The following is a 132,854-nucleotide window of genomic DNA, read 5'->3' as shown; positions in this document are numbered from 1 at the left end:
GGTAAATTATAATGAAAAATGGAAATAAGACAAATGTATATGATACATTTTGATACAAATATTTTATTAAAAAAAAAGATAACTGCATTTTGTGTGAATATTCAGTTCAATTGGAGGATTCTTATCCCTATTCTATTGTTTGTTTCTGTGAGCAAAACCTATAAAAGAAATTTAAACAAATTCTCTAGAAATATTTATCTGGCCTTCTGAGCTGAAATTTTTGCCACATTTACATAAGAATCAGCTAAAAGAAATAAAGGAAGGTTGTGACTATATTTTAAACTCAGAAGTTTAAATGTTTTTACCCTGACTGCTTATGTTTTTCTTAAAGCATTAAGATTTTAACTTTGACTTAACAACACACTTCTCTCACAATACACATACATAACACCATGATAAGAAATAGTTGATTATTTATTGGCCTTTAAATAATGATAGATAACTGACCATGTCTGTTTGCTAGACAGAAAGGTCAGGTTTACAAAGTTTATAATGATTGAATACAGATAACAGCAGTATGAATTCCTGCTCATCAGAACAGATAATGGTTATATGTTTTGTACAACCGCTTGTTAAAAACTTTAATAACATAGTTTTTGTGGTAACATATAACTAAAAAAAAATAAAAAAATACTGCAGTGCAAAAAATAAAAAATATACGAATGAAATATAAAAACTTAGGCTTGCATGTTATACTTATATATATTAAATAACAGCCAAAATTATATAAATATTATTAACTTGCATTTTTAATAGAAAATAAATGTGTAAAAACGCAAAATCCCTGGTACAAAAACATTGTCATACATAAAGAATTACTAATAAACAGGATACATACATATTATATTTAATAAATAAATAGCATTTAATAGTACATTAAACATTCGTTTTTTACAAATAATCTCTGACAGATAAACATGAAAATAATATTGTTAACCTAATTAGTTATGTCCCTTTACTAATGTTACAATATTATTACGTTGAAATAATTTTTCCAAAATAAAGTGTGTTACGTTAGATTATATGGTAAAAATAGATTGATAAAAAAAATTATTAATTTCTCTCACAAAATTGCTATCATTTGTGATAGAAACAGAACACGATTGGTAATTGTTAAGGGCAAAAAATATTTTGTGAAGAGTAAGGGGAAGAAACTGTTGTCAGCAATCAGACGTACTAAGTGTACGAGCTTTTTACTTCCGGAAGATATTTGATTAATTCTTCCTCCTATTGTGACATGAGGCAGTGATAGTTATTGTGAGCTGTGGCAGCTTCTGTCTGTGTTTTGCATGTGGTACTGTGGCCTACTGCACAGCACAGAACGGTTTTTTCTCCAGCCTGGCGTTCACGCCTTTTGTGTACTTTTTGATTTGTCTCAGTTGCAGGCCAGGGTTTGTCATGACGCCGGTCAATAGACTGACCAGATTTTTCATCAAAACTTCCGCTCTCATTCCATTCATCACACATTCTTTGTACCCGAGGTTTAGGACGACGACGCCCTTTAATAAATTGTGTTGAATCAGGAGATTGGTTTCCAAACCCATCGGCAAAATGGCCGGGGCAGATTTGACCCCGTTGTTTCCAGGCCTGTTGCTGATTTGTGACGCGATGTCGTCTGCGAGCATCTCGATGCTGATTCCGTGTGGACTTTGGTCAAACATCTCCATCGTTCTTTCGGCCAAGCCCTGGAAGAGTGTGAAGGGTAGCATGCCGTGGTCGATGTGCTGCTGGATGCGTTTGTTGTTGCTGATGATGAACTCCTGGATCGTGACTTTGTTGGTGTCGTCGAACTGCGCGAGGAGGGGGATCTCGTTGCAGTAGTTGGCGACGTCGTTGTTCAGGTCGGTGATGTAGCGGCGTAGGTCAACGGGGAACATGAGGCTGATGGTCGACTTGCCGGTCAGGATGTGGACGAGGGTCTGGTAGGCTCCAGCTACCAGACCTAGCAGAGACACGTGATGGAATCGGATGAAATTGACCATCTTCTGCGTCAACTCTGGAGACAAGACGGTCCTCAGCGAGCCGTTGGTTGCCAACAGCGGACGTGGAGGGAACTGTGTTTGTTGTCCGCGAAGTGACGTATTCGCCACGTCCTGGCTCAATGTCTTCGCCCAAAAGTGCGCGAAAGATTCCGATTTTGATTTGTAAATTTTGTCAAGTTCCATGTTAAAATCTTCCGACTGTTGCAGTGTTTTGTCAATGTATTCTTTTTCTAGAACGGGTTTCTTAAACTTGGGATCAAACGCGGAGACCAGGTCCTGAATAACCTGGTAAATGGCCCTGACGTCGAATCCAGCTTTGTGGAAAATGATTCGCAAGTTGGTCTTGGATCCTTGCTGGAGAACAAACCTGAGCGGGCCTTTCTCTTTCACATCGAAAGCTTCTTCCGAGAACTCTTGCATCTCTTCTCCACTCTTGCTCACCACCCTGAAGTCCATCGCTTTCTCTGCGGGGAGAACTTGCTTCTCAAAGTTCATGACGCTGGTTCGTTTCGACATGTCTTCCTTGAAAGCCGTACAAGCCGTCGGGTGCAGCTCGAGTGTCTTCAAGATTGCCTGTCTCACTATCGACGGATCTTTCTTGTCGTCTGGAATCTCCACGTCGACAACACCGTGAAGACTTTGCTTTCTGGGGTGTCTCTTGTAAATAGCCAATTGGCTGGACTCAATTGTTGATGCAGCAAAGCTTATTCGTCTCTTTGGAGGCGGAGGTTCAATCGCTTTCACTTCCTTCTTCTCCTCTTTATTATCCTGAGCATCGCCTGCTTCTATTGCTAGCTGTTCCGCATCCGGTCCAAACTCGGAACCTTCCGCCAACCTCCCGGACAACACGTCATCAATAGCTTGAGCGATGATTCGAACTGATGGATCCCCGCTGATGAAAACGATAGCCGGCAATCTACAGTGAACCTCTTTGTAAATTTGGTTGATCATCGTCATGGCAACGATAGAGTCCATTCCCATGTCCACGAGATTCGTGTCTGATTTAATGGCGCCGTCTTCAGCGCTGAGGACCTGGCTGGCTAGAGCAATGACGTATCTCTCGTACACGTCTACCCTTTGATCTGGCGGAAGTTCTCTCGCTGTCTGCAGAGCGAGAAGAATATCTTCTTCGATTTTGACCTCTTCCGCTGCGGAACCCAGCATAGATTTAAGACGGTACTGGAATGGAACCAGCATATCCCTCTTCAATCGTTTCAGCAGAATTTCATCATCGAATTTGCACGGCAAGATCTGTCCCCAATCTAGAAGCAGTATAGGGATAATAACAGCAGAAATGTCTTCTTCAGTTAGCAGTACAAAACCCTGAGCTTCCAATATCTTTTTGGCCTCGCTGTAATCGCTCAACATACCGAGGTCGAGAGCTCCCCAGTTGATGCTTTGTCCCGACAGCTTGAGGTGTTTGCGGTAGTGTGCCATGCCGTCCATGAAGGCGTTTCCTGCACCGTAGCTCGTCTGACCCGCATTTCCGATGACGGAAGTGACGGAGGAGTGCAGCACGAAGTAGTCTAGCGGGAGATCTTTGGTTAACTGATGCAAGTTCCACGCACCCATCACTTTAGGGGACATGACTTTGGCAAAAACTTTTGGATCAATCTGCACTAGCAGCTGATCATCCACAACAGCAGCGCCGAAGAAAACGCCCTTCAACACGATGTTCGGAAACGCTTGTTCCATCTGCGACATGAAATTTTTCAACGAATCCATATGAGTAACGTCCGCCTGTAAAGCTTTAATGTTACAGTTTTCTGAAGCAGCGAGCTGGGCTATCTCATTGGTTTTTTCTATTGTTGCCTGTCTTCTGTTGAGAATGGCTATGTTTCCAGCACCGTTTTGCGCAAGGAACTTGACAAAAAGCCACCCCAGACCCGTCAATCCACCCACGACGATGTACACCGCGTCTTTTCTGAAGAGTTCCGTCTTCTCCACCCTCACCACCGAGCTATTCATCTTGGTGATCTGCACCTCCAGCAACTCGTCGATGTCAGCTACAGCATCCTTGTAAATCCCTGTTGTGATGGGGTTTTTGTGTAGGCACTCTGCGACTCTTGGCATGAGGGACGAGTGCTTGACCATCCACTTCTTGACCCTGGGGACGAGCGTGGTGACGTTGTGGGGGTGGAAGACTGTGGCCGTGTCTAGCAGCTTGATCTCGACAGTGGGGAGGAAGAAGGAAATGGGAGCTCTGGCTACCGGCTCCAGCAGGGAGGAGACGCTGATGTAGTACTTTGGCTGCAGCCAGCGTCTAGCCATGATGGGGACGATATTCTCATCCATCAGGACCAGCGATACGATCGTCTCGTTCAACGTCTCGATGTTGTTCAACTCCTCGACCACGACTAGGTTCACGTTTAACGGTTTTGGCTTTCTCCGACTTAACAGCAAACACATAAGAATTTCCCCGTATTTCGCCGTGGCGGAGGAGGCTAAAATGGTGGCGTTTCTGGTAGTGACCAGCTCGTGTAGAGACCACAGTAGAACCAATCGTGTGAGATCCCCGGGGACGTAATCTGCAATCAAATCAGCTGGAATTGTGGCGTCAATCGGTACTTTGATTTTAGACCCAATGGGGGCTGGGTAACATGAAATAGCGGGTATGTTGTACCTCCTCTGTCTCTTACAGACGGCGTCTCCTTGGACTGGGCCTATGTTCTCTAGGGCAAACAGCGGGTACCCGTTTCCTTTGAGAGTTCGGCGTTTTTCCATGACGCTGTACAACATCTTCATGTTGAAGAGAAGCGGATTTTGAAACGCCGTGGCTGAGACGTCCATCTGGACATGAGGCTGAGTCTCATCTTTGACCTGTGTTTCGTGGTACACCGGGAAGGTGTCTGTCAACACCATCGGCTCCTTGCTCAAGAGGATGACGTTCTGGGACTTGTCCGCGAAGTTGTGTCTGAACGTGGGGACCGGGGTCTCCGAGTCGACCTGGACGAACTGGTTGACGAACATGCAGTCGGCTGTCACCATCCACTCCGGGTAGTTCTTCAGAATGCTGTCGCTGTTTATAATCTCAGCCACCGAAGACAGATAGGGCAATGTTATCGTTTCTTCAGAAACGTGGAGGTCAATCGTGACCAGGTCGGTGTAGACTTGTTCTTTCAAGGCGCATCTTGTCATACCCCATAGCGCAGTCATTATAGGGTTAATATTTTCAACTTCCGGAGGGCCGTTCTCAAAAGGAAATGCTCTTTTGGTGAATAAATAAATAGGAAGTGTTAGGTTTTTCTCAACAGCAAATGTATAAATGTTTTTCAGCATCATGCAGAGATTTAGAGTCTTAGTCTGGATGCTGAAAGCGTCTTCAGATTCTGAGATTGTTGTGTTGTTCATGATTACAATGAACTCATACTCCGACATTTTGTTTTTCAACATCAGGTCCATATCTTTGGCCACGGTTTCTCCGGGCTCGTCCAAGACGTCGTACTGAATGCATTTTTTCAGCATGGAGGAAGGCGTGTTCTCTGGGATGGAGTCGGTGATAAACAGCACGTTTGGCTTCTTGGTTTCGTGATTTGGGTATTTGGTTTCGGTGGGCTTCCATATGCACTTGTACGTGTTTTCCACGCCTCCAGATTTGTCGGTCAATGACTTGATAGCCAGGTCCTCCAGATCAGCGATTACCTCCCCGTAAAGAGTCGTGAGCTTGATGTCATACAGGGTTAGTTTTCTATCGGAGCTCTTCAGCGTGGTGTAAATGTACATCTCGTTTTCTGTTGGTCGGTAGGAGGTTAACTTGCCGATAGATCGAGGCAGAAGATCCCGCGCGTCATCAACGCCATCCATCAAAATAACGGAAGTTTGGATCATCCCATCTAGAATTGAAGGGTGAATGGTGGTGCCAGCTATTTCAATGAACAGTTGTTTGGGTACGAAAATCTTTGCCAGACATTCTTGTGAACTTCTCTGGGCGTACATCAGCAGTGCGTACGCAGGGCCGTACGTGAAGCCGAAGCTCTTGAGAGTTCCGTAGATCTCGTCCCTCTCAACAATCTGCGGACAGCGGCCTTGAATGTGACGTATGTTAATGGTCGATGGCTGACCTCTCATGTTGTGGGCCTGCAGGTGAATGTTCGCGAAGGTCTTGTTGCCCTTCACCACTGCGATGTTGTAGCTGTCGTACTTTTCAGCCCCGTAGCCGCGAGGTGTCGCTTTGTTCAGCACGAGATCCAGCTCCACGGCGCCCTCCCTGGTGAAGGAACACGGCTGCTCAAACCTGACCCCCACCGTGTACATGGGGGCGTTCATCTCGCTGGTGTGCATGGCCACGGCGAATCCAGTCTCGGCATAAAACGCCCCGGGGATGATCAGCATTCCAGAGACAATATGGTCGTAGACTGACGGGAAGGTCAGCTGAGTCACCATGGCTTTCCAGTCGTTGGTTGTGTCCACTTTGTTCAAGAACGGGTGCTCTTTCCTCATGTAGTGGACGCCGGCAAGGATCATGTGCGCGGACTCGCACAGCTGGAGGTTACGTCTGGGGTTGAAGCTGTACCTGGGGATGGGCGTGACGATCTTGCCCTCGTGTGGGAGGTTGTCCCAGTCCACCTTGCAGCCGAGCTCGTACACGCTGACCAGCGCCTGCAGGAAGATTTTCCATTCGGGCGGTTTGGACATGGAGACGACAGGCATGACGTCATCCTTGGGGAAGATGTCATTGGCGTGGGCACGCATGACTGGTTTCGGTCCGATCTCGATGTACACGTTCTTGTAGCCCTTGGTGAAAGTCTTCTGCACCGCGTCGAAGAACCGGACAGGCTCCCGCATGTTGCTGACCCAGTAGTCAGGACCCAACGAAGCTGTCGCAAGTTCTCCGGTCACGCTTGAGAACATGTCTATCTCTGGAGCTTTGGGTGCCAGACCCGCGAGCGCCTCTCTCAGCCCGGCTTTGCATCCATCGACATGGTGACTGTGGTAGGCGACGGGCACCTGCAGGTCAACCAGCTGTATCTGGATGTTCAGGTTCCTCGCTTTGTTCTGCAGCTCCTGTTTGATGCGCATGACGATGTCCGAATTACCGCTGACGGCGCAGGATATGGGGCTGTACTCCAGCGACACGTTGGCCAGGCCGGAAAACCCGCCCACCACGTCCTTGACCTTATCGACCGGCATGTTTCTCACGACGAACATTTTTCCTCCAATCACCGAAGCCATCAGGCTCGTGCGGTAGTAGATGACCTTCACCGCGTCTTCCATGGTCAGTATTCCAGCAAAGTAAGCAGCGGCCACTTCACCGACTGACTGACCAACCACGCAGGCCGGCGTCACGCCAAGACTTGACCACAGCTTGGCCAGACCAATCTGGCAGGCGAAGATTGCGATGGGAGAAAACTCCGGGTCGTCCATGTCAGCTTCTTTTTCAAAACGGCTGGCGACCGACCACGTGACGTATTTCGATAAATATTGGTCAATCTCTAAGATGGCGTTCCGGAACTCATTGCTCATGTTCATGAGTTCCTTGCACATCCCCTTCCACGTCGTGCCCATCCCACCAAAGACGTACACCACACGCGCGCGTCTGACAGCGTTTGACCCTTTCGCACCTTTGCTTAAATAATCATTCAAGCGTGCCAGCAGCTCAGACATGTCCTCAACAACCGTCGCGTACCTGACGTTGTAGTGGTCGCGTCGGACCGACGACGTGTACGACACGTCATGCACGTCAAAGGTACTCACCTCTGGATGATTGACGAAGTCTTCGATACTTCCTTTCAGAGATTTCTCGTGCTTGGCGGAGAAGCAGACGACACAGGGGATGTTCTGACCCTCCACCATACTGTTCTGTCTGGACATGTGATCCTCGTAGGCCTGCACCACAGCGTGGCAGTTCGTGCCTCCAAACCCGAACGAGTTGACGCACGCGACTTTGTTCTGCGCCGGCCAGTCGATGACCTGGGTGGGGACGCTGAGGTTCATGTCGGGGAAGTTGATCCGGGGGTTGGGCTTGTCAAAAAACAGGGAGGGGACGATCTTGGAGTGTTTCATCATCAGCAGGACCTTGATGAGGCCAGCGGTACCTGCGGCCGACTCCAGGTGACCTAGATTTGTCTTCACTGACCCGATGTAGCGATGGCGGACGGCCCCTTTCTCCTGGAAAAATTTACCTAAGGCGTTTGCTTCTACTGGATCACCAGCGGATGTTCCAGTACCTGAAATAAGTTTTTTTTTTACCTCAAGTCATTGTTAATACAATAACATATTTAATGATTTAAGTAGAAGGAGAATGAATCGACAGTTACTGTTCCTCACTCTAGTATGTTCCATTACTTATTCCGGTGATTAGTTACAATCTCGTATGTATTAAAAAGGCATGCCATTGTATTGACTACATTATATTTACCGTAAGCCGAATTAAAGTGATGAAAAATAAATTGGATTGTTGGCTAACAGTAGCCGCAAAATATAATATCGTGGTAAGTGTACATAATAATCCTCTTTAAATCCTAGCAATCCATTGGGCATATGAAGTAAAGTTCATATGTTGCTTGACCTCGGCATATAAAGGGAAGGTGTGATCAGCACGTTGCCCAACCGCCATGGCTCTCCTTAACATGTGTCAGGTACCCATAAGAGCTTAGTGGACTCAGTGACGTTCTACTGGCTTGGACCCGGATTCGAACTCGAAAAATAACCTTCCGCCTAAATCAGTACCAGAGCACTTTAAAGAATCGTGGTATTTGGTCTAACTTAGAGCGGACTCGAACTCGCTCGAAAATGTTTGTGATCAGTTCGAAACTTACCGTGAGCCTCTATGTAGTCAATCTTATTGATGTCAACACCGGCTATCTTGTACACGTGGTCTAACAACTTGATCTGCTGGTCGCCAGAGGGCGCTGAGATTGGCGTCACGCTGTGGCCATCTTGGTTGGACCCCGTGTCGATGGTTGCCCAGACGCGATCCCCGTCCCTCAGAGCCTGAGCATGGAACACAACATGAGTCACGTGATTGTGTTTCTGACTGAACGATCATTTTATTTTTGTTATATTTTTAAAACTTTTAGTTTTCTAAATGATCATGGGTTGAATTTTTTAAAGTCCTGGTGTCTTGGACGTTTGTCTTTTAAAAGTTAGACAAAGACCATCAACTTACGTCTTTTAAAAGTTAGACAAAGACCATCAACTTACGTCTTTTAAAAGTTAGACAAAGACCATCAACTTACGTCTTTTAAAATTTAGACAAAGACCATCAACTTACGTCTTTTAAAAGTTAGACAAAGACCATCGACTTACGTCTTTTAAAAGTTAGACAAAGACCATCAACTTACGTCTTTTAAAAGTTAGACAAAGACCATCGACACGTCTTTTAAAAGTTAGACAAAGACCATCGACTTACGTCTTTTAAAAGTTAGACAAAGACCATCAACTTAAGTCTTTTAAAAGTTAGACAAAGACCATCGACTTACGTCTTTTAAAAGTTAGACAAAGACCATCGACTTACGTCTTTTAAAAGTTAGACAAAGACCATCGACACGTCTTTTAAAAGTTAGACAAAGACCATCGACTTACGTCTTTTAAAAGTTAGACAAAGACCATCGACTTACGTCTTTTAAAAGTTAGACAAAGACCATTGACTTACGTCTTTTAAACGTTTGAGGATGACCATGCCGCACCCTTCCCCTCTGGTGTAGCCGTCAGCACTGTCTGAGAAGGCGAAACACTGTCCAGTGGGGGAGACCATGTGGGCCTTGCTGAGGTGGACGAAGACGTCCGGGGACATGAGGAAGTTTGTCCCCCCACACAGGGCGATGTCGCAGTCACCTGGATAGAACAAAACGTGATGAAAGAAATATTATCTGTAGCTGAATGATAGTTGTGGTTTTTCTTGTCCAGGATTTAAAAATCTGTTTTTTTTTTTGGCGATTCGGTATTAGGATAATTCGGTTTTCAGAAGACTTATTATTCCGGTGACTTATTATTCCGGTGACTATTCTGATGTAGTTTTTAATGATGACTCGGCGTCTCTGACAATTCCGGCCACTTGCAGTAATTTATCTTTTCATACAAGTGAGAAGTTGCCTTTTCGTTCTTAAGATCTTCATGCAGCGTACTTTTCTTACGGCTACACATGAAAAAATCTCCCCCCCCCCTAAAAATGATCATGTTTTCTCATCTAAATTTCTGAAAAAAATAATATGAGTAATAGTATTCTACTTTGGTAAACTTTAGTGAGGACCTCTACAATTTAAAGAAATTGTTGAACGTATCTGTAATTGCTGAATGTTTTAGACAAGACCATGTGTCTACTCCGAAAGCCCCTATTACTTTACAGAGTCAATTATGTATTTCAATAATCCGAGAACTAAACAAGATATAACACGCATGTTTCAAAAAGAACGAGCGCCTCTATATGTCAAACATAAGCGACTCACCTGTCCTCAATGCCTGGGCACCGATGTGTATGGCCAGCAGGGCAGAAGAGCAGGCAGTGTCCAGTGTCATGGACGGTCCCCGCAGGTCGAAGACGAAGGACACACGGGCGGCGATGATGCTGTTAGAGATACCGGTCACGGTGTAGTTGCCGACGATGGAAGACTTGGCTGTGAACAAACCTCTGTAGTCGCCGTTCATGGCACCTGGAGAGTTTCACATTCTCGTTTAATTCTTCTGGTGAGACAAAATACAATCACACCTTCCTCACGCCCCGCCTAGAATAAAAGTCCGGCAATACGGGAGGAAACCTGTTTTACACAACAAGTTTGGTCCTGAATGTAGAATTTGCTTAGCTTTTACTGGCAGATTTTCTATGAGGCATCTCTTCGGGGGCGGGGGGGGGGGGATGGACGAAATGATAAAATATATAATTTATATAGAATATAATATCTACTTTTACCAGCGTTCGAACCCCACCCAGAACTTTTACGTGTGCCGCCCCCCGCCCCCTTAAAAGTTTAAGTGTCGTCCCCTCACCGGAGAAAAATATCTGAAAGTAACCCTGGTTAATCGTATAAACAGTTGGAACCACTGTTATAAGCACACAATTATCTACGTATAAATGATACCTAGCCACATAACCACAGAGACACCTGTTACGGGAACTCTAAAATATCGACTGTTACAACCACATAATTATATAAACTATTACAACCACCTCACCACTTACCCACATAGACCCCTGTATTAGAACCAGCCAGCTTATCACGCGTGATGCCAGCGTCCTCCATGGCCATAAAGGAACAATCCAGCACGTATCGCTGTTGGGGGTCCATCTGGTCAGCCTCAAAGTCGTTGATGTTGAACAGTTTGTTGTCGAAGGCGATGGGGCTGGAGGGGGGAGTTCATAGTAGACCCAATCACAAATGGTGTTTTAAAAAACAGTAATATAGAATGAGCCTTTTTTATGAGTTTTAAATGCCGGTAGTTTAAAAAAAATAGAATGGGTGTTTTACAATACAGCCCTAACATTGAAGATATTGATTGTATGTTTGGGTTAGGGAAAGTGAATGTTGGAAGGGAGTAAAGATGGGTTGGGGTGGGGGGGGGGGGGTGGAGGCGATTGCACGCATTTTAAACTGCACACAGTAAAATAGGATGCGACTATACTGAGTTAGCTAATAAGCAGAACCGAAAAGTCCCGAGTTCGAAATGCCGGGCAGATGCGGCTCTATAGCCGGAGACAGCAATTCGTCTAGGAGAGGCAACTCCAAAATCAAACAACTGCTGCCTTGTAGTTTGTTCTTGGTTGGACAAAGGCTAGGGAAGCAAATCTTGAAAGAAAAGCAGGCTGAAATCGGAGTCAACGACCTCAATGCTGCGTTACAAGTTAACCCGTAATACTTAGTTGTGTTGAGGGAGTCTCTTCCAACACTAGAATTAAGAACGAAGAAGAAGAAAAAGAAAGAAGCAAATATTAAATGTATCTTACATTCCTAGAAAGCTACAATTCCTGACGCTTACGGAGTACATTTTATCAGATATCAGGTTAAAAGAGATACAGATAGGCCTACACGTTTTCATCTATAATAAAACAAAGATATGGGACGACAAAAACATCTTTTTAACGCGAAAGTCTCGAGTTCGGTTCCCAGTCAGCAGTCCGTTGGACGTCCTCGTTTCCACCCACCTTTTATGGGTAACTGGTTCAAGTCGGCACCAGTAAAGACTGCTGGACAAAGTGCTGACCACACAATCAATCCATTCATACTCCTAGTCAAGCACCATTTGTCATGTGTATACTTTAAATTCTGAATACAGTATTTTACAACAAATTAAAAGCAGAAGTGTATCTGCTCAACTGTTTGCTTGTTCTCCCCTACCCCCACTTCCACCCCACCATAGTTTATTTCAGGCATCTCTTCGACCGGGGGTGGGGGGGGGGCGGGAAGGAGGGGGGGCAAGGGGAATAGAGGGGCGGGGCACTATCTATCGTAGCAAGTACACCACCGGACAAAATAGAAAATATATATACTTTAACCCCCCCCCCTGAATTTTTAAGTGCCTCCCTCCGAAGAAAAGAGAAAAATGTCTGAAAGAAACGCCGCGTTCCATCTAACCTACGCCACTCCAACACTATTTTTTTTAACCAACCCTGTGTAGAAAGTTATACAAATGTCCCCAGTGTTCTCCCATTTTACACTCAAATCTGTTACAGGCTGCTCAAGGTAGATCCATCCATCAAATTACAAGACCGGCGGAGGGTGGGTGGGAGGGGTGGGTCCATCCATCCATCCATCCATCCATCCATCCATCCATCCATCAAGTCATTGTGTCACCGCCACGCCGGACCCGACAGACGTAGGAGTACGGTACTCCCGCGGCGAACCGTGTACTAGAAATGTGACGGCGACATGACAGGCAGAACATTAAATAAAGATGAGATGTCGTGGGATGAAAAGGGACAAGACTCTAGAATTATTTTTAAAACACTGCACTCTGTATGTGTGGCATCCAAACAATTTGACGCTAGATTCATTTTGGTGCGCTATTAAATAGAAAATCACCTCTGTGCACTAGCAATCTCGAGCTTTATTTTTTTTAAATTATTTTTTTTGCCCCGTTTTGAAGTCAGAGATTATGTTAATAGAATTATGTTTTTGCTTCACAATTTCCTTTTATTTGACGTAACTGGAGTAATATTTGGTGCAAGGGGTTATTCATAAACGAGGTCACACTAGTTTAGCTTATTTTTGTACCCTCCCCCACCCCCCCCCCCCATCTCCATATTGAGACATGCTAAAAAAATCAAGACCACCCACCCAGTGACACCATAAGGTTCTATCAACCCTTCCCAGAGGCGTAGCGACCCTCCCGGCGCCCGGGGACAAACGTTTCGATTTGCACCCCCCCCCCCCTCGAGATTTTGATTTGCACCCCCCCCTCAAACTTTCGATTTGCACCCCCCTCGTGATTTTGATTTGCACCCCCCCCCCCCCCCCCCCTCAAACTTTCGATTTGCACCCCCCCCCCCCCTCGAGATTTTGATTTGCACCCCCGCCCCTCAAACTTTGGATTTGCACCCCCCTCAACCTTTCAATCTATTTTTCCAACCCATTTTGGCGCCCCCTAAGCTCGGCGCCCGGGACCCCCCCCCCCCCTCGCTACGCTACTGACCCTTCCCATTCAAACCGAGGTCTAACAAAAAAATTAGCATACTCTACATTTTTTTTTCTATTCTTCAAGTATTTTCCTGTAACTTAAAACTATTCATTTCACGAAACTGAGAGTAGAACGCCGCGCTAATTTTGTAGACCCCATTCTGTATTTTAGGATAGTAATTTATAACTGCTATCCTAAACCTGGTAGCTGGGCTATAAATTAGGGCATGGGAGACAAGTAGCTACAGGTAAATAGAGGACGTTGACCCCGCGTCTAGACGAAAAGGTTAGAGCATCTCTGGTGTGTAGCGACTAAGTTTGATGTCGTAAACTTGCCGGAAGAGAGGAAGAAAAGTGTAACATGATCCGGTAAAGTGCCGGAAGAGAGGAAGAAAAGTTTAACATGATCCGGTAAAGTGCCGGAAGAGAGGAAGAAAAGTGTAACATGATCCGGTAAAGTGCCGGAAGAGAGGAAGAAAAGTGTAACATGATCCGGTAAAGTGCCGGAAGAGAGGAAGAAAAGTGTAACATGATCCGGTAAAGTGCCGGAAGAGAGGAAGAAAAGTGTAACATGATCCGGTAAAGTGCCGGAAGAGAGGAAGAAAAGTGTAAAATGGTCCGGTAAAATGACGGAAGATTAAAATGTAACAGTACCAGGACAAAATATGTTTACATTTCTTTACATCTAGTGTCGGATAAGTCGAGAAAAGTGAAACTATTACCAGGAAAAGAGGTTTTTTAAATTGTTTCATGTCATATTAGAATAGTGCCGGTTACTGGAATTGACCGGAAAATGAGCGGAACTTACAAGGAACGATGCCAGAAAACATCGAGTACTTCTGACCGATCAATTTCTCTGAAATTCGTGGGTCAAAATACGATGACAACGCATTTTAACATCCAATTTGATGTAATTGGGTGAATAGTTGATTTTTTAATGAATTTATTAAACTTTATTTTTTTGAAATTATTGGTTACATGACTAGCAGTAAGTTTATGGACGGAAAACTTGCACACCATTGCGCTTCCAACAAGATCAGAATTTCCTATTAGCTAATCATTGTGTCTGTTGACAATTTTACTATACTGATTTTTAGACTACGTGTTAATGTTCTCAACATTCAGGTAACTTAACCGTGGGCTAAGTTAATGCAGAGTTTATACAAATGTTTTAAAAATATATTCTTCCACCACCGTTAATTTATTGTTAATTTCCTCGACATTGTTTCACTACCTCTGTACAATTTGTAAAAAAAATAAGTAATAACCAAATAAACGTTCGCGACGTCTGCTGTTTGAGCATGCGGCTGACCGTCGTCAGGACGAAAATAATTACATAATACGGTAACATAAAAAAGTCTGCAATCCCCACTAGAAAACAAAGGGACTAAAGTTATTGAAAATTGACAGCTTAATCCGACTTTGCTGTCTTTTTTTCTTCCCGCTGTCATGACAAAGCTTGACTTATATTACACATACACACACACAAACACACACACATATGTATATATATACGTTTTCATGCAGGTGTGTTTTTATTACAGAAGAAGGTTTGGATTAAATGTTGGACAAAAATCAACTTTTAATTCTAATCTTAACGTTTTCTTTTCTTTCTTGTTTTTTTCAAATTTTGCGATGTTTTTGAAATTTAATTCTAGCTTATTTATTACCCGTATGGACTAGCAACATTAATGGAAAGGAGAGTTTTCCTAGTTCACTTATAATAATAATTGGAAAATAAAGAGCAAAAAAAAAAAAAGTGTTACACATTTTCTGCAAAACAAAAATAACAAACACAGCAGGTCTCTTTCGAGAAAGAAGGTTACAATATCATCAATTTTTTGATGTTCCTGTCCAAGACACTTGGGGCAGATGAAGTAGAGTTCATCTGTTTCAATGACGTCGGCATATGGGTTCAGCACTATGCCCAGAGTTAGGTACCCATCAGAGCTGGGTGGACTCAGGGCCGTTCTACAGAATTTAACCCTGATTCGAACTCGAGACTTTCAGGTTAGCAGTCTAGCGCTCTACCGCTAGACCACGCTGTCCTCTGAGGTTACAATATAAAAGACGTTATTTTCATATTTTCCTGAACTGTATTGGTTATCGAAGCTACTTTTCAGACATTGTTACACTAGCCCTATCCCAACACAGGAACTAACCCTTACCCCTAAACCCCGGTTCTTGTCTTAGCAATGAGCTTAACGCTAACAAAGATGCCAGCGAAAGCAAACTTCTGGAAGATGCAGAAATAAAAACAATACTCACTCTTTCAGCAGTCCCGCCCTGCGAACGTACGACTTCCCTATGGCGTGGGGGTCGGGGTCGTAGAAGGCGTCGTTGTTCCATCTCTCCTTGGGGATGTCGATGACGTGGTTCTCCCCGTTCTCTAGAAGCTTCCAGTACTGCTCGACGTTGTCGGCGCCTGGCACCTTGCAGCCGATGCCGACAATGGCGATCTGGTCCGAGTACATCGCCATGGCGATAGAAGAGCTTCCCCTACAGGCAGCACCGTCAGCCAATCAGCTCTACGGATGCTATAAATAGATCGATAGACAGGAAATCTTTTTTATTATTTTAGTTTTTGTAAGTTAACAAAACTCCTTTCTATGAGATCGGATACTCTGATATTTTGTCACAGTTAAATTGTATCAAAACATAACGATTGTTTTGATTGGTTTGTTATTTTAGATTTTTAAATCTGATGTTAAAATAACTTTTATCGAGTTGAATATTCGGGCGGTTATTTTATTTTTTTAACGGAACAAAAAAAAAATTAATTAAAAAACAAAAATAAAACAAAACAAAAAAAAAATTGTATCAATTTGTATTTACCTCAGCAAGAGTGAAGCTAGAATGAAGCTAGAGTTCTGATGCTGGGCGCCGTTTGCTTCCAGTTTTATAGCTGGCAGCAGTGATTTCATAAGCTTTGGTATACATACCCCCCTCTCCCGAGGTTAACTTTACCCCCACCCCAAGTATAAAATATTTGGTGATGTAACATTTTTACTTAGTTATATAAAAACCTAATCTGTCACATGTCAACTATGACAGGTGTCACATCGGATGGACCTATCAGAGCCCGGCGGGGGGTGGGGGGGGGGCATGGCGTCTTGTTTTGGGGGCAGCTGAATATTTTTTGGTTTCTGGTAAAAATTCGGTAGGACATCAAGTTTTTTCTTGGACGTCCGGAGATTAATCTGGACAGGGTGAGGGGCGTGTCCTGGGGGTTCTTAATGTCTCCCCGCCGGCCTATAGACACGGGCCGTGTGAGCTAAATATAGACGAGCGTACGGGCATAAATCTGAGAAGAGTTCAGATTTTGGCGTGCTGGAAGTTCTACAGACAGGTGACGGGCATGCGCAGTTTAGATGTCACGTGATTTCGGGGCCTCTTTCCGAAAGGACCAACGGGAAGCTGTTGACCACGTGACCTCGGCGAACACGACCCGTCCCGTGTTACACATTCTGAGAGGGTAGAGGTCAATTATAGTTTTTCAAGGTCAAAGCTAATCTTTTGGTTTTAATACATGTTCATTTTTTAAAAAGACAAATTACGGATTTTCGCCACCGTGACAAAAAATGGTCATTTCTGTAAAAAAAAAAACTTTTACAAATTCCATAACGTCAAAAATGGTCATTTCGTTAATTTTTTTTTACAAATTCCACAACGTCAAAAACGGTAATTTCAGCAAAAACCTTGTCTTCAAAAGTTCTAGTAGCGACGAGTTCGTAGTTTGTAATATGTAAGGTACAGTTCTATCGCTATAAATGAAATAGCAGCAGTTATTTGAAAATTATGAATTCTTTTGATTGATAGTGAAGTAAATGTTGTTTGATATGTAAACAATAGTTATAAATGTAAGGGATAATTTTAGCGCCTGGTAGAAATGATTGGATAGTTATATTGGTATGGTTGTGACAGTTATATCTGCACCGTAGTGACGGTTATATAAGCATAGTTGTGACAGATATATAAACATACATGTGACAGTTATATAAACAGTTATATAAACATAGATGTGACCGATAAACATAGTTGTGACAGTTATATAAACATAGATGTGACAGATAAACATAGTTGTGACAGTTATATAAACATAGTTGTGACAGTTATATAAGCATAGTTATAACAGTTATATAAACATAGTTGTGACAGTTATATAAGCATAGTTGTAACAGTTATATAAACATAGTTGTGACAGATAAACATAGTTGTGACAGTTATATAAACATAGTTGTGACAGTTATATAAGCATAGTTGTAACAGTTATATAAACATAGTTGTGACAGATAAACATAGTTGTGACAGTTATATAAACATAGTTGTGACAGTTATATAAGCATAGTTGTAACAGTTATATAAACATAGTTGTGACAGATAAACATAGTTGTGACAGTTATATAAACATAGTTGTGACAGTTATATAAACATAGTTGTGACAGTTATATAAATATAGTTGTAACAGATAAATAATCTATGTTTAAGTAGAATAGTTATATAAGCATAGTTGTAACAGTTATATAAGTAATATTAAGTTAATTACATAAGAATAGTTGTGACAGTTACATAACCAAGGCTGAGCAGTTATAAATGTAATGGTTGCATGGTTATATAATACAAGAGTGTAGTGTTATATACGTGATATGTGGATAGTTCGCCTATATACATCAAGATTGAATTGTTATACACGCAATAGTTGCATTGTTACATAATCATTACATAACAGTGTCAGTTATATAAGCTTGGTTGGTCAGTCATGTAGGTCAATATTGAATAGTTATATAAGTAATGGTTCCATTGTTATTTAAACCAGGTTTGAATTGTTATAAACAATAATTGAATTTTGTAAATGCACATAACTGTGAGAACTATTCAAATAACAGTTTGACAGTTATACAAGGTATAATTTGTTATATAAACCAAGGTGTGATAGTTATATAAGTTAATAGATTGTTATGTACGCTAAAACCTTTCCGCAGGGGAGTTAACCTTGCTACTCTAGATTCCCCAGGTGAAGGTTTCTCGCTGCGAAGACCTAGGACATAATATATTAACAAACATGACATTTTTGTCTGTATATTTTTTTTTGTCTTAATGAACGAAAGATGTTTTGTTGTGTGTACATTTTTTTTGGGGGGGGGGGGGGGGGGGGAAGGGATGTCTTATCTAATTGCTTACATAATTTTAAAAAAATATTAACTTTTCATTTCCTTTTTGTGAATATATCATGTATGCGTGTATTTACATTCGTCTGCATGTTAAAATGTGGATTTGCATATTTTTGTTTATATATATATATATATATATATATATATATATATATATATATATATATATATATATATATATATATATATATATATATATATATATATGTATATATATATACGTACGTATGTACGGAAATGTGATAGTTTGGTCGAGTCTATCGACACTATCCTGGCCTACGTGAGAGAATCCAAACATAAAAAAGTGGCTTAAGCCAGTTTGTCAGGGACAACTCTAGACTGTCCTCATTCAGTCACTTCCTCGACAATGTTTTAGTATTCAGAGGTCTAGAAGGGTATAGACGCACACACACACACACGAACACGTACACACACACGAACACAGAAGCACACACACACACGCACACACATACACACGCGCACACACTCTCACACACACAAATTTCCACAAATTCTCATACACGTAAACACAGACTCTGATGTAGGTAGAAATATCAATAAATGATAGAACATGCATCCTTCTGTAGTTATGTTTGTTTGATTCAACGTAGTAGAGTATCAGAAAAATGAGGGTGATCTTAGCAGGTTTAGGAAACCCTGTAGTACTGCTCTTTTAGAACTCGACAAAAAATATTCTCCCCACTTCCGCCCATCAGCGCCCTCTACTGACAACCGAGACGGATCAAGGTAGGTCAAGATCTCGTATCTAATCTTAAATGGCGGCAAACTGTTTTTCAAACGACGCCATGACGTCAGAACAAAGGGTGGCCTACTTCATCTAACCTTACTACACTAAGAAGACTGTACTGGATTTATTGCGTTTAAAACTGTAGGGGATTACAGATTTATTGTGTTTAAAACTGTACGGGATTAACGGATTTGTCGCGTTTTTAGATTACCCTCTTTTGTTTTGGTATGATGTCGTTGGTTAAGGCAGACACCCGTCACCTAAATGACGTCATATTTTAGTCCTTAGCCAACACAAGAGTCACAGTTAGGATCAAGAGATACATCACAACAGTTAAAGTAAAGTTTCCCTTTCAAACCTGACGGTCTATGGGGCAAGTGAAGTAGAGTTCACTTTTTTTCTGTGACCTCGGCATATGAAGAGATAGTGTGGTCAGTACTATGTCCAGCCACTTTTACTTTCCCTAACGCGAGTTAGGTACCCATCAGAGTTGGGTAGACTCAGGGACGGTCTACTGACTTAAACCCGGATTCGAACTCGAGACTAACGGGTTAGCAGTCCAGCTCTCTACCGCTAGACAACGGTTGAAGTTCACAAATTTCAGCTGAGCAGTCATGGTCTCTGATGCATTTTTAATTTTTTTTTAAAGATTAGAGCTTGATAGATTTTTGCGAATGTTCGTCATAATTTAAATTAAATCAGTAATACCGAAATATAAATACATTTTTTCACATTTATGTCATATTTTAAAAGGGATGCCTTTTAAATGTATAAATTTTAGGATAAAATCCTAGGTCGTTTTAAAAAAAAATGACCTCACTCTTCATTAATCCGACATCTGAACTGTACTTCAAAGGTAGGCAATCACTCGACCGACAGATATAAATGTTAAGAGTTTAATGAAATAAAGCCGGGGTTATCTTCCCTAAACGTATATGTTTATTTTTTAAGTAGAACAGAATCGCATAGAAATAAGAATTGTGCGTGAAATGAACGCAAATAGAGTGTATAATATAGCTGAAAATAAGTGCATTATAAAGTAAATATTAAATTATTTTTTAAAGTTAATTAAACAACTTAAGTCTAATTTTATGTCACAATGTATTGTCATCGAGTCTTGAGTACGTTTAAGGGGGGACACTCATGAAAAACCATTTTACTCACAACTTAACAATTTTACAGAAATTTACTCATGCATGGCATTAGTATATATGTTTAATACACTTTGGTGTAAAAAAATATTTCATGGTAATCGTTAGCCGATTAAATGTACATTTTTACATACAATTTTTAAAAAACTTTTCCTCAGTAACTATCTATAATTTCATGTCCAACTTTTGGATTTAGATAGTCCACATGCATGTGACAAAATCCATAGAAGAAAATTTACATATTTGCAGAAACTTTTTTAATAATGAATTTTCTACAAATGACTAATTAATTTCAACCTATAAGGTTTGCAAACAATTATGTATAAAATAGTATTGAAGATAGCTAAATTATTCTTCTGCTTATTTTTGCAACAGTGTGTTATGTAGCTTCAGTAGAAATTTCATGTAAATTGAACAAGTAGTTTTTGAGGAAAATGTTTTTGAGTGTTCAAAAATGTAAAAAAAAAGTTATTAAGAAAACGCTAAAAACGAATCAAAAATGGGAAAAAAGCTTTTTTCATTGAAAATAAAATGTAAAGAGCTTTTATAAAAACCCTTTCAACATGTTTATGATGATAATTTCATCATTAGTAGTAAATTAAGTAAAAACTGTTTTTGTAAAAAGGGTTTGAAAAAAACTACATATATTGACGGAAATGTAAAATTTAAATTAAAAAAAAAGTTTTTACACACTAATAAAACTAACTTAGCTTAAAAGAAATCGATCCTATAGAAGTGGTCGAAAATTTGCTCGCGAATTTCCGCCCATGACTGATATAGGAATCAAGAAAATTCTTAAGTTTTTTTTTTATTATTGATAAATCGGAATTAGCGTAAAAATACTACTTCCGGTCACTAAAATTTAATGAAAACGAGAGAAGAAGATCGTATATCAATTTATAACATTTTGTCCACCTACCTGAACGATATTCAAGTTATCTGTATTCTAGAAACCAGAAATAAGTACCACTTCCGTATACTGCATGTCACTCAAAAACTAAAGTAATCCAAGCAGAAGATCTTATACTTATTTATGAAATTTCGTTTAACAAAATGAAAAGAACTAAAAGTACCGTGTTCCCACGAAAATAGAGAAAAGTACCACTTTCGATAACCGGAAATCGTTCCAAAATTATTAAAAACATGCACATGTAATGTAATATTCATGTATGAAATTTTGTCTATCCAACTTACACTGCACTTGAGTTATTGGCTTTTGACAAATCGGAAAAACGAGTACTTCCGTTCACCGGACATTGCTGAAAAGTTGTTACCGATCTATATTTTGTAAATCGAGCTGCTGAAACCGTACTCGTCTTAAGACAGACAGACAGACAGACAGACAGACAGACAGACAGACAGACAGACAGACAGACAAACACACAGACAGACAGACAGACAGACAGACAGACAGACAGACAGACAGACAGACAGACAGACAGACAGACAGACAGACAGACAGACAGACAGACAGACAGACAGACAGACAGACAGACAGACAGACAGACAGACAGATAGACAGACAGACAGACAGACAGACAGACAGACAGACACACAGACAGACAGACAGACACACAGACAGACAGACAGACACACAGACAGACAGACACACAGACAGACACACAGACAGACAGACAGACAGACAGACAGACAGACAGACAGACAGACAGACAGACAGACAGACAGACAGACAGACAGACACACAGACACACAGACAGACAGACAGACAGACACACAGACAGACACACAGACACACAGACACAGGCAAACACACGGACACTACTTCATTCATACTTCGTATAAAAGAAAGTAACAAAAAAACAGCGGTTCGCATTATACCATGATGCCTGCTTGTCAGGGCTTAGAACCTCTGCAACAAATGACACCACGTAGTGAACTCCATCTGAAAATCGTGTCCGTTTGCACATTTCCTTGTCAGTCTTTATCTCCGTGTAATCCCTGGCAATCTTTGAAGTGTGGGATTATTTCACTTAACAATTATTCATGGCTGTTTCAAGAGTGTTTTTCTTGTTCTAAATTAAATACAGTTCATACAGATTATGAAGAAATAACTCCAAAATAAGGTTGATACCTTACTTTGATTATTAATTTACAATTTACATTTTTAATGAATTACATGGCGTTGTCTAATTACTGAAATATTGTTTTATAATTGCGACCTTCTTTCTAAAACTTCGTTCTTTAACTTGTTTTATTGGAGGTTATTCCCTCAACACAATGAAAGTATTACGTGTCTACATGTTATGCTTCGTAGATGGCCCGTTGACTCCGACCTCAGCCTACTTTTCTTTTCGTATTTGCTTCCATAGTGTTTCTCCACTCATAAACATTCTGCAAGGAGACAGTTGTTTAATTTTGGAGTTTTCTCTCCTAGACGGGTTCAGTGTTTCTTCCAGACTTTTTTCTCCAGGGGGGGGGGGGGGCACTTAAAATTTTCGGGGGGCCGGTAGACTTTCTTCGGGGGGGGGGGGGGGAACTGTTAAAAGTATATATTTTCTATATAAATTATATAAATTTCATTTCGTTCGCGAAGAGATGCCTGGAAGAAACTCTGGACGGGTTGCTGTCCCCAGCCAGAGATCCTCATCTGCTCCGGAGCCTGAACTTGGGACATGTAAGTTAGTATTGGTACGCTCTCTTTCCAGATTATATTTCCTATAACAACCGTACAATAGATCTAAGCGTCTAAGACTGTTTTATACTCAGTGCTTATAAGATGTCCTTACCCATACCAAAGCAGAAGCAAAAATGAATCACGTTTGTGTTTAAAATAAACCGGGAGTGATCTCCCCTAAACTTTCTCGAATATCTATATATATAATTCTCTTCTGGGAGCCGTTAGAAAACAAGCTGCAAGCGCCTCCTTGCAGTCCCCTCTCTTTCTCTCTATCACTATCACTACCACCCCCACCCCACCCCCACATTGTCTAAATGTTTACAAAGCTAAATGTTTACAAATCGTAGAACCGTAGAGCCGGGTTTCTATTAGGGGCAGATAATTTAGTTCGATTTTAAACTTACAGGAGGTAACTAAGAAATAACTAAGAGGAGGCTGCTTTCACGGACGGGGGGAGGAGGGGGGGGGGGGGGTGTGGGTCGGGGTTAGGGGAAAAGGGGGGTTTAGAGTTTTAAAGCAAATATTTTCAGTGGCAGCATTGGTACTGTCGAATTCACAAATTATGAATTACTGAAAAGTAGAAAATAAAACAGCTAAATAGCGGCGTATGATACGCTGCGGGTCGGCTCGTTCTTATCTATAATAATAGTTTCGCTGTCTGTGTATCTATCTATCTGTCTATCTATCTATCTGTGTATGTATCTGACAAGAACGCTCTAGAGAAAACACAAGCAAATTAAAAACATGCATAGTAATTCGAAAAACGAAGTATGACGTCATATAGTAGAAAATAATATCAAGCCGGAGAGTGAACACAGTAATATGACGTCATTGATTCTCGAGTAAACATTGAATAAAAAGGCAATTTTGTCTAATCTAAGTGGTTTGCGTGAAGAGTTTCTTTCATACAATCTTTCGGACATACGGACAAGATTGCAAAATTATGTTTTTCCGTATCAGTGAGGTGTAAAACGTCGAGATTTGTAAAAATCTCGATTTTTTTTTTGCATGATTACAATACTTTCTCTATACTTCGTATATACGAGAAAGTAAAAAGTAAAAAAAAAATTGCAGAGAATGCTACGAAAAAGTCTGGTAAGCAAACTTTTAAAACTGCAATTTTTTTTTTGTCTAAGGAACCCGTACGTTGACTTTTTCAAACTGAAACAAGCGTCAAATAAAATATGGAAACTACATGAATACTAAATTATCCTTGTACAGAACAAGTACAAAAAAGTCACGGTAGTAGGTCATTCCTGGCACTCAAATAGCTGCTGTTCCGGTTAGGGGCGGTCCATAAACGAGGTCACACTCCAGAGGAGGAGGATGGGTGGGTACTGACTTTTGTGACGATGTGTGACTAGGTGTGGGGGGGGGTGTGGGCTTGAAAGTGTATAAACACATTTTTGCATTTTAAAGAGCACTGCTAGAAGCTGAATTTTAGTCACTACTTTGCGTTTTTTAAAAGAAACGGATTATTATAGTCGTCTTAAAAGCTCACAGCTCATAATTGGGGGGAGGGGTTCACATTTTTCCAGCATTATATATATATATATATATATATATATATATATATATATATATATATATATATATATATATATATATATATATATATATATATAATTCCTTTATGTCCCCTGGGGAGCAAAGGGCTGCAATAACACATTTCCAGCGGACTCGGTTTTGGGCTGCTCCCCTTTATCTGTGCCCACGTGAGCCTAGCGGTCTTCACCTCTTCCTCTACTGTTCTTCTCCACGATATTTTTGGCCGACCCACTTTCCTTTTTCCCTGGGGGTGCCAGTCCATAGCATGTTTTGCAATATTTTATTTTTCTCTTCTTAGTGTGTGTCCGATCCATCCTCATTTACGGGCCTTGATATCCTTATCTATTGGCTGTTGCTTTAAAAATTGCCACAGGTCTTTGATATTTTGTCTGACCATCTTATTTTAAGTATATGTCGTAAGAATTTGTTTGTGAACGACTGTAGCCTATCGGTATTTGCCTTTGTAACCCTTGAAGTCTCCGAGCCATAGAGCAGCACTGCCTTGACATTTGTGTTGAAAATCCCAATTTTGCTCGGAGTGACAGGGCCGTGCTTCTCCACATCGGGTGCTATGAGTTGAAGGCACATCTAGCCTTGTTGATACGACATTTTATGTTCTCGTCTGCTCCCCCGTCCTTGTTGATCACACTTCCCAGATATGTGAATGTGTTTGTTTCTCGTAAATCTTCTTCATTTAGCTGTATGGGCAGGTCCTGGCTGTTATTGATTCTGATGACCTCTGTTTTATTCTTATTAATTATATATATATATATATATATATATATATATATATATATATATATATATATATATATATATATATATATATATATATATATATATTAGCTGTATGTCATTGCTTCGCTATGATGTAAAATAAATTGAAAGAATTACTCTGAAGAAATAAAAAAGACATATAATATAGGCCAACACAACATAACAATTTATCACTCTAAACAAATAAACAAAACAAAATATACACACAATACAACCAAAAACAATTAACGCAACATATTCTGTTTTGTAATCCTTGTAAAAAAAATTCTTCAAAAACGTTTTAATAACAAGCTTTTATGTAATAATGCACTAAAAAGTAGAAAATAAATTATACACTACTATATAAATTACTATAAAGGTTGAGGGGGGTGCAAATCAAAATCTCGAGGGGGGGGGGGTGCAAATAGAAAAGTTTGTCCCCGGGCGCCGAGAAGGGTCGCTACGCCTCTGCTCCGTTTGCATAATTAAAACTGTTTTTCTAAATTTAAATATGCCTTTATTTTTTTTATTTTTCTTCTTGAAATAAAATGTTGGTTATACATTTAAAACATCTACCATATTATTTTCAACAAAAGTCCATATTAAGTTCTCCATATATCGCTGAAGATTCTGATGTGATATCCTGCGAAAATATTTTGCGCACAGAGAGAAGTGCGCACATGGGATTTTTTATATTAGGATAGTTTACAATTAACTAATTTATTGGTCTTGCAGTTCCGATCATTCATTTTTACTTTCTCGTATATACGTAGTATAGAGAAAGTATTGTAATCGTGCAAAAAAAAAATCGAGATTTTTACAAATCTCGACGTTTTACACCTCACCGATACGGAAAAACATAATTTTGCAATCTTGTCCGTATGTCTGTGTGTGTGTGTGTCTGTGTGTGTGTCCGTGTGTAAACACGATAACTTGAGTACCGTTACAGCTAGGTTGATGAAATTTCATATATAAGTATTATATCAAAATCGTAGATCCGTATCAACTTTTGAGCGATTTCCGACAACCGGAAGTGGTACTTTTTCTACTTTGAATTTTTCAAAAGCCTATAACTTGAGTACTATTTCAGATAGATACATGAAATTTCACATGTAAGTAAAAGATCTAATTCTCTACCTTCTGTTAAATTTTGAGTAATTTCCGTTGACCGGAAGTAGTAATTTACGCTACTTCCGATTTCTCAAAAAACTAATGTAAATTTATTAAGTACTAATACTATTGCGCACTATTATACACACCTTTTTAGGCGTTCGCTTGGTGCGCAATTGTTTTTTTTACTGAGATTCTATTCTATTTTTAAAAGTTTCAGTATTTAAAATGGATTAAAAATCATAACTATATCCCCAGTTACCATCCCCTGTTGTTTTATATAAGAATATTCGAGAAAGTTTAGGGGAGATCACTACCGGTTTATTATAAATAGTTACTGTTTTTGTGTTCTTTAAAGAACATTTTTAACATAATGATATGGTATGGGTTAGATCACTGTATTGATCACACACCTCTTTACTGGTAATTGTAAAAACAATATTTACCGATTTAAAAAGCTATGATTCTGGCGGTATGGTACTTTGGTACCTCATTACACGTTTTCCAAATGTACTTAACATTCGGGGTGGGTTGGGTGTGTGTGTGTGGGGGGGGGGGTTCAACTTCATTCACCACTGTCCAGCCACTTTAGGAGGTGTTCATACCTAGGAGGTGTGACATTAAAGTCGATCTACACATTTGTGGTGGTGAGGTGGGAAAGGGGGGGGGGATAACCAACTCAGTGTGAACATAGAGTCAGTTTTTAGATGACTGTTATAAACATACATATACAATTATACATATACAATGATTCGGAAATAAGTAACAGTGGTATTATTGGTATTAAGACAGTAACATTTTTTTTACAGAGAGGTCCATGGGGGAGGGGGGGGGCTGTAACCCCCTCCTCCTAACCCCTCCTGCCTACGCCACTGTTTGGGAGGATGCCGTTGTCTTAAAAACAAACTACATTTCTGGGGGTAGGGGGAGCGAGGTTATAAGCTGATGTGAGATGTCTGTTTAGGGGTAGGAGGTCTGATTGTTTTTGTGACTTCGTGTGCCGATGTAGATAGGGGGAGGTAAAAATAGTTTTAAAAAGCTTGACGTCGTTTATGGATGACCCCTTTAACCTTTCTGTACTGGAATGGAATGTGTACTAGCTTTGAAAATTTCTCATGATAAATTAGTCTAGTACCATAGATTAAACCTCAAACTCAAACTTGTGCAGAACCGCATGCTAGACTTGATGTTATTAAAAGGCTGCGTTTTTAACCGCTTTTTATTCAGATAAATTTCTTGCGTGTCGTTTTTATTACGCGATGAAGCTAAATCAAGCTATGAGTGATATGGACTCCCGCCATTTTTTCACGTCTGGGGTCAGTAGAACTCGCGACTGAAAACTGGAGCTCTTCAGTGAAAAAAGATGAAGACAAGGGCAAAACCCCTGTACTAGTCAAGATGTTAGGTATTTATTTGTCTGACGGCAGAGCCGGCTTTTGTCATGTCTGAACAAACGACCGGTTCCGGCTCATGATTTACGGTCATAGCTTTGAGGTAAATATGGTCAACATAATTTTTCTTGGAGTTTTGATTACAAAGCCGTGTTAGACGGCCGTCTCTTTAGCGAGGTGAATTTCGTGAGGTCGCTGACAGGCCCTAGATTTTTAAATGGCTCCTATATTTTAAAAAAATGCAGGAAGAACTATACAGTAGAGATTTGTGTTATTTTGCAGGTGTTTTTTTTTGCTAGGGTCAGCTTAGGTTTAAGTCTCGGGTTGTGACCAGGGTTAGGGTAGCGAGAATAGAAAAACATATTCTCTAATATAATATACATGCTAGTTTTTAGATGAACTCTGGCTAGTTGAAAATTCTCCTATAATGCGTTTGTAAAAAAAAAACAACGGTACAGTACGAGTTATCCCCCTCCCCCACTTTAGAATCGGCTGCCATTTTTTAACATGGCCAACCCAATTTCATTAAGGCAAGATATTGCCCGCAGCAATGATTGTTGCTAAAAGACTCAATAACGAATGAACACTATGCTTTGCCTGGCGTGGCACGTCCTCACCCACCCATCGGATTCACCCCACTTTTCGACGCCCAATCAATAGAAAATAAACTCCTATATCATACCTTTCTTTCGTCTTTAAATCGATAAAGAAATAAAATTCCTTAGCACCTTTTGAAAACCCTACGTCCTGCTATGACACAAAACATCAGTTAACTAGTCTTGGCGAGTCTATGACCTAGACTAGACAAAGAAATCTTTAAAAACCTTTGTAATAATAACCTTTTAAATGCACTCTTATTTAAAAGATAAAAAATAAAACAAACTTTCTTTCTTTAATAAAATTTCGGAGACGAAAGAAACCCTGATTTTCAATCAATCAATCACCGCTTAACCCTTGTTGTTGTCGTTGGGCACCACTGTTGATTTTCTCGTAATTTCCCGCCATATTTCTCAGTCTTCTGCTGCTCTGGGTAGTTCTGCAACAGCCAGACCAATCATTGACGTCCTCCACCTAATGACGTCTTTGTCTTCCCATTTTCTTTCCTGTCACCTTGTTCTATATTATTGTATCTTCGTATAAGGCCGTTGGCTTGTATTGCCAGCCCATTCCTTGTTTTCACTCAACTTGGAAAATTCTCAGAGTGACCAATTGCAGTAGTGATCCTTTTACGCGCCTCTTCATTTGTTATGTGACATCTTTGTGAGATCACTCCGAAAAATTCTCATTTCCAGGTTATACCAAATCCACATTAACCTATTGAGTGCTACCCTGAATTTACTGCGTTGAAGTAATTTATTTTCCTTTCAGCCAAAGGTTTAGTGATATATTTATTTGTTATTTCTATTAGGTTCTAATTATATTATTATTTTTAAATTGGATTTTAAATAGGATCTTCCAGATCGAGATTTTAGCTAATTATTTTTTCTTCTTTTCTAGCTGGCCGGAAAAAGATAACAAAAATAGTATAAAATAAAACGCGCTTACAAGTGGATTATAAATTGTTTTGTATGGTTGGATTGGTTGTGTGGTATTTAATTTAATAAATCGGAATTTCTTTGTAATGTGTTCATTATTCTTACCTTTATGTGCCTGGAAAAATCAATTTTCATTGTATAAGGAAATTTGAGTGAATAAAGTAATTAGGGATAATTATAATATAAAATATATAAGTTATTTGACTTGGTAGGCGGAAGTTCATGTGTGTGTGTGGGGAGGGGATGGAGTGGAGCTGGGGTGAACACAGTTTGGTAATGTTTTGTGTGGCGCAGTGCAGCCGACAGACCATTTACCAACGGAAAACTGGGTCGTCTAGTCTAATTTAAATCTTAAAACAGAAAGGTTGTGCACTGTTACTGACAAGAAAATGCACCTACTTATGCAACTTTGTGACAAACGAAAGCTTAAATTTTCCTTTTTTTTTTGCACCGTGAAATATGTATCCTGTTCTTCCACGGTGAATACTTTCATAATTTTAACATGTTTAATCTTTTTCGCAATTTTCAATAAATAAAGGCTACACTTTTTTTACTAAGAATAATCAAATGTTTGAACATGTAGCCCCTTTTCTTAATCAGCAAGCGCTGTACTTTGGTTACGGCTGTGCTCTAGTAAATGATACAATTCACAAAACATACGTAGATCCTAGACCTCACCCTAACGTTGATAGACCCTCAAGTATGTCTGGAGCTGTACAACCACGTTGATGTTGATAAACCATAGAAAGGAAACATTACTAAGATGTTAGAAAAAAAGTAAACAAAAAACCATAAAGATGACATATGGTGTTATGTAGAGTTGTATAAGGTAGAGGTTGCGACAATGATAACGATTAGAAATATTGTGTGATTTTTTTTTCTGTATGCTTCTTTTCAATTTATACGGAGGATAGAATGAATAAGTTGAAAGAGGTACACACAAAAATACGTTTTTACAATTCAGAATTGTTACCCATGATAATGTGACGAACTAGTTTTCTCTATTTGGTGAGTGTATGTGGCTTCTAGATATGTTCTATAATATGGGTGAGGAGTGTATGTGGCTTTTAGATATGTTCTATAATATGGGTTGGGAGTGTATCTAGATATGTTATATAATATAAGTGCGTGTATCTAGATATATTCTATAATATGGGTGGGGAGTGTATCTATATTGTTATATAATATGGGTGGGGAGTGTATCTAGATTGTTTTATAAAATAGGTGTGTCTATCTAGATATGTTTTATATTTGTGGGGTGCTTCTAGGTTTGTTATATTACATGAGTGGGTGAAGTGGGTGTCTACAAAACCCGTTGTATTATATGACTGGGTGTCGAGAAATAAGTCATGTCTTGGTGTAAAGTCATGTGTGTAAGAGAAGAGCCCTATGTTATAGGCCCTACTCACTAGGGAGTCCCGTGTTAGGCCCATAAAGGCCCTAACACGGGGTAAAACATTAATGTGCACACACACACACACACACATCTTTTGCTTACATAATTTGTATAAAACTTTTTAAAAATTTACAAATTAAAAAATGAAATAATATTTCAAATGTTTGCTTACATAATTTGTAAACAAAAAGTTTGCCCATAATTTTTAAGAAGACAAGCATCAACCTTGTTACGTAAAAAAAGTCTTATGTAACGAGGAAAAGTGCATCACAAATCTTCTCTACATATCTCAGCAGCGGCGACATGTAGACCCTATTACCTACATTTAATTGTTATGACACATTATATGTGTATGTTTCGTAAGGATACGTGTGTTTAAAATCTGCCCCCCACTCCCCCCCCCCCCCCCTACACACAACAACCTAGAAGTTAAGACGCCTGACCTTTTTGTTGGTGTTGTCAACAATTCAAGAAAACAAAACATTGGACGATCTTGAAATATGGACAAGAAATAATATTTTAAAACTATGTTAATTTGCTGTAGATGTTTGAAATTCCTTTTAAAATACCATTATGTGTATTTGATAAGATTGAATGAAATACTTGCTGATCAGTGGCGAAAGGGGGGGTGTTTACGGTGCGTACATGCTGCTGATGCCCTTAATTAAACGACCAAAACAACACCCAAAATGTGTACATGTGTACATATGATATCTGGTGCACACACGTATTAAATCTACATGCCCTCAAATTAAACGAAAAACAAAGCACGTTTAATAATCTGAAGAACGTGAGGGGCCCTACACAACTTCTGAGGCTCGACTTAACCGCACCACACCTGCTACTGACTTAAGACAATTATGACCACTACAATTAAGGACACCTTTAAATAACGACAACTGCCGTTAGTGATTACCATTGAGAACCAAATTGATACCCTAATTAAGACAAGCAAAGCATCTGACACTATGACAACTACAATTAAGTTCAACTATTTATAAAGATAGGTGATGATTGAGAACTAAATTGATAGCTGTACCCTTACAAAATTTCAGAAGACATCTGAAATTTTGTAAGGGTATAGCTACTAAATATGATACAATACCTTGATCATACGGATACATCTAATCCATTGTTACAGAAAATTCATCACCACTTAACTTTACTATCTTCCAGGCCTGTCAACTCCTCAACACTATTGTGTTTCTTGTTGTGTAAAATATCTGTTTTGATGGAGTACTCAGATAAAGACACTATTGATCTATGTGCCCGAGGTTCACTGTGCTGGATGTGCTACTTGACCAAATCACAGTTGATATTCTTCTGTACGTGAATGTCATGTCGATAAAATCAATCGGGAACCAAAAAAATGTCTCAAGTGGGATTTTGTTAAAAGGTCAATTATGTGTTATACGATATCGATGATGCGAAAAGGGCATTAATTACGGAATAATATGATTTTATCTAATTAACTTCTCTCATCTTCAGGGCTTCATTCTGATATTTTGTCCTCCTGATGGGGGGTGGGGGCATTTGGAACTTTCGGGAAAAGGCGGGGGGGGGGGGGGTGCAGCTCTCGAGAGGAGTATTTGAACCTTCTGGGGGGGGGGGGGGGGCAGTGAGTTTTTGAAACTAAATTCATGTAAATTCATCAGAAGAGATACAATCAATATTTTTTTTCTTTTTCGCTCCGAATAGATATTTGAAAGAAATCTCTCTCTGTCTGTCTTTCTCTATGTCTCTATCTCTCTCTCTCTCTCTCTCTCTCTCTCTCTCTCTCTCTCTCTCTCTCTCTCTCTCTCTCTTTCTCTCTCATACACATCATACGAAAGTATGAGAAACACACAGTTTGATAGGATTTAGAAGCAGACATTGAGGCAGAAATAGCAATAATGACTTGTCTTACTTAATCGCCTAAACTAGACTAAAGTACTAACAAATAGATACCATAGACACAGATTAGTACATATTTCCACAGAACTGACAGAGATAACATCACTTTGAACTTCCCCCCCCCCTAACTTGAGTTTAAACATTGAGTAGATTTTGTTTCGCATTTTTGTGTGCACTCATTAACATCAAATAGAATTTGCGCCTTGCTTATTTTGCAAAAATCCATGTGTCAATTCAAGTTTTTTTGAACGAATGAAATTGCATTGAGCAAACTATTTCATCATTTGTTGTTTTTTACAATAGAGGAAGAGAGATCGGTTTGGAAATTTAAAAAAAAAAACAACGGTAGGCTGACGTAACAAAATCACATTATTTATTTATTTATTTATTTTTCATGCATAATTATTGTTATGATATAGGTTAAATATACTTGGTATAGATATAAATATTTATAATTATATAGTAAATATAGTAAAAAATGATTTAAAAAGACATAAACATATATATATATATATATATATATATATATATATATATATATATATATATATATATATATATATATATATATATATATTTATATATTTATATATGTATATATATATATATATATATATATATATATATATATATATATATATATATATATATATATATATATATATATATATATATATATATATATATATATATATATATATATATATACTTCTTGTAAAAAAAGGCAATAAAATATACACAAATTTGAATTGATATTAAATAAAATACAAAACTGAAATTGACTTCGTCACCAATAACAGGTAATGTTGGCAAAAAAAGTATGTGCATAATATTTTTGGGGACGATTTCAAAACGTTTACCCACAACATAATTAGACTGACCATGTATACGTCTATTTATTGCGAGCATCAACATTCTTTTCCAACTCGTCCATTGCATAAACCATGGGATATAAATATCTTACAACAGTCGAAACTTGTGGCACACCCACACACAACGTACAAACCAACCACAGCTAGACAAAACATCATCATTTTACACAAACATCATCATCACCATTCTATGACCAACAGTCTCACCAACAAGAACCATTAAAGCTTTTTGATTGTTAAATAATTTAAATAAATACATTCAGCTTTATGGACACAAACAATACCAGCAGTTGGTGGGTGCCTTCATCAGACAGTGGGTGTCCCCTTAAGAAGTGGGTTCCCCAACAAGGCTTGGCTGCCCAATTAAAATGTGGGTACCCCATCAATGAGTGGGTGTTCAGCTCAATGTGTGGGTGCACCATCAAGGAGTGGGTACCATATCAAGGAATGGGTGTCCCCATTACAGTGGGTGTTCCGCCCAATGTGTGGGTGCCCAATCAATGAGTGGGTGTTCCGCCCAGCGTGTGGGTACCTCCTGAAGAAGTGGGTATCCCACTCAAGGAGAAGTGGGTACCCCCATCATGAAGTGGGTGGTGTGTATTCTCGTTAGACGAAGTGGGACGGTAAGTTTATCTATCAGCAGTTAGAAATCGGCGGAGGAGGCATGCCATTAGGACGTGGGAAGGGGAGGGGGTGCTCCAATGAAAGTTTTGGTCGATAAACGGTTAATTGAGAGTAGAGGGCTCTGAGCTTCAGCAAAAAGGGGGTGTGACATGAAAGGCTCCCAGTGAGAGCCATGCTGCCATCACAGTAGGGCAGAGGCGTAGCGAAGGGGGGGCGGGGGGGACATATGTCCTCGGGCGCCGACCTTAGGGGGCGCCAAATTGAAAGTATGAGAGGGCGTGCAAATGAAAAGTTCGAGGGGGGGGGTGCAAATCGAAAGTTTGTCCCCGGGCGCCGGGAGGGGTCGCTACGCCTCTGCAGTAGGGGTGGGGGGCCAAAATCAGTTAAACCCACTCTTGTTGAGATTTTCATCAAAGTGGCTAAGGATGGGCATGACAATATACGTGTGCATGTAATCTTTTTTAAACTGATTTTTTTAAAAATAATTTATCAAACAATATTTTAATATCGTTTGTCATCATGAAGATCCATTTAGAATTGAAAAAAAAGATTACAAATAAAAAGAAAAATAACACAAAACCTATACAATTTTTTTTACATCAGTTAAAAAAAATACCTGTGAATTTTTATTCTACTGTCCATTTGTATTACATACCGTATTTTAAATCACCTCAAATGTTCTACTTAACATTAAAGATTGGAGATGGGGGTAGGTGGCGTGTCGGCAGGCAAGTAGCCGAGGCTAGCATCGTTTTCAAACGCCTTGTTAACGTGCGTGGAGCTACCATTGGTGACAGCAGCATGCGAACCACCATTGGTCACACCAGCATGCGAACCACCATTACTCTGCTCCACCTTCCCATTTGAGATGGCCCTGACCGGCTCGACCTGACTGTGGCCGTTGTGTTTGGACGGACTGTACTGGCTGGGACTGTCGTCTTCCAGGTCGACGTGGGTAGCGGGGCCGATGAAGGAGAGGATGACAGGGATGAGGAAGACGGCGTGGAGGACGCCGAAGCCGATGACGAGGAGCATGATCTTGAAGAAGGACTGGAAGATGTAGGACTCGGTGAAGAGCAGGACGACCACGCCGATGATGGAGGAGATGCCGCCGTTGAAGATGGGGCCGGAGGCGTGGACGATGGCGTCACGTGACCGGTCCTCCCGGGTCCGCTCCTCGGACACGATGTAGGCCGTGCACACATGCGCACTAAAAAAAAATTGCAAATTTACAAATAAAATGTACTTTAAAGTTTCTATCATTTTTTTTTAAATCGTAATTTTAAAAGCCAATAGTCGATAAGTTAAAAATTTTTTTTATAAAATCGAAACAGTTTGAAAAAGTTACGAAAACATACATATCATGAAAAGTTTAGTTTCAAAATGAGTTAGACGTGATGGTTAATTTTTACAAATATGTTTGAAACCTGTTGACAAACTTACGAGCCACCTACCCATAAATAACCTAGAAAGACTTCCTTATTTTCATTAAAAATTATTCAGAACAAGACGTAAATGTATCTTGATAATCACACATTTAAAAATTCTGTGTTTTATGACAAACACTCGAATCATGACAAACACATTAATAAGACTGATTTGTATCACGACAAGCACATGACATGTGACAAACTAACTTGTTTTAGGACAAATATTCATACATGACTGACTCGAATCTTGACAGACATACATGACCAACTATTGTGTTTTATAACAAGACTGACTTGTATCATGACAAACACCCATGACTAAACGAATGTGTTTTATAACAAGACTCGCTCGAATCATAACAAACACCTATGACTAAAGAATGTATTATATGACCAACATACGGCACAAGACTGACTTGTATCATGACAAACATCCATGACAAACATCTATGACAAACATTCATGATAAACATCCATGACAAACATACATGACAAACATACATGACAAACATCTATGACAAACGAATGTGTTACATGACAAACATCCATGACAAACGGACTTGTTATATGACCAATATCCAGCTGAAGACTTATATCATGACAAACACCTATGACAAACGAATGTATTACATGACCAACACCCAGGACTGACCAGAAGTCGACAGAGAAGCCGACACTCATGATGAGATGTATCATGGTGACCGAGCTGAGGGTCAGCCCCCAAAGGGCCATGAACCCGAATATCCCGGTCACAATCATCACCACCTGCACCATCACAATCACCACAATCAGGGGGTGGGGCAGGAAGATGCAGGTCACCAGGAACATAACTGTAGATTGAAAAAATAATTACAATCACTGTTTATGTAACTGTTAATACATCCACTGTTTATGTAACCTATCCAAGGTTAAAATAAAACTCTCCAACTGTCTTAAAATATATCTGTAACGGCCCCGGAAAGTCAACAGTAGTTTCTAGATATTATTTCCGTGGTAGATATGACTAGCTCGGTGTAGTTTTTCTAAAGGACTTTTGCATTAACAAGATTAGGAAGAAAGAGACAAAAAGGATTCAGTAGAAAGGGTGTAGGTCTAATGTTTCATATCTAAGCGCATTTTGAGTGCTAAAAAGTGCGCTACTGCATATTCAGATGCACAATGTAAGCTGCACAGTGCAAGTACTCATATAGGTGGGATTGTTCTAAAGGTTCAAAGTGCAAAGGGGTTTATCCTTACTGTGTATGTTATATTTGATTTTCGACAAAATATAATTTTTTCATTGTTAAGGAACTAACAAATTACCCAAACAACCAAATGCCGATATAACAAAATGCCCTTAAACCACATGTTCATATGACAAATTGCCCATACAACTTAATGCCCATATTCCAAAATGCCCTTCAACCAAATCCCCATCTAACCAAAGTCCCATCTAACCATATGCCCATATAACCAAATGCCCATCTAACAATATGCCCATCTAACCAAATACTCATCTAACCATATGCCCATCCTATGCCTATCTAACCATATGCCATCTAACCAAATGCCGATCTAACCAAATGCCCATCTAACCAAATGCCCATCCTATGCCCATCCAACCAAATGCCCATCCTATGCCCAACCAACCAACCTGCTAGTGTGACACCGACTGTCTGGAGGGTACTAGGCAGTACCGACACGTACTGCTCAAAATACACAAAGGCGGGATGGTAGGCGAACACGTCTGCTGGTGAGTCGTCTGCTACCTCTCTCATCCGGGTCATCAGGTTGGCCTGGTCATTCGAGTCGGTCACCTGATACAAAAGTTGGATGTGGTGACCTTTGTTTTAGGGTCATGGGATAGAGAAAGTAGGATGTGGTGACCTTTGTTTTAGGGTCATGGGATAGAGAAAGTAGGATGTGGTGACCTTTTTTGGGGTCATGTGACAGAGAAAGTAGGTTGTAGTGACCTTTTTTGGGGTCATGGGTCATGGGACATAGAAAGTAGGATGTAGTGACCTTTGTTTTGGGGTCATGGGACATAGAAAGTAGGATGTAGTGACCTTTTTTGGGGTCCTGGGACAGAGAAAGTAGGATGTAGTGACCTTTTTTGGGGTCATGGGACAGAGAAAGTAGGATGTGGTGACCTTTTTGGGGGTCATGGGTCATGGGACATAGAAAGTAGGATGTAGTGACCTTTGTTGGGGTCATGGGACAAAGTAGGATGTAGTGACCTTTGTTTTGGGGTCATGGGACAAAGTAGGATGTAGTGACCTTTGTTGGGATCATGGGACAGAAAAAGTAGGTTGTAGTGACCTTTTTTGGGGTCATGGGTCATGGGACATAGAAAGTGGGATGTAGTGACCTTTGTTTTGGGGTCATGGGACAAAGTAGGATGTAGTGACCTTTGTTGGGGTCATGGGACAGAGAAAGTAGGAAGTGGTGACCTTTTTTGGGGTAATGAGTCATGGGACATAGAAAGTAGGATGTAGTGACCTTTGTTTTGGGGTCATAGGACAAAGTAGGATGTAGTGACCTTTGTTGGGGTCATGGGACAGAGAAAGTAGGATGTGGTGACCTTTTTTGGGGTAATGAGTCATGGGACATAGAAAGTAGGATGTAGTGACCTTTGTTGGGGTCATGGGACAAAGTAGGATGTAGTGACCTTTGTTTTGGGGTCATGGGACAAAGTAGGATGTAGTGACCTTTGTTGGGGTCATGGGACAAAGTAGGATGTAGTGACCTTAGTTTTGGGGTCATGGGACAAAGTAGGATGTGGTGACCTTTTTTGGGTCATGGGACAGAGAAAGTAGGATGTTGTGACCTTTTTTGGGTCATGGGACAGAGAAAGTAGGATGTGGTGACCTTTTTTGGGTCATGGGACAGAGAAAGTAGGATGTAGTGACCTTTTTTGGGTCATTGGACGGATAAAGTAGGATGTAGTGACCTTTTTTTGAGGTCATGTGATAGAAAGTGGGATTCATTGACCTTCATTTCGGGGTCATGTAACTTAAAGTAGGATTCATTTCGGTATCATATGACAGAAAAAAATAGGATTTATTGACCTTCATGCTGAGGTCATTTGACAGAAAAAGTAGGATTCATTGACCTTCATTTTGAAAAAAAAAATCGTCTTTAAAATACAGGTATAACAATTTAGCAACAGCAGGCACATGAGTGTTGGGGGGGGGGGGGGAAGAGAGAGAGAGAGAGAGAGAGAGAGAGAGAGAGAAGCAAATAACTTAACGACCCAGTCTAGACTACGTGGACGAAAAGAGTAAAACAATTTTAGCCACCGCGACAGAGTTTTGAAAACGAGGGCCACTAATTTAGCGACCCAGACAAGCTCCGTACATCACACAAGCTGTGGCCAGTAAATGCCATTTGACGCAGACATGACTGGCGTTAACTGACCCCAAATTAACCAGCCTGGCGCACGGAGCAGGTTCAAGTCCTGCTGTGAAATCATTAATCTAACGTGCAGGTTAACATGTCCGGTGGCGCCTCCGTCGTGCAGGTATAAAAATCCGAGTTTTCCTGGACGGGAAAGTAACTTTACCTGTTGGGGAAGTTATGTTCATGTAGGTCATGTCACACGTCCGAGCTTAACAAGTCGTCGTGGTCAAGCTCAAGAGCTTAAGGCTACAATCCCAAAGGAATTTGGTTCGAGTGGCGGTAATATTTTTTTTTTAAGAGAGTAGGACTTTGGACTTTGTCCCTTGTCCTGAGCTAGATACAAAAAGTCACACGGGTTAGAAGGTTGGCAGGGAAGCGATGAAAAATGTCTCGTGCTTTGGATACGTTATACGTTCATCGTCATCATTTTTTTTCTCGTTCGTGCCCAAGACACATGCTGAAGGTGAAGTAGAGATAATATGTTTCAATGACCGGGGCGTAGGGGGATAATGTGGTCAGCACTATGACCAGCCACCTTAGTTTTCATAACGTGAGTCAGGAACCCATCAGAGCTGTGTAGACTCAGGCACATCCTACAGACACGAGCCCGGGATCCGAACTTTAGATTTCCGGGTCAACAGTCATAGGCTCTACCAACCGACCACGCCATCCCATGCTATACGTTACTGAGCTTGAAAAACTACCGTCTCTGCACAGTTGAATGTTAAAAAAAATAATTTAAACTTACAATATAAAATACTACTTTTTATTTTAAGCGGTTATTCACGGACCCTTGTAGAAATAAAAATAAAACCAAAGGTATTTTACTGTATCTCCTTTGTGTAACAATTCACCATGTCCTCACACGTGAAAAGTACTTACAGACAATGTACTACCTTATATGAGTACACTTGGCTAATGACCTACCTTATATTAAACCAGGAAAATGACCTACCTTATATGAGTACACCTGGCAAATGACCTACCTAATATTACTACACCTAGAGAATTACCTACCTTATATGAGTACACCTGGCAAATTACCTACCATATGAGTACACCTGGCAAATGACCTACCATATGAGTACACCTGGCAAATGACCTACCATATGAGTACACCTGGCAAATGACCTACCATATGAGTACACCTGGCAAACGACATTGCTTATGTACACCTGGCAATTGACCTACCATATGAGTACACTTGGCAAATGACCTACCTTATATGAGTACACCTGGCAATTGACCTACCTTATATGAGTACACCTGGCAAATGACCTACCATATGAGTACACTTGGCAAATGACCTACCTTATATGAGTACACTTGGCAAATGACCTACCTTATATGAGTACACCTGGCAACGTGAGGCTGTGATGGTCATATTATCTGGCCCGAACACAATGTCGTTGTAAAACCTGGGGTTGTTGCTGAGAAAATCACGGAGTCCCGAGAAGAACGCGTCATCACTTGTTGTGTTGTAGTATGGCGTTTTGGCAAGGTTGAGGAGCCAACAGCTGTCTATGAGGGGGTCGATAGTACTGTCCTCTTGGGCTTTGGTGAACAGGTCCTGAATGTCCTAAATAGAGATGAAAGAGGGACATTTAACTTTGGTGTAGAGGTCCTGAATGTCCTAAATAGAGACCAAAGAAGGACATTTAACTTTGGTGAAAAGGTCCTGAATGTCCTAAATAGAGATGAAAGAGGGACATTTAACTTTGGTGTACAGGTCCTAGATGTCCTAAATAAGGACAAAAAAGAGACATTTAACTTTTGGTGAACAGGTCCTAGATGTCCTAAATAAGGACAAAAAAGAGGACATTTAACTTTGGTGAACATGTCTTGAATGTCCTAAACTTTTGGTGAAATGTCCTAAACAAGGACACAAGAGGGACATTTAAGTTTTGGTGAAATGTCCTAAACAAGGACACAAGAGGACATTTAACTTTTGTTGAACAGGTCCTGAATGTCCTAAACAAGGACACAAGAGGGACATTTAATTACTAACTTTTATTCTTGTTTTAAATGTGTTTCTTGCAACCAGCTATTGAGCTATAGTTAATTCATCTTGCTATTTATTCAGATAGCCTACTCTGAAATTGCTAGCTCAAAAATTCTAAGTTCGAATACTGGCCAGCAATGATCTTGATTTTTAATCTTCAGACATCACTCGGCAACTTCAGCTGCATTACATATCCAGCATACATTGGACATACACCTCATTGTATGCCGCGTTTATAAAAAAATATTTAACGACAGACTGTCTTGTTTTTATAAATGATATCTCAGATGTTATTATTACATTAGCATACATTTAACATAAACAGATTTGATTTACAAACCATGTTGACACATACAAATTTGATGTCAGTTTGACTTTGTCAATGCCACACGCATCAAAATTTTTACCCGCTTACAAATGCGCTATAAATACCCTTTTATAATGTGGCGTTTTATTTTTATTTTTATACTTTTAGGAGCAAGAAACAGATTTCTCATGCAGCAGACAAGGTCAGTGTATAACAGCACCTGACATCAGACCTGCACTTTACAAGGTCAGTATATACAGGCACCAGACACTCACACCTTAACCAAACAACACACACCACCAGTGTATACCAGCACTTGACATTGAAACCTGTACAGACAAGGTCAGTGTATACAGGCACCAGACACCCACACCATTACCAGACACCCACACCTGTACCAGACACCCACACCCACACCCAACACACACACACCACCATTACGCACCTTTAAAGTCGTCTCGCTCCTGTAATCTTTTGTTGTGGTCGTGACAAACGATATGGGCAGCTTGACCCCGAAATCTTTCGTGTCCCAGATCTAGGACAAAATTATTTCCTTTAATTAGAACATGAAATATCTAAAAATAAATTTTAATTAGACCATGAAATATCTAGAACAAAAATAATTTCTTTAATTAGACCATGAAATATCTTGAACAAAAATATTTTTTAAAAAATTAGACCATAAAATATCTAGAACAAAATTTATTTATTTTTAAATTAGACCATGAAATGTCTAGAACAAAAATAATTTCTTAAATTAAACCATGAAATATTTCAAAGCATGCTCGTGATGTATGAGTTTTACCACTCTAAATTTAGAAGGCAATAATTAAAATTTTTAAAAGATTAGTTTTTCAACCTGCATATGTTTTGAAAGCTATGAAATCTTTTTTTTTTAACTTAATTTTTTTTTAAAGGGTAAGACGCGGAGATCTAGTATTAAATTAAAATAAACGGGTAGGGTAGTTATTCATTTTTACTTTCTCGTATACAGAGTGTGGAGGAATTATTCTAATCGTGCTGAATAAATAAAAGATATTTTGACAGTTTTCGCCGTTTTACACCTCCCTACTTTATCATATACGGAACATAAAGGCTGCATTTTAATCGAGCAAAAAAATCTAAATAGAGATTATTATAAACTTTAACGTTTTACATTCTTCGAGAGTTGAATAACTTAATTTGGCTATTTTGTCCGTTTCAGTTACGTTGATTACATTTTATATAAAAGTATTCTTTCAAATTTGTATCTCTGTATCAATTTTTGAGCGATTTCCATAACTGGAAGTGGTACATATTCTACTTCCGGTTTCATAAAAGCCAATAACTAGAGCGCCGTTTAAGTTGAGTAGACGAAATTTAATTTGTATTCAATGTATTTCATATACATATTCAATTGTGTGAGCAGTATTCTTTCTATTTTTTGAACGATTTCAGGTGACCGGATGTGGTCCGTTATTCTATTTCCACGTGAACATTTTAACTTGAGTACTGTTTCATTTTGGTTACATATAGAAGTATAGGATCGTTTACTTGGATTATATTTAGTTGCACGATAACAATACTTTCGCTATACTTCGTATGCAAGAAAGTCAAAATTAAAATATACAGAAAAATGTCCTGACCTGGTATTTGTGGAAGTAGGAGGACGTTAGGACCAGGTCCTTCAGGTCTAGTCCCTGACGTAGCTGGGTGCACCCCCAGACTGACACGCCCAAATAGCCAGCAAAGATAAGCAGGATGACAAACCTCATGGGTTTCCACAGGATAAACCTAGATGGTAAGTCAGAATGTTGAGTATAATTATTCTGGCAAGACACTGAATGATCAACATAGAGGGCTAGACATGAGCTATATGTATAAGGGACTGTGTATTATTATCTTGCTTTCCTTACTTTCCCCAAATGAAATCAGGTGCCTAGCAGAACTGTGACCGAAGCCCGGGAACTGAACCCTAAACTATCAGGTTAGCCATGAAGGGCTCTAGCCACACACTCTCTCTCACCATAACACGAGAACATTAGGTCTGCTTTGTCTCGAGAACACGGCCGGGATCGTTCTAAATCTTCCCGAAACTCAAATATGGAAATTAAACCCTTACTTAACAGTAAGCAGCAACTTGGATTTAGTAAAGCCCCTTTTAATAGCCTCAAATAACACAAAACGTATTAGCTCCTATAGACATGTAGTGTTGTTAAAATGGACAAAGCCCTAAATGTAGAGAGCAAACCCTAGACATGTAGTGTTGTTAAAATGGACAAATTCCTATTTGGTGAGATAACCCAAAACGTTTTAGTCCCAATAGACATGTAAAGTTGTTAAAAAGACAAAGCCCTACTTTGTGAGAGCATATTTAGGCCCCTTCTCGCACAAGCTCTGGTCGTCATTTGGGCCTTTGGGCACCGTCCCCCCACACATGCACACGTAACAACACTTGTGGCCCTCCCTGCTCAGCTCTGCACGCGACTTGGGCACCGGCTTGCAGGTGATGGTGTGTCTGCTGGCGTACACTCGACGCCCGTGGAACGTCAAGCACGCCCCGAAGAACGTCGCGTTGCAGATGTAGCAGAGCAGAACTCCAACACCTGCGGATGTGGGGTTTTAAAATTTTGACGTTACTTTCTTGCACTTTACCAGAGTTTCCGGGTTACTTGAACACATCAACTTCAAACTTAAGCTTTTCATGTGACGTTAAACATTCATGACCTCAAAAGTTAAAATAATGTTCTTGAGGCTGGACGAGGCTAATCTGGGGCATGTTTTTTAAAAGCGTACTTTTAGCAAGGGGAGATAAGATTTATAGGGGAAGGGACACGAAGATCTTGTGACTTACCAGTGTAGATGCAGAAATTTTTGACGCTCCTGAAGACGCTCATAGATCCAACGGCAAAGGCGAGGAAGTCAGTTACTGAAATAGGGAACGAAAAAGTCTTTGAGTTGAAAGTCAGTCAAAGAAAAGGTGAGAGAGAGAGAGAGAGAGAGTCTTTGAAGTTTTTGACTTTGGTTGAAAGGAAGTCAATAAAAGGATCATATAAGAATGTAACAGACATCTGTGTATTTTGAAAATCCACCCAAATCTTATCTCTTAGCATTGGGTACGGCGTAGTCGTGCGAGATAGCGTATGTTTGTGTACTACAGAAGTCTCAAGTTCGGACCCTCCGGGCTGATGAGGCTCGTTAGCAGGGGACAGCAATTCCATCGAGGAGGGACAACTCCTAAATGAAACTACCACTGGCTTGTAGATTGTTCTCAGATGGACATCGGCAATGGAAGCAAATCCAGAAAGAGAAGAGGCTCAAGTCCGAAAAAACGTGCCATATGGCGCATAACATGTTGACAAGTAATACTTTGTGTTGGAGCAAATCTCCAATATTACAATAAGAAATATACCTTAGTATATATATGGGAAGAACCATATTTATAAACCTAAATACGCCCAACCTAATAGAGATACACAACAAAGACAACCGTACCTAAGCATTTAATTTGAAAAGGCCCTTCACTATTTAAAAGTAAAGATTTCTCTTTGGACCTAGCGCTGTATATAAGCAGATGAAATAGAGTTCATATGTTTTTTTGAATGGATGGTGTGGTCAGCATTATGCCTTAACTTTCCCCAAGTCAGGTACCCCTCAGAGTTTTCCCATCTATATAGCAGCTTACTATTGACTTCAAGACTAATCTGATAGGGGTTGAAGATTATCCTTAAACAAAAACCCAGGTGTAAAGTCAGCAGTACCTGAAGTGATTGTGATAAAAAAACAGGTGTAAAGTCACCAGTACCTGAAGTGATTGTGATAAAAAAACAGGTGTAAAGTCACCAGTACCTGAAGTGATTGTGATAAAAAAAACAGATGTAAAGTCACCAGTATCTAAAGTGATTGTGATAACAAAAAAAGCCAGGTGTAAAGTCTACCTGAAGTGATTGTGATTCCAATGCCAGCCTTTTTGAACACGTGCCCTATCCTCTCCTCCACAGAAATGTCTTTGAGTGCCGTTGTCTCACTCCATGTGCCCATCAGCAGAAACATGTCGTCAACTCCAATACCTAATTAATGACATGGACTTTAGTTAAATACACATATCGTCCACTCCAATACCTAATTAATGACATGAACTTTAGTTACATACACATATCGTCCACTCCAATACCTAATTAATGACATGGACTTTAGTTAAATACACATGTCGTCCACTCCAATACCTAATTAATGACATGAACTTTAGTTACATACACATGTCGTCTACTCCAATACCTAATTAATGACATGGACTTTAGTTAAATACACATGTCGTCCACTCCAATACCTAATTAATGACATGAACTTTAGTTACATACACATATCGTCCACTCCAATACCTAATTAATGACATGGACTTTAGTTAAATACACATGTCGCCCACTCCAATACCTAATTAATGACATAGACTTTAGTTAAATACACTTGTCGTCTACTCCAATACCTAGTTAATGACATAGACTTTAGTTAAATACAGATGTTGTCCACTCCTATGCCTAACAAATCACATGGACCTTTGTTAAATACACTTGGAAGATACCGGCGGTTTAATATAATATACTACAATGTAAAGAAACTGACTGATATTATAATTTTTATAGTTATAGTTAATTTAGCATGTGATATTTTAATAAATAGATAAAACACACATTCATACACACACATACACACCGCTAACTAACAACTTATAACTTTTCACAAACATACACACACACACACTCTCTCTCTCACACACACAGAACTTACCAAGAGTCAGAAACGGTATGACGCCGACGATGTTCACAAACTTGACCCCTTTCCCCTCCCCTCCAAAGAGAACTTACCAAGAGTCAGAAACGGCATGACGCCGACAATGTTGACAAACTTGACCCCCACCAGCGTGATGAGACCAAAAGCTCCCATGATGCCCAGCAGAGCCGCCAGAACCCCGGCATTGGCCAGCAGAGCTCGCGTCGATACACAGTCGCCACCTGGTGGAGTTATAGGTCAAACATTACACGGCTTCTCCAGTCATCTTTCTAACACGTTGATTATGCTAACAGAGCTCTTTGTTTTGATCCACAAGGACCGAGACAAAGTGCAGCACAAAAACACATAAAGAAAATCGTTGGAGGAAGACTAAAAAAACACACAAATATTATAGGAAAGAGTGGGAAAGAAACGGAAAATAGCAAAAGACAGAAATGAAAGGGTCTTATAAATGGCCTATGCTCCATTGATAGTTGAAAATGGCAAAGAAGAAGAAGTCGGGTGAGTTCCAAAGTATCCCAGGAGCATATTAAAAACTGTCTAAATTGTTTTTATTGCATTGATTAGATACGTTTGATAGCTGTTTGTGTGTGATTCTTCAGTTTGCCGTGGCATAAATACGCTAGAAGCGTACGAGGAACTTCCGTTACATTATCGTATGCTTGAAGCATTAGTGGAGCAAGAGTTTCGGGAAGGTGGAAATGGGTGGAAAGGTGGAAATGAGGAAACCGGCAACAAGTATTACCAGACAAGGCACTTCATGGAACACATAAGAATCAAGAAAAAGCGTGATGTTAAAAAAGACTTGGCGCAGAGAAAAAGACTGGCAAATTATGGAAAACAGTGAGAACAAAATGAGAAATATCACAACGGACAGAAAAGTGTGGAAGGATATTGTAAACAGTCTATGTTATAATTACTTGGAGTTGAAAAGGGCGAAGAAGAAGAACATACCTAAAAAGTTGCGATTATTACCTGAGCTAACGATGGAAGCGTAGGTTATCATCAGTGTAAAGGTGAGCGAGAAATACAAGATGTCTCCAGATGTTCCTTTGTCCAGTTCCAGACTCAACGATTGAGAAATGGCGTAGGAATACTAAAGGGGAGAAAAGAGTTCCAATGTCAAATTTCCTAGTGTGTTAGCATTCACTAATAAACATATTTGATTTTAAAGGAATTTTTTTTTTAATTAATGTTTTGGAACAATTGGAGTGTGGAAACTTGGCTGAGGCGATATGGCAACAGGTCTTAGCGGCTAATTTTTGTGCTCAGAATCTCGGCATTTGTAAAGGGCTTCTGCCAGATTTGTATATGTAAAGCCCGGCGAACTGGCTTAAAAGATACAAGTACCATCGTTACTACCATTCGTCTGGTCCGGGTGCTCGGACAATATTTCATAAGATTTCATGGATTTATAAGTTTGATTAAATCTCTGGTTGTTTTCTAAGTAGTTTTACATGAAAACTCATTTTCCAGCTTCTTGCGCCTGCTATTATCTGTTTACTTATCCACAGTGTTTCTTCCAGACTTTTTTCTCCGGGGGGGGGGGGGCACTTGAAATTTTCGGGGGGGGGGGGGGGCGGTAGACTTTCTTCGGGGGGCGGACACTGTTAAAAGTATATATTTTCTATACAAATTATATGAATTTCATTTCGTTCGGGGGGGGGGGGGGGCGGTAAAAAATTTTCGGGGGGGGGGGGGGCGAAGAGATGACTGGAAGAAACTCTGCTTATCCAGTCTGGTGTGTTCTATAAAGTTTTCAAGTCTTTTGCGTTTTGTTAAACTAAGTGAAATGTTTTTGTTGTAATGTGGTTAGCGTTTGAAAATAAGCTAAATAAAACGCTAAAAATTGGGACATGTGTCGTTTAGAAAATAGTTAAATCTGCTAAAAGACAATTAACTGAGAACGCCAGTCTCGATTTCATTTAAATATCTGAGTAACAAGTCTAGGACGGCTTGGTTGGAGGGCGGAGCTTAAGTCTCGAGGTCATGTCCTTGTCCTGAGTCCGTGGGAGGACCTTGTGAATGGTACATGACTTATGTAAGGGAGACTAGTATGTCATGCAGAGGTCAAGAAACATATGAACTCTACTTCATCTGCCACATTAATCGTCAGGTAAGAAGGGTAAATCATACTTTAGTAACAAATATGTATACATGTTTATATATAAATAACAAAACATTAATACAAAAGACAAACAGGGGTATGTTGAAAGGTCAAATCCCTAGCGGTTAGAGTTGAGAGGTCAAATCCTTAGCAGTTAGAGTTGAAAGGTAAAATCCTTTGCGGTTAGAATTGAGAGGTCAAATCCTTAACGGTTAGAGTTGAGAGGTCAGGTCATTACCTCCACTGTGCTGAAGTTGGCTCGTTTCATAAAATCAGCAAATTTGAGTTCCCAGTCGAGGGAGAGCTTCTCAACCTCTGGGTTGTCCTGTCTGAGCGGGAAGGCGAACTTAATGGAGCCAGCAGATCTGAGGAAGCCGTCTGCCGTCACGTTGACGTCACTCAGGTACAGGTTCAGGTCGAGGGCGGCCATCGTGGCCCACACTGGGTAGGTGACTGTCCCCATCTGGAGCATCGATCTAGAACAATTCGATGGCGAGGTACATTTATAACATTGTTAACTTAGTCTCATTATTGTCGTTTATCTGTTAAACTTAAGATACAATTTTCTATTTCTATAACTCAACATATTTGATAAAAACTTTTATTGGAAGCTTTATAAACACTTAAAATTTAAAACATAGTTAATGATGTTTTGACAATATGCCTACTTCAGCTTGTGAAATAAATACAAAATCATTCTACCTAGATCTAAGTTAACTAACGATTAATATATAAAAACAAAATTAGGAAAAGTATTGTTGTTGATAATAAGGTTTACGATGCGCTTTTATTACAATAAAATTAATTTTAAAAATGCCATGAGGACGTAGTTTAAAATAGAATGATAATAATACGAACATAAAATAAGGAGAAAAGACGAAGTCCCCATCCACTGCGCATGCGCCTTCTCTTCGCACGCACAGATCGTTGTACGTGTAGTTCTTGCCGCTTTTTGTTATGGTCAAGCTCATGGCTTCTCTGTAGAACGTCTGCAATACAAAGTCTCATTAGCAGCCGATTAGGATAAGGGAGTATGTTAAAGAGTTTGGTGTTTCATGAAATTTAGGGAAAAAGTTTAGTGTTTCATGAATTTAGGGGAAAAGTTTGGTGTTCCATGAGATTTGGGGGAAAGTTTGGTGTTCCATGAAATTTGGGGGAAAAGTTTGGTGTTCCATAAAATTTGGGGAAAATGTTTGGTGTTCCATGAGATTTGGGGGAAAAGTTTGGTGTTCCATGAAATTTGGGGGAAAAGTTTGGTGTTCCATAAAATTTGGGGAAAAAGTTTGGTGTTCCATAAAATTTGGGGAAATAGTTTGGCGTTCCATGAGATTTGGGGGAAAAGTTTGGCGTTCCATAAAATTTGGGGGAAAAGTTTGGTGTTTCATAAAATTTGGGGAAAAAGTTTTGCGTTCCATGAGATTTGGGGGAAAAGTTTGGCGTTCCATAAAATTTGGGGAAAAAGTTTGGTGTTTCATAAAATTTAGGGAAAAAGTTTAGTGTTCCATTGCATTTAGGGAAGTTTGGTGTTCCATTAAATTGGAGAAGTACTATGACATTTCAGAAATAACTTTGGTATTCTATGACATTTTGAGAAAAACTTTGGGATCCTTTTGAATTTAAAAAAATTGTTTTTGTGTGACTTAGATGCTAATTATAAGCCAAGAGCTAAATCATTATAAGCTTATGAAATATAATTAGCATTATGTTTTGCTTGAAAATAAAGTAAAAGTTGTTTTTTTTTTCATTTTTCCAGCTTTGAGGTCAGACTGTGACCTTGCGACACCCTACTGATAAAGAAATGTCTGTGGCAAAAAAACATTTCTCAAAGTGGACAAGACCGTGATGACGGTTGAAATATGGAGACAGCTCATTTCTCGCGAGCTTTCATAAGAGGGGCGAGAGTAGGTCAAACCATGTTCCCTTATATAAGGGAGCCCCCGTAAATCACATCCTTCCCCCCTCCAGACAACTAGAGTTCACGGCCAGCGGTCAACCTATTTCTCTGACCCCTATAAGACAAAGTTTACCTGACATCTATACTTAAGGACGCTTGTACTAAAACCAAAAGTTTACAAGCTGTGACTGGAATGTGACGTTTTATTCACGGGAAAGTTATTTTTAGAAAAAAAAATGGCGGAAGGAGATTGGCACGTTTACCCCTAAATATTTAAACTTTAGGTAAATGACTTTATAATTAACCCTAGGCGCCAAAAATATTTGTAAAGTACAGCATAATAACAACCAGGAAAACATATGTGGTTTAGTTAAGCTTTCACATAATATTCTAATTAATACAACAGTTAATTTAGGCGACAAAAAGATTTGTAATATACGGCACATTTAACAAAATGCGATGGTTTATTCAGCTTTTACATAGGATAAGAGTTGAATGCGAGGTTGATAAACAGGAACATGTACAACTTGTGTACAACAACAAGTACATGAACGAAAATTGTAGTTATGTAAATCTGTTTTCTGTTATGCAACTACACGTTTATGTAACTGTGTTTTTCTGTTATACAACTACACGTTTATGTAAATAAAGGTCATTGAATTCAATTCTATATTTATTTATTTTAATTTTATTTTTTATCTATTTAGAGTAATAAGTTTTATAAATGTTGGAATTACTTTTTTAGTTATATAACTTTTTTCTGCTTCATAATTAAAAAAATGTATGTAGAAAGAGGTAACTGCATTTCATTTTAAATTTAGTTTAGAGTTTAGTGTTGTATTTACTAAGTAAATCAATATTCTCTTCAGATATTTTACTCGCTCCTTATCTTTCATCCCCCACACCCCAATCTATATTTTTGCTTGGGTCAACATGAGGGTCAGGGGGTTAGACCCCTCCCCCATCCCCGAATTCCCCACCTACTGCAAGACAGTCCAGCATCGCATGAACAAGCAGCTGAGTATCGTATGCCGTGTTTCTTCCAGATTTTTTCTCCGGGCCGAGGGGGGGGGGGGGTCACTTGAAATATTTTTGGGGGGCGGACTAAATTTTCGGGGGGGGGGGGGGGGCGGACGCCGTTAAAAGTATATATTTTCTATTTGAAATCCATTTCGTTCGGGGGGGGGGGGTAGGCTTTCTTGGGGGGGGGGGGGGGGGAGATGCCTGATTGTAATGACCTTTAACACACTGGTTGCATTGTCTTTTCAGCTCAAAAAACCCGCGCATTAATTGTATAGTGCTGTTCTCTTTACGCAAAATATTTCACGATTTCCTACACACAATCTTTCAGTCAAATGATCGTAGATTGTGGGAGGGGTGGGGGTGGAGGGGGGCTCAAACTTAGCGAGATCACGGTAACAATTTAATGAAAACATATCTCTTGATGTAGAACATGGGACGTCACTCTTGAGTCAGGTTATGAGTGTAGTATCATGACTGTGACGGATATGACAGCGAAAAGACGTCATTGTGATTTATTGTTTTCTCGTCAAGAACAGAGTTGTATAGGAGGTGGTGTGGCCATTTTTGTTGTGGTATTTCTTGGTAGTTTGGGGGTGAGTATATGCGTGTGTGTGGGGGGGAGGGGGTGAGGGGGGGGGGGTAACGGTCTTTGTGCAAGGAAAGTAGAGTCTCTGTTTCTGTAACATTGAGTTAGGTACCCATCAGAGCAGGGTGAACTCAGGGACGTTCTACTGACCTGAACCCGGATTCGAACTCGAGACTTTCGGGTTAGCAGCCTAACGCTCTAATCGCTAGTAGACCATGACCTCTTGGACACAGTTAGTCCAAGACTGAGCGTGCGCCAGTGTGTGCCCGTGCTTGTGTGTATGTGTCTCTGTGTGTGAGTCTGTGTCTGTGTGTCTGTATCTGTGTGTATGTGTGTGTATGTGTGTATATGTGTGTCTGTGTGTGTCTGTGTGTATCTGTGTGTGGATGTCTGTGTGTGGATGTCTGTGTGTGTCTGTGTGTGTCTGTGTGTGTCTGTGTGTCTGTGTATGTCTGTGTGTGTCTGTGTGTGTCTGTGTGTGTCTGTGTGTGTCTGTGTGTATGTGTCTGTGTGTATGTGTCTGTATGTGTGTCTGTGTATCTGTGTGTATATGTGCATGCGTGTCTGTGTGTCTGTGTGTGTCTGTGTTGCTGTATGTGTATGTGTCTGTGTCTGTGTGTCTGACGTGTCTATGTGTGTCTGTGTTTGTGTCTGTGTGTGTCTGTGTGTCTGTATGTATGTCTGTGTGTGTTTGTCTGTGTTTGTGTGTCTGTGTCTATGTGTCTGTGTGTCTGTGTGTGTATGTGTCTCTGTATGTGTGTGTGTGTGTCTGTGTGTGTGTGTGTGCTTACCTTCAGCTCCTCCAGGACCGGGTCCGTCAACACGGCCCGGGGCCCCTTACTTCTGAATATGACGATACCCTGGGCCACCAGCCGGTTGGCGCTGAAAGGGTCAAAGTTGTCGCCGGAGAGGTCGGGGAAGGTCGCCACCACAAGGTCACGGTCCTTGACCGCTCGGGAATCTTCAGGGGCGTACAGGGTTTCTGTGGGGGGGGGGGTAAGAATCAATGTTAAAAAGTCATTATGTTTAAATGTTAAGCACATGTAAACGATATATATTGAGAAAGGATTGAATATTCTGTCAGATACATAGAGAGGTTCAGTAGTAGAGCACATGATTAAAAATTGTAAAGTCTTGAGTTCGATTTTCTGCTAGGATGTATTGGGTAAACTCAGCACATATGGATACCCAGCATATATTAAAAAACGCTGTGTGAATAGATATCGACACTGATAGAAACAGTTGCAAGAAAATGTGGACAATGGAGAAAATTATTTTGTAGTGGTTCTGTCGTATTGACGATCAGAGGTTAATTTTAATTATAATATCTTGGAATAAAGGGAACACGTTATTTTGTATAGTTGTGTCCTAAAATAACGGAAGTAATTGTTTAAATGGAAATGATTATTTTTTCAAAAAATTCGTATGTTCTAAATGAGAAAAAATTAGGGGAACTCTACTTCGCCTGTAATATAGACCAACGATTCTCCTCTGAAATGTTTGTTTTCTGCACTATATGGTACAAGAGTGATTTGATGACTACGAAGCAAATAAAGAAACACGTTTTTTACAACTCCTTCAAGTGAAGGACAAAAACAGTTTGTACAACGAGCAACGTACCAATGTCATTCTCTGGGTCGTAACGTATGAAACCAACGGCCAACCCGGCACACACGACCGCTGGGATGACCAGGAACCAGATCGGGTGTTTGGCCAAAAAGTAGCCGTAGTTGTAGAACCCACGGAGCAGCAGACGATGGCAGTCCCAGACACACTTCATCTCTGTAGGCTAGTGTAAGCCAGAGTCTGTGGGGGGGGGGGGGGGGGGGGGGACGACGACACAAGCAGGCTTCTTTAGATTAGTTGTGAGAGGTCATCGAAAATAAATTATAAATGAGAGGTCGTCAAATTAATTGTAATGAGAGTTCATCTAATTAATTGTAATGAGAGGTCATCAAATTAATTGTAATGAGAGGTCATCAAATTAATTGTAATGAAAGGTCAGCTAATTAATAATAATGAGAGGTCATCAAATTAATTATAATGAGAGGACATCAAATTAATTATAATGAGATGTCATAAAATTAATTATAATGAGAAGTCATCAAATTAATTATAATGAGAGGTCATCAAATTAATTATAATGAGAGGACATCAAATTAATTATAATGAGATGTCATAAAATTAATTATAATGAGAAGTCATCAAATTAATTATAATGAGAGGTCATCAAATTAATTATAATGAGAGGACATCAAATTAATTATAGTGAGAGTTCAGCTAATTAATTATAATGAGAATGCGTCAAATTAATTATAAGAAAAATGTGTCAAATTAATTATAATCAAATTAAGTATAATAAGAATGCGTCAAATTAATTAAAATGAAAGTTCATCCAATTATTTATAGTGTGAGTTTATCAAATGATTTATCGTGAGATTTCATCAAGTTAATCATCATGAGATTTTATTAAATTAATCATGAACAGATTTTATTAAATTAATTATCACGAGAGTTCATCAAACTAAGGATGATCAGAATTCATTAAATGAATCTTTTTGAAACATCAACAATTAATTTGTATGATGTTTCTTCAAGTTAACTGTGTTAGACTTCATCAAATAAATTATCGTTTGATTTCATCAAATTAATTAATATGAGATTTCATCAAATTGTTTATCATGAGAATTCATCAAATTAATCATGAAGATACTTCATCAAGTTAAGGATCATGAATTTCTCTCGACACTAATTATTGTAGTGACGAATCAATACATTATATTATTATACAAAGAGCAAATCTTACCTTATCTTCTCTGTTGTCTCCCTTGAAATGAAATTCGCTCCTTCCTTTTTGAGTCAGAAAATTCTTTGGTCTCCGGATGTACTTGTTACCTGGCAATATAAATACACCATGACTAAATTAAATTAACCGTAGCTGGATTTACTAGAGAAATAACTTCCTCGACCACATACATCTAGGATAAAAACAATCAGCACATGAATAGTTATACGTGCGTAGGTTAAAATAAACTAATTAAAATTAATATCTACATTTGATTATACCGGAAAATTAATTAGAAACAAAATTATAAAACTTGAGAACGCAATGAAAAAAAAACCCACAGTTATCACGATGTTGGCAATATAATTTTAACCAATGATGACCTATGCTGAACATGTGATGCCATTAAAATACATGTCTGTTGGCGTAATTTTATGTAAAAAAAAAACTCTAAAAATTCCCAAATCACACTTTTATTCTTAAAATCACTTTTTTAATTTAAAAAGTCTTCTGATAATACCAACAACAACAACCACAGCAAAAAAATAAATAAATAAATAAATAAAATAATGTATTTAGAACTGTTACCTTTGTTAAAACATACACAAAATTAAATCTTTTAATCCGTGGTTATAAAATGATTATTGTTTTCTCGAAAATCTAATTTTATCAAAAAACAAAATTTAAAAAAAAGTTTGTTTTATTAGTTCTGAATTTTCGCATAACCCCAACAGTCTATTATCATGTTCAATGTGATAAATGATATAAGTAGGCAACAATATTGCGTATATAAGAAGACTTTCATTTAGGGTTCGAAAGTTCGCTAGATTGTAAACAATAGCAGCATAAATTAAAATTTTGTCGTGCGCTCGAGTTCCGGGTAGACGGGGAATTTCCGAAAAACCTGCTGTTCCACTGTCTTGTTGATTAGTCAAAACTGTAAGCGACTTAAGTGTCTGTTGGCGTGTATGTGGTGATACGTTTTACTTACACATTAATATATATATATATATATATATATATATATATATATATATATATATATATATATATATATATATATATATATATATGGAATGGAAAATAGAAATGATTGGGGGAGGGGCACGGGGTGATAATCACAAGGGTGGTAATAACAGAGGTGGTAAGGACAGGGGTGGTAATGACAGGGGGTGGTGGTAAAAGACAGGGGGGTAATGACAAGGGTTGTAGTTTTGGAGTGTAGTGATGTGGGTGGTATTGATAGTGGTGATAATGCCAGATTGGGTGGTACTGATGGGGTTGTACTGATGGGATGGTAGTGATGGGGTGGTACTGATGGGGTGGTACTGATGGGGTGGTACTGATGGGGTGGTACTGATGGGGTGGTAGTGATGGGGTTGTACTGATGGGGTGGTACTGATGAGTGGTATAGACAAGAGCTGTAATGATGGGGTAATGACAGGAGGGGTACTGATACAGACGGAACTGGCATCTAACAAACCGCTACATCCTTAAAGTTGAATCGTGTAGCGGACCCTAGAGTGAAGCTCGCTGCCTGCATGCTAATTTCTGATTCTACGACCTTAACAGGAGCTTAACACTTGCCCTTCCTTGTTTGCAACCAGCATGTTCACGTGTGTGTTATTGGGTTAACCTGACGACTTTTTAAATGTCCTATTTGTGTCGTTATAAACACGGACAATAACTGGCTTAAACCTAAGAGGGGGGGTATAATGTCAGACCAGACGGTCACTTGACAGATACAATAGAGTTCACATTTATTTTTCAATTCCACTGCATACGATGCAATTGTATAACGGTTACATTTTGCCTCATGTCTGTATATTACCCGACTAATGCCAGGTACTCAGTAAAGCTGGGTGAACCCATTGGCACTCTACAGGGGCTACAGACACCAGCCTATAAAAACACTTTAAAAACAACTATCGATACTTCTAAACGAGCCTTAAACGTTACTCTAACCTTAAAACAGCCGTAATCATAACCCTAACCCTAATAGGGCCTTAAACGTAATTGTGACCTTAATAGAGCCTTAAATGTAACTCTAATCTTAATAATTTATTTATCATAGGTGAGGCAATGCTAGTTGTATTAGAACGGGCATAATATCCTCCTTCCATTCAGCCCCCACCCCCCCCCCCCCCCTTCAAATCCCACCCCATTCCACACGTTAGGTTTAAAATCTTGCTACTTATTTGGGTACGGCTATCCAAAAAGCTCCATAATTGTTTATTTAGTTTTGCGTAAGCTCTGTTATTTCTGATGAAGTGCAGGCTTTATCTAATCAAAATGACTAACGTGCGTAATACCTTGAACTAAACTATGTGTACATGTGACTGACATTGGTTCAGAGAGTATAGTCTATTTATATACGTTTTCGTCAGCTGAGTGTTTTGTCTTATGTGAAACATGTCGATGTAAATATCCGGGTCTGGATAAAAATAACTCAGGGCCACCCGCCCTTCAGCGTAATTTGCCGTTTTAAATATTTGCCTTATCAGTAACCTTGACACACACAAAAAAATATGTTCACGGTATCGATTGAACGTGTGACGTAGTACACAGAGAACGCAAATGTACTTTTAACGATTTTCTTGGAAACGTTACGCTGAGCTGTTGTTTACGATTGAATGGGGAAGTCTGATTTAACCGATTTACAGTTAGGCTTAGGGTCACGGGTAATATAACAATTACGGCCATAGTTAAGGCTAGGGTTAAGGTCTATGTCAAGTTGGGTTGGAGAGGTAAAAAATAAATCCATTGATTAAATAATATTGTCAACGCTTGGATGATTTTCTTTTTTTTTTTTTTTTTTTTTTTTTTTTGAGTAAGGATACATTACATTAACTGCAGAAAGGTTGTTAATTTCACCTTTTACCTGTTGTAAAGCCCTAAGCGGACCACATTTTTGTTGCCTGATATGACTATCCTGTATAGCATACGTTTTACATGTAGACAGAGCCGGATTTACATGTTAGCTAGACAAGAACATGTGTTTGTTGTCAAATTTATTTTTTAACATTTTTTTTTCAAACCGTGTTGGAGCCGAGTTCTTTTTCCACTCCAGTAACGCAGGTGTTTTGTTTTGGTCGGCAAACTCCTTTTTAAGAAAATGCAATTATTTGTTTTTGACATACACTATATGGAATTGCAAAAGGCCCCTTCCGAAAATAGCCTAGGATTTTATATTAAATCAAAATCCGATTCTGCAGGTAGAACACGCCTGCATTACCATTTTGTCGAAAAAGAATGACAGAATGGTTTCTAAAAAAAAACTTAACTTGCCTGATGGTCAATGGCGTAGGCAGAGGGTGTTTTCGACCTATATATATATATATATATATATATATATATATATATATATATATATATATATATATATATATATATATATATATATATATATATATATATATTTTTTTTTTTTTTTTTTTTTTTTTTTTTTTTTTTTTTTTCTCACCCACATGATCTATATATTGGATTTTATATAATAAAATATATGGAAGAGAAATATTTAAACACCTTTATGGCCAACTTCTGACTGCATGTTTGTTATGACTAGGATGTTTTTTTTTTTTGTTTTTTTTTTTTTGCGTTAGGCCGTTATTCATAAATGACGTTAAACACATGTGGCGGAGGGGTGTTGTTGACGTCATGGTTTTTCAAGTAAGTGTTTTGAAAACTGAATATAAGCAGTTAGTTCGCATTTTAAAAAGACCTTTATGTAACTTACTATAAAAATAGACAAGTATTCTATTACCTAATTTTTTACTCAGCTTAGTTAAAATTTTTAGTAAAAAATCGGTTAAAAAAAAAAGAAACTATTGGCAAAAATCGTTTCAATCATGGGGTGCACATGGTAGGTGAAGTAGAGTTAGTCTATTTCCCACCTACCGTGTTTCTTTCAGACATGTTTCTCCGGAGCGGGGGGGGGGGGGGGGGAAGAGGGGACTTAAAACTTTCATGGGTGGAGGATAGGGTGGTTTTAAATTCGGTCGGGGGGGGGGGGGCGGAAAGATGCATGAAAGAAACTCTGGCTATTTATCGGCAATACCACCTAGACGGCACTTATGCATGACTTTCTACAGGCAGTTTTGTCTGCACAATTTTTAACTAACGAACATCGAACATCTTATTAACAAACTGCGAACCCTATAATATGTAAGCTTATAGTTTCCCTTTTCAGAACGTAACTATCCATAGGCAGATGAAGCAAAGTAGTATATGTATCTTGACCGTACAATTTGAATGGATAATGTGGTCAGCACAATGCCAAGTCGTTTTACTTTCCCCAACGTGAGTCAGGTACCCATCAGAGCTGGGTGGACTCAGGGACGTCACGAACCGAAATCCGAACTCAAGGTTTTAGGGTTAGCAGTTGAAAGCTCTATAACCCGACCACGCATGCCTAGTTTGGATAAGCGTAATGGAAATGCTCTTAAAATGTATCCGCTTTTTAAGTCAATTGTTTTGTTTTCTATTTATTTAAATGTTTACTCATTGCTTACTCGTTCAACAGACTACGAAAATAACTCGATACAATTAAAACTAAACAGTGCAGTGAGCGTGCTGTTATTGATCTATATATATGATGTTTTATTTTTACCCAGGCAACCTAAGCCCTCCATTGATTAGCTTATAAATCAAAGTAATACATTTACAAATAAATAACTAATATATTAACAATAAAACACTACTAATTTAATTAACAAACCAAATGAAAATTATCTTTACCTTTTTTTTTTCAGGAAAGAAGTGGAAAAAAAATTTAGGCGATACTCAGTGTCGTCACCGCACAGCGCAGGCTGGTTTCTATCAACACCGACATTTTGTTTTACCGCGTCAGGTCGAGCAGAAATGGGCGGTCCTTCCGGCGCGAGGGCGGTATGACCGAGGGCGGAGCGACGAGCTAGTGTTTTTTTTTTCTTTTTTTTTCTTATATAAGTGTGTGAATTATAGTCGTTATGAAATCCTCATCTGATAATAAAATCCTTACCGTTGACATGAAATAGATTGATGTTTGCTTTTAATATCGTTTTGATGACTACCGTGTTTTAGCGCGACAAAAAGACTTGACAAGACTTGAGACTTAAATAGGCCTACGTAGGTGAAGTAGATTCGGTAGAGTACTGGATATTAATTTTCTTATATAACGCATGATTTATGGTTTTAGTAACATTGTGAAAAAATTTTTAACATGAAGTTGGAAAGCAGTGTTTATTTTTTGCAACACCCCCCCCCCCCCCCAACCACTTTATATAACGATGTCAAATACACATTTCCGTTGTATGGTACCGCACAGCAATTACTCTTCGCAAAGCACATTGACCCCTATCGCTAATCTAGCTGTAACCTTGGGGGTCGTTCACATATTAGGTCCCTCGTTTAACCGATTTTACACCCCTAGTCCTGAGCGCCCGCGGTATTTGTTTTTTTTTTTTTCATCATGGGTTAAGCTTACAGGCCTATAAATAAATATATTATAAATTATATATGAATGACGTCATTCGCAAGGACGAGCTTTTGACACTTAACACAGTGGCATAGGCAAGGGGTTAGCTGTGGTTAATCCCCCCCCCCCCCCCACCCCATTTGATCCCCCACCCATTAAAACTTTTCAGAGTCTTAATACCACTTTTTATAAAAGAAAAATACAATTTGTTCCAATGTCCGGCAACTGATCCCCATACTCTATCTTATAGTTAATAGTTTCCGATGTAATTTTGTGCGTGTGTGTGTGTGTGTGTGTTGGGGGGGGGGGGGGGGGGTTACAATACTGACACAGGTTTAAGCTGCCTAGGACAAGGTGGGCAAAGGGATTATCGTATCCATGTTGTTGCATGTGGAACAGTTGTAAGGTTATACTACAGGTTAATACTATACACACCAAAGAGTAAACATTTTAGTAAGCCACATGTAATGATTGGTACTCTCTTCTGGTGCTCTGAAATGCAGTTAAAATTAATGCAGTAGTTAAAGAAATGCAGGAGTAAAATAGCTTGAGGGATGACAAAGATAATTTGCTCAATATATGGCTCAATTACAAAAGAATGCGTCTGCCGAACGTTGTAAAGTAATTTACCAAGATCGGCTTAAAAAAAAACCCAATGCTCTGTATGAGGTGCAGTTGAATTTAATTATATGCACGGGGTATCATTTTGCACTATCAGCTATTCATAGATACAATTTGTATCATTTTTGGTTGATTAGGACTCAAATGTTTAAAAAAAATATTACAAACAAGGTCGGCACTTGCCTTATTTATAGCCTATTCCCTGAAGTCTATCCCCCCCCCCCCCCCCTTTTCTTTACTTTTTAAAAAAAAAAAACCTGTATATTTAGTTTTAATGCGCGTTTGTTTATCCATTTTTTTTAAAATAATCAATTTCGATTGCATTATCGATTTTTGCATCGTATTATACTATGATTTCATTTTTCTTAAATCGAAAAAAAAATGAACTAAATCCATAATCGGTGTGTCTAATATGTCTCATCAAAGTATCGATTCTCCCTCCATTCAACGGTTATTATTTTTGCGTCCGCAGCTAGTGATCCTTTAATTATTATTTTGGCCGATAATTAAGAATTTTTTAAAAATATTTGGATGATTAATTGTAGTAAAATTGAGGAAGACGACACGCTGTGTCTAGATTAGATGATCGCGTTTATAAATCTCCCTGGATACATCATCCACACTCCCTTTCTCATCCCCCCCCCCTCTCTCTTACACACACACACACACTCACACTTACACACATATACACACCACCGCCACACACACACACACATTACACACGCATTCATACACAACTGACTCCTCTCACACAGCATTCACACAAATACACACACGCAACATGGAAATTAAAGACTCTCTCACACACAACACATACACAAATACACACAAGCTTAACATAGGTTGCAAAAACTCGCACAGACACTCATAACACACAACCCAAACACAAGTTTACATAAGTAACGAACATTCGCATAGATACACCACACACAACTTACACTCCCTCACACAATGAACACACAGAAACAAACAGAAACACATCAAATTGTAGAGAGTCATTATCTGCACAAAAACATAAGTTTAAATCTATCACCTACCCCTCCAACTACAAGTTTATCATGTGCTCTAGACAGCACCTGTGTTCTGGTCATTTTTTGTTAACATTTGACCAATTGTTTTTCCCTTAGAGTATGGTCACTTGCTTTAAATTATAACTCAGAAACTCGCCACTCATTACGGAAATCAATCAATAAATTAATAGACATCACCAGATCTTTTCGTCAGGGAAATAACATGGTCGAACTAACATTTAATAAATTGGGGTGTGGCTCAGGGGTGTGACACAGGGGTGTGACACAGGGTTGTGACACAGGGATGTGACACAGTGGTGTAACACAGAGGTGTGACACATGTGTGAGGAACAGTGGTGTAACACAGGGGTATGGCGCAGGGTGTGTTACAGGGGTCTAACACAGGGGTGTGACACAGGGGTGTGACATATGGGTGTGTCGCGGGGTTGTAGTACAGGGATGTGACTTAGGAGTGTAACACAGGGTGTGATACACGGATGTAATACAGGGGTGTGACACAAAAGTGTGACTAAAGGGTGTAACACAGGGGTGTAACACGGAGGTGTGACACAACAGAGACGGAATGGGGGTGGCCAGGGCAAGAGCTGAATTTCATGAAAATTGGGTGACAACTTTATTGACGTGACCTGATACAATGTTAGCACCGTGTTTTATGGCAACTCTGTTCACTTACATATAGCAGCCATTTTCGTAGAATGACGACGGTCGCTTGTTCAACTCGTTATCAAACGGACCAAGACCTTGATTTGTTAAAAAAATAAGGAAGAAAACAGACTAACAAACAGCGTTATCAGTCATGTTGTAAAAGTACATTACGTAATTTTTAAAAATTATTTCTTCAAACTATTTTGTTGCGGGTTTAAAAGTACTTTATATGAAAAAAATAACTACAGGAAAAAAATCAGTTTGTTGTGTTTATTAAAAAATCTTTAGATCATTGGGTAGCCAGAGCAATGTGACGTATGTTGGCCAAGTTCAAGTATTACAACTTACCTTGTGTTATGAGGTAAAGGTGCAGTGTATCGATAACTTCTTGATCACGACAACATACAGAACGTCACAGATACAGATGAAAAGATCGACAAAAGATCTTCAACGGTCACGTGTCGTGTTTATTTATAAAGACAGATCACACACTGAGACAATACTTTGTTTTTCTTTCCCCCAAACAGATGAAGACCCCAGAACAAAAAATACAATCTTATCCCTTAACGAATAAGACAAGATTCCCTTCTCCTTAGAAGACAAGAGAGGATGGACCCAAGCTTGCTTATGCTTTTCTACACTGCTCAAACACATCATACAATAACATACAACGTCACGTTGATTTACATACAATCTTCCAGCACACAATAGACATAAACGAGAATACTTTCAAAATTAGTCGAAAGGCCATTAAATATTTTTAAAAAATCATGTAGGCCTATGTGTTATTAAAATAAATATGGTTTTTAAAAAAGTCAGAATGAGTCTTAAATGACGTCAGACAGTACCGCTACTATTTATAGACGAGAAAAATGGCCCGTTGAGGAAGGATACACCGGGCGCTAGGTTGATAGTGCTGTCTCTTTTCTCTAAACTAAAACCAACCCACCCCCCACACACCACCCCCACCCCCACCCCACACACCACCCCCCACCCCCACCCCCCACACACACCACCCCCCTCCACACACCGCCCCCCCACCCCTCCACCCCCCCCTCTCCACCCCCACCCCCCAAAAAAAACATGTCTACCGTCCAATTCAACGAAATATAATTATATACTTTTTCCAGTGTCCGCCCCCTCCCAGAAAATTCTACCCCCGCCCCCGAAAATTTCAATTACCCCCACCCCTCTCCGGGGAGGAAAAACTCTGAAAGAAACACTGAAACCAACCCACCCCCACCCCCCACCCCCACACCCCCCACCCCCCCCACACACACACCACCACCCCCCCCCACCCCTCCACACACCCCCCCCCCCCCCAAAAAAAAAACATGTCTACCGTCCCATTCAACGAAATATAATTATATACTTTTTCCAGTGTCCGCCCCCTCCCAGAAAATTCTACCCCCGCCCCCGAAAATTTCAAGTACCCCCACCCCTCTCCGGGGAGGAAAAAGTCTGAAAGAAACACTGAAACCAACCCCCCCCCCACCCCCCCCCCACACACCACCCCCCCCCGCCCCTCCACCCCCCACACACACACCACCCCCCCCCCCCCCCACCCCTCCACACCCCCCCCCCCCCCCCCCAAAAAAAAAACAACATGTCTACCGTCCCATTGCAAGAAAACCACTTTTAAGATTAGACACATTAATTAGGCGGTAATTTTATTATAGAGTATCGATGAGGAAATTTCTTTTGAGTTGGGGAGGGGGGGGGCTCAGACGTTCTTACGCGGGGGTGGGGCTTCGCCCCTACCCGAAGAATTGTATGAAAGAAACTCTTCACGCAAACCACTTAGATTAGACCAAATTGCCTTTGTATTGAATATCGATAATCAATGACGTCATATCAATGTGTGCACTATCCGGCTTGAGATTATTTTCTACTCTGTGCGCTAAATGTGTCGACGTCATACTTCGTTTTTCGAATTACTATGCATGTTTTTATTTTCCTTGTGTTTTCTCTAGAGCGTTCTTGTCAGACAGATAGATAGATAGATAGATAGATAGATAGATAGATAGATAGATAGATAGATAGATAGATAGATAGATAGATAGATAGATAGATAGATAGATAGATAGATAGATAGATAGATAGATAGATAGATAGATAGATAGATAGATAGATAGATAGATAGATAGATAGATAGATAGATAGATAGATAGATAGATAGATAGATAGATAGATAGATAGATAGCTAGGTGGGTTCTCGGACTAAACGAGTTTATCTTTTAATTAAAGCTACTATTAATATGCTGTCAATGTTGATTTCTGCGTTCATGTTATAAAATAAATAGAGCGAAATGGAAAGCTAAACCAGGGGACGTTGAGTAAGTTTGTCTGGCACTCTTATCATGTCACATGTCGGAAACGAGTAAATTTATCTGGCAACATTAGCAATTTGCATGTCACCTTTTTTAAAAAAAATTCGTTATTACAACCACCAACCCATTCCCGTCCCTCATCAAAGACTGTATAAAACTCACTTTGTTATGAGATTCTTTAAAAAGGGAAACAATTTAGTTATTACCACTGTCATTTTTATCTAAATAACTCTTTCCCTTTGTGAACATTTAACTTCCACCGAATCTAAAAAGTGTTTGCGTTAAAAATTGAAATCCACCAAAGCAATGAAAATATTTTTTAAAATCAAATATCGTGGTTTATTTTTTACCCCCCACCGCTTAATTTCCACGGCATTAAATTTAAATAATAGTATTAAAATGGTATAAACTTCATTTCATGGCTCCGACACAAACTGAATTACTCCCCTTTGTTCTGAACCGATGCAATTATTTTTTTGCCTACATCCTGTTTATAAAAAAAATCCTGTTGCACCAGCAGCATATTGCCCCATTAAAAAGATCATGCGCCAGCCGCCTTATGTACAACTCGCCCTGTCGTGTGATATAATGTCATTGATGTCATAGCCGCGATTAGCATAGGGCAGGGGTCGGCAACCTGCGGCTCGCGAGCCGCATGCGGCTCTTTTGATATCAAGATGCGGCTCTCCGGCTCCTTGAACAAATACTAATAATCTTAATAAAAAAATAAAATATTTGAAATAAAAAAAATGTTAGTGGCTCTTTAAAACCAGGGAAATTTTAAAAATTGTAACTTTTGGCTCTTCCGCTTCAAAAGGTTGCCGACCCCTGGCATAGGGGGTCAACCATTTTTAACTCCCCCCTCCCTTTACACGGTCATACCTCCCCCCCCCCCCCCCCCCAAAAAAAAAAGACGTCACGCCGCCACAAAATTGATTTAAAAAATAAATTCTAGAATTTTTCTAGAATCTTATCTATCACACTTCACGCCTTTAAGCCGTTTGTTCACACCCGGTCCCCACTTACCCCCCCCCCCCCACTATCACCAAAAGTAAGATGGTCACAAACGCCAGCTTTACTGTAGCTATTAGCCATCATTCAAATTACCCCCCCCCCCCCCACCGGAGAAAAGAGTCTAAAAGTCTGAAAGGAACACTGTAAACAAGAGGCTTTCACAAATTATCAGACCCCCACCCCTCACGAATATATGGACCTTTTAAAAATATTACCTACGTTTTTGTTTTGTTTAGATACTTACCTTTGATGGAATATATTTAGAATATATCAACAGTGTGTATGTTTTATATTTATTTATTGCAAGATGCTGCTCAAGGGATAAAATATTGCCAAATACTAAACAATTGATTTCCCTGGCCCTACCGCCAGCCCGTTAAAATAACGATATAGAATACTTGTAGACCCACAACTTATCATCAAAATATACAGCTATACAGGCAGAGGCGTAGCGACCGTTCCCGGCGCCCGGGGACAAACTTTTCGATTTGCACCCCCTCAAGATTTCGATTTGCAATTTATTCATCTAACATTTTAATAAACAAAAATAAAACATTTAAAGAATTGAATGAATATAACCTAATAATAAATATTATAACCTAATGCACCTTTATGTTCTTATATTGTAAATATGAAAATCGCGAAGTATTATTTTAAAGTAACTGTTATAAATAGCAAATTGATGGGAAATGGGTTGCCGCTTCCGCTTTACAGAGAAATAAACATGGCGTCAAAACGTGGAATAGATTCGCAAGTTCAAATTGTTCAGATAGATGGACTGGTCTGTATTAGCATAAACATTTTTAAACGTTTGTTTGTGTGAATTATTATAACAACTTAAGTGTTGGAAATTAAAGTACATATATTAACGATGTATTCATTATTATAATGGCAACAGTATGGTTCCGTCGGTACCTTAGCTCGGTGGTCAGTGCGTTTTTCAGTTTTTGTTGTTAACTTGTTACTATTTCACCGCGTTTACACTTACGACATGTATACTAGACTTGGCCTATTTAAGTGTACACTAAACAAGTTATGGGTATATGCATCTTCTGAGTCACAGGGCACAAAACCACGCCCCTTTTTATGTTCTGGGTCAAGTTTTTGTTTCTGCTCGCTGAGCGAAAACAGGATACGAGCCGAACCGCAGCGTAGCATACGCTGCTATTTGTTTTATTTTCTACTTTTAAGTAATTCACAATTTATTGCTTCAACACTATCCCCCCCCCCCCCCCCCCCCCATGGTACGTTAAAGCAGCTGTTCGTGACGACAGTGACGACAGTTTACAGATTAATGAAAATATCTAGCAGAAATTGTTACCTCCCCATTGTTTCAAATAGCTTAAATACTAAATTATCTGTCCCTAATAGTAATAGCCCTCTCTAATCCGACCTGGCTCTACTATTGTAAACATTCGAGGTGAACCCCAGCTCACCTGACGGTGGGGATGAGGGTGGGAGCTAAGCTGCGTTTTTTTTTTCTATGGTCTCCATGAAGAGAATTATATATATACATCGGTATAACAAATAAACCCAATAATCTAAGGGTTGACGTGGTAGAATGTAGAGCATTTGGGTGTGATTGTAGGACGTCCCAGAGTCCATCCAGCACTGATGGATACCTGACTTACATTGTTAAAGGCAGCTGGGCACACTATCTCTACATATGCCTAGGCAAGAAACATGAACTTGACTTTATCTGCCAAATGGATTGCTAGATCTATAAAGGAATCTTTACTTTATTAAATAAACTAATTCAGTAAATGGTGAAAACTAGATATGTTTACACTTGACACGTTGACCATATTTTTTTAAAATGTGTTTTTTAAAATTATGATTTCCAGTGCTTATTTTAGGCCTAAACAATGATTTAATCAAATTATTAGGCCTAGGTCCTATAGGTTAACCCCTTTACTGTGTGTCACGAGTTAACTCGTCATATAAAATCTTGGGCTTAACCGTACATCACGAGTTCACTCGTCTTCAGATAAAAAAGTCATCTGTGTGCCGTGCGTCCCGAGTTAACTCGTCTTGATACGAAAATAGCATTGGAAATCAATAACAATGTAGAGGGAGGCTAATCTAATAGCCAATTCAACAGTGGATGATAAAAATAGGTCATCATGTGTTTTATTTTGTCAGGACAACATAACATTGAACAAATCAAATAATGAAAAAAAAACAATTACACGGTTTCCAAAAACTAAAATTTTTTTTTTTCCACGGTAAAGGGGTTAAAATCTATATATATAATTCTCTTCTGGGAGACGCTAGAAAACAAGCTGTAAACGCGCTCCCTACCATCCCCACCCCTACATGGTCTTAGTGAGCTGTGGTTCACGCTATGTTTACCTTCGTGGAGTCGGGTTTAGTGACGGCTATTAGGGGCAGATAATTTAGTTTGAAACGATTTTAAACGTTGGAAGCGGGGAGGGTTATGGTCCTTAACGAGCTACTTATAGTGTTTTAAAGAAATATTTTCAGTATCAGCGTTGATACTGTCGAATTCACAAATTATGAATTACTGAAAAGTAGAAAAAACAACAACTAAATAGTGGCGTACGTTATGCCGCGGGCCGGCTCGTGTTAAATAACTTAGTACCCACTTATTGGTAATTACAGATCAACACTCTGCTTCATTGGAAAAGAAGTGCTCTTTTTAATTGTGCATACTATTCAGATTTGATTAGCCTATATTTTAGTGGAGTACTTTCTGCAATAAATAGGCCTTTACTTTTAGGCAATTTTTCTTAATGCATAGCTAAATTCTAAAAAGAAATGACTGAAGCCAAAATATAGTAGGTCTGGTAGGCCTATATACTCTGTTTATAGAATATGCAGTACTTAAATTTGGTCTTCAGTTAACTTGTAAATGTAATGTGAATATAATCTGTATTTTTCATGATCTGTTCACTTCTCTTAAAATAGTTTACAGGTCAAAAAATCTTGTAATTAACCATTTTTTTTTAGATTTCACTAGTAGGCCTATAAAATTATAATAAAACACAGGGTCCTATAGTGCTCTTATAATAACATGATCATTAGTAGTACTAATACTTATACATTTAAAGTAAATAATTTACAAAATTTTTGGAACCCATAGTTTAGAGACTATTAAACAAACCTAAATAATTTTTGTTGCCAAAATTGATGAATCTGCAATTGATATCAAAGTGAGCATCTTTTTTTTTATAGTTGGATATTTTTAATAAAATGTCTTATGTCACTTAGGTTGTGTTGAAAATGATCAAACACAGCCATGAGGAGGGTGCTGGCGGTACAGACTTGGTGCAGGGAGTTTTGCTTGGACTTGTTGTGGATAACAGGCTAGAGATTACTAACTGCTTTCCATTTCCTAAACATAATGAAGATGAAGACTTTGATTCAGGTAAGCAGTTGATTTGTTTACATATTAAGTTAGCTATAGGTGCAAAGCAAATTGGGCTGATAAAAAGTCAATAGGGATTTTTTTTTGTTATGCTGGCACGTGAATGCTATCCTTAGTGGAAATAGTAACAATATTTTCCCTTGGTATAGTCATTAACTTTTTCCAGCCAAATTTTAATTTCTTTTTTATTTTATTCAAGTTTCTGTGCAGTATCAGATGGAGATGATGAGGAATTTGCGCCATGTTAATGTGGATCATCTGCATGTAGGATGGTACCAAAGCACTTATTTTGGTTCATTCATCAATCGTGCTCTGCTTGATTCTCAGTTTAATTATCAACACTCAATTGAAGAATCTGTAGTCTTGATTTATGGTAAGCATGAACCTTAATATTTTACATCTGAGTTGTTGTTTTTTGTTTTCTCTGTTTGTTTCCTAAAAATCTCAATTTCAGATTTTTTACATATAAAAATTCTATCTTTATCACATTCCTGACAGCTATAAAATCTTTTAATACTCCTTGTATTCTATTTTCAGACCCTCTCAGGACGAGTCAAGGGTTTTTGACCCTGAAAGCTTATCGTCTTACTCCTGCTATGATGAAATTTTATAAAGAAAATGACTTTACACCTGAAAATATGTCGAAACACAACATAAACTTTGAAAGCATGTTTGAAGAGATACCCATTGTCTTGAGAAATTCCCATCTAGTCAATGCTCTTCTATGTGAGCTGTCAGATAAAACAAGAAAGGAACAGAAGTTTTCAGCCCTTGATCTTGGAACTAGGTAATAGTTGTTTTTGACATTTGCATTTTATAACAAATTTGTTTTGATAGTTTTTAGAAAGTTTTATTCATTATTAACTTTTTTTTTTAAACTGAATAGAATTGAAACTGAATTTCAAAAGGCTTTTAGTAGTGTTGATAATTAATAGGAGCACATTGGGTAATTGAATCATTAAATCTATGTTAATAAAATGGATACCTCTGCAAAGTAAACGAGCGATTAAACAAAATATGGTCCTGATACCAATGTGGCCTGACATTCAAATTTTTATGTGAATTATTGAACAAAGGTTCATGGTTTTGAGAAATGAGAATATGAATTGTGATATAATGGTACGTGAATGCATCATTCAAGTTAAAGTAAATTTGTTTTCTTGTTTCTGATACTCTTAGTCGGGGTTAGTAAATATTTTTTTCCTCTTTTGTAGTTCCATGCTTGAAAAGAATCTACGACAGCTTATGGAATGTGTGGATGATGTTGCTATGGACACCAACAAATACTTGAATTTCCAACGCAACAATTTTAGGCAACAACAAGCTAAACAGCAATATATAATGAAGAGAGTAAGTATATAACTTACTGGTTTAAAAAGTAAAATTTGTTTATGTATTTCGGTGTCATTATTTTGACTTAATTTAAAATGCAATTAGAAAAGATGTTGTAATACCTATATAAAAACCTTTTTTAAATAATATATTATTAATATTATTCTGCAGGAACAAGAAAATCTTCAAAGAAAACAGAGAGGTGAGCCAGCTCTTCCAGAAGAGGATATAAACAAATTGTTCAAACCTCTTCCTACACCTCAGCGTTTGGACTGCACACTGGTTGCTGGTCAGATGGACAGTTACTGTAAACAAGTGTGTGAATTTGCTTCACAGAGTTTAGGGAAAATGTTTATGGCAGAAACTGTACAGTCAGCAGAAAGTAGTTAGTGCAGCAAAAGTAGAGCCATCTTCTCCTCCTGGGTCTTCTCAGTTTTTAATTCAAATCAAACCTGTAAAAATTGTTTTGGGAATAAAGAACAATCTTCAGATCAATTACTTTGTTCTAAAGCTATGATGAGATCACCAAAAAGTAAAATATTTATTATAAGATGCATTTTGTTTGAGTTTTGTTTCATACACGAAATATTTTGTTTCAAAAGAATGTCAACTCTATACAGCTGAATCTCATAAGTAGGGCAGCTTTCATTTTTCAGCATCTTCATTACATTTGTGGGTCAAAGTTCTTGGATATTACAAATGCAATTTTTATTCAAATTCTAAGCTCAGGAAGCACAAATAGTATTACTTAGCTGGAGAGCCAAATTAATAAATCAGTGACAGCATTGTGCAATTAATTAGTGTCTGAAATGGCCATCCCTTTAATTTTCCATTCACTAAAATGTATGAATCATTCTGAAACTTGTTGCTCATAAATATTAAAGTATTGAGCTGTTGCATGAAGATGCATTAAATCCTTGTTTCAAGTCTAATGAACATTAAATATTACATATATCTCACTATGAGTTCAAAATATGCTATTATTATGGACTTCAGCCTTAAATACTTAAAAAAATATTAAGGTTTTAATTTCTGGATTTGGGTTTGACTAAGGATTGTCATAGCTATAGTCCTAACAAATGATTTAATATGTACATGTCACACACAAATATAAAAATACTTTTGCGTTATACAATGTTAGCCTTTATAAACAGGGTTCAATAACTGACAATTTATATACATGAGCTTCATAGTCTACACACATGAAGTTTTGGTTATAGGATCAGTTGCAATATTTAACATTCAGAATTGCTTGCTAGATGCTATGCTGTAGGCCTGCTGTTTCAGATTTGTCTATCTGACAATATTTTTTTATTTAGAAAACTCCTACTAAACATTTAAATTTTTGCCCTTAGTAAACCGCTAACAAACCTGTATCATGTATTGTTAAGGACATTATCATAATTATTTCAGACCTTGAACCTACTATAATTCTTGATTGCGCTTTCTATTTCAAATGTACACAACCAACATAGCAAAATAATTTTTAAAAAATAAAATACAAAGCCAGCCAAAAGTTTGTAGGTTCTTTATTACGTTAGAAATGTTCATTTTGTTAACTGATGACTTAATAACTTGTAATTTCATGTGTCTGTTAAGAGAATTCCATTTTACACTGAGCTTCAAAAATAGTATGGCAAACATTGAAACATTATTTAATGTTCTAATGTGAACAAACTTTTTAAAAAAAAACAACATTAAAAGCAGGAAAGGTGGCCTATGGTCCTGAAGTTAAAAAAATTATAATTGGAAGGACTTGAGTACATCACAGGGAAGTTGACCACATGCACTAAACATTCACTAGAACAGCTCCAACATGTTAAACTGATGTGGTGACATGTTAGTATTTTACAGCATGATTGCAAAAAAATATTTTTATTTGCATTACATTCATTATGACTCTTAAATGTCAACAGTCTCTCCACTAAAAATACAATTCTAGATGACAACAAAAGCTTATGCCATATATCATATAGAGATGACACATTATATAATTATAATCTAAGAGTGTAATAAAGTTGGAATGTCAAACACTCATCTCTATAATTTGTTAATCCAATTCTCAGAGCCTCCAACTAGCCAGAATCAGCATACTCAAAGCAATAGAAATAAATCAGAAAAAGTTTTTTATTTTAAACCCAATACCAAAAATTTAAGGAAATTAAAAAAAAAAGTTTTTTAGACTGCTTACGACTTACTGTTTATTATTTAAGTTCAAACATTTGTATTAAAATATTTCAATCTCTCTAGCTCCAAGTGTCATGGATAATTTAGTATAAAACTACACAATCCATCACATTTCTACATTAAACAATATAAATCTATATATATATACTTTTTCTCAATACTTGTCAGTGGGCTTGAAATTCATTAACAACAGAAGGCATGTAAACAATTCAGCATCTGTTTCATTCAATGCTGCTTAGAAACTGAAAATCGACAGTGGAAAAAAATGTACAATACAAATAGATTTTTATTTTTACATTTGTAAAAACAAATGAAGGTAGCTTGCCTATTATATTGTCTGGGGACAAATGTTATCTGGACTTCTATTATCTACCAACTACCAATAAAAAAAATTCTTTCAGCTGATGTGAAAAAAAAAATGTCTGCTGTATGCACTATCAGATCTAAGAGCCTGCTTTACTGTTTTACTTTCTTGAAAAAAAAAAGACTTGTATAAGCTACTTAAAGAAACCAGCTACCAAGTGAAAAGAGTATATGGATGTGGAAATTTTAACTATGTTTGCCATAAGGCTACTATTGTTAGAGTGCTCACCTATGTGTCACCACTTCCAGGCTGTTTATCGGTACCGTTGTTGTCACCTATGTTCTGTCCCCTCATCTGTTCCCGTAGATGCTGAACCAGTTCAGGATTTGCTTGTTGCATCTGACTTGCCATTTGCTGGGACCTAGCGTTGTTATGAAGAAGTGCAGTGTGTTATTATAAAGGGGATGTGTGTAATTAGTCTTTTAATAATCTAGAATTTTTTTTTACAATAAATATAAAACACATCAACACCACACAGTTTAAGTATTGATACTACAGATGTTCAACGCCAAATTGTAACCATAGAAACCAACTGTAGCTCTACTCTAAACCAAAACTAGTAGTATTGTCAATAAGTAACTTACTTAAACCTGACTGGAAAAAATCCATTTAACCCACCAACTGTGGTATACAACAGTTCTGTAGTGTGGGAGGAGTTTGCAAGCATTTTGGGTGACCTTAGATGTAATATTTGGCTTACAAAATTTACAGCTAGAACCCTAGACTAGATCTTTTCTTCAATGGAAATGAATGGAGATAATAATAGGTATATGATTAGGGGATAGAAAAAACTTTTAGTGGATGATACTGACTTGGAGTCAAGTCATGTTTTCAGTTGCATTTTATTTTGATTAACCGGATACATCTCCATGTAATATTAATAAAGTGTGTTAGTCTTGTCAACATTGATTGTATGCCATTCATTCAGAAATATTCCTACAAAAATATTTTTTTTATCAGTATTAATTAGAATCCAGTATTTTAACGGTCCATATTTTAAATTTGCAATGTAAAACACTACTGTCCATTAAAGTTAACAACAGGGTTATTTCTGGGGGAAAATTGGATTGAAGGTAAATTTTCTACAGAGTTTTTCATAGGCCAATTAGTTTTTGGCCAACACATGGAACAGGATTTGCAGCTTTGTGGGTTAACAAAAAGTGAAAATACAGCTTTGAGTTACAAACTTACGCCTGCAATAGATTTGATAAGCCAGCACCACCACCAGAAGGGTTGACACCACTCACTAGGTTGGCCATCCTATGTTGGAAAAAGATTAAAACTGACAGTGTTATCAAATGTTATTTTTTCTCTTGGAGTAGAATGTGGAAAGAATAATCAGTGGCATTCCAAATGAAACCAAAATTTAATTTGAAAATTGTTATCAAATGTAAAATAGTCAAGGCATAAAATTCTAATAAATATTGAGATTTCTAAGGAAATACATGTTACTTTTCAACAAAAACAAGTTATGTAAAGTTTTAAATGAAAACGTGCTACATTTACTTATATTTATCAGGTTTGTAAAAACCTCAGTAAATGACCCAATTACTTCACTCATCAACAACATATCTCAATTTTTACAATAAAAAGTTTGATAAAATATTGTGCTTTAGATACAATGTGTACAAGTTAGAAATACTAAATAATGAAACCCATAAGTGTTTTAGAAGATAGCATCACTTACATCTGTTGAATTTGAGGATTAGACATCATAGTGGTTGCCTGCAATAAAATTTTATAGGAGGTTAATGAAATAATGAAATACAACATTTAAAAACAAAAAAATATAAAATGCTTATTACTTTAAAAAAATGTGTGAACTATAATTACCATATTTACAATGTTAGGATCACTAAACAGTGAACTGAAATCTAGATTGCCCATTCCAGGTAACCCAGCAGCAGGCCCCGTATTAAACCCAGCCTAGAATGAAAACAATTAAACAAAGATTGTTATATACTATTACTTAACAATTATTTAACACGGCATACAATGAGACATAAAACAAAAATCAGGATGTAACATAATTCTTAAGCTCAGCTTGGAATGTAATATATTACAACAGTAAATAATATAATTAATTATGGCTGTATTTTAGTCAAGATATAAGCAGTGTTCTTGGGCAGATTTTTCTACTTGTAACTGAGAAAGATAAATTAAAGTTCTTTAGCTAGTTTAGCCCTAAAAGATATTTTAACCATTAATGTCCCATTCATTCTACCAAAACTCCACCCATGACGGCCCAATGTAAGGAGCATAACTCTGTATGATCAAGTGAATAGTTTCACAAAATATTTGTTTTTGTCTAAATGAAATTGAAAATTAAGATAAAAAGTACTGCTTAATGTTGGGAATAAACCTGGCTTTCCAACAGTATTAAATAGAATATATTATATTCGGTAAAAGTACAGTATAAAAATAAAAAATGTCTGAGAAAATTCAAAACAGGTCATTTTCGGTAGTCAACTTTATTTATTTTTGTCTTAACAACTATGCATCGAATTTAACAGTTAAATATCAATTTGGTTATGTTTAACATATATAATTCATAAAATACATGCCTAGATACGTTTAGAGGCATTAATTTTTTTTATTTTTAATATTAAATCTACTAAAAATACGACAGATGAGTCGAAAATTTCGAGATAGAAAGAAACTATTATTTTTTATCTTTCAAAAGCGCCATTGAAATTACAAGACCGGAAAAGGATGCTGAAACCATCCGACTTCCTGTTTAGTTAAAAATTAGGATTTGTAGGCCAAATTTTAATGAAACAAATTTAATTTTTCTATGCGTATTGTAAGCGGGCGGCAGCGGGCGTTACGGGACATTAGCGGTGTCGGGCGGCAGCGGGCGTTACGGGACATTAATGGTTAATAGACCAAGTAAACAAACCTGTGTTGCAGCTTCTTTTAATTTCTGTTCAGCTATTTCTAAATTATTTTGGTAGCTTTGATTGTCTGGGTCCAACTCTAGTGCCTTGCGATAACATTCATAAGCACTTTCGTGATCTTCTAAAGCTGTAAAGGCTATTCTGTAGATACATTCAACATAAAATTATATTTTATATTTTGTCTACATTATCATTTTAGATAATGTGATAAATTTGTTCTAAAGTGAATTAGAAGCATGTGGATTCATAAATATAACTAATAAATAAGTAAGATCATCATAAATGACAGAATCTTGGAATACAATTTCATTACAGACAGAGCTGAGGAATAATGGCAAAAAAATCACAAATGACACCAGAAGGATAAAGAAGTAAATGTATTTTATTTTTATCCTAAATTAAAATAAATGAAGTATTCACGCACCCCATGCGGCCATAAGCTTTACTGTAGCTTGGATCTATAGCAAGAGCTCTATTACAGTCTTCTATAGCTTGTTGATGTTTGTTGAGCTTGCTATATGCAGCAGCCCTAATACATAGGAATATAATTACAAAAAAAAATGATACAAATGAAAAATACTAGTTAAGTTAAAAAATATTATTCCAAAGTCAGGGGGCAGGCACGATAGAATGAGAGAGCTTATATCTCAAGGTCGGATACCAGATTAGAGTCTGTAGGACATCCAGGAGCCCACCCAGCCCCCATAGGTATCTGAATCATATTAGGTGAACAAAGGTGGTGAACAAATTGTGCTGACTACACTATCACTCATATGTAGAGGTCATTTAAACAGATGAAATCTACATAATCTGCCCCATGATGATGATGATGTAAAGAAAAAGATTTGTATTTGCTAACAAAAAGAATTTGGCTTGTGTCCAAAAAAGCATTTTAAAAAGGAACCTGACTTACCTGTTACAGAAATAAACAGCGTTTCTAGCATCTAATCTAATGGCTTGAGAATAACTGTCCAAAGCATCAGAAAACTTTTCACATTTCATGAAGTCATTTCCTATATAAAATAGATTTGAATTATAAAAGATTCAACTCATTGGTTTGCTGTTAGCAGATTATGTAAAGAAATAAAAATATTTAAGCTTGAATACATTTCTTTTCTTAAGAGAATATTAACCTAGGAGCATTTCTAACCTTTATTTTTCAGTTTTTCAGCTTCTTCCTTTTGCACTGGTGTTGCCTCATGAAGGGACAAAGAAGCGAGGTCTGATTCTGTCTGTTACCAGATATGGTTTACAGTGTTATTATTTTAAAGTGTTTTTATTAAACTTTTAACTGAAGGAGATTAATACAAATAGTTTACCAACACCTCTAATTAAATAGCATAAATTGTTCCTTCTCATTATGCTACAAATAAACTAATGTGCACAGGAAAGTAAGAAAAGAAGGAGAAAGAACTTTTCAAAAAGTATTGGAAAGTTGAATGCCAGCAAATAATTTGTTTATTAATTTTTATTTCTAATTATTTTAATAAATAAAATATTTTTAGCTATTTACTAAGATGTTTAAGACAATGGTATGAAACATATTATATGTATATTTACTTAATATAAATAAACCCAACCTCAGTTAGCTGTGCATTAAAAATATCCAACAAGTTGTATGGGATGCTATATTTTCTCACAAACTCCTCTTCAGTTATGTTGATTTTGTAAACTTGTTCTAGACATTGCATGGCAACTAAAACAAAAAAGAATAAAGATGAACTAAACCTATCCAAAAATTTCAAAATGCATAAACCTTTTAAAAAAAACTTATCTTGAAAAACTGATAAAAATAAAGTTTGATGCTGCACCATACATTATTACAAAGGATGTGTTTTTTTACCTTCTAAACTTTCTGCTGCCTCATCATCAACTTCACCTGACTTCTTTTGGTCATCTAAAAATTTTAATATTGAGAACACAAGCTTCTTGACATCAGCCATTTTACTTTTTTTGCCTCAGACAATTTTCAAGTAAACTGAGAAAAAAAAACAAGTTAACAGAATTAGTGATTGCTTCAAATAACCAAAGGATGACAATACCAAGTAACATAAGAATCAGATGCATTTATTTTTAAAAATAGGATCAATATATAAATAAAAAGTTTAATGGAGACAAAAAACAGATTTGAACATTAAAAAATAATGTAAATTAGAAACAACTCTACATTTCAACACACCAATCACAGTAATAATAGTAACAATAATTTCAGCTGACAATACAGAATAATAGTGAGTTTTCAATTATACTGATCATGCTGCTTAGGTTAGTGATATAATCTATAAATATAATTCTCTTCATGGGAACCATACGAGACACCACCGCTCTCTAGGCATATAGCTACCAATGGAATTAAATGCCATTAGGGCCTAACAGTTTTCACCATGAACTTTTTTTCTGTGATGGAAAGGTCTCAAAATCATAAAATACATTTAACTAAACCTAGCATTCCATTTTTAAATCTGTGCTTTGAGGTGCCAAATATATGTGCTTATAATTTAAGGGTAGTAGTAACATAAATGACTTCTCACTGCCAGGGGTGGTATGGAACTACATCCCCAAACATCCAGCTCTAACAAACAATTAGTAATTTAATAACAACCCAATTATCCCTCACCCTTTTAAAAACCCATAATTGGAGACGACTAACAAAGGAACTGAACTGTGGTAAGTATTTTAGTTTAAGGGCCTAATTAATTTTAGTAGGCCTATATTGTAGGAATAGCGAATCAGAAAGTAAAGTCACAAAAAGCAGAATACATTAAAAAGGTAAAGTCGGTGATAAAGTTTAATACAGATTATGTACTCTAACTGTAAAGGGTTAAGTCAAGTTAATGAAGTTAAGTGTCTAGGCATACTGTTTCCTTAGCATAGGCTGTAGAGTGACTGTGTAACACTGTGTAGTGTAGAGACTGGTAGAGTCAACCAAACTAAAGCTGTAGTGTGAAATTCTTAGTCCTAACCCAACAGTATGAGTAATAATACTAATGGCCACTTCGGTAAAACTCCATTTTAGCATATTTTATTTGCCGTTTTACGTTCACCTCCAGTTGACTTATTTTATTATAAACACAACCGAAACACATAAAAACGTTAGGAAAACGCTAGGATTAGAGCTAGATCTACTTATTTATTTTTTTTTATAAATGCGAGTTTTAATTAGAAAAGGTAAAATAAAAAATAAAAAAAGGACGGTTCCAATTAAATAGCGTGTGATCATCAGCGTGAGAAAAATCCCTACGCGGTCAAGGGTTCACTGTGAGTTCATATTGACTTTAATTATCAGCATACTTCATATCTAGGGCAATAACTATTTGAAATGGTGTTGGGCTCAGTTTTGGGGTTATTGTGAGTAAAATATTTTAGTATCATGCGTGGGAGATACTTAAAACAATATAAACTTAACCACCTTGCAATTATGAGTTTTGTACTTCACCCATTGCTATGAATATCTTAACTCTTAACTTAACTAACACACAAACATAGCACATTCAATATTCCAAATTTCGAATTTTCTGAAGTTTTAACAAAAGTAAATCATCAAAACCAAAACAAAACTTCAAAAAGAAATAAGCCCAATATTTTCCTACCGTTTTTGTGTATTTCAGTTGTGTTTATAATAAAATACACTCAACTGGAGGTGAACATGAAGCGGGGAACAAAATACGCTAAAATGGAGTTTTACCAGCCACTTCACTGTTTTTCCTTAGCTCTTTCTAGTTAGGCCTTTACATGATTCATTGATTGTAGATCTAGATCTATAGTTGTTGAGTGAGTGGAGACCCATGCCACTAGGGTGTCCCCACCTGAGTGAGTACCTAGATTTCTACCTCCTACCTAGATAAGATCTAGATCTACCTACTCTTTCTTACTCACTCTTACTCTTGACTTGCTTGACTCTTGCACTAAAAATTCTGATTTTGTTTTTTAAAGTTAAAGCCCAAACTAATCCTAATCGATACAAACTAAAATTACTTTGAAAATTATCTAAATAACTGTTATAAGTTACCAGCTGGGAAAACGTGATGACTTTGATGAAGACTAAAATAAATATTAAGGCCCACAAGCTTATTTAGAGGACTACCAACCAACACTGCCGTTGGTGATTTTCATTATATTTTGTCAAAAAGAATAATCTCCCTTAAAATAATGGTTCACGCTACTTCCGGAACGATAAAAAAGCTTCAAGGAAAACCGACTAGCCCATAATAGTCCTAGTATTGCATACAGATTTAAATCTATTATTTAACAGCAGATTTTCTCCACGAATAAATTGCCTTTTATAATACAAACGTATAATTGTGATCTCTTAAAAATCGATTAAAATAGGATACTAATGAAATCGCTTAAATTTTAATTATACTGATTATGATGGGATTTCATTTGCCTAGGCTAGGACTAACTTAATCCTATTTTTTTAAATCCCAAAACCGAATATAGCTACTCACCCTGGTCACTGACGATGCAATATGCCTACTACGAACACAAATACTCCACTATACTCTCAGCCACACAGCCCAAAACAATTATTTGCATCTGATTTTAAAGTATCTAGATAGATTTATACAACGTACACGTTGCTTAGTGGTCTTTTAAACAAAATCTATCTGAAAAAAAAATGATATTTAACACAGGCCCTGCTAAAGACCGCACCATTAATGAAGATGTGAGTACTATTGCAAATGTTGCTTAGCCTTTTGTATTATTATTCATTAAAAGGTGGGCGTGTGGTGTACTGTTAAATAATGAAATATGTTTAGAAATAGTCAGATGCAATTTACTACCCTATCTAATGAAAAAAAAATACGTAAACTGTAATCGATCTTCTATGCACATTACAAGTTATTTTATTTTTAAAAAGTAATATTTCTTATGCAGTAATGTAAGAAAATAATATTTTTCCATGTCTTTTTCTTTCGTCCTTTTGTTACGTTCTCGCTTGTGCGCTATTTGGTCCATTCTCATTGGCTCTGTGTGCGCCCTTACCCATAAGGCTCACATTATTTTGAATTGCGCATGCGCTAAAAAATCAGAAATGGGATCCCGACGAGCGTGTGTTGACCTACTGAGAAAGTAGGGTTTAATAAAGAATTACAATTCTAACTTATCATTGATTTAAAAGTGAATAGTGTGTTTTAAAACTATTATTAGTTAAAATATTAAAATCATGTTCCAAGAAAACGAAAAAGAATGGATTTTGGAAGCTATTAACCATTTGAAACACAGAAAAGCTCGTCCCGATTTATCTAGGATTAGCCTGCGGATGAAAAGGAAATATCTCATGAGTTTTGCGCAAACAAAAAAACTTCTTGAATCTCTAATTGAAAGTGGTATTGTAGTAAAAGCTGTTTACAAGAATAATACGAGCTATAGAGATGTTTCAAAATGGAAGAAAGGACGCCTAGGTGGTCAAATTTTAAATTCTAACAAAATGTTACTAAGGTTTATAAGAGCTATCGAAGCGACCGAAAAAACAAAAGGCACGGGTGTTTCAGCAAAATGCATCGAGGATTATTTGGCCAGTCAAAGTGAAGAAAAATGTTTTTTATCGGGAGCTGCCCTAAAAAATGCTTTGGAAAAAGAAATAAGTAATGGATTTTTAAAGAAAAGAGTGCATGGACCTGTACTGCATTATTATGTAAACCCAAAAAACTTAGAAAATTTGCAACAGCAAGTCTCCATGGACGATGAAGACCAAAGTCAGAGTGAATCAGCTGAGTGTCAAAATGAAGGTAATTCACCTGATAATGATATTACAAATATTAGATCTAGACTTAATGATAATAATGAACATTCTCAATCATCTGCTGAAATTGGACTGCTTCTCTCAAGTGTTCTTAATGCAATAAGTGAAACTGAACAATCAGAAAATGCAGGTTCATCTTTGCTAGACATTAAAGAAATACTTGTTATGAAAGGAATTAGGTTTGCAGATGATATATTTCTAACAGAATTTTTGGAAAATGCTGTAAAGAAGGGATTATTAGTTAAAAATGATCAAGGTCCAGTTGCATTTTATGCGGAAAATAAAAACAGCACTAATAAATATAAACTTTGTGATGCATCAGTTGAAAAACCTGAATGTACTGAGACTGAGTATGAAAAGAATACTTCTTTAACAAAATGTGTAAATGAAGAATCACAAGAGTTGGATTCAGCAAACTTAACAAAACCATTACAAGGAACTTGGTCCGGAGAATATCTACAATTAAACTTAAATTCAGCTATTCCATTACGCCCACCATCAAAACGCAAGGTAGGCCTGTTTAGATTAGAATAAAATCTGAACTAAAATGTTGCCGTATGAGTATGACCATTTTGGAAAGCTTATTAAATTATTAATCCATCTTTAATTGTATTTTTTTAAAGGCTTTTTTTTTTATTTAGAGGATAATGAAAGATCATGGTCCAGATTTTGAGATTGAAATGCCAACCAAACAAAAAGCAAAACATACATCAGGTAAAAAAAAATCAGTAAAAGTCAATTTGTTTTACAAACTAGGCCTATTAGCTTACATGAGCTTATTCTCTCTATTCTTTTATTAATACAACCTATGACCTATAGGCCTACTGACTATTGGCTACCACAATTACAGAATAACAATATATTAGACTTATTATTTACTAGTATAGAGTTTGATTCAGTTTTCAAGTAACTAGAATGTCCCTGAATCTGCCCAGCTGTGATGTGTATCTAACTCATGTTAGGGAAACAAAAAGGGTCATAGTGCTGACTACACCATCCTTTCATATGCCAAGGTCTCTGAAGCAGATGAACTCTACTTCATCTGCCCCAATGTGCCTTGTGCATGAATGGGAAAAGAGGGTTTACCAACAAATAGGGTCAAGTTCAGATACTGATAGAGCCTATCTTACAATATAGGCCTAAGAGTTGAACAGTTCCACACATTCATTGTCATTTCAGACAACAGAGATTCAGTCTACCCAACGCCAGTAGATTCTCCTGCTAGTGAAAAGTCAGAGTTAAGCATGTATCAAAGGTATTGTAGGCTAATTCATTTATTAATGGTAATTAGGTAATAGAATGAGTGCCTGTTTTTAATTTGTTGAAGTATATATTTAAAATTATGGTGTATAATTTTCTGCATGTTAAACCTGCTAACTTTTGTTTGTTTTATTCACATTCTAAATTTGTTGGTTATACTATCATCTTCTTTAAAAAATAAATAGTTATTAATACGGTTATAATACAGTTATTTGTAAACACATTAGTGACATCAATACCTTTTCTACAATAAATTCCAGCTTTAGCTTTGACAAGAAAAAACGAGGGAGGCCTAAAAAGTCTAAATCAACAAATTTAGATTCTTTTGAGGACGACTCCAAACATGGTGGATTGTCTGAGCTCTCTGTCACCTGCATGGAGGAGGAAGAAAAGACGAACCACTCGTCTTCCTACCCTGATGCCAGTGGCTGGACAGCACAGCAAGTGGCTGAATATTTTTCCAATAAAGGTTACACGGATGAGGCTCAAAGCATGCTTGAACATGTAAGTATGGTTAAATTGTCAATTTACAGGATAAACGAATATGTTCTCAAATAACTGTATTGCTGATATCAATAAACTAAAGAAATGAGCCTATATCAGCTATGCTTAAATAAGAGACTATTTCTTTACAAGTCTCACACAATCAATTTTACCAAAAGTATGGGGGTTAAGTTAGGTTTTTTTATTGGGGATATGGTTTATGCTGAAATTTTAATATTAGAAAATCATCTACTAGTATAGCATTGTCTGGGATTTCAAACTTTGTTGGATTGTTTAAGAAGAGATCAATACTTGAAAACCACATTTATCTTTAATTTGATACCAATTTCAATTATTAAAATGTATCCTTAACCTAGGTAATGTTATTTTTTTTAAGTAAAAAATGTTTGTTGAATGGTCACTGTGCTAAAACTATTTCCTTGTAATGTCATGTTTGTCTTTTGCTGAAATATATTAAACTAATAAACTACAAATAGCAAGTGTACAATTTTTTTTTTTTTAAATTGAAAAGAAAGCTTTTGTCTTTTCTGTTGACTCCATTACCAAGGCAGTTGTGTGTAATAATGATGTATGCAACTTATATTACATCTTCTTTTTATTACATCTGTTGTTAGGATTTGGATGGAACTGCTCTTGGGCTACTGAGGCGATCTGATATTGTTGGGCCCCCACTTGGTGGAATACTTCATATAAAAAAGTTGGGTGTAGCACTGAAACTGTTTCGAGACATTAGGGATCTGTTGTATCAAGGCAATGCTGAAAACTATTTGGATCCTTATGAAGAACGAGCTTTTATGAGATCTTGATAGTATTATTGTAGGAAGTTTAGTAATATCAACTGTCTTAATTTTGTCTCAGGAATAGTTTTTGTTTTGTTTTATTTCATTAGTGATTTTTACTAAACAGTGAAACTGCTTAATTTTTTCATGGTGATATTTTATACATGCATAGAGTGACTGGTATGATTTTAAATTTTTAATTCTTTTAGCACCAGTCAGATGTAGACATTTATTTCTGAAATTTGAGTTTTTAGAGTAGTTCACTTGTTATTATTTAATTAAAATTGTATTATTTTTAATCTTTAATTCAATGAGTTTAATCTTTAGGCACCTTGGTTACAAAATATGTATTTGGCAAGTGAATTGTATATGCATTTTGTAATTCATGATTTGGTCTTTCAACTTACTATAGAAACTGGTGATTGCTCTTTTACTTGTACAGGTTTTTGTTGGAGCATAGCATGAATTGTATGATTTTAGCAACCGATTTTTCTACGCAAGGGCTAATATTTTCACCTAGTCCTTCAAATAATGTGAATATACAGTTTTTGTACAGCATAGTCTGTATTGAGGTGTCCACATATTTATGAATAAAAAGACAAGGATACCAGTGAGAACTGTACCAAAATCTAACCTTGTATGAACGCAATAAACAGGTTGTCATTGCATCTGGCATTTAACTTTTGAACTAGCCTGAAACATGAATACATCTATTTATATATTGAGCTGATTTTTTAAAGAATGACTATGTATGTATTTTTTGTTACAATTCAGATATAGCTTATGTTAAGCTATTATGGTGTTTGTTTTTATTTCTTTTTTTTTTAAATTGTATTTTTGGCCAGTGATGAGGCATTTTCTCTTTATACAATATTTGAAGATGTGCATAGCACATTCTTGTTAAGATTTTGCAGTTCGTTAAAAAAATCTGAATGTTTGGAATGTTTAAAAACATTTGCTGTTTAAGATTTTTATGAAAAGGTCACAATTACTGAGATTTTTATTTCATTAAAATTTTACTAATTGAAAATTCTCAAAGGTATAGAATCCTTTGAAATGTCATTTATAAATAGATTTTTACCTTGTGTCCTATGTATTGATCAATATATATTTATAAATTTCTCACATATGCCACCTATGATACACCAAAGAAATTTGTCTAAGATTTTCTAGAAGTACCAGCACTTGGTGTCAGAATGATTTATCATACAATACATATTGCAGACTAAGCTTGAGATAATATAAATCTGATCTGATATTTGAAATATTTCCCAACCCTTGAACAATTCCAAAATACAAACAAATTTTTTTGAGCAAAAATATGCATAAATATTGCAATGTTTACGGTTTCTAGACCACCCTACAGCAAATCATTGTCTAAATATTGCAATTATTAGCTTTCTGGATAGTTCTATAAAAATGTGTTTAAAAGGAGCTGTTTATTTTCAAGAAATTATATTCACATGTAGCAATTATGTAGTTTGACTACTTATTTAAGAAATTCAAATTACACCAGAACCTGACAACCACATATTTTGTCTAACTATGTAAACATCTATTTACTTCCTAGTGCAATACCAGGTGCACATATAAACATGAACATTTCCATGTAATGACTGTAAATAAAGGTCTTAATTTTAGAAGCAACCATTCTGTTTTTCATTCATTTTTATTTTAACAAGAAACAAACAATAAGTAATCTGTATAAATAGTGTGCAAGAGAAAAATATTTACAGAAATAAATGCTAAGCTAAACTTGCATAATCATTTAGTAATTTAAAAAAAAAGCTTCCAAGAATGATTTGATTGAAGAATTCTGTTGAAAGCTAGCCTGTAAAAGTGGGCACAAAATGTATATTTGCTTTGTTGTAAAACTTGTGAGCAGAATTGGAACTAATGGAACACAAAGCAGACTAGTTATGTGAGAATAAAATGATTAAGTACCAAATTTCTCTTAGATAACAATAACTATTCAACTATCACAATCAATATAATTTTGGCATCAAAGGCTTTGATCCTATACTAGTAATAAGTTTGTCCATTTGAAACCACATCATCTGGTGAGCATTTAGTGCAACAGTGTCTGAAAACAACCTATGGGACTCCATAAATATGTCATTACTGAGAGGTATCACATGATTTGTAAAGGGGAGGGGTAGTTGATACTTGTATTTCAAAAAGTAATTAACACACAAAATAGACCTGCATTTATGGACAACTAATAACTGACCAACCACCAATTAAAATCTTTTGCTCCATAATAAAACCATTGTTCTATTTCACCACATAATTTCTACAAAAACCTAGCCACAAATACATAGTCCCTGGTCTGAAGGACAGTTTATGAATTGTACAGCATGTTTATCTATAAATGTATCTAGAAATTGACTTCAGCTATTTATAAAGTCTTTAGAGGTTCCACATTCAACTGTGTTGCCAAATCTCTCTGTAAAAAAATAATAAAACCTTTATTAACTACATATGCTGCTTAATACTAATGATAGTTTTGAAATAGAATTGATTTTGATAGAGTAAGTTTGGTGGATGCACATATAGCAGACTTGCTGAGAATGGCAGCATTCTTACATGCTGAAGTTAGTGTCAGGCATTCATGCTGACTTTTCTAGTTAAAGCCATTAATTTTGTCATAAGATTTTCTATATTTTTTTGTACTAATGGTTACTTAAATTACATAAGAAACACAAACTAATGATTTTGTTTGATTCAGCAAATTAAATCAACTTGCAGCATACTCAGAGTTTCTTCCAGGCATCTCTTCCGGGGGGCTAAGTCCCCCCCGAAAATTTTTTACTGCCCCCCCCCCCCCCCGAACGAAATGAATTTTATATAATTTATATAGAAAATATATACTTTTAACAGTGTCCACCCCCCCCCCCCGAAGAAAGTCTACTGCCCCCCCCCCCCCCGAAAATTTCAAGTGACACCCCCCCCCCCCCCCCTGAGAAAAAAGTCTGGAAGAAACACTGAGCATACTGCTTATAGTTTGGGTGATATGGACATTGTTCACTTTTATTGGAAACATAAGTTTGTAAGTACAGATACTAGAATTAATAGCCAACTTACAGCATACTGAATTTGGTTAGGGTGGTATGGGATCCCCCCAAGTTTGTCACATTGTTCCATATGTTTCCTCTCTGGGTCACCAGGTACTAGAACTTCTGTCTCACCCTCTGCCTATCAATAAAAATATTAACGACCATAGAGGTATAGTTAAAAAGCATCATAGTTAATAGAAAACACTCAGTATTGCATAAATAAATTTCTTACTGGCTCAAGATTTCTCAGTGTGTCGTTCAATTCTGTGATCCTATCAGTGAATCCTGGAGCAAAGGCAGCTGGATTGATTGCTACAAAACACTGACCCTAAATTTCAGGGAACAAAATTGAGCAAACATTTTTAACTCTGCAACTACTTAACATTTAGTAATATAGTTTATCTTTTATTGGTTTCTTTTAGTAAAATTTACTTTTTAATTAGTTTTGGACAATAGCTTTTGGTTATTGTTAGCCCAAAAAATGTTTGTGTAGTTTTACCATAGATTTTATGTGTTGCTTCAAAAAATAGTAAAAAAAACTATCCAGCATTTATAATCAGTTTCCAAATCAATTTTCTGGTGGTTATACTAATATCTATAAACAATTGGGTAAAAAAATACATATTTTATGGAATGAGATAGGGACACCCTTGATTCTTTTTGATTTTCATGGGAGGTGGAGGGACAAGTATCCTAGGTAAACCGTTGATTTACCTTGGAATTTGAATAAATTGTGAATAATTATTTCTAGGTGTCACCAAGAAAAATATTATAGCAAAAAACTTTAATAAGTAACAGTCCAGATAAATTATTAGACAGTCGTAGTTATTGCAATAAAATATTACAAGATTTACAAATAAATTTTTTTACTCATCAACAAAATTTTTTAAGATCTGATGTTTAACTTACTAGGTTAGCCTCCTTTTCTGTAGTTTTCCATTTTCTGATTTTCCCTCCAAAATCTGCACCACCCAAAATCCCACAGAAGACTTCAACCATCATAGATAAACCATATCCTTTGTAACCACCTACACAATTAAAAGAAAAAAGCATATCCTAAGAAACCATCCAGTTTAAATGATAAAAAAAGCCATACATTTTATAGCCTTATAGGAAATTACAGTTACAGGATAAATAATTTTCTATTTAACCATCTTGTTAACTGTATGAACAAGGATTTTAAATGGTCCCATTACATTTTGACATCTCAAAAGTGAGCACATTTTTTAAACTTAGTAGGCCTACATTTGAATTTTAATGTGAAATAATTTCAGTCCCTGTTTTTAAAAGAGCATCTGACACATAAGATATAGATATGGGATTACATACTGCATTCTTCTGTGCCACCTAGTGGCATTAATCCTGTGGCTTTAGATGGGTTTGTTGTTGCCTGTAAGTTCATTTTTTAACACACATAAGTAAATGAGTTACATAACATCAAGCTTTAAAAAAAACTTAACTTTTAAGTAAAAGAAATAGATGCATATTGATTTTAATCCGAACCAAGTAAAAATATCAACTTGCCCTGCCAGTAGTGTCACATCCCCATCCAAGTGGAATGTCCAGCCCCTTTCTTTCATTCAGCTCCAACTGGTGAATTTATTTTAGAGTCAGAAACAAAATAGTTTTTTATTACCATTAAATATATGAAACCAATGGTAAGGGAAATTAAACTTACAATACAGTAGAACTATAAATAGTAATCTCCTAAAGGTGATTCACATTTTAAGACAAAATTATTTTTACAATAATAAAAAAACTCTCCTTAAATAATATAACTAAAAATCATAACACCTTACATAAAATAGAAATTTTAAAGAGCTTGGCCAATTTTAGATAGAATATTATTTTTTTGTAATATTCAGAAAACTACACATTTATCAGTTGATAAAAAAAAATCTGCTGACCTTTCCAAGAGCAACTGCAGTAGTAGCCATGTCTAAGACAAAACTGTCACCATTGTTGGCTGGGGCAGCACATGCTATAGGGTTTGTGCCTAAAGTAGCCTGTCATGGGGAATAAGTTGTTACTGATGTTATACAATGTAATGTAGTGTTATGTTATGTAACCAGGTGAAAATATTATAATTTTCTATGTATATCTGCAAATTAAATTATGTATTTATATTAAAGGGAGGGTAAAAAGATTTTTTGCTTGTTGTTTTTTGTTTACTTCAATTATTTCCCTTAAAGCTGTGTTTCTGTGTCAAATATATAACATTGACATTAAATTAAATATATATATAAAGTATGGAAAGTGATTTAGCTGAGTTACTGTTTCGAGTTTGTAAAATAATAAGGGAGGTACAATTAAAAGTAACAAGGGAGGTAAATATTAAAAGTTAATGTTTGCTCTACCTTCTTGGCTCTGGTAGGTACCATCAATGGAGATGTATTAGTGAATGCCATACCCTGAAAAAAAAAAGGTTTCACATAAATTGTGAGTAAAATACCTTTTACAAATTAATATATAAATGTCTAGGAAATAGATTTTTGTCTTTAAAATAATACCCAAATTAAGCATTATTTTGACATTTACTTGTCATTTGCTTTTTCCAAAAATGAAACACTTCAATTTAATTATTTTATTTTTATTGCAGTCTCTCCTTTATGTTTGCTGCAGCAGAGATTTAAAAAAAATATATTAAATAATATACTTAATTCTTTACATGAACACTATTATACATTACTGTCTTAAAGAATCATAGTATCTTGAATGCCAGATAAAACTTACTATCATACCCTGCTGCATTGCCCTTATGGCATACCATCCTGCTATACCAAAATGATTTGAGCCTGGAAGAAAATGGAAACTGAATTTTTTTTTTAATTCGTATACACCATAGCCCGCACAACATTCATTTCAACCATGTGTTTCATTGGTTGATTTAATTTAGTTAGTGTTCACTCTCACACTATTATTTTCCAGCCATTGTAAAAAATTTAAATCTATTTTACTAACCTTTAGCAGAAACCCAGCCAATGCCACTTTCCTTTGCTTTTTTAATTGCGATGTCTATACAAAATTTTCCAACCACTGGTCCTGGAATTATAAAATGATGAGACAGTTATCAGCTAGTATCAACAGTATGCCACTTGGATCTCCTACAAGTAATGATCAAACGTGGTCGTGGTAATAAGTTATCTTATCTTTGACAGATTTGGGGTCGCTCATGGCATCCCTTACACATTTTATAGACTAAAGCAAATTTTTGTTTTATTTTAAAATTTTCAGGCATTTAAAAGTTTCTGATTATAACGTTTTATTAATATTTGTTTTATTTAACAATCCCTGATGAACACCATTACTTCCACTACAATATGTTGACCAATGTTGTGAAGTAAAAAATTATTTCCAAAAACCTGCAGAATTTTACCACTCAAGGGAGACAACCCACCTAGCACATTATTTCCATCTACAAATGCAGTTGCTGCTGTTTCCTTGACTATTTCTGGTTCCTTGTCACTGACACACATCTTGGCCTCAATGTCTTTCACATACATGTCTATGAGATAATCCAAAACAAATAGGTGTTAATTTAAATAAAACAGTATTTTAAAAAGACAACAACTAATAAAACAATGAGTTGTCTTTTACTTTTAAAATATTGATGCACAGTATAACACAAACTAAATATACTGACTGCTCACAAAACCAAATTATTATTTCAACAAGTTATGAATCTAATAAAAAGGTGAAAAAATATTGATTAGTATTTCCCTGTGTGCTTACTTACACTTACAGATTAGCATTTACCTAATTTACAAGGAAAATGACTTTGATTTGTGGTATGTTTAGGGTTGAATAGGGGGTATTGGGTAACTTGCCTGGTGGGCAGGAGTGGACTGTTGTTTTAAAAAAGCTGGGGAAAAAAGCCCATATCTGACTTTAGTTTTCTATTTTTCCACAAAGCTCCTGGTGACCTACCTGGATTCTTCCAGGTGGGCAGGTCTACCACTGCGAATGAGTTCTGTAATTGAGGTTATTTATTGCACATTGAGCAGTAAATTTTAATGAATTCTCGAACAGGGGAGACAAACCTAGGGTTATCTATCTTACCCAGCCTGTTGAGTCCATGACTGTAGTGACCTCTGTAGTCTGCAGCCACCAGAAGGTCAGCCAAGGCACTGGCGTGGTCAGGTTTTGTGCCCACCTTGACCATGCACCTGGTGACAAAGGCGTGCATCTCTTCACGGGCTACGACGCTTTCGTTAGACGCCATCTTCAACACGCTCATCAAACGAAAGTACGATCTCGTTGTCAGCTAAAAATAAAGCAAACATTATTTAGCGAATATAGGCAGATCAGATTAAAACGAAAATAAGTTTGCATTTTGCTGGAAGCGCATGTTAAAAAAAATAGTGAACCGATTAAATTATTACACTTTCGTAACTAGATCTAGGTAGAATAAGAAAAAGTGCATTAAATAAACACAATAAAACTATGCTTGCAAGTGCAACAAATAAAATATTATAAAAAAAACATGCATGCGCCTACACTAGAAAAATTCTACTGTTGCAGTATAAACGTAGATGAAGATGTGTTGGCTCAGTTTGGTGCACGTATGCGAGTTTTAATCCAGCGTTGCCACGCAAATGGCTGCTTCCCAGGGTCAGGGTTTTGTGATAAAGTTTTTAAACCAGCACACAGATGGACCGAGGTCATAGTCCTTACTCGTGTACAGCGTACACATTCCACAGATTTCCAAAACAAAAACAAAACACACATGACTGGGGTGTTATGTTGTGGTAGGCTAGTGTTTGCAAATTAGTTGCGCTTAGTTTATTATTTAATAGTGAGTTAACAGGCCGATTGTAATTGTGTTTTAAGAATAGGTAACACGTCCGTTCGTTTATATTTGATAAACCTATTTAGCACTGCTGACTGTGGGGCCCTGGAACATGTTATCTAATTCCTGCTTTGACCCAGATCTAAATAGAACACATGTACTGCATGGTCACGTGACATATTATACCGTTACATTGTGTATGCCATTTAAGCCAGGATGTAGGCTACTAGGCTATGATAGTACTACCATGTAGCTGGGGATGCTTAATGAGGAGATGGAGGTGAAATTGAGTTAAATTAAATCTTTTAGTTGTCTTAATGTATGGACCATGTGTTGACAGACTCAGTACATTTAATTATAAAATGAAACGAAGTGTAACAGTGTTGAATTAAAAATTAAGTGTAGAAGATATCTATTATCTACTATCTAGGGCTGTGTACGTGTTGCTCGAAAACAGTCCGCGTTCGTGAGGTGTTCATGTTAGATATATTTTACTGTTAACCTACATGTCTAGCATAAATAATTGACATGCAAACTAAAAAAAAAAAACCCCGCCGAGTGCAGTTCTTACCTTCATTCTCAGTGTAGTCTCAGTTTAGCCGTGTTGTTATCATGAACACGTCTAACCCGTGTTGGCAGCGGTTCGCGAACTTTGTCGTCTGCTGTTTTGTAGGCATAGGCCTACAGGCCAACAATACCGATTGTAACTGCACACTCAAATAAAACAAAATTAGGACATAGGTCATAGGTGTTTAAATATTTAGACTGGAACAAATTTTAAAACCCAGACTGTATTTCTTGGTCTCAGGCATAGACATAATGAATATAAGTTATTATATAAGACATACATGAGAGCAGAATATACTGTAAATTATTTCCTGGTCATCACGCCCCCACCCCCACCGCCACTATACTCTTGTCGATAGTACTGTATAGTAATTACGTATATAAAAACTATATTATAGGCCTACACAACAAGAAAACATTTAATATTGTGAAGCAAAAACAAAGTAGGTCTGTAATCTGTTATGTTAACTTTAAGTCTTAAGTGTGTGATCCAAAAGTTAGTTGCACAAGAAATGGTTTTAGGGAAAAGGGGCAGAGGCGTAGCGACCCCTTCCGCCCGCCGGGGTGAACTATCAATTTTGTGCCCCTCTCCCATTTATTCACATTAGTGAAAAAGCGCCCCCCCCCCCCCAGTTAAAAGGTTGGTGGCGCTTTTTACCAGTCACTAGTTTTTGCTTTTGTGCCACACTTTGACTTTGTGTAATTCAATACTTCAGCTTAAAATGAGCATTTAAATATATTTTTCTACCCCTTTTGGCGCCCCCTTAGGGTAGGTACCCAGGCCTGTCGCCACACACGCCTTCCCCTTGCTAAGTCACTGATTAGAGGTGGGTAAAACTAGGGGTTAATTCAAAGGAAGGTAATTAACCTGGAGTGGTGGAATAAAAGCGAAGAAATGACTGGGTTTTAATGGCAGAAGGGTAACATCCTAGATCCATAAACACAAGCAAATATTTAGACTGCACACCTCTAGTACTATACATACAGATAACCAAATAGATCCACTCTTCACCCTATGCCAAACAGGTCTTTAACATGATATGACAGCAATCACAGGTGAACTCTACTTCAACACTCCATAGGCCACAGGATCAGAAAGATGTATAATGTATACGTTGTCTCTGTTTATTAAAGGCAGTAACAGTTACACAATTTAGGTGCCAATTTTCTGGCAACTGTTTAGGAACTACAATTAAGAACTAAGCTTAAATCACGTCATTTTCTCTGCACTGCACATTGCCATTATACTTAAAAAACACATACACTTACTATATACATTAAATAGTAATGCAGGTTAGAAATAACAAATCCAGCATAGTGTGAACCCTGTGGTTATTAAATTTTTAATATACACTGAGTGTAATCAGAGTTATCTGACTTTGTCATAATACACAAATAAGAGTAAAAATTTATTGGATTTTTATACTTTTATTTCACAAAAATGATTTGATATGGTCTTATAAATAATACATGAATTTTATAGAGTAAAACAAAAAATACTTCATATATTATTATATTATGGCTATATTTTAAAAGTCTAAACTGCAAAAGGTTCTTAAACAATTTTTCTATATTTCTTAGTTCAAGGTAAATCTCAGCTTTAGGTAGTTTCAAAATATAAGATCTTTATTTAAATTTTATAAAATCAAAGTTTAAATTTCACAATTTTGTTACTTAAAGTAAAGTTCCTCTCAGACTTGATGATTCACCAGGCAGAAGAAATAAAAGTCCATCCATTTGTTTTATACCTTGCTGTATGATGGGATAATGTGGCCAGCTTTATGCCCATCGTGTAGTTAACTTGCATTTTAAAGTATTTGTAAAAAATTCAAAACAAAATTTTGATTAATAAGCAAATCAATTTACAATTAAATTGGGCCTGTGTGCTCAATATACTACCAAAATATGTACATTTGAATAGAAATATAGCTAAGATAATTTTATAATTTATATTTTTGAAATTCAACTATGTAACAAAAACATACAGTAGACAAAAAAGACATCAGTATAAAAAAAACATTGGACAAAAAAATCAAAGAGATCTTATAACAGACCTCTGCTAACATCTCGAACCAGCCGAGCAAAATATTTTAGTACATTATTTTTTAATATTACATTTTTTATTTAGATTAGCCCACAAATTATAGGTCATAGGAATACTTAATAGGATAACCATTAAGCTTAAACTGTAAGAGTTTATAAATTATCTGCTAGTCAATTATGACAAAGAAAGAAACAAGACAAGGAAAATTTTTAGTCAAGTTTTTTGAAGGACAGTTATGAAAAATAATGCAAAAAATATAACAGAAGAAAAAACAAGAAAATATACAGTATAAATATACATTTAACTAAAGTTAATTAACATATTTTGTTCTTAATAATAATATAAAAATAGAATCGCTTATGCCCAGTAATGTACAAAATGATGATTTAGCTTGGCAGATCATTTTCCATGATTATGTTCAGATAAAAAAAAATATTGTCATTTAGGCACAATCCTAATTATTTTACATTTAATGCACATATATACATTTTTTAATACATTTAAAAAGTGTAAAATCAATTCTAGTCATTTATACACAATATTTGTAACTGTGATTTCTACTTTCTCCTGTGTTATGAATCAGATCCCTCTCCAACACCAATAATGGCCATGACAGCAGCGGCCAAAGACGCCACCACAACACAGTGGAGTACAAGAATGACGCGCTTGATTAAGATTGTCTGGAAACAATAAGAATTCAAACTTGTTTTTCCGTTTTAATTCAATTTCATTATTACCACTAGAAAATTATTAGGGTCAAAATATTTTAATAATAATAGTTAAAAATAAAAATAAAAAAATGGAACAAACCTTTTTACTTTCGGAGCCTGGGGGATTAACTTTCGGGTTGTCAGAACTTCCCATCTCATAAGTATCTTGAGTGACTGCAATAAGCAACATAAATATATCCTAGTGTTATTTACTCAGCCACACCTTGTTTTATTTATTTTAACAGGATATAAATAAAATAATAACAAAAACTTCAGTAAATAAATATATACGAGTAAGGCATGAATTGATGCCTTATTTGTTTTATGATTATAATGCACAGTATCATTCTGATCTGAGCTCTAGAAAATTTAAATTTGTGTTTATTTCATGCAAGCTACTTATACATATTTTCTGTGTCTTTTTCATTTGGCTGAGATATTCTTTGTCTGACTTAACCTAATCCAACCTAAACCCAACTAATTAATCATCTTTTTGTCAGCTAAAATGTCAAGTTTTGCTTACTTATCCTCTTGTCACAGAGAGTGATCAGCTCCAATAAAATCTCTACAAACAAGATCCAGGCCACATATGCCCCTAAGATATAGACAGTGTAGTAAGGTGTGACAGCACCTCTGAGGCGCACACCAAAGAAAATGGCGATCACTGAAATGTAAAAAATTCATGTATTTTTTTTTTATTTCAATGAATATTATGAAAAAAAGACAAAATGAAAAAAAAAGGCTATCATACTGACTGTTGTTTGAAATACAGTAAAACAAAGGTAAATTTTTTAAAATGTCAACTTACCAGCCAATATATGAGCAGATACTCCCACAATGAAATGGGCCCAGTTAAAGAGAGGTCGCTTGGGTGTGCCAGGGTCACAACGAAACAAGGACATGACTGGCTGCCAACACATTCAACAGTTGATTATTTACAACAATACTCACAAGGAACAAAAACAAATTTCTGTGATATGATTGTACACCAAAAAAGTTTTTTCACTATCATTATCATACTAAATAAAACAACAAATCTTGTACAACTGATTTTTTAAATTTTTTTATCTTACAAAGTTTTGTACACATAAATTATTATAAGTCAAAAACACTTGTTCATAAGCATAGAAAATAAACAACATAAACATAAAGATGGTTATAATATAATATTTATAGATCAGAATTAATAAGCACATGAAAGAATAAGGTAATAAACATTCTATTAATTAAAATGCCTAATGGTAATGTCATTGCAAGGAAGTAAAAGAAAAAAATTACATTAAGGACTGTCAGGATCATGACTATAACACCTATGATGGGGTGTCCAGATAAATACTCTGCCTCATTTTCAACCTGTAAAATAAATATATTTATTTGAGTTAAGATTAGACTTATTGGTTAAAATAAATTATGCAACTTGATAAGTAATAAAACTACAGAAGATATTTTCTATTTTAAAATTTTAGTAAATTTCACGAGCAAATTTGTCAAATTTTTTTTACAAGTAACTTGCCCACTTAAATCTCAATCTAGTTATCATGGTTTTGTTTACTTTACAAAATTAAAGAGAAAACAAAATCAAACACTGGATTAACCACTGGATGCAACACAATTTTTCATGACTTACTTTACTCCATTCCTTCTCCTCAACAAAGATAATGATGAAGCCAATGGCAGTTAAACAAAATACAAGCACCATACAGAGTCGGTGAATCTGAAAATTTTATAAAAGATAAAACATCAAATGAGGTCTAATCAAATTCCATTTTTTCACATTAAGCTATACTTAAGCCTTAAGTAGTTATATACATTGTAAATTAAGAGATATTTATTTGGGCAGATATGTTAAGTTTTAAATAGTTTTGAATATTGGTCTCTGCATATGTAAGCAGAACATAATGTATCCCATTAGGGTCTTTCATAAATAATACAATGGAACTGTAAGAGTGTAGGTAATCGGACTAGTGTAATAATATGCAACAAAGGAATAGAGGATGAAAGCTTGAATTTTATGCTTTTAGATCACAAGATCTACAAAAATGTGGGTTTTTTTTTAAAATAAAGAAAACATGTTAATTTGCATTAGAATGACAGTTTTTAAGTAGATATGATGTGAGATTTTTGTGGATGGGGATTTGGCTTATCATAACATGGAGAATAGGGGGAATAGATACTATGAAATGTATGCAGAACTACTGAGCACATATTTTAAACCAGAATGTATCACTGTTAATTGCTGGGTTTTGCAAAAGATATTAACATGTTTTCAGATAGCTTAAAAGATTGAGTTAGCACCAACCTGGAACCAAACTTTGAGAGATAAAATTGTGTTTTTCCACACAGGCTTGTAAAATCTGGCAGTGATGATCCCAATACTTGAAAAGATCAACCAAGCAGCAACCATCAAACAGCCTTCAATTAAAGGGCAAACATTAATTTAAAAAACTTTAAGATAAATTCTTGATTAATGTACTAGCTACTATTACTAAACTGCTAAATATTTGCACATTCTTGTGTTTTGACTTGAAAAAAAATCTTTAAAATTTAACTGTGGCTTTCTAATTAAATTTTATAATTTGTCTTATGAACACAAGTTGTATAGTTAAACTAAGGATTTTCATGAAATGTATACATTGTCATTAGCTTTACTACTTTAAATGTCTTGTCACTTTTTGTCTTCAATTATAAAATTCTATATATCATATGCACATCTTTCTCACATAAACCAAAGTGTTTACCATGGGCTTTATACATGGGATTACCCTCCCCCTGCACATTAACATTGCCTCTAAACTTAGAAGTGACAGCCGCTTCTGAGACATAGTTTTCACTTAAATGGTTGGTCAAACTAACTCCTGTAGCTGTAAAAAAACAAACAAAAAAAAACAACAACTTAGTTGAATAGATAAAATCTAGGTGGTAGATATATTTGTTTTATTAACATCAGCATTTTAATGAATACATGAACAGGAAGATAAACACAGATTATGCTGATTCACTTACCTACAAAGGCTCGTCCTCTAGCAAACAACAGGGTCCATGGTTGGCTTACATTAAAGAGCTTGTCTGAACCTCCTATATTTATAGGTCGACGGAGTGAACATTTCAGGACACCATTGTTGTAAGATTTTGATACTAGTTGGACGTTCTGGTGGATCAAGTATATACTTAATTAAAATATTGATTGACAAACATCTACAAAATAGGAGAATAAATTTAATGGTTAAATAAAAGATCAGTTAAAATTATGTATTAGTACAAGTTTTGATCTATAATTTTAAATGGTGTGTGTTTATTCCAACATAAACTTGATTGGTTTCAAAGACTATTTACTGTTAGTATTCAAAATAGTATGTTGTTTTAATCTAAAAAGCTGTATTATAAAAATACTTCGACTCACACCATCAGCAAAGGTAGAAGAAATTTTCCCCACATTTTCAGCAGTGAAGGACACAACTGTACCATTTGTACCAAAGGCACAACCCATCACACTGTCACCACCCTACAAAAATAAATCTTACTTTAATACTTTTAAATTTAAAGATGAAAATATAGAACATACAAAAGTAAAACTTAGTATTTTTAACAAAACATTTTTCAATATAAGCTATAATACAGCTTATGCATGTGTTAAGTGTGTAATATATTTATATGGATTTGAATTGTAAAAAATAGTAACTTTAAAAAAAAAATGAAAATCAAGAAGCAATCATCATAAAAAGTAAAGTTCCCTTTCATAGAGTTCACCTGTTTCATTATAGATTGATTAATAATTAATGATAGTTTTAATTTAAATTATTCATTTCTTTGTTAGTACATTAATATATTTTAATTCAATAATAACCTTACATCTCTTACATCTAACCAACATTAATTTTTAATTTGAAGTGCTTACCATTTTGGAGTCACTAGAAAAGCCAAGAGCTACATAGGAGCCATCAGAAAACTCAACAGCAGCTGTAAAATTGTAGACAACATCAGTTCCATCCTCCTTCCAACTCACAATAAACTTGCAGGTGTTGCCAGTACAAGATGTGAAACATCCTTTAGTTGTACCATCGCATTCAGGATCAGCAGCAACAGTTCCCAAACTCTGGGCTGTGGTAGCTAAAACAAATATCAACACGAAAAAGTACTTCAGTAAAACCAGGTTAAGAAAACTATTCACTTTTCTGTACACGTCTTTTTACTGAGTTGTTTCCCTTGATATCTTCTTACATCGCGTTTACACTTAGACATGTATATTATACATGTCGCAAGCGTAAACGCGGAAACACATATCAAAGTCACACAACTCATTAGCTCTCGTACTCTATTCTATCCTAGCAAAGTTAAAAACCAAAACACAGGATTCGTAAAAGTAAATGATTGTATCAAAAACGTTAAAATACCCGAAAGATAACTTACTTGTAGCAGTAACTGGCGTTTGTGTGGCTGGATTAAGCGAAGGTGGGTTACCGGAACTACCAGCAGGATTTAGCTGCCACGATGCTACATTTGTCCAGAATGTTACCTCTGTTTGTACAAATGTTGCCCTATCCAGGAAGAAATAAAAAGATGGATAATTTACAGACATTGTTTTAAAGGGGAACAACCCACTATAAAGAGTTCTTTTTCTTCTCGATCTTTTCACCTAGAGTTAACGGACATGTCATACAAGAAAAAAATGTTGACAAATAATACATCTGTTTCTGTCACCACTGATTAGCCTACAACACTGCAAAGTTTCTAGTGTCTGTATCAGATATGTCTGGGTGCTTTTGCTACACAAAGCCGTATTCGATTCCCATAATAAGGTTAGAGTGGGACGGAGTGGTCTAGCGGTAGAGAGCTGGACTGCTAACCCGTAAGTCTCGATTTCGAATCCGGGTTCAAGTCAGTAGACCGTACTCTGATGGGTACCGAACTCACGTTAGGGAAAGTAAAGGCGGCTGGGCATAGTGCTGACCACACTATCTCTTCATATGCCGAGGTCACAGAAACAAGTGAACTCTACTTCACATGCCGTCAGGTTTGAAAGGGAAACTTTACTACTTATTTTACTCCTTTAATAAGGTTAAAAAGACCATCTTAATTTATTAGAACTAAATTCATGTGGCATATGGTGCACGTCAGAAGCAACGAACGTCATTTAGTCTCTGGTGTACTTTGAGCTGTAGGTTCTTCAATGGGGCTGACCTGAGGACTGAGCTCAGGAGGGGAATGGGGCGCCAAACGGTGTAGAACAAAGAATTAAAAAACTATCTCAAGCAGCATTTCAGAATTATACACAATCAAAATTAAGGATGTTGACTGCCACTTGGCTTTACTGACTTCTTTAGCCATTTTCTACATCAATTGTATGGCACCAAACCAAGCACTATGGGACTGGTATAAAGCAAATAAGAATTTTTATATTTTGCGCACTATATAAATGAGGGATGGTGCGCAAATTTGATAGTTCGCCCCCTGGCGTCAAATTGGGTTGCTACGCCTCTGACTTTAACAACATGGGTTTATTTTAATTCTGTATTATTTAGTTAATGTTTTTAAGTGGGTCCAGATGTTTCACACTGAGCAGTCTAAAATAGGAAAATGTCTATTTACCTAAACACAACAGAATCAGCAGCATCGGCTGGTGGTATCCAGTTGAACGTTAAGCTTGTTTTGTCATTGCCTGATGAATGAACCAATGCCTGCGACTGTGTAAAGAAATATACTATGGATAAGTACTTGAATGAATTTACAAATGAGTTTACCCATAAAATACAAGAGAATCTAAATTTGGAAGATAGATTATTCTATAGCTATATAGCCTATATAGTTTTTTCACCCATTTTGGGCGTATACGGCAGATGAAGTAGAGTTCACATGTTACTGTGACCAAGGCATATGAAACTCAATTCACTACCAAAAAGCTTTTACTGTCTCTAACTTCAGTTAGGTACCCATGAGAGTTGGGGGATCTTCTACCGAGCATGAGACTTAGCAGTCCAGCGCCCTACCACACAACCACTCCACTCACCCGAATATAAATTACGTTTAGTAATTTCAGTCACAAAATGTCACGACATTCCACCTCACTCCATAAAATAACTTTAGCAAAATTTAACGTTTTTAATTTCTTTTATTTTTTTTTGGTAGGAAATTCAAAGTATGTAAGATTTTACATTATCATACCCCTCCCCACCTCACGTCATTTATACCAACTCTGGTAGCCTCCGCCCCTTAAAGATAAAAATAAATCATGCACCGTTAAAGGATGGTTTGATAGTTGAAAGCACACCTATCTATAGGACTAGCAAGTAATTATAGTTGGGTACTATTTAGTGTGTACCCACCCCGCTGCACGCCTGTCTTGTGTTATCCACAACTGTGAATGAGCCGAGCATTGTCGTGGAGGACCCGGCTGCTCTACGTGCTTGGATCATGAAGCCTCTAAACGGGGCTCCGCTGATGGTTACTGGGTGGAGGAAATGTGTTAACATTTTATTTTTAATGGAAAATGTAGCTGGTACATGAGTTTAGAAAACTAACAGACAGTCAGACAGCTGGATGGACAGACCAAGACCGAGACAAAGACAAGACCTAGGTCAAGACCAAGGCCAAGGCCAAGACAACGCTAGACCAAGGACAAGACAACGCAAGGCCAAGACAACGCTAGACCAAGGACAAGACAACACAAGCCCAAGGCCAAGGCAATGATCAAGCCCAAGCCTATGGCCAAAGACAAGGCAACGCAAGGACAAGGCCAAGACAACGCAAGACCAAGGTCAAGGACAAGACAATGCAAGACCAAGGCCAAGGACAAGACAACTCAAGACAGACTGGGAAAAACCAGACTTGTTGATGTGAGAGAATATAGATAGAGAATATGGATGGATGGGAGCCATATTATTAATTTTTTTTTAAATTGTAAGACAAAATCTCAACCATACAGATACGAAAAAAAAAAAAAAACCTCACCCGACACCGGCTGACCCGGGGTGTAAGACGCAGGGGTGAAGGAGATCGTGTAGGGCGATGTCGAGGTTTGTGCTTGCGCTCCATGCTGGGGCGTTAGATTTTCACAGGCCGGATCTAGGCCGATCCCAGTGTTGTAGCCCAACGCCGTTCTCACCGTGACGGCACAAATCAACACTATCGTCTGTAGCAGTAAGGTCATCTCTTGATCCTGTCATGTGATAAAATAAAAATTAATAAATTATAACTCATCATCTTTTCTCGTTCGGTCTCAAGATACATGGGGCAGATGAAGTAGAGTCCATCTGCTTCAGAGACCTCGGCCTTATGAAGGTCAGCACGATGCCCAGCTGTCTTGGTTTTGCCTAACGTGAGTTAGTTAGGTACCCATCAGAGCTGGGTGGACTCACGGACATTCTACTGACTGCAACCCGGATTCGAACTCAAGACTTTCGGGTTAGCAGTCTAGCTCACTACCGCTAGGCCACCCTGTTCCATCTTAGTTACGTTAATGCTTTCCAATCAGCGGGTTTTTTTTTTGGAGGGGGGGGGGGGGCTTTCGTGGTAGGATGGGGGTGTAGGGACAGTGTTAATCTTCTCTCCCCCCCCCCCCTCACCATATCTAACATTGTGACAAGTTCGAATGCCACAAGCTCTCTTTGCTGCCCAGTGTTTCTTTCAGGCTTTATTCACCGTGGGGCGGGAGCACTTGCAATTTTCATGGTGGGGGGGGGGGGGGGGATTAAAATTTCCGAGGTGGGGGAGGGGGTACTTTTTAGGTGTTGGGATAGGGTGGGGGTCTTAATTGGAACTTGGTAACATCCTGTTCGGAGATGTGGTTTGGTTTTTTTTTTATAACGTGTGATAAGGTGTGTGTGTGTGTATAGGTTGGAGGGATGGGCGGTTAATTATCGGCTAATAATGAGTGTCTCGTATTTTAAGGACGACGCCTTAAATCTATATTAGCTTAATATTTTTTTTAAAATTCTATATAATTACGTAACTGCTTAAATTAGGCTTATGTACTTATAATGAATACTTAGTGAAATTTAAACTGCTTCAGATCACGTTTTGTGTAAAACCTTTCATTTCCGTGGCGTTCCTCAAGTTATGTAATACACTAGTACCCATTTATGACGTAGGTTAACCAATACGTTAAGAATATCTGATGAAACTTCTAGTTAAGGCTAGATATTAGTCATTAATTGTCACAGTCCTTGGTTAACTGGGGAGGGGGTAGGAGAGGTGGGCAACAAACGGTGAGTGTAGTAGAACATACATGCGCAGAGAGGGAGTTATTACAATAGACATGCGCAGAGAGGGAGTTATTAGAATAGACATAACAATGTAAACAGACACGTTTAGAATAGACATGCGCAGAGACACCAGGTAAAATAATAAAACGTGAATTAGGCCAAGACGTTTTGTTTGAATGGCGCCCTACGTGTCCACGCGCGCTGGGCGTATAAGGTCACGCCTGTCAGTTTGAATGACCTCTTACACCTGTACTGTTTACAATCAAAGGGTGAATCAAATCGTGACTTTGAATGAATGACTTCTTAGTTCTGATTGATCTATTATTCCATAGTCGGCCTCACAAGGCGAACCAGCGTGAAAGTAACAATACGTAGCGTAGTTCAGTTCACGTTTTGTACTGCTCACAATACACGTTCACAAAGAATGTCACCGGTTAGATTGTGAAAGAGTTTGTAAAAAGTTTGCAGGTGGGGAAGGTGGTGTATGTCTATTCTGACAATTTACTACGTAGAAGACACGGTATGATTGTATGTTAGCTTATAGTTTACACATCTTAGAAATACACACGATAAAAAATTACTGTTCCCAGAAAAAGATCGCGTCGGAAAAAACGCAATGGAAAATTGCCCAAAACAGAAAAAATGCGCAATTACAAACTCGGTATACTAATACAAAAGTATTTTGTTATGCTATCATAATTTGTTGACGGCTGTAAATTACCGATTAAAAAACATTCACAAACACACATTCTTGTGCACAATCGACCTGTTCGCAAATTTCCTTCGTGCATTTTTTTCTGGTCCGCGTATTTCTGATAATTTGCCCCCCCCCCCCCCCTGCGTCCCACCCCAGAGAGATGCATGGAAGAAACTCTAGGTGTAGCTAAACAGCGTGACGTAACTTATGGACGGCTCTTTAAAGCATCGTCAGTTGTTAAATACCAAGAGAAACGTCAACCAACTTAGTCAGTCAACCAAGTCAGCCGACCAAGTCAGCCGACCAAGTCAGTCAACGTGGTCCATCAACAACGTGGTCCATCAACAACTTGGTCCATCAACAGCTTGGTCCATCAACAGCTTGGTCCATCAACAGCTTGGTCCATCAACAACTTGGTCCATCAACAGCTTGGTCCATCAACAGCTTGGTCCATCAACAACGTGGTCCATCAACAACTTGGTCCATCAACAGCTTGGTCCATCAACAACTTGGTCCATCAACAACTTGGTCCATCAACAACTTGGTCCATCAACAGCTTGGTCCATCAACAGCTTGGTCCATCAACAGCTTGGTCCATCAACAACTTGGTCCATCAACAACTTGGTCCATCAACAACTTGGTCTATCAACAACTTGGTCCATCAACAACTTGGTCCATCAACAACTTGGTCCATCAACTTAGTCAATCCACACTATTTCTTCACACACGGAGGTCGTGGATACAGGTGAACTCTGCTTCATCTGCCATATTCACCAACATATTAGAAAGGTTATCTGTACTTTACTGCCTGATACCATCAATAACATTTTCAGTAGGCCTACGTTACACCGCAATGGTTAAAAAAAAAACTCGTATCAAAAGTTAACCTTACATTGTGTATCACAGGGTGAAGGGGAGGGGGGGGGGGGTAGTGATGTATCCTGCACGCTTGAGTGACTTCAGTGTCCTATTATACGATCCTCTCCCAGATGTGACATGTTTTGAAACTTGCTGATTCATGATCATATGGTGTAGGGGGGGGGTGAATGAGGAGGCTTGAAGGGCAACAGATATGGGCAAACATGACTATAATGGAATCCTAAAATAGAACACTCTAGAATACAACCCACCCGACCACAGACAAGAGTTAAATGACACCGGTATAAGCCCACAAGTCAGGCCTATAAATACCATGTTGTGCTGGAAATGCTTGCCTTGCTAAATACCAGGCGAATATCTTGGTTTAGTGGTACCACAACAACGACGAGAAGTAGAATTATGGCTAGTCTCTTGGAGATTTCAAGTGATATCATTAGCCGTGGTACAGCTAACTATAAAGCTATAAATAAATAAAAACTAAATGGGGGTCAGAGAAAGTAATATCAACCCCATCAAGAAATCGCTATGTAGGGGTCATACATATATGGGGTCATACACACAGAGGCGTAGCGACCCTTCCCGGCGCCCGAGGACTAACTTTTCGATTTGCACCCCCTCAAAAGATTTCGATTTGCACCCCACTCAAACTTTCGATTTGCAACCCCCCCCCCCCCCCTCGAGATTTCGATTTGCACCCCCCTCAACCTTTCAATTTATTTTTCCAACCCATTTTGGCGCCCCCTAAGGTCGGCGCCCGGGGACATTTGTCTCCCTCCCCCTCGATACGCTACTGCATACACATAACGGACGTCAGGCTTCTTTAAAAAAAAATATTTTTATCTCCTCCCTTCTCTACCGTTACATATCTTCACTAAACGCCAGACATCACACATCAGCATCCACCCTCCATAAAATGTCAGTTTTTTTTTTTTAAATATCGATTTCTATCTCAAATATTTGGTCAGCTTAAAGTATATTAAATACATTTCTATTAAAGTTTACACAGAATTTTTTAAATCGCAAAATAACCACTTAACTTCAGTTTCTAAAATTACTTTTTTTTTTTTAAAAATGCATAAATGTGATGTGACAATTTATAAAACACTCTCTACCTAGTCAAATATCGTCACAAAAATCCGACCCCCTCCCCCCTTCCCCTAGGTGTGTAACCTTCGTATGGTTTTTAAAGATCCATCAGGTTATTGTGGGTTCACTGTCAAAAGTATAACAATACATTTAAACTAATCATTCGAAACTTATTACATAAATGAGGTCACACTATGTTAGTACTACACACCACCTCATATTGGGGCATAACCACCCACCCCACATTAACGTAACAAAGTTCTGTTTACACTTCTAAAATAAGCAGAATTATCAGAGGAAATTAATATTATTGTTTTGCAATTTTTATTTACTAGAATTAAAACATTTTTTTGGGTCAAGTTACATATCTTGACCTAACCTTCCTCAAAAGTTAAAATCTCACCACCGGCATTTTTTAGGTCGACCCCCATATGTTTAAACACATTTTACTTTTAACTTGCGACTATTCATTGAAATGCAATTTGTTGGTAAAAAATATGATTTCATTTTAGAGAAAAATATATTAAATATCTATATTTTTAAAAAATCAAACAACCTAGTTCTCTTTACTCTTTAAATAAATTTAAAACTAATAATTTGAATAAAAACGTTGAAATTTCGGTTGCTTAAAATTGAGAAGAGGAAATGTAGTGAAAGAATATCAAAGGTGTTTGAATAATAAAATCTAAAAATAGTAACGGTTATTATATAACAACATAAAGTTGCCGTCAAGCCACTGATTAAAAAACCGCTTACCTGGCCGACTGATTATGTATCCGGATAGTTTCACGAATGAGAATACACCACAACACGAGAGGCGGAAATAGTTGTATAACTAGGCCACTTGTTTCGCTCACTGCACAGGAGCGCAGGCTACACATACACAAACACACGCAGACAAAGGCGTGTCCTATTTTCACACGGAGCAAAAGCGTGTGGCCGACCAGTCCTGAAACATTCGCTTCGCTTTTATTTTTTAAAAAATCATTTGTACACACTGACTTGTTTATCGTTTTCACACGGCGAGGAAGACTTCAAATTAAACCAATCCTGAACCGGAAAAATGTGTTAAAAGTTGACAAGCGAATTGATAATAAAATATCTTTTCCGGATCACGTGACGTCTGCAGAAGTGAATTAATGCTTGACTTGACGACTACACCTTTCGTCTGATTGTCAGTGGAGAAATTAATTGCAAACAATAAAAAATAAAACGGGAGTGAGCTCCCCTGATCTTTCTCGTATATTGTTATAAAAAAGTAAAATCGGAAATATAGGCTATCAAGTACCCCGTCCGGTTACCGGAAATCGCTCAAAAGTTGAAATCTGCGTTATGAGGTAATAGGCCCTACTTGTACTTGAAAATTCGTGCCTTATCTTAAACGGCACCCAAGTTCTGTTACTTCAGAAACCGGAAATAGGGTATCACTTCCGTTAATCGGCCACTCTAAAATTGAAAGTAATCTTATTAAAAGGTCTTTTTAGTATATTTAAATTTTCTTCTATCTGACTTAAACAGTTTTAAGTTATTTCAATAGAGAAAAATACAACTTCCGGTAATAGGAAATCTTTCCAAATTTGAAAGAAACCTGCACATACAAGTTAGTACTTATATGTGACATTTTTTGTCAACCGAACTGAAACGGTAATCAACCTATTTTGTTCATAAACACTTAGACAGACAGACAGGCAAACACAGACACACACGCACACGAACACGCATTCGCACGCACGCAAGCAAGCACGCACGCACACACACACACACAAGATGTGAGTTTTTGCGACTCTTGGAAGGTGCAAAACGTTGAGATTTATCAATTTATACATTTTCAACTTATATTTTAATGATTAATAAAATATTAAATTTTCGAAAATTTTTAAGATGATTTTTTTTTTTTACGGCCGCTATGAAGACAAAATTGCTAAAAACACTGTTTTTAATTTATCCGTCTCAACAATAATGATGGAACCCATCTCACCAAACTCATCTGCCTCCATTAGCAATCCCGGAAGTAAACAAGCCGCCGCCATTTGTTTCCTTCAATGTCAAGGTCTAAATATCGAAACAAGCTGTGATACACTCAGCACGATCAAACGAGATTTATTTTCTGAGAAACATCGGAATTGGCGTAACGGCGGACTTGTCAAGCCCAAATTTGGTGGGTTGGTGGGTTGGTGGGATTGCAGACAGTCGCTAACTTTGATCTGTATGTAATAAGCCAGCCCGCCTTGATTCAATGGACCGGATGTTATTAGTGTGAAAAATTTCTTCGCCTCCTTGTGGTGAGAGTATACCCGGAAGTAAAATAAAAGTAAACAAATGCCCAAGACAATGTCTTCTTGGAGGATCGTTAACTTTCTTCCTATTAAACGTTCTCAACGTTTTTCAAATGCTCGTCGCTTGAGCGATGCAGGTAGGCCTACGTGACTTCAAAAGTTTTTAGTGGCTATTTGTGTTCGAGTTGTGACGTCAGCTAAGGCTACTTATCCTGACGTCCGTTCACGCACCGATGCTCACCCCTATGTACTTTGAATGCTCACCATTGCTCTCGAGGTTAGCTGGAGCGGAACATGTCGTCTAGGCCAGCGAGAAGATGCATTGTCTGCGTTTTCCTGTTATCACAGTGTCAAGATCATGTATCTGTGGTTGAAAAAAAACACCTGAATATTCTGATAAGGTTTTCTCTCATGACTAGTGGAGGCCTGACATTCTCCAACTGGTCAGATAGGAAATACTTACAAGAAAGGATTTTCCGACACCACAATGGCCGCTACAGGACTTTCGAGATGTCGAATTCCGGAAAGCCCCTTAGTGTCTCTATTTGTGGCTCGGAAGATCCATATAAGAACGCTAATTTTCTGATCCTTAAGGGAGGTATATATTAATTCCCAACATTCAGATAGCGCTTCATACAAGAAAGGATTTTCCTACAGCATTACGACCGCTAGAGCGCCCTCGAGATATCGAGTGCCCTTTAGTATCTATTCGTCGCTCCGGAAATCCGCAAAGTTACTGATCATTAAATGGTGAAGAATTATCTCCTATCGGTCAGATAGCGCTGCTTACAAGACAGGATATTCGGTAATACTCCACCGATTGGGGTACTGTCCATTAAACCCGACTGAAAAACAGTTGTGAAATAATGTATTATGGAAGACCCTGGCTTTATCATTTGAGAACGGTACATCCTTGACAGAACGCGGAGTGACGAACTCAGCCTAGCGAGTGTACAGGACAGCAGCTCCACCATTGGATCTTACCCCTGTGGGTAACTCCACCATTGGATGTTACCCCTGTGGGTAACTCCACCATTGGATGTTACCCCTGTGGGTAACTCCACCATTGGATGTTACCCCTGTGGGTAACTCCACCATTGGATGTTACCCCTGTGGGTAGCTCCACCATTGGATGTTACCCCTGTGGGTAGCTCCACCATTGGATGTTACCCCTTTGGGTAGCTCCACCATTGGATGTTACCCCTTTGGGTAGCTCCACCATTGGATCTTACCCCTGTGGGTAATATCCATGGTATTGGCCACAAACCAATCCAACTCGATAGATTTTTCGATGTATCGTCACATCATTTCTCATGTGGAGTACGTGATCTCCAATCGAGCGCCTCCCCGGGTGGCGGATAGGGGAGCGCCCACCACATCAGGTGGGTACCGGGGACATAAAATACCCGGGGCGGACCAAAATCAACTGCTGCTGCCCTGATTAACGGGGTGCAGCACCGTACTCAGCTTGATTTTCTATTTTATTTTATTTTTTTCTATTTTTTCTATTTTTTATTTCTATACATTAACATCTTATTAACCTAATACCGCTATCGTTTAAACTGTAAATTAACATTTTCATACATATTTGTGCATTTGAAGAAGGTATGTGTGCCCGAAAAAATATAAATTTACGAAAAAATTCCCTCCTGAAACATGCCTATAAGTTCTTAACCAAGCGACCAAGCCTAGCCTGCTGTATATCAGAATGACCGGCTTGCAATCGCTCATTTATAAGTAGGGGGAGTCACCAAGGGTAGATATCCTACCGGAAAGTAACGTCATCTACCCGGAGAAAATAAAACAAACTTGCTTTCTGTAATAAAAGCATTAGGCGCTTATTAAATCTCTTCCATATTTTAGAGACGAAAGATTTTATTAAATATATTAAGTTTGTTTTACTTTTTTCAAAAAGGCATGTTATTATAAAGGTTTTTTAAAAGTATTTAAAAAATATGTTTATATATTGTTTATATGCCCCGACCTTGTTGTTATGCCCCCTCACCTTGTTGTTATGCCCGTCACCTTGATGTTATGCCCGTCACCTTGATGTTATGCCCCCTCACCTTGTTGTTATGCCCCCTCACCTTGTTGTTATGCCCCCTCACCTTGATGTTATGCCCGTCACCTTGACGTTATGCAGTCTCACCTTGATGTTATGCCCCCTCACCTTGATGTTATGCCCCCTCACCTTGATGTTATGCCCGTCACCTTGATGTTATGCCCCCTCACCTTGTTGTTATGCCCCCTCACCTTGATGTTATGCCCCGTCACCTTGATGTTATGCCCGTCACCTTGATGTTATGCCCACTCACCTTGTTGTTATGCCCCCTCACCTTGATGTTATGCCCGTCACCTTGACGTTTGCCCTCTCACCTTGATATTATGCCCCCTCACCTTGATGTTATGCCCCCTCACCTTGATGTTATGCCCGTCACCTTGATGTTATGCCCCCTCACCTTGTTGTTATGCCCCCTCACCTTGATGTTATGCCCCGTCACCTTGATGTTATGCCCGTCACCTTGATGTTATGCCCCCTCACCTTGTTGTTATGCCCCTTCACCTTGTTGTTATGCCCCCTCCTCTTGATGTTATGCCCCGTCACTTTGATGTTATGCCCGTCACCTTGATGTTATGCCCCCTCACCTTGCTGTTATGCCCCCTCACCTTGATTTTATGCCCCCTCACCTTGATGTTATGCCCCGTCACCTTGATGTTATACCCCTCACCTTGATGTTATGCCCGTCACCTTGATGTTATGCCCCCTCACCTTGATGTTATGCCCGTCACCTTGTTGTTATACCCCCTCACCTTGTTGTTATGCCCCCTCACCTTGATGTTATGCCCGTCACCTTGTTGTTATGCCCGTCACTTTGTTGTTATGCCCCCTCACCTTGATGTTATGCCCGTCACCTTGATGTTATGCCCCCTCACCTTGATGTTATGCCCCGTCACCTTGATGTTATGCCCGTTACCTTGATGTTATGCCCCCCTCACCTTGATGTTATGCCCCCTCACCTTGATGTTATGCCCCCTCACCTTGATGTTATGCCCATCACCTTGATGTTATGCCCCGTCACCTTGATGTTATGCCCGTTACCTTGATGTTATGCCCCCCTCACCTTGATGTTATGCCCCCTCACCTTGATGTTATACCCCCTCACCTTGATGTTATGCCCGTCACTTTGTTGTTAAGCCCCCCTGACCTTAATGCTATGCTCCCTTATCTAGTTGTGTTCTCCACTGACTTTGGATTTAGGACTTTGTCATGCCCCTGCCCTTGTGGTGTTGTTTCCTGACTTTGTATACCGTACTCTTGTTTCAATTAATTTCGTCGTAAAAACATGAACCAAGGAAAAATTCGGAAAGCAACGTAAACCTCAACATGTGCTTTAGTGTGATTTTCACAAATTGCCTCTATAGAATAACACGGTTCTCTGTGATGCATTTAGTACAGGTTGATATGGTGGTTACAGCTTCTTCAGAATAATACATCAAATTTGATCTTCTTCGTTCTTAATTGGAAGGGATTTCCTATAACACAATTAAGTATAAGGTTTCAAAGTTGTAAGGCTTCATGTAGGTCGTTGACTCTTATTTCAACCTGTTTTCTCTCTGGACTCGTTTTCATAGCCTTTGTCCACCAAAGAACAAACCTACAAGGCAGCAGTTGTTTGATTTTGGAGTTTTCTCTCTTAGATGGGTTAAATTAATCTAAAATGCTATGTTTAAAAAATGGCATATCTTTTGTAATAGAAAAGTAAATAACTCAGTTTTAATGATTAGTTTAGACAGAGTTTTGAACGAATAAAAATAAAATACTGGCTTTCTACTACACATGAATCCAGTGGTACGAGAGGAGGTAATACGTTGTGGGCTGTTGCCACAACAATGTTATATGGGCTTTTGTCATGACAATGATATATGGGCTGTAGCCACGACAATGCTATGTGGGCTGTTGCCACGACAATGCTATGTGGGCTGTTGCCACGACAATGCTATGGGCTGTTGCCACGACAATGCTATGGGCTGTTGCCACGACAATGCTATGGGCTGTTGCCACGACAATGCTATGGGCTGTTGCCACGACAATGCTATGGGCTGTTGCCACGACAATGCTATGTGGGCTGTTGCCACGACAATGCTATGTGGGCTGTTGCCACGACAATGCTATGGGCTGTTGCCACGACAATGCTATGGGCTGTTGCCACGACAATGCTATGGGCTGTTGCCACGACAATGCTATGTGGGCTGTTGCCACGACAATGCTTTGGGCTGTTGCCACGGCAATGCTTTGGGCTGTTGCCACGACAATGCTTTGGGCTGTTGCCACGACAATGCTTTGTGGCAAAAATACTCTATGGGACGTTACTTTATATTTCTTGCAACAGAATGCTGTATGAGCTGTTTCGATTTGTTTTTTAATATTTCTGCTAAAATTTACTGATATTCGTAGTAAAATGCAACTGCACATGCATACAGTCTGCATCGATAACAAACCAGATTTTTACTTGTTACAAGATTAAGGTACTACAATGTGTTTTTGATAAGGATTGAGTTTAATTTTACAAAATAAAATAAAACCCAAAACAATTTTGGACAAAATATTTTACAATTGGGTCAGTTGACTGAATTCAACCTAGGGGATTAATATCATCCAAATGCATAATCTTTTATCTCAGTTTTTTTTTTTCTTTCGGATTAATTTAATCTGATGAATGAGTTTTATTTTGTGGATAAGTTTCATCTTGTTGATTAGTTTCATTTAGTTTCCTCCTGTGGATTCATTTCATTTGTGGATTAGTTTCATCTGGTGAATTTGTTGTTTCATCATTCGAATTAATTTCATCAAATGTGGAATAGTTACTTCTTGTGAATTAGTTTCATCTGGTGAATTAGTTTCATCTGGTGAATTAGTTTCATCTTGTGAATTAGTTTCATTTGGTGAATTAATTTCATCTGTTGGATTAATTTCATCTGTTGGATTAGTTTCACCTGGTAAATTAGTTTTAGCTGGTGTATTAGTTTCATCTGGTGAATTAGTTTCATCTGGTGAATTAGTTTCATCTGGTGTATTAGTTACGTCAGGTGAATTACTTTCATCTTGTGAATTAGTTTCATCTGGTGAATTAGATTCATCTGGTGAATTAGTTTCATCTGGTGAATTAGTTTCATCTGGTGAATTAGTTTCATCTGGTGAATTAGTTTCATCTGGTGAATTAGTTTCATCTGGTGAATTAGTTTCATCTGGTGAATTAGTTTCATCAGGTGAATTAGTTTCATCTGGTGTATTAGTTTCATCTGGTGAATAAGTTTCATCTGGTGTATTAGTTTCATCTGGTGAATTAGTTTCATCTGGTGTATTAGTTTCATCTGGTGAATTAGTTTCATCTGGTGTATTAGTTTCATCTGGTGTATTAGTTTCATCTGGTGAATTAGTTTCATCTGGTGAATTAGTTTCATCTGGTGAATTAGTTTCATCAGGTGTATTAGTTTCATCTGGTGTATTAGTTTCATCTGGTGAATTAGTTTCATCTGGTGAATTAGTTTCATCTGGTGAATTAGTTTCATCAGGTGAATTAGTTTCATCTGGTGTATTAGTTTCATCTGGGGAATTAGTTTCATCTGGTGAATTAGTTTCATCTGGTGTATTAGTTTCATCTGGTGAATTAGTTTCATCGGGTGAATTAGTTTCATCAGGTGAATTAGTTTCATCTGGTGAATTTGTTTCATCTGGTGAATTAGTTTCATCTGGTGAATTAGTTTCATCGGGTGAATTAGTTTCATCTGGTGAATTAGTTTCATCGGGGGAATCAGTTTCATCGGGTGAATTAGTTTCATCGAGTGAATAAGTTTCATCTGGTGACTTAGTTTCATGTGTTGTATTAGCTGGTGAATAAGTTTGATCAGGTCGATTAGTTTCTTAGAGAGATAGAAGAACGGACACGTGGGGGGGGGGGGGGGGGAGATATGTGTTGATATTAAAATTTTATTCAGTGCTTAGTTTTCTTCTACGAATCTTCGAACAAGTATTGCGATATATTATTTCTTCTGACCAACTACGAGGCCGTAAAGGTAACGGCAAATGATTTAGTCTCATTTGGACTTGATACGTATATTTTTCAAATTTATTGATTCTTGTAAGAAGGTGAGATGCACAAATCACAAGATAACTAAATGACAAAATTAAACGTCTATAGATTAAAAAACATGTCACACACAATCAACTGTAATTAGCTAAATGGAAATTTGTATATAATTTAACTCTTAAAAAATATAATTTATTTTAAGGCGCAGTGCAAATAATAAATACAACGTGTCATGGCATCTAAAATAGTTTTTGTCTTTTAAAATTTTCTCAAAATAACGGTTATAAAGAATACTTGCTGACGTTTTAAAAGTGTTAAGTTTCTTATTATTTAAATATGCATTTAAAAGCATTTAAATTTAATTTAATAAAACTGGAACTTGAGGACTATACCCCAAAAATAAATGAGCTTACTGCATGTGTGTTGATATTTTTCCATTTGACTTCTAATGAAACCAACAAAGCTCTCAGCCAGATATGGGTTTATCCTTAAGCACATCCCGACAGCACATTCAGTAGCTTTACCCAAGTCACTGCAAGGAAACAAACACGTGCTAATGATTTCAATCAGTAGTTTCGTCTCTTGCTAATATAGACATTCGACCAAAAAAATATATTATAATCAATTATAACAGGCGCGGTATACATAGAAGACACGTCAGATCACTAACTATCGGTAGATAAACCACCCGCGGTCAAAGCCTCGCTGTAGTCGAAATGACGTTTTGCTAATAGCACCCTCGGCCAGACCTCATGTGTGTTTAAAATCGGCGAATATAAAAAGTACTAGGCAGTAGCGTACGCAGGGGGGGAGCAGGGGGAGCGGCCGCTCCCCCTCTGGCCATTTTTAGCAAAGTGGCGCCTTTTTGGAAACTTTTTAAACTCAAAGTTTTTAACATTGATATTTGTTAAAAAATTATCTTTGGTCGGCACATTTGAAACGTAAATATCTGTGAATATTGTTTTTTCAATTACCAGTAAAAGGTGTGTGAGCAATACAGTGATCTAACCCATACCTTCTCATTATGTTAAAAAATTATCTTTAAAAAACACAAATTGTCAGTAGCAATTTTAAAAAATTGCATGATTTGAAATGTAAGACCGATATAATTGTTATATGTAGGCTATTATTCCGAACCTTGTAGAGTGAAAAGCTGGCTTTTATAACAACTCTGATTTAAAAAACTTTCATTATGCTGTAATACTTTAGCATTTATAATGACAATATATTTAATTCTGATTTTAGACAAATAATTTTTGTAAAAACGAATAGTGTTAAGCTATTTTATTAGATTCTAAAGTAATTATTTATTTGTTTTGATATTTATAATAAAATGTATAGACATATACATATTTATATTATGATATTGATTATTTCCCCTTTTCTCTCGTCTTAGATGTCCCAGGAATTATTATGTAGTTTTTTTACAAAAATTACGAAACAGATTATGCCGCGTTCATTATTTTTTGGTTGCAGTGTGTTTATATATATATATATATATATATATATATATATATATATATATATATATATATATATATATATATATATATATATATATATATATATATGTAACTAGGGTGGGCCTAGTTACTAGTCACTATTGTTGAGAACGCGATAGTGCAGGTGTTGGACTGATAAGCCAACTGATAACGATCATAAAGCCACGGCGTAGTTTGGAAGGATACGACAAGCGCTGTCAACTTTGACACGACTTGGCTGACGAAACAGTGCAGATGTTATATTAAATCGGACTGTACGACAGAAGCGGCGTAATTAACATTCTGATGCAATAATTAGAATCGATTACGATTACGATTATGATAGAACCGAATACGACTACGGATACGAAGGGGATATAAGGAAGGCGACGGCTCAGTCTCTCTCTCTCTCTCGCGCTCTCGATCAGTCAGTCTGTGTGGCAGTATCAAGTTGGTTATATTGTGTTAAGAAGGACGATAGACATGTGTATTCAGTTATATGAAGACTAGTGAGGACTGTTGGGAGTCAGTTGATTCAAACTATTATTGTGAAGCATTCCTTTTGATTCCGTATATTATTGTGAAGCATTTCTTTGATTCATGTAATAAAAGGATCAATAGCGAACCTGCATCTTCGAGTCTCTATACTGTGGTCGATGTTGTGTAGAATGAGTGGTTAGACTCGGTAACATTTGGCGTTGTCGAGCAGAACTCGTTAACATTTGGCACTACAGGCAAATAGTCTCGTTACATTTGGCGCTGCGAGCAGGGTCACATTTGGCGCTGCGAGTAGCCTAGGTCACATTTGGCGTCGTCGGACAGGATGAATTCAACTAGACTTGCCGCTTTAGGCACCCATAGTCAACCTTGTTAATAACTGTGTTTAGTGTGTGTGTGAATTCGAACATTCAGGAACAGTGAAAATTGAGGAACGAGGAAAATTTTTCATACACACACGGTAAGAAAGAACTCTTTTCTTTTTTTACTCAAGGAATAAAATGTCTACTCTGGACGAGAAGCAGACCCATATTGTGGTCCTGCCCAGAGAGTCCCACATTAACACATTTTACGGGGACGGTGATCCAGCTTTAACCAACAGGTTCAGTGAAGAGGTCAAAGCGGCCTGGGCCTCGAGATGCATGTCACCAGAGGAAAGATTAAGACTGCTGATGGGCAGTATAGGAGAGACGGTTAGGGCAGAGGTCAAATGCCACGATAAAACCATCCAATCAGATCCAGATAAGGTGCTGGATCTAATTATGGAGACCTTTGGGGAGAGACGGTCGGGATCGCAACTGCTAACGGTGTTAGTAGGCTTGAAGCAGAGAATGGCGGAGAGTGTGATGGAGTATTCACACCGAATGAACAGGGCCTTTGATTCGGTAAAGGGCAAAACACCTGACATTGATGTACGCCTACTGAGGGACCATTTCATCGAGGGGCTAGCAACCCCGATCTTAAGGAGAGAGTTGAAAGAGGAGGTCCACAAAGACCCGCAGTTGACCTTCCTTCAGGTCAGGAACTCAGCGATCCGCAGGTCCGAGGATGAGGACCAATCGAACTGTTCGGTGGACAAAGTCTCTGTGCCGGAACAGAAACAATCCCCACCCACAGGGACCGGCACGGTGGAAACCATGATGGCTCAGCTGTTGGCTCACCTGGATAAGGTTGACCAACGATTGGAGAGGTTAGAGAGCAGGTCAACAGCTGAGAATCAGGAAAAGAACGGGCCAAAACAGAGACAGGTTGGACGGCCGCGACCCGCCGGTCCATCGCTCCGGTGGACGGCCGACGGTCGACCAATTTGCTTGTCCTGTTCACAACCCGGACATATGGCACGGTACTGTCCGGTGAAACGATCGCCCTCTGTAGGGCAGGTTAGGGCTACAGAGCGGCGAGGTTATGGCGTAAGAAACAAAAGGAAACAAACAATGAAAGAGTCTCAAACAAGACTCGAAGAGAAATTATCAGATATTGAAAAAATGAACTGTGAAATGAACTTGAATGTTGAAAAGTTTCAAGTGAACAATTTGTTGGCAGAGAAAAATGATGATAGGAAAGAAATTGGTAGACTTAATAATGAGATCTCAAGGTTAACCATGAAACTGGATAGGGAAAGTTCACGCAAATTAAAAACACAGGAGAAATGTTCATCTTTAGAGTGTCTGTTATCTGAAGAAGAAAATAGAAACTTTGTACCTGGTTTTGCAAAAATTGCCGCACCGTTGCATGACTTAAGAAACAAAATGACAAAGAAACACAGTAAGGAGAAAAAGAAAGGCAAAACACAACTGATAGGTGAATTATGGACTGATGAATGCCTGAACTCGTTTAAGCTACTGAAAAAGGCTTTGACAGAGACGCCGATATTAGGATACGCAGACTTTGACAAACCATTTCGGCTAGAAATTGACGCCAGCTCTAAAGGTCTGGGAGCTGTGCTATCACAACAACAAAAGCAAGGTTTCAGGGTTATTGCGTATGCCAGTCGAGCTCTGAAGGAATCAGAGAAGAACATGACAAATTACAGCGCCATGAAACTAGAACTTTTGACATTAAAATGGGCTGTGACTGAAAAATTCAGGGACTATCTATTAGGTGCTAAATGTGTGGTATACACTGACAATAACCCCTTGAGTCACCTAAAGACAGCAAAGTTGGGATCCATCGAACAGCGATGGGCAGCAGAATTGGCACTCTTTGACCTGGAGATAAAATATCGCCCGGGGCGGTCCAATGGCAATGCGGACGCCTTATCAAGGAATCCTTACGAGAGACCGGGCGATGAGGAAGAAACGCTGACAGGAATATGTGAGGTCAGAGCGTCAACAGATATCCCTCACGGGGTGCAAGTGATGTGTAACCCTCACTCAGTGGGGATGCTTTTACCCACTGAGGTGTTGTGGTTTAAGACGGGCTGACCCTGAGATTAAGTAACACCGACACCGACAGTTGTTGTCAAGTACTCGTTTATTTATAGCATCGAGCCATGACGGCGATGCAACACATTAGTACAAAACGAACTTTTGACCAAAAGATCAAAAAACCAAAAGATCAAAAGAACTGTAGCCCTAAAACAAATGTAAAATAAAAAAGTTACATTCAGGACAACACCACGTGTAAGCTACAATATACACGGGTACAATAAATTATGTTTTCGGCCAGTACACAGTACTGCCAACAAGTACCAATAAGTAGTACTACAAAATAAATACTTAATTTAATACATCACCCTAACTAGTGTGCACATGCAGCACTAGCAGGAATACATAAGTAAGTATTTTAACAAACATAATTTAAATATCTACACTACCTTCATTAGGTCTACATCTTGGTCCACAGACAGCAGCCTTGCGTGTGCGACGCGGCTAGGCACATGTCACATGACATGGAACACAGGTAATTTCGCTCACAAAAGCATAAAAAAACGTCAACAGTTCAGTTGCAGTCCCACAGGGGCCGCAACCCAATGAATAAAAACTTCATAGTTTTATCCCCCTTTGGCTGGTAACCAATATGTGTTACACAGCCCCCCTCACAAATAAATGTACAATGGAATTCCCATTTACATTTACATTTACAACTCATACTTTAAAAAAAAGTTCAGTACACAAGTACACAGACATTAAGTCCTTTCAACTCAGATAGATTATTCCCGGCAAACCGGTAGAGGCTCCAGTGCTGGTACTGGTCACCACTTGATGCGCCAGGTTGAGTCGCTCGACGGGTCGTCGTTGACGGGTTGACCTCCGCAGCTCCGCTGGTGGTTCTGGGTTGATCCAAGAGTCATCCTCGTCCGATGCCTCGTCCCTCGCATTCACCTCATCCAGATGTGGGGCTGGCCTGACCATCTCCTTTTCTTGTCCGTCCTGGGCGACCACCTCGGGCACGAAAGGCGTTGCCTCCGGCCGAAGTCTGGTTGGGACCACTACCTTGATTGTCAGTTCCTCACCTTCATCTGCCTCACTGGTTGGGATGATCTCTCTCCGTCGCTCCCCCTCCGCCACAGTGGGTTCAGCACTCGACATTGTATAGTCGGGTCGCTGCCAACCACGGCGGCGTCCACCACGTCGTCGGCCTCTCCTCCGGCGGCGTCTCCGACCTCTGCTTGTGTCATGTCTGTCTCCCAAGCGACGATCTTGCTCGCGCTGAGACTGACATTCATAGTGTGGCTGTCTACCCTTCTCACGCGCACCCTCCGGCTGCAACCCTTCTCCACGGCGGAACACCCGACAGCCGTACCTCCAGCCGCTAGGCGAGGTAACCTGAGCTGTGGTTGCTCGACACTGTGCTGATCTCGGTGGCGTAAACTTGGGCTGGGAGCTTGGCAGAACACGCATCAGCATCCGCTCCCCGACGCTGATGGACTGGCGTTTCCCTGCTGCTGACCCCGTTGCCTTGCTGCTTTTCTCGGACAGTCGCGGACGAAGTGCTTCGTGGACCCGCACCCGTAACAAGCTCCTCTGGAGGGCTGTTGTTTTCGGGCTAGGATATCTGCCACCTTCTCCGCCAGACGGTCGAGTTGTTCCTCCGTGAGCATCAGCGGCGTCGTCTCCTGGCGACCAGCTACCGTTACTGCGTCGACCTTCTCCGCCAGACGGTCGAGTTGCTCCTCCGTGAGCATCAGCGGCGGCGTCGTCTCTTGGTGAACAGCTGCCGTTACTGCGTCGACCTGGATAGTCCTGTTAGCTGCTGCCGTGGCTACGACTGGGGACTCAGTTGTCCCGTCCAGCCTTTTAACAGCTTTCAGGACGTCCTCCACCTTCGGACTGGCTTCCCCTGCGAAACCAAATGTGCCGCGAAGTTCGAGCGCCAGAAGAGGTGAAACCCCCTTGCAGAAAGTGTGATACACCTTCTTCTGGGCATCGGCCTCAGTAAAGATACGCTGCTGGTTTAGCTTCGTCATCTCTGACCACAGTCGGCAGAGAAATTCCGACGCTGACTCCCTTGGATGTGGAGTGAGTCGGCTGAACTGCAGATACCTGTCTTCGGCACATCTGGTGTCGCCAAAAGTGCTTTGTAGGAGGCATAGCACTTCCTCTGGACTCGCAGCTTGCTTCACCCGCTCATAGGCAATCCCTCTCAGGCTGCCTAAGACGGGTGGCAACGGGTTCGGAACGCTGGTGTTCCGCAGCAAACACTGTACTTGGGTTTCCCATTCCGGGAAATTCACCTCCCCTCCTCCAGTGGGTGGAAGGCCGGTGAACACACTCAGCTTGCTGTTGTGTGCTGGAGCACACACCTCCACCTTCACGGGCCGCTGCGCATCTGCCTGCATCGCCGCCATCTTAGCCGTCAACTTGGCCAGCTCCTGCGACAACTTCTCCAACGTCGGGTCGCTGTTTTCCATCCTATCTCCCAAGGTCAAGCCCCACGTTGGGCGCCAAATGTAACCCTCACTCAGTGGGGATGCTTTTACCCACTGAGGTGTTGTGGTTTAAGACGGGCTGACCCTGAGATTAAGTAACACCGACACCGACAGTTGTTGTCAAGTACTCGTTTATTTATAGCATCGAGCCATGACGGCGATGCAACACATTAGTACAAAACGAACTTTTGACCAAAAGATCAAAAAACCAAAAGATCAAAAGAACTGTAGCCCTAAAACAAATGTAAAATAAAAAAGTTACATTCAGGACAACACCACGTGTAAGCTACAATATACACGGGTACAATAAATTATGTTTTCGGCCAGTACACAGTACTGCCAACAAGTACCAATAAGTAGTACTACAAAATAAATACTTAATTTAATACATCACCCTAACTAGTGTGCACATGCAGCACTAGCAGGAATACATAAGTAAGTATTTTAACAAACATAATTTAAATATCTACACTACCTTCATTAGGTCTACATCTTGGTCCACAGACAGCAGCCTTGCGTGTGCGACGCGGCTAGGCACATGTCACATGACATGGAACACAGGTAATTTCGCTCACAAAAGCATAAAAAAACGTCAACAGTTCAGTTGCAGTCCCACAGGGGCCGCAACCCAATGAATAAAAACTTCATAGTTTTATCCCCCTTTGGCTGGTAACCAATATGTGTTACAGATGCAAAACGGGCAGACCGGGGTGGAGCACATTTCCACAGAGCCCGGACATATGGACATTAGTGATTTTAATTGCCTTAATCACAAAGAGATAAGAGATGCCCAGAGAACGGATAGTGGCTTACAGCCGCTGTTGAAACACGTCCAGGAACAAAAATTCCCAGGAAGAAGGGAAAGAGAACAATTTGGTCGAGAAACAAAGAAAATACTGAGTCAGTGGGACCGTCTCAGTATAAAGGATGGTGGTCTCATGCGGAGAATTCATGACCAAATTGATGGGACAATACACCAGGTGGTGGTGCCTGGACAATTACGAGAAGAAGTGCTAAGGTTGGCACATGACAGGGCAGGACACCAGGGTCAGGACAGGACGCACAAAATATTACGACGGAGGTGTTACTGGCCCAATATGGAAATGGAGGTCAAACGCCATTGTGAGGCTTGTGTTAGGTGTCAGCATGCGAAAATGCCAGTTGTCAAAATGAGACAGCCATCAGGACACCTACTAGCGACAAAACCACTAGAGATTGTGGCTATGGACTTTACGTCGTTGGAACAATCATCGGATGGGACGGAACATGTGTTGGTAATGACTGATGTATTCACCAAATGGACTGTGGCGGTGTCCACACGAGATCAGACTGCCAAAACAGTGGCAAAGGTCTTAATAGAACATTGGTTCATCAAATATGGCATACCAAGACAATTACACTCTGACCAAGGAAGGGCCTTCGAGTCAGAAGTAATTAACCAACTGTGCAGCCACTACGGGATCAACAAATCTAGAACAACCACATTTAATCCGAAAGGAAACGGACAGTGCGAGCGGTTCAACCGCAGCATGCATGATTTGCTGCGTACTCTAGAACCTGAACAGAAAAAACGTTGGCCTGATTTTCTCCCAGAGTTGGTATATCTATACAACTGCACCCCCCATGCCACAACCGGCTTTTCGCCACACATGTTGCTGTTCGGACGGGAGGCTCGACTCCCTCTTGACTTGTTCCTAGGAAAAAAGGAGAGTATGACTGGCTCATACACTGCACTGGAATATGTGAATGAACATATGAGACGAATTAGAGAAATGTACAGGGTAGTACAGGAAAGACTAGAACATGAAGCACGGCGAAGGGAACCGCCGGTACAGACAAAGGACCCGCCACTCAAACTGAACGACAGGGTATTACTGCGTAGCCACCCGTTAGGCAGAAACAAAATCCACGATCTCTGGGGACAGGAGATATGGCAAGTCGTGGAGATGCCTAAAGTAGCAGGTGGCCCCTTTAAGATAAGACCCATCGATCACGCCAAACCGGATCGGTGGGCGAATATTGCTCAATTAAAGAAATATTGTCATAGTCAAGAAGAGCAGTTACACACAAGGAAACCCAAGACAATTAGGGAACCGGAAACTATAACGGAAATTCACATACCCATCCCGGAACCATGTCACCATCAACAGAACAACAGCGAGATCAAGAGGAGGATAACGGCAACGAAGAGGATCCCGTTCCTCCCAGAAGCAGAGAGACAGTAGACCATCAGATAAGTGGTCCGCGGAGAAGTTTGAGAAACAGAAAGAATACGAAATTTTTTGTCAGCAACCATCAATTCTTTCATGGTCGCGCTGGTATGAGAACAGACTGTTCAAAAAGTCATAAAAGTGAACTGGTGAAGGCACCAAACGAAAAAAGGGGGATGTGAATTCTAGAACTGTTTTGTGTCTGAGGAATATGATGTAGACACATTTGATATGTGAAATAGGGATAACTGTCAATCTTTTACGAATGGGACGACATTGACAGTGAATGGAACAATAAATTTTTTTTTACGATGGTGCGATGGACATTTAGGAAGTGCACCTACCAAGCGTTGTTTGTGGTTGAAAACACACAAAAAAAGGCGGCGGTGGATGTAACTAGGGTGGGCCTAGTTACTAGTCACTATTGTTGAGAACGCGATAGTGCAGGTGTTGGACTGATAAGCCAACTGATAACGATCATAAAGCCACGGCGTAGTTTGGAAGGATACGACAAGCGCTGTCAACTTTGACACGACTTGGCTGACGAAACAGTGCAGATGTTATATTAAATCGGACTGTACGACAGAAGCGGCGTAATTAACATTCTGGTGCAATAATTAGAATCGATTACGATTACGATTATGATAGAACCGAATACGACTACGGATACGAAGGGGATATAAGGAAGGCGACGGCTCAGTCTCTCTCTCTCTCTCGCGCTCTCGATCAGTCAGTCTGTGTGGCAGTATCAAGTTGGTTATATTGTGTTAAGAAGGACGATAGACATGTGTATTCAGTTATATGAAGACTAGTGAGGACTGTTGGGAGTCAGTTGATTCAAACTATTATTGTGAAGCATTCCTTTTGATTCCGTATATTATTGTGAAGCATTTCTTTGATTCATGTAATAAAAGGATCAATAGCGAACCTGCATCTTCGAGTCTCTATACTGTGGTCGATGTTGTGTAGAATGAGTGGTTAGACTCGGTAACATTTGGCGCTGTCGAGCAGAACTCGTTAACATTTGGCACTACAGGCAAATAGTCTCGTTACATTTGGCGCTGCGAGCAGGGTCACATTTGGCGCTGCGAGTAGCCTAGGTCACATATATATATATATATATATATATATATATATATATATATATATATATATATATATATATATATATATATATATATATATATATATATATATATATATATATATATATATATATATATATATATACTGATATAGAAAATATTACATATTCGGCGCCTTTTTTTGCTATTTCCGCTCCCCCTACAACGAAAACCTGGATACGCCTCTGGTACTAGGCATGCTGCCCAGCTTCGCTTAGGCTTTCGAAAACATTGAGAATTTGAATGCTTAATTAATTCGCCCGAGGGTCGGTCTACGACCTCAAGAGTTATGAAGAGGTTCCTCCGTGGACATTTTTTAAAAATTTATAGCTCATATAAGGTACCGGTCAGTCGATGTCAGTTTTGACCCCCTCATCGTAGACTTTTCGGCCAACCGGCCCCCGTGTTCTGTCGCCCCAAGGCAAGGTCCTGCCAAATTTGAAGCGCCTGCGGCGCCGGGAAGTGCCCTATCGGACACCCGACAATCTAGATCTAGATTCCTAAAAGAATTTTTTTTTTAAGTTTAGCCCGAGCATAATAAAAAAAAATTCATTAACCAAGAGAATGAAATACGTATTTTAAAATCTTAACTTACACGAATATGCCTATTCTTTCAAATTAATTTTTTTTTATCCCAAATTAGCCAGTTCCAAACAAAGATTTTGTATAAAATAAATAAGTCTTGAAATAGTTTAGTCCTAATATAGAAATTTATTTTTGGAATTGATTTTAGAGAGGTTAGAGTCTAAATCTAGATCTTAGCGTCTACGTCTAGATCTAGTTATTGCGTAGATTTAGATTTAGATTTAGTCTAGATCTAGAATCTCTAGATCTAGAATCCAAATACATAAAATAAATTTTATGAGTTTAGGCCGGATAAATTGTATTGTATACATTTCATAGTGTACGTAGATCTAAATCAAATTTGAATGAAATAGTTCATTTCTTTTTATTCGAAACACGGCAGATGACGTCATTAGTTAATGTATAAGCAATAGTGACGTCACAGTTTTATGCGTTCTTTTTCACATGTATTAATGCTTTTCCGGTTGCATAAATAATACTGTTTCTCTACATTCGAATACGCCTTTATTTTTTATTTTTCTTCTTTAACTAAAATTGTGGTTATACATTTAAAACATCTAACATATTATTTTCAACAAAAGTCCGTAAAAAGTTCTCGATATATTGCTGCCGATTCTGACGTGATGTCCGGCGAAATTTTTTTGCGGACAGACAGAGAGAGAGAGAGAGAGAGAGAGAGAGAGAGATGTGCGAACGTGGGGATTTATATATTAGGAATTAGGATATGTTTCTATAGATTTTAGAAGGTAAAGCGGCATTTATTCTTCTACTAGAATATACACAAATGGGGATGAAACAAACCTCTCTATGTAGCCTACACACACACATTTAAACACAAACACGCTCAAATACACATACACACACAAACTTGCGATAATTCTCATTACTCATCTATCTGGATGCAATTTTTTACTTTCTCGTATACACGAAGTATAGAGAAAGCCTTGTAATCGTGCAAAAAAAATAAACCGGGAGTGATCTCCCCTAAACTTTCTCGAATATTCTTATATAAAAACAACAGGGGATGGGAACTCGGGATATAGTTATGATTTTTAATTCATTTTAAATACTTAAAATTTTTAAAATAGAATAGAATCTTATAGAAAAAAGAATTGCGCACCAAGCGAACACCAAATAAAGATGTTCATAAAAGTGCGCAATATTATTAGTACTTTATAAATTTAAATGCGTTTTTTTTTGAGAAATCGGTAACAGCGTAAATTAGTACTTCCGGTCAACGGAAATTACTCAAAATTTGACAGAAGGGAGAGATATAGATCTTTTACTGACATGTGAATTTTCATTTATCTATCTGAAATAGTACTCCAGTTATAGGCTTTTGAAAAATTCAAAGTAGTAAAAGTACCACTTCCGGTTATTGTAAATTGCTCAAAAGTTGATACGGATCTACGATTTTGAGAAAATACTTATATATGAAATTTCATCAACCTAGCTGTAACAGTACTCAAGATATCGTGTTTACACGCAGACAGACACACAGACACACAGACAGACACACAGACATACGGACAAGCTTGCAAAATAATGTTTTTCCGTATCAGTGAGTTATCACGATTACAAGACTTTCTCAATACTTAGTATATACGAGAAAGTAAAAATCGAGATTTTTGTAAATCTCGACGATTTACACCTCACTGAGTCGGAAAAACATAGTTTTAAAATCTTGTCCGTATGCCTGTGTGTGTGTGTGTCTGTCTGTCTGTCTGTAAACACGATTTTAAAAAAAATCATAAAAGCATTTTAATAACAAGCTTTTATGTAATAATGCACTAAAAAGTAGAAAATAAATTATACACTACTATTTAAATAACTACCAGAAAAATGGCCCGTTAAGGAAGGATACAACGGGCGCTAGGTTGATAGTGCTGTCTCTTTTCTCTAAACTAAAACCAAAACCAAAATCACCACCTTCGTTCAATTTAACCGGAAACGAAAAACGACATTGAAAACGGATTTTTATCCAGAATCGGTACTTTAATTTATACAAAATATAGTCATAGGCATATCCCAAAAGTCAAAACCATGCACCTAATCTTATTCATGACAAAAGTCGCATTTAGAATTTCTTTCAGGCAACTCTACTTGGGAGGAGGGGGCTTCGCACCCCCCCCCCAACACACACACCCCAAAACATGTCTACCGTCCCATTCAACGAAATATAATTATATACTTTTTCCAGTGTCCGCCCCCTCCCAGAAAATTCTACCCCTACCCCTCCCTGGGGAGGAAAAAATCTGAAAGAAACACTGGTCGCATTTGTAGATCATATAAACTAAAGGAAGAACCTGGGCGGGGAAGAGATGCATGAAAAAACTGCACGCTAAACACTTTTTTTTAGATTAGAAAAATTCCTCCCTTCGGGGAGGAAAAAGTCTGAAAGAAACACTGGTGTCGTGCTTAGCCACTACCCGAAGAATTGCATGAAACTCTGCACGCAAACCACTTTTTAGATTAGATACATTAATTAGGCGTTAATTTTATTATAGAGTATCGATGAAGAAATTTCTTTTGAGTTGGGGAGGGGGGAGGGGGTTTAGACGTTCTTACGCGGGAATGGGGCTTCGACCCTACCCGAAGAATTGTATGAAAGAAACTCTTCGCGTAAACCACTTAGATTAGACAAAATTGGCTTTTTAAATTCAATGTTTACTCGAGAATCAATGACGTCATATTACTGTTTGCACTCTCCGGCTTGAGATGATTTTTTACTATATGCTAAATGTGACGTCATATTTCGTTGCCGTCTCACTGTGCATGTTTTTAAGTTGCTTGTGTTTTCTCTAGAGCGTTCTTGTCAGATACATACACAGATAGATAGATACATAGACAGACAGACAGCTAAACTATTATTATAGATAGAGAAAAGCGTGGGTCACTTTAGTTTCTATTAAATACCTTTACTAATATTTAGAAAGAGACCCACGCTTTTCTTTATAGTTATTTAAATAGTAGTGTATACATTATTTTCTCCTTTTTAGTGCATTATTACATAAAAGCTTGTTATTAAAATGTTTTTTATGAATTTTTTTAGTACTTTACATGTTTTATTTACACTAGAGGTGCATGACTAAAACCATTGCGCACCTATTAAACGTGATGACGCCCTATTGAACGTGATTACGCGTGTCTAATAGCGCATTATAGTTTGATGAGACAGCCTACTAATTTGGAAATTTTACAAATTAATTCATAAAAAATTAATCAGGCGACCAATTAAGTCATATTTGAGGTCATGTTGCATTGTCTTCATGTCTTGACCCACGTACCAACTACGAACCGTATATGTCAGTTACAAGTACCTGCATTTCGATCTAGACCAGGGTCTCCAAACTTTTCAGTCCGAGGGCCGCATTAACTATCAAATTTCAGTTCGGGGGCCAGTTTCTTCTAGACATGTCTTTGATTTTTCTGGGCAAAGTTCCTCAGCCATCACCAACAAACGTTTTTTTCCGTGGACAAAAAGATCTCCGCGGGCCGGATTAGAGGACCTCGCGGGCCGCATCCGGCCCGCGGGCCGTAGTTTGGAGACCCCTGATCTAGACAGACGGACGACTGACAACAGACTGACGACAGACTGACGACAGACTGACGAGGGAGTGTGTTAAATAAAAGCTTGCAATAAAAACAATACAATTTTGAGACTTATTTGTATCAAAGACATTATAAAGTTCTAAACTGAGAGATGTTTTAATTATAATAAACGTATATATATATATATATATATATATATATATATATATATATATATATATATATATATATATATATATATATATATATATATATATATATATATATATATATATATATATATATATATATATATATATATATATATATATATATATGTGTGTGTGTGTGTGTATAAGGCAGAGATCCCAGTGGGTTTTCGGACACTTACTGTAGGTTTGAAAATTTAGAAATCGGCCCGGTTTCGCGAATAAATAAAGGAAGATATACGGATCGACCTCCTCTTTGTTTACCAGGGGTAAAATTAACTTAGAATTATCATAAACCAGCCACAAAGCCCCGTGAAATTTTGTGGGGCAGTAGACGCGCAATAATGCCTGAAAGGAATCGGCCCATTTAGGAAAACCTAGCAAAATATATTAGTATTTCACTCTATTAATTGTTTAAAATATACTTAGTGGAGTTTTTAGATATTTTGTCCTGTACCATTCTAATTAGCTGACTATCCAACTACTCAATCACCTAGTGACCGCTTGTTAAACCGCATTCCTGTCCGAAACACTTTTGAGATTGAAATAACACAACATACAATAAATGCAAATCGCGCATATTTTACAAGGTTTTAAGTCATTCAGGTAAATCAGAATACTAGTTTATGCTTACAGGGTTAGTGTAGGTTCTTTAACAACTATAAAGTGTTGCGCTATTTTTCACTTACTCGCAGTAGGTATTTTTATTTTCTCCTTTGTTAATAGCTCTGTTGATGCCGAAACTCATTAGACACAGTGTCAAATGTTGACCACATTCTGAAATGTGTGTACATTAAGATTATTCATATATAAACGGATTGCGGTTGGGGTGTAGGCCTACCTAAAAACGTGGCTTAATTAACTACAATAATTTAGTCTAATCGGTTACCTGTCATGAAACCTAAAGGTAACTTTTTGAATACCCGCTTTATCTTGTTTTTAATCCCACTAGGATTTTGAGCTACCGTCGAGATTTGAGCTGGGCTTTGTGTTGTGGGTCTGGGGCTGGTGGCCAAGTTTCGTGAAGTAGGTTTGGGACTGGTGGCCAAGCTTTGCGTCGAAGGTCTAGGGCTGGTGGCCAAGTTTCGTGAAGTAGGTTTGGGACTGGTGGCCAAGTTTCGTATTGTAGGTCTAGGGCTGGTGGCCAAGTTTCGTGTGGTAGGTCTAGGGCTGGTGGCCAAGTTTCGCGAGGTTGGTCTAGGGCTAATGGCCAAGTCTTGCGTCGAAGGTCTAGGGCTGGTGGCCAAGTTTCGTGTGGTAGGTCTAGGGCTAGTGGCCAAGTTTCGTGTGGTAGGTCTTGGGCTGGTGGCCAAGTTTCGTATTGTAGGTCTAGGGCTGGTGGCCAAGTTTCGTATTGTAGGTCTAGGGCTGGTGGCCAAGTTTCGTGTGGTAGGTCTAGGGCTGGTGGCCAAGTTTCGTGAAGTAGGTTTGGGACTGGTGGCCAATCTTTGCGTCGGTCTCGGGTTGGTGGCCAAGTTTCGCGAGGTAGGTCTGGGGCTGGTGGCCAATCTTTGCGTCGGTCTGGGGTTGGTGGCCGAGTTTCGTGTGTTAGGTCTAGGGCTGGTGGCCAAGATTCGTGTGGTAGGCCTAGGGCTGGTGGCCAAGTTTCGCGAGGTAGGTCTGGGGCTGGTGGCCAATCTTTGCGTCGGTCTGGGGTTGGTGGCCGAGTTTCGTGTGTTAGGTCTGGGGCTGGTGGCCAAGTTTTGTGTGTGATCATCGGTACTAATGGCCACGTTTTTTATTGGAGCTTTAGGTCTTGTGGATGATGTTGCTCTAGGGGCCACATTATTCGAGGGCGATCTGGAACTTTTGGCCACATTTAGGCTGGTCTTGTCTTTGCTGAAGCCTGTGTTCAAGTTTTTTTGCGGTGCTATTGTCGGTTTTTGGATGAAAATACTTCTAGCGGGCGTTGGTCTTAAGATAGTTATAGTTTTAGGCATTGGTTTGACAAAGATGTTGCTTCTGACGTTTTGGGCGCTATTTCCCTTGGTTGCCGTGGAGCTTTGAAAAATATTTCTCGATGGCAGCGATGTCTTCGGTTTGAAGATTGAAGATGTCCTGTGGGCTGGTGTAAACTGTGGTTTGGTAAGACTGCTCTGACTTTTCCAAGGATTAAACATTGATGGAAACTTCCAGGATTTTGTTTTACCTTTTCGTAAGACATTATTTAATATAAAGAGTCAGTTCATTGCACAAAATAAACCGAATTAAAAATAAACTATGTCGAATATTCTTATATAACACTATGAGGGATGGCAACCCCGGATATTGACATAATTTTAAAATAATTTTTGAGTTCTTAATTTTTAAAATAGAATCTCGAAGAACAAAGAATTGCATAACAAATCAACTGCAAACATTGTGTGTATAATAGTGCGGAAGGTTAGTAATGAAAAAAAAACTATTAATTTACAAAGATGTTATTAAGTGTGTATAATAGTGCGGAACGTTAGTACTTAATTAAAAATACCTTTATTAATTAACAAAGATGTTAGTAAGCTTCTATTTAAGTAACGTTTTATGTCAAAATACATTGTCATCTAGTCTTGACCTACGTGAAAAGTTTAAAATAATCCGGTCGGGTAGAAGTGTTAGGAGTTTTGCTCGCGAAAATTATTGTCCATGACAAACGACAAAAGGCAGAGGAATCAAGTTAAAATTAAATTCATTTGCGTTTTTTTTTTCCCAGATATCTGAATTTGCGTAAAGTACCACTAACGGTCACCGAAAATTAATCAAAATTTGACAGCTTACGGATAATTAGATCTTTTACTTTATTGTGAAATTTCGTCTATCTATCAGGGAGAATACTCTAGTTACATGCTTTTTAAAAACCGAAAGTAGAATAAGTTCCACTTCCGGTTACCAGGAAACGCTGAAAGGTTGAAACAGAACTACTCATTTGATATAATACTGATAAATGAAATTTCATCAACCTAGCTGTAATGGTACTCAGGTTATCGTGTTCACAGTCACACATACACACACATACACACAACCAGACACGGATAAAATTGCGAAACTAGGGTTTTCCGACTCAGGGATTTGTAAAACCTTGAGATTTGTGGAAATCTTGATTTCGATAGTTTCCTTAAATATTATAATAAACTACTACTGAAATAACTAAAAATAAAAGCGTGGCTCGCTATATTATGTATTCAATACTTATACACAGAATTTAAGAAGCAACCGACGCTTTTATTGATTTCTCGTATATACGAAGTATAGAGAAAGTCTTGTAATCATGCAAAAAAAAAAAATCGAGATTTTTACAAATCTCGACGTTTTACACCTCACTGATACGGAAAAACATAATTTTGCAATCTTGTCCGTATGTCTGTGTGTCTGTCTGTGTGTCTCTGTGTGTGTCTGTGTGTCTGTGTGTAAACACGATAACTTGAGTACCGTTACAGCTAGGTTGATGAAATTTCATATATATGTATTTTATCAAAATTGTAGATCCGTATCAACTTTTGAGCGATTTACGATAACCGGAAGTGGTACTTTTTCTACTTTGAATTTTTCAATAACTTGAGTACTATTTTAAATAGATAAATGAAAATTCACATATAAGTAAAAGATCTAATTCTCTACCTTCTTTCAAATTTGAGTAATTTCCGTTGACCGGAAGTAGTAATTTACGCTACTTCCGATTTCTCAAAAAACGCATTTAAATTTATAAAGAACTAATAATATTGCGCACTATTGTGAACATCTTTATTTGGCGTTCGCTTGGTGCGCAATTCTTTTTTCTAT

The 132,854-nt window shown here is 38.0% G+C and overlaps 8 protein-coding genes and 1 long non-coding RNA gene across 12 annotated transcripts in view; 3 read left to right on the top strand and 6 right to left on the bottom strand.

The window, feature by feature from the left end:
- Positions 1-1,012: 1,012 nt before the first annotated feature.
- Positions 1,013-16,016, bottom strand: LOC131956274 (mycocerosic acid synthase). The gene is made up of 6 exons (XM_059320725.1): positions 15,800-16,016; positions 11,101-11,261; positions 10,370-10,573; positions 9,577-9,758; positions 8,741-8,915; positions 1,013-8,149 (listed from the first exon to the last, which is right to left on the bottom strand). The coding sequence occupies exons 1-6, from the start codon at positions 16,009-16,011 to the stop codon at positions 1,305-1,307; spliced, it is 7,779 nt and encodes a 2,592-aa protein (XP_059176708.1). The 5' UTR covers positions 16,012-16,016; the 3' UTR covers positions 1,013-1,304.
- A 17,566-nt stretch (positions 16,017-33,582) lies between these two features.
- LOC131956270 (patched domain-containing protein 3-like) lies at positions 33,583-59,482 on the bottom strand. 2 transcript variants are annotated; one of them, XM_059320716.1, is made up of 17 exons: positions 59,384-59,482; positions 54,668-54,756; positions 53,482-53,667; positions 52,653-52,843; positions 49,217-49,347; positions 48,597-48,834; positions 47,227-47,347; positions 46,326-46,472; positions 45,399-45,530; positions 44,315-44,389; positions 43,820-44,066; positions 43,107-43,254; positions 41,927-42,016; positions 40,515-40,751; positions 37,428-37,590; positions 36,447-36,624; positions 33,583-35,574 (listed from the first exon to the last, which is right to left on the bottom strand). In XM_059320716.1, the coding sequence occupies exons 3-17, from the start codon at positions 53,639-53,641 to the stop codon at positions 35,055-35,057; spliced, it is 2,778 nt and encodes a 925-aa protein (XP_059176699.1). In that variant the 5' UTR covers positions 53,642-53,667; positions 54,668-54,756; positions 59,384-59,482; the 3' UTR covers positions 33,583-35,054. The 2 variants fall into 2 exon arrangements, with proteins under 2 accessions (XP_059176699.1, XP_059176700.1); XM_059320717.1 differs by lacking the exon at positions 59,384-59,482 and adding an exon at positions 55,235-55,350.
- A 6,953-nt stretch (positions 59,483-66,435) lies between these two features.
- On the top strand, positions 66,436-71,016 carry LOC131956283 (eukaryotic translation initiation factor 3 subunit H-like). Its single transcript, XM_059320741.1, has 6 exons — positions 66,436-66,523; positions 68,974-69,130; positions 69,330-69,503; positions 69,668-69,917; positions 70,345-70,480; positions 70,634-71,016. The coding sequence occupies exons 1-6, from the start codon at positions 66,467-66,469 to the stop codon at positions 70,850-70,852; spliced, it is 993 nt and encodes a 330-aa protein (XP_059176724.1). The 5' UTR covers positions 66,436-66,466; the 3' UTR covers positions 70,853-71,016.
- Positions 71,017-71,975: 959 nt separating this feature from the next.
- Positions 71,976-80,075, bottom strand: LOC131956284 (small glutamine-rich tetratricopeptide repeat-containing protein alpha). Its single transcript, XM_059320742.1, has 12 exons — positions 79,920-80,075; positions 77,754-77,888; positions 77,491-77,606; positions 77,061-77,142; positions 76,824-76,923; positions 76,335-76,439; positions 75,913-76,051; positions 74,847-74,939; positions 74,701-74,738; positions 74,205-74,273; positions 73,242-73,374; positions 71,976-72,891 (listed from the first exon to the last, which is right to left on the bottom strand). Exons 2-11 carry the CDS (start codon positions 77,851-77,853, stop codon positions 73,242-73,244), a joined length of 975 nt encoding a protein of 324 aa, XP_059176725.1. The 5' UTR covers positions 77,854-77,888; positions 79,920-80,075; the 3' UTR covers positions 71,976-72,891.
- Positions 80,076-80,947: 872 nt separating this feature from the next.
- Positions 80,948-85,842, top strand: LOC131956280 (uncharacterized). The gene is made up of 5 exons (XM_059320737.1): positions 80,948-82,166; positions 82,298-82,370; positions 82,836-82,911; positions 83,177-83,420; positions 84,035-85,842. Exons 1-5 carry the CDS (start codon positions 81,078-81,080, stop codon positions 84,224-84,226), a joined length of 1,674 nt encoding a protein of 557 aa, XP_059176720.1. The 5' UTR covers positions 80,948-81,077; the 3' UTR covers positions 84,227-85,842.
- Positions 85,843-86,567: 725 nt separating this feature from the next.
- LOC131956281 (putative oxidoreductase YjmC) lies at positions 86,568-93,100 on the bottom strand. Of its 2 annotated transcripts, XM_059320739.1 has the most exons (14): positions 93,016-93,100; positions 92,616-92,751; positions 91,315-91,519; positions 90,653-90,760; positions 90,217-90,297; positions 89,989-90,050; positions 89,613-89,666; positions 89,163-89,261; positions 88,780-88,845; positions 88,585-88,645; positions 88,165-88,283; positions 87,488-87,583; positions 87,284-87,394; positions 86,568-86,645 (listed from the first exon to the last, which is right to left on the bottom strand). In XM_059320739.1, the coding sequence occupies exons 2-14, from the start codon at positions 92,619-92,621 to the stop codon at positions 86,598-86,600; spliced, it is 1,116 nt and encodes a 371-aa protein (XP_059176722.1). In that variant the 5' UTR covers positions 92,622-92,751; positions 93,016-93,100; the 3' UTR covers positions 86,568-86,597. The 2 variants fall into 2 exon arrangements, with proteins under 2 accessions (XP_059176722.1, XP_059176723.1); XM_059320740.1 differs by lacking the exons at positions 92,616-92,751; positions 93,016-93,100 and adding an exon at positions 91,753-91,879.
- On the top strand, positions 92,238-98,210 carry LOC131956282 (uncharacterized). 2 transcript variants are annotated; one of them, XR_009388950.1, is made up of 3 exons: positions 92,238-92,324; positions 95,906-96,036; positions 97,709-98,210. It is a non-coding gene; the product is annotated as an uncharacterized LOC131956282 (long non-coding RNA). The 2 variants fall into 2 exon arrangements; XR_009388951.1 differs by having other exon boundaries at positions 95,239-96,036; positions 97,709-98,135.
- LOC131956278 (putative ferric-chelate reductase 1) lies at positions 94,033-102,515 on the bottom strand. The gene is made up of 15 exons (XM_059320730.1): positions 102,311-102,515; positions 101,686-101,807; positions 100,952-101,046; positions 99,773-99,900; positions 99,261-99,472; positions 98,766-98,867; positions 98,369-98,513; positions 98,104-98,226; positions 97,665-97,777; positions 96,993-97,079; positions 96,644-96,718; positions 96,174-96,273; positions 95,889-96,029; positions 95,466-95,539; positions 94,033-95,335 (listed from the first exon to the last, which is right to left on the bottom strand). Exons 1-15 carry the CDS (start codon positions 102,507-102,509, stop codon positions 95,228-95,230), a joined length of 1,824 nt encoding a protein of 607 aa, XP_059176713.1. The 5' UTR covers positions 102,510-102,515; the 3' UTR covers positions 94,033-95,227.
- Positions 102,516-112,931: 10,416 nt separating this feature from the next.
- Positions 112,932-132,854, bottom strand: part of LOC131956277 (mucin-2) — a 20,845-nt gene continuing 922 nt past the window's right edge. The window contains exons 3-6 of the mRNA XM_059320729.1: positions 129,988-131,247; positions 129,788-129,875; positions 115,004-115,122; positions 112,932-114,390 (exon numbers count right to left, since the gene is read on the bottom strand). Of these exons, the coding sequence (XP_059176712.1) occupies positions 113,291-114,390; positions 115,004-115,122; positions 129,788-129,875; positions 129,988-131,247 (2,567 nt within the window). The 3' untranslated portion in view covers positions 112,932-113,290. The remainder of the gene's footprint in view (positions 114,391-115,003; positions 115,123-129,787; positions 129,876-129,987; positions 131,248-132,854) is intronic.

The sequence above is a fragment of the Physella acuta genome, unplaced genomic scaffold (assembly GCF_028476545.2).
Source record: "Physella acuta isolate Inbredline_101_S28 unplaced genomic scaffold, ASM2847654v3 ptg001144l, whole genome shotgun sequence".
NCBI lineage: Eukaryota > Metazoa > Mollusca > Gastropoda > Physidae > Physella > Physella acuta.
Note: the sequence above shows the minus strand (reverse complement) of the source record. Positions and strands in the feature narration are given on the sequence as shown.

Coding starts and splice junctions, on each gene's coding strand:
- LOC131956280 (XM_059320737.1), top strand. CDS start 81,078: ATGTTCCAAGAAAACGAAAAAGAATGGATTTTGGAAGCTATTAACCAT. Junction 82,371..82,835: donor AAAAGCAAAACATACATCAG/GTAAAAAAAAAT, acceptor TTGTCATTTCAG/ACAACAGAGATTCAGTCTAC. Junction 82,912..83,176: donor GAGTTAAGCATGTATCAAAG/GTATTGTAGGCT, acceptor AATAAATTCCAG/CTTTAGCTTTGACAAGAAAA.
- LOC131956284 (XM_059320742.1), bottom strand. CDS start 77,853: ATGGCTGATGTCAAGAAGCTTGTGTTCTCAATATTAAAATTTTTAGAT. Junction 76,440..76,823: donor GCTGTTTATTTCTGTAACAG/GTAAGTCAGGTT, acceptor CCTATGTATTAG/GGCTGCTGCATATAGCAAGC. Junction 74,940..75,912: donor TAAAAGAAGCTGCAACACAG/GTTTGTTTACTT, acceptor TTTTCATTCTAG/GCTGGGTTTAATACGGGGCC.
- LOC131956283 (XM_059320741.1), top strand. CDS start 66,467: ATGGCGTCAAAACGTGGAATAGATTCGCAAGTTCAAATTGTTCAGATA. Junction 69,131..69,329: donor AGATGAAGACTTTGATTCAG/GTAAGCAGTTGA, acceptor ATTTTATTCAAG/TTTCTGTGCAGTATCAGATG. Junction 70,481..70,633: donor AGCAATATATAATGAAGAGA/GTAAGTATATAA, acceptor ATTATTCTGCAG/GAACAAGAAAATCTTCAAAG.
- LOC131956270 (XM_059320716.1), bottom strand. CDS start 53,641: ATGAAGTGTGTCTGGGACTGCCATCGTCTGCTGCTCCGTGGGTTCTAC. Junction 48,835..49,216: donor GTCTTTTCTCCTTATTTTAT/GTTCGTATTATT, acceptor GAATTGTTCTAG/ATCGATGCTCCAGATGGGGA. Junction 42,017..43,106: donor CCTACTTCCACAAATACCAG/GTCAGGACATTT, acceptor ATTTTGTCCTAG/ATCTGGGACACGAAAGATTT.
- LOC131956274 (XM_059320725.1), bottom strand. CDS start 16,011: ATGGCGATGTACTCGGACCAGATCGCCATTGTCGGCATCGGCTGCAAG. Junction 9,759..10,369: donor TGCCCAGGCATTGAGGACAG/GTGAGTCGCTTA, acceptor TGTTCTATCCAG/GTGACTGCGACATCGCCCTG. Junction 8,150..8,740: donor TGACTACATAGAGGCTCACG/GTAAGTTTCGAA, acceptor AACTTATTTCAG/GTACTGGAACATCCGCTGGT.
- LOC131956278 (XM_059320730.1), bottom strand. CDS start 102,509: ATGACCTTACTGCTACAGACGATAGTGTTGATTTGTGCCGTCACGGTG. Junction 101,047..101,685: donor CAAGACAGGCGTGCAGCGGG/GTGGGTACACAC, acceptor TTCTTTACACAG/TCGCAGGCATTGGTTCATTC. Junction 95,336..95,465: donor CAGGCTCCGAAAGTAAAAAG/GTTTGTTCCATT, acceptor TATTGTTTCCAG/ACAATCTTAATCAAGCGCGT.
- LOC131956281 (XM_059320739.1), bottom strand. Junction 90,051..90,216: donor TGGCTGGGTTTCTGCTAAAG/GTTAGTAAAATA, acceptor ATTTTCTTCCAG/GCTCAAATCATTTTGGTATA. Junction 87,584..88,164: donor CAGAAAAGGAGGCTAACCTA/GTAAGTTAAACA, acceptor CCTGAAATTTAG/GGTCAGTGTTTTGTAGCAAT.